Genomic DNA, 109,099 nt, shown 5'->3' with positions numbered 1-109,099 from the left:
TGAACATGCAACAACCTACAGTGTTTTTCTAAAGATGTCTTGTCTTCGTAATCCTAGAACTCATTATGGAAAGTCTTTTGCAGTTTATCACTGTAGGGCAGGTTATCCTGAAAATAGATTACATTTTCGTAACCCATGTATCGTAATAATGCATTAAAAACAATTGCCATCTAGCCAGTCACCAAAATAAATAAATAAAAATAAAAATCTAGCCAATCACCAACATTTCAGGTAAAATGTTGATATAGGACAAGTAGCTTAATTATGTTGGCCTTTTGCATTTTGGTAGGCCGTAATTGTACAAAATAATTTGTGTTTAACTGACTTGCCTAGTTAAAATAAAGGTTAAATACAAAAATAAAATTAAATAAATGCGCTCGCTCCACTTTACAACAGCGTATGAATGGTTTAATATATGTGTAATATATACAGTCACAAAGATCTCATAAAGGCATGGTGCTAACTTTTTATATTTTCTATCTACATAAATTGCCGAACAACCTACTACAGGTGTAGGATCGTAATTTGATCACCCTGTTGCGGGATAACTTTTCTGGTTGTGTATTTGAGGTTTAAAAACGCTTCTGAAGTTTGACATTTCAAGGTGGAAATTACAGACTTGATTTTCCCTTATGAAAAATGTATCAACCCCTACAAATATTTATATTAATTATAATCCGCAAAATTCAAATTTCCTGTTGCCGCAGGATTATTATTATCTTGCTGTAGCAAACTGGCTCAAATTAAGATCCTACATCTGTATGCAATTGTCTGTACTTTTACATTATTGCTACAAGGTAATAACACCCATATAGTGACCTCATAGGTGGTGAGTTGAATAGAAAATGTTCTATACAGTAGCATGTCAGATGCAAGGACGTTAATGGAGCCACTGTAATCAAAGAACTGAGTGAGCTGTATAAATTGGATACATAAAATAACCAGCTCAACTGGCTATACCTTGCTTGTCTCAGCAGCTCATAAAATCAGCTTTCACATTCTCAAAGCTATGAGTCAGCAACCAACCGATAGAGCAAGCATGCTAAGCATACTAAAAACGATATAATACAGTACCAAAATGAGAAAAATCACAATTCATGCACTGAAGGTGATATTGACACAAATTAATTTCCTGCAATTAACAACGGATTTAAAACTTTGGCATAACAAGGTTTCATCAATAACTTCACAAACCAATCAAAAGGGACATATTCAACCATACTTGGTATCCTGATAAGTAAAAAAGAACTTCCTGTTCAGCGACAAGGCACTCATACTAATCACAAATTAGTATGTAGAATTATTTTCATTTGCACTATATATTTTGTTTTCAAGTGCAAAATAGTCCTCTTCTGGACTTGCCCTGAGTAATGGACTGATTAAACAAGGCCTGGCTATTGACATGGTCAATATGACCTTATTACCTTGCACACCATTATCTTGAGGTTCAGGGTTCAAGTTTGAGTCCACTATGTGCACTATTTTGACTATGCGTTTACTGTGACAGCCATACATTATAAAGCGGTTCATGCCATTTTGATCAATGGCAGGACTTTGACAAGTCCTCACATTTATGTGATTATTGGCAAAAACACATTCCCCATGATTTGGGAGCAAAGTCTCATGATTACTCTGCCTGAACCTACTGTCTCTCTAAAAACAACAAATGTGCTCAGATTAAGAACATACTTGAATCACTAGTCAGGTCAGTGAAGACAGTCAGTTGCTGCTTTCTACTTGTGAGGATGAGATGCTATTCTGGCATTATCCTTTGTGTTCTGGATTGAAAAGCATGGCTTCTAGAGACCTTGTTTTATATGATATTCATTTAATATTTTATCCATTCTGTCTGTATGACTGAGTATTTGATTTAATTTCACCTTTATTTTAGCTAAACATATAGTTGTAATTTTTTTCACTCAAATATCACATTAATACACATTAGACATGGCAAAATATATAGAATTGCAGGAAAGAAGCTTTAAACCTGCAAAATTCTCTACACCAATAAGAGGGGTGTCAACAGTTTGTGTCATGAACAGTGCTTGTTCCCATAGAAATAGACGTGGGGGATATATCACATAGACATAAATTGTCAACATATAGTACAGATGTAGGAGGGCGCGGAATGTTCCCCAATGCTGGAAGGGGGGGCCCCCCCGAGTGAAAAAGTTTGGGAACCCATGATCTAAGTGACAACTACATAATCCATATGTACGGTATGCCGTTTTGGTCCCAAACGTCATGTTGATATATCACATAGACATCAAATGTCAACATACAGTACAGATGTAGGATCTTAATTTGAGCCATGTGCTACAGCAGGAATATAATCCTGCAGCAACAGCAAATGTTGATTATTATATGGATTATAATTAATGGACATTTTTGTAGGGGTTGATATTTTTTTGTAAGGGAAAATCAAGTCTTTCAAAGTGGAAATTATGAACTTCAGAAGCCTTTTTAAACCTCAAATACACTACAGATTTGACATTTCCTGTTAAATTCCTACATCTGTACAGCTGAACATTCTGAAAACCTGCAAACTCTTACTGGGAAGGGACTGGGGGATACCCAGTTAGTTGTATAACTAAATGCATTCAACTGAAATGTGTCTTCCGCATTTAACCCAACCCCTCTGAATCAGAGAGGTGCGGGGAGCTGCCTTAATCGACATCCACGTCTTCAGAGCCCAAGGAACAGTGGGTTAACTGCCTTATACAGGGTCAGAACAACAGATTTGAACCTTGTCCGCTCGGGGATTCGATCCAGCAACCTTTCAGTTACTAGCCCAACACTAACCACTGGGCTACCTCTAGGCTACCTGCCACCCTACAGTACATCAGTAGATGGTGAGTATGTTACTCTAATGTTTCCCTATCAGGACTCTGATTCTGGATCTGCTATGATTAATGGCAAAATTATTTCTAAACCATTTCACTGAAGTCCATGGAGAGGCTGGCTTCTGTCGTGCATTATCTGAGATCAACTGTCTCACGCTCTGGTTTAGAGAGTGATACCTACTTAAGCACTCACAGGAGGAGGGTCAGTGCCTACCAGCTGACAGTGATTAAAGACTCCTACACTGTAATGAAGTTTGCAATGAAGACATGTAGGTCTGATTTATCTATGGTACCAAGCATTTCTGATAAACATACTAGTTAAATATGTATTGCCAGTAACAGTGTGCTACATCAATAATTCACCACGTTTTTACAAGTTTTGCTTTATGATAAAGGAAGTATTAACAGTATTTGGGGTGGGTATGATAGAGAGAATAAAGTAGACGGCACGGGTCAAAATTTTGATTTATGACCCTGTGTCCGGATGAAGTGTACATGTCCAAATATGGGCCTCCGGCCAGGACATCTTGTTCCTGTGGTCACGTGTTAGAGGGTGTGTTATTTTATATCTATATTGCATCCTTCAATCATGCTGATTGATGTCTAGGGACCTGGTTGAACTGGGGGGTTCTGTGTTTGAACTTTTGAAAGAGTATGGCCCCAAACCCCCAGTTTTATTGTCCTTATGGTTGCTATCTATGAAGCAGGTGTGTGTGTGTGTGTGTGTGTGTGTGTGTGTGTGTGTGTGTGTGTGTGTGTGTGTGTTAGAAACAAGGTCCCTTGGCATTGTGTCCATTTCAAGCTTTCAACAGCCATCTAAATAATGTTTCTCAGCCTAACACTCTGTTGAGTTCCCTATTTAGTTCTCTTTATATGTACATGCACAGTTTTGGTTTCATCTGACCATATGACATTCCCCCAATCTTCTTCTGGATCATCCAAATGCTCTCTAGCAAACTTCAGATGGGCCTGGACATGTACTGGCTTAAGCAGGGGGACACGTCTGGCACTGCAGGATTTGAGTCCCTGGCGGCGTAGTGTGTTACTGAAGGTAGGCTTTGTTACTTTGGTCCCAGCTCTCTGCAGGTCATTCACTAGGTCCTCCCGTGTGGTTCTGGGGTGAGATCTTGCGTGGAGCCCCAGATCGAGGGAGATTATCCGTGGTCTTGTATGTCTTCCATTTCCTAATAATTGCTCCCACAGTTGATTTCTTCAAACCAAGCTGCTTACCTATTGCAGATTCAGTCTTCCCAGCCTGGTGTCCTTTGACAGCTCTTTGGTCTTGGCTATAGTAGAGTTTGGAGTGTGACTGTTTGAGGTTGTGGACAGGTGTCTTTTATACTGATAACATGTTCAAACAGGTGCCATTAATACAGGTAACGAGTGGAGGACAGAGGAGCCTCTTAAAGAAGAAGTTACAGGTCTGTGAGAGCCAGAAATCTTGCTTGTTTGCAGGTGAGCAAATACTTATTTTCCACCATAATTTGCAAATAAATTCATAAAAAATCCTACAATGTGATTTTCTGGATTTTTTTCTCATTTTGTCTGTCATAGTTGAAGTGTACCTATGATGAAAATTACAGGCCTCTCTCATCTTTTTAAGTGGGAGAACTTGCACAATTGGTGGCTGACTAAATACTTTTTCCCCCACTGTTTATGTCCCTAGTATGTTCTACTAGTATATTAAGCTGACTTAAAAAACATATTTATGAGTTAGTTAATTAAGAAGCTGAATATAAAAAGTGTGGCTTCTTACATAGAAATGGGTCAGGCATCTTGCTCAATAGCACAAAGCAGATCATTCAATCTATGTTCTTACTGGTTCTAGACTATGTTGAAATAATCTAAATGAATGCAGCGACCACTTCATTAAAAACTATAGATGCATTTGACCGTAGACCATTTTGTTTTATAATGGGTACATGTTCAGTACACACCCCTGCATTCCATATTATAAAGTAGGCTGTTGGTCTTTGAGGTCCGTTATGTCAATTTGCCTTTATACATCTCATTGACCTACTGTAAACTCCCTCAGTTGTAAACATCTACAATAATCATTAGACGTACGCGTCAGAGTTATCATACCCCGTGTCGGGGTTTGTACAGAGTTGGGTAAATCAGCTCTTTGCTCCCCTTTACATGGGTAATAATCTCCAAGCTGCTCTAAACGTTGATGTTTTGATGTCTCTAGGTTCATCTCTAGACTACATATTTAACACGTATTGCAGGTTACAGAAGACTCCTGTTGTACTATGAATCACCACTCATCCCTGTTAGATATTGATGTGTTGGCTCTCTATGTATGTACATGTTTATAATCCACATAGTGTGATTTGTTTGCCATAAAATTAATAACCCCCTAAACCGAAATATGAAATTACCTTTAGGATCTCTTACCAACCTATTACTTTGTGGTTCTAATCTCCCTCTTTCAAAATCGCCACAGTGACCAAATCTCTAACAGTCCTGATCCTTCCCATATATTTTAACCCTAAACCTCCCACAATAACTATTGTCTATTGTTAGTCTCATTGACCTTACTGACAATATCAACATTTAAAACAGATCGAAATACATTGTTGGATACAGTTTTCATGTCTTTCATTATGCAGACATTTGTTTTATTAGACTATATTTCTCATTAAGAATACAGTTGTCAGCCCCTTGGAGGCTTGGTGCATGTACAAAGAAAAACTACCAAATCCAACCATTGGTGGCTGTTAACTAAAATAATGGCAATGCGTGTAGTCGTATTTGTTATGGTTTTCTAGGTGTGGTGAAGGAGAGTCGGACCAAAACGCAGCGTGTAGATTGCGATCCATTTTTAATCAAACAAAAGTAAACACAAAATAACATAAACACTACAAAACAATAAACGTAATGTGAAAACCGAAACAGCCTATACTTGTCAACTAACACAGCGACAGGAACAAAGACACTAAGGACAATCACCCACGACAAACTCAAAGAATATGGCTGCCTAAATATGGTTCCCAATCAGAGACAACGATAAACACCTGCCTCTAATTGAGAACCACTCCAGACAGCCATAGACTTTGCTAGATAACCCACTACGCTACAATCCCAATACTAACACCAAAACCCCAAGACAAAACACACCCCAATACAAAAACCCCATGCCACACCCTGGCCTGACCAAATACATAAAGATAAACACAAAATACTTTGACCAGGGCGTGACAGAACCCCACCCCTAAGGTGCGGACTCCCGAACGCACCTCAAAACAATAGGGAGGGTCCGGGTGGGCGTCTGTCCATGGTGGCGGCTCCGGCGCGGGACGAGGACCCCACTCAGTCAAAGTCTTAATCCCCTCTCCCTTCGTCCCTGGATAGTCCACCCTCACCGCCGACCATGGCCTAGTAGTCCTCACCCAGAAACCCACTGGACTGAGGAGCAGATCGGGACTGAAGGACAGCTCGGGACTGAGGGGAAGCTCGGGAGTGAGAGAAAGCTCGGGAGTGAGAGAAAGCTCAGGAGTGAGAGAAAGCTCAGGAGTGAGAGAAAGCTCAGGAGTGAGAGAAAGCTCAGGAGTGAGAGGAAGCTCAGGATTGAGAGGAAGCTCAGGCAGGTAGGTAGATCTACCAGATCCTGGCTGGTTGGCAGATCCTGGCCGACTGGCGGATCCTGGCCGACTGGCAGATCTGGAAGAGTCTGGCTGACTGGCAGATCTGGAAGATTCTGGCAGACTGGCAGATCTGGAAGATTCTGGCAGATCTGGAAGAGTCAGGTTGACTGGCAGATCTGGCGGCGCTGGGCAGCCTGGCGGCGCTGGGCAGCCTGGCGGCGCTGGGCAGACTGGTGGCGCTGGGCAGACTGGCGGCGCTGGGCAGACTGGCGACGCTGGGCAGACTGGCGGTGCTGGGCAGACTGGCGGTGCTGGGCAGACTGGGGGCACTGGCGGCGCTGGGCAGACTGGTGGCACTGGCGGCGCTGGGCAGACTGGCGGCACTAGCTGCTCCATATAGGCTGACAGCTCTGGCGGCTTCTTACAGACTGACAGCTCTGGCAGCTCCTTACAGACTGACAGCTCCTTGCAGACTGACAGCTCCTTGCAGACTGGCAGCTCCTTGCAGACTGACAGCTCGGGCTGCTTCATGCAGACTGACAGCTCTGGCTGCTCCATGCAGACTGACAGCTCTGGCTGCTCCATGCAGACTGACAGCTCTGGCTGCTCCATGCAGACTGACAGCTCTGGCTGCTCCATGCAGACTGACATCTCTGGCTGCTCCATGCAGACTGGCATCTCTGGCTTCTCCATGCAGGCTGGCAGCTCCAGCTGCTCCATGCAGACTGACAGCTCTGGCTGCTCCATGCAGGCTGGCAGCTCTGGCTTCTCCATGCAGGCTGTCAGCTCCAGCTGCTCCATGCAGACTGACAGCTCTGGCTGCTCCAAACAGGCTGGCAGCTCTGGCTTCTCCATGCAGGCTGGCAGCTCCAGCTGTCCATGCAGGCTGGCAGCTCTGTCTGCGCTGAACAGGCGGGAGACTCCGGCAGCGCAGGAGAGGAGGAAGGCTCTGGCTGCGCTAAACAGGCGGGAGAATCCAGCAGCGCTGTAGAGGAGAAAGGGTCTGGCAGCGCTGGACAGGCGGGAGACTCCGGCAGCGCAGGAGAGGAGAAAGGCTCTGGCAGCGCTGGAGAAGAGGGAGCCCCCGTAAGGATGGGCCGGAGAGACAGCCTAGTGCGGGGGGCTGCCACCGGAGGACTGGTCCGTGGAGGTGGTGACGGATAGACCGGGCCGTGCAGGCGCACTGGAGCTCTTGAGCACCGAGCCTGCCCAACCTTACCTGGTTGAATGCTCTCGGTTGCCCTGCCAGTGCGGCGAGGTGGAATAGCCCGCACTGGGCTATGCAGGCGAACCGGAGACACCGAGCGCAAGGCTGGTGCCATGTAAGCCGGCCCAAGGAGATGCACTGGGGACCAGATGCGTAGAGCTGGCTTAATGGCATTTGGCTCGACGCTCAATCTAGCCCAGGCGATACGCGGAGCTGGAATATACCGAACCGGGCTGTGCACCCGCACTGGAGACACCGTGCGCTCCACAGCATAACACAGTGCCTGCCCGGTCTCTCTAGCCCCCCGGTAAGCACAGGGAGTTTGCACAGGTCTCCTACCTGGCGTAGCCATACTCCCTGTGAGCCCCCCCCCAAGATATTTTTGGGGCTGACTCTCAGGCTTCCATCCGCGTCGCCGTGCTGCCTCCTCATACCAGCGCCTCCCCGCTTTCACCGCCTCTAGTTCTTTTTTGGGGCGGCGATATTCTCCAGGCTGAGCCCAGGGTCCTTTACCGTCCAGTTCCTCCTCCCATGTCCATTTATCCAGGTGGTGCAGCCTCTCCCACTGCAGCTGCTGCTGCTCCTGCTGCTGCTGCCTCTGTTGCCTCTGTTGTGGCTCCTGCCTGTTAACACGCCGCTTGGTCCGTTGGTGGTGGGTGATTCTGTTACGGTTTTCTAGGTGTGGTGAAGGAGAGTCGGACCAAAACGCAGCATGTAGATTGCGATCCATTTTTAATCAAACAAAAGTAAACACGAAATAACACAAACACTACAAAACAATAAACGTAATGTGAAAACCGAAACAGCCTATACTTGTCAACTAACACAGCGACAGGAACAAAGACACTAAGGACAATCACCCACGACAAACTCAAAGAATATGGCTGCCTAAATATGGTTCCCAATAAGAGACAACGATAAACACCTGCCTCTAATTGAGATATCTGGACATGCCGTATGCATGATAGTGCACACCTTGGTTTCAAACGATCCCCCTCCAGATAGAATGGGGCTACATGCTTGGGCCCTGTTGAACATACACCCCCCCCCCTTTGTTTTTGAAACGCACACATACTCCTGCTGCTCCGTGACACGCACACTCACGCACGCACCCTGATTTTCCGTGTCTTTTTATTTTTGTTCACCACAGACTGGGGTGATGGATGGAAATGACATTTTCCTATCGTTAAAGGGTGAGATACTGTTTTAAAACCATTGATTTAATTCCAAAATATTTAGTACATACATTTTAACACCCGTTATAATTCAACATTTTTCTATTTATTTTTTATTTATTTTTATTTCTTACAGATAAAGGGGCCGGTTAGCCCTGGCCATTATCCGTTTCCAATTCACCATCGCAAAGACGCATGCCCGCTCCATCAAAACTCCGTAAGTTTTCCCTCCATGTGTAGATCATCCGTCCGGCATGTAAATCCTGGGTATGGCCACAGCATTAATTAATAAGATGTGTAGAAACTGTTTAGCCATAAGTAAAGGCCTTTCATAAAGAGGCTGTCGTGATTGACTGTGACACATATTTAACACGTATTGCTTGTTACCTAAGGCTCTCTATGTCTGTACATTGAATATCCCCTAGCAGATTTCGTCGCATTTGCACAAAATCTGTCATGTTACTGTGGTCTTTTTAAAAGTTAATAAACATGTATGTAAAGTGTACACGTTTGTTTCACTGTAGATTTATTTAAGCCCACCTAGAAACACCTGATTTATCCCACAGCATTAATTAATAAGCTTGGTAGAAACTGTTTAGCCATAAGTAAAGGCCTTTCATAAAGAGGCTGTCTTGATTGACTGTGACATGTATTTAACACCTATCGCTTGTTACCTAAGGCTCTCCTATGTCTGTACATATTGTGAAATGTGGTTTCCCTAAAGTTATTACACCCTAAACCTGAATCTGAAATTACCTTTAGGATCTTTTCTTTGGGGGTTCTAATCTCCCCGGTGTACATGCACCGAACATCCATAGGCTGGAGCCATCTGGAAGCTCTGTGCATATACATATAAAGAGAACTAAATAGGGAACTCAACAGTGTGTTAGGCTGAGAAACATTACTTAGATGGCTGTTTAATTGTTGTTGCCAAGGGACCTTGTTTCTAACACACACAGACACACACAGACACACACAGACACACACACAGACACACCTGCTTCATAGATAGCAACCATAAGGACAATAAAACTGGGGGTTTGGGGCCATACTCTTTCAAAAGTTCAAACATAGAACCCCCCAGTTCAACCAGGTCCCTAGACATCTATCAGCATGACAACTTCAAAAGATGCAATATAGATATAAAATAACACACCCTCTAACACCTGCCCACAGGAACAGGATGTCCTGGCCGGAGGCCCATATTTGTACACGTCATCTGGACACAGGGTCATAAATCAAAATTTTGACCCGTGCCGTCTACTTTATTCTCCCTTATGATATAACAAGAAGAAGCAGCCAGTTTAAAAGGGGAGGATGATATAGCAGAATTATGACTTCTATGTGAGATGGAGTAGATACCTGATGGTAAAATCACACACTTCTCAAGTTCTTGTGTCAGAGTGGCTGAGGCTTTGGGTATTTCACAGAGGTGGGAAACTCGGCTTGCAGAGGTGGCTGACCCAGTTATCTGAAGCCAGTCTATTTCAGCTTTGGGGAGGGGCACAGATAGGGGTTTCGGTGGGTGCGGATGTACAGCCAGGAGTGACAGGCGTGACTGGGGTCACAGTCTCCAGAGTGACCTCATTGCATGGTAATGCTCATGACACCTTCCCAAACTCAATTCTTCTACTCAAAACAAGACCCTCCCCACTATCTATACCACCCCTAAAAACCTCTCAATAATTGTTTCTCATGATGTATCGGTGAATTGGATTTAAATACTATTTTAGCAGATGTTCGAAAAACTTTAGGGGGGGGGGGACTTAGTAAAGACTTGGTGGGGGGGAAATGGTGTGGTCTATAAAAAGGTACAATGATCTGTGAAATGTGAGCATTTTATTTATTTTTTTGTCATTTAGCAGATGTTCTACTGGCCCAACCTCTTAACCGCTAGGCTACCACCCAGCCCAGAATTAGTGCAACCTGTAAAAGTAGAATCGTAATTTGGACCATTATAACATAACTGATTTAGTGAGTTCTAATAATGTCTTAAAGTAATAGTTCCCTCTTTTTACATTTTAGCTTCTTTTTGACTTCCCTGGGACGTTATCATTTCCTCCAACATGTTTTTACATTCGTTAGCTGGCTAGCATTTTTGGAGAATGCCATTTAGTTGCTACATTGGTTAATCTACTTATAGCCAGACATTTTGCCAGATAAAGAATAGTAAATCATCTGTATTATGGAAAGATTATATCACCCTTTTATACCAACAAATCCCTAATTTGCTCTTGGGGATAAAGCAACCAATTTATAGTAAAATAAAATAAAAGCTTATCCTGGTCTTTCTCTGTGAAAGCTGAATGGTTTTCAACATAGCATTATTGTTCAGGTATGGGTGCGTCTGTAGCTTGGAGGTATTGATCTATAAATACCAAGAGAGTTTATGCAACAAATACTGCATGTTTTGATCTGTTAGCCAAATGGGAGTCACTCCACTGAAACAGGTTAAATGTTTATACAAGTTCTGATGTTATTTTTTTAGCCATGACTGTGCCCATCTGTCTTTTAAAAAATCGAATAAAATTTGATTGGTCACATACACATATTTAGCAGATGTTATTGCAGGTGTAGCAAAATGCTTGTGTTCCTTGCTCCAACAGTGCAGTAATATCTAACTATACACAACAATACACAAATCTAAAAGTGGGAATAATTGAATTAAGAAATATAATAATATTAGGAAGAGCAATGTCGGAGTGGCATTGACTAAATACAGTAGAATAAAATTAAGCAATAAGGTACGAGGGGGTGTGGTATATGGCCAATATACCACGGCTAAGGGCTGTTCTTAGGCACGATGCAGCAGCAACACATGCAAGCAGACTTACATCCCTGTTGTATTCCTCCGTATCAAGTCTATTTTCTATGGAGCATGAATACACAGTGTCTTACACTTCAGGCTCAGACAAGTTCTCTCTCTGAGATTGCCTGAGGTTGTAGAAGTTTGTGTAAAACTGAACTTTATAGAATACTCACTGCATGATAACCCAATACCTCTGGTGTAGTTGAGCAGTTCGTCTTGACCGTCAAGTCTCAAGAAGGTTCCAAGTTAAGAGGGTCTCAAGAAGTCGTCCTGTGAACATAGTGAAAGTGGGAGGGGTATTTGTGTAAAAAAAGTGTTGAAATGGCATAGCTGTCATCTGTTCGTTCATCAGTTTTAGTCTTACTCAAGACCCTTTCGGTCTTAGTGTAAAGGTTTGCCGTAATTTGTTCAGTCATAAAAAAGGTTTCAGTCTTAATTAAGGCATGAAACACTTGGTAAGTCTGGGTGGAGTGTCATGTCATATTTTTTTAAACTTTGAGTCAAGACTACAACTCTGATGTGTACAATACATTGGGCTCTATTCAATATGGTCAATAATCAGGATGAAAAATGAACATGCATTATGTAACGTCAGGCTTCAGATGGATGTGTTGAGTCAAATATAGGAAGACCAAGCGCTTTCATTTTTTTGTCAAACAACAGACACCAGCTGTTCTTGTAGAATAATAAACAACTGTATTTTATTGGCTCTCAACATGACCTGGACTTTAATTATTCAAGGGACAAACAGCACTCAAGAGTGAATGTGAAATGTTGTCTATTTTTGCATGAGAGAACATCTGTGTACTCAGTTCATCTTAAAGACAGACACAGAGGAAGTTCCCCAACCAACTGAAAAATAGAAGGCCCCCTGTTCCTAGCTGTTTACTCAGGTGGATAGGGGCCACTCAGTCGCAGCTCTGGGATCAGTGTTTAAGACACGGCTCAGCAGAGCAATTTGTTCACAGGCATTGCCACTTACAATGGCCCCTTTAGATCCAAACATGCATAACAGGGGCACTGGCAAACAAGCCATCGTTATGAATGGTTAGAAGATCCCTAATAACACAGACGTCGACACATCTGAGAGGTATCATTTCCATTACATCATGTTGCACTTCAGCAAACGTCTTTTGCAAAGTACTTTCCTAAATTACGATTAGACTGTTGATCAGAACATTGATTGCAGTCTCCTCAACTCAGATTTGGGTGTACTTCTTGTCATTATGTCTGGGTAATATTTGTATTCTTCATCCATGCATGCAAGCTCATTCATGCACATCAGGTTTTGATCAATGGTATAGCAATGGCTCCACAGTCTTGGTCATAAATGTAATTATACAGTAATAGGTGCCTCAGTTCAGTCCCTCTTCATGGCCATATTTTTATTTTGGGGACTCTGGCTTGACTTCAGACCAATTATCAAATTCCAGTCTCCTGTTAACAATTAGTAAATTAATTCCCCTTTTTAACCACAAAAACTACTAAAAGAGCTACTCCATAAACCATAGGACGTTGTATTTATTTCTACATTTTATCTGAATAATTATAGAACTGTCAATTTCCATCCGAGAATGATTAACGGTAAGACAAATTAGTTCAAATAAGTAAAATAAAAAATAAATAAAAATACACTGCACTATGATTCCTGTCAGTCTTATGACATCTACTCAACCCATTTCGAATTTCACAGTTGGTTGCTCTGACTGTAATTCAAAAGTTGCCTAATGGGTTTCTGCATTACTCGTTCAGAAGTGAGTTTGATTCATACCGCATTGTATCCAGCATGGAGGAAATTGACACCCTTAGGGCATTTAGCCACCATTAGGGTTTGCATTTAGGCCCCATTAGGGCATTTAGGCCCCATTTGGGTTACCATTTAGTCATGTCCTCTCAGTCTTTGAAATGTTGTGTATTATCCTTCCAAGATGTATGTGTCACATCTGTCATCAACACAGTGGTGACTGACTAACAGATGACTTTCTGCTTATTCTGGTGTACAACATCTGACCCTAGAATGACCTCGGACTTCTTGAACTGGGTTGCCTCATGTGATTGGTTGTTGTCATAAAAAAGTATGCATCACATTGGTTTTGTACCCTAGTCATTAAAATATTAATGGTTCTGGAAGTTCCAAAACGTGTTAATTTTAGGGTTACCATTTAGCCACCATTATGGCATTTAGCCACCATTAGGGCTACCATTTGGGTTACCATTTAGCCACCACTTGGGTTACAATTTAGCCACCATTATGGCATTTAGCCACCATTAGGGCTACCATTTGGGTTACCATTTAGCCACCATTTCGGTTACCATTTAGCCACCAAATTTGAGTTACCATTTAGCCACCATTTGGGTTACAATTTAGCCACCATTATGGTTACCATTTAGCCATCAGTAGGGTTACCAATTACCCACCATTAGGGTTACCATTTAGCCATCAGTAGGGTTACCAATTAGCCACCATTAGGGTTAACTTTTAGCCATCAGTAGGGTTACCAATTAGCCACCATTAGGGTTACCATTTAGCCATCGGTAGGGTTACCAATTAGCCAGCATTAGGGTTAACATTTAGCCATCAGTAGGGTTAACATTTAGCCATGTCCTCTCAGTCTGAAGTTTTGTGTTTTATCCTTCCAAGTTGTGTGCCTCACATCTGTCATCAACACAGCTGTGACCGACTAACAGATTACTTTTTGCTTATACTGGTGTATATGCTGTTGTTGTGTACATCATCTGACCCTAGAATGACCTCTGACATCTTGAACTGGGTTGCCTCATGTGATTGGTTGTTGTCATAAAAAGTATGTATGCATCACAGCCCATTGTATTTGTACCCTAATCATTAAAATGTTAATGGTTCTGGAAGTTCCGAAACTTGTTAATTTCTAAAATCAAGCAACACAAAACCTACCAGAGTTATAAAGCCATATTTTTTGTCTTGCTCTTTGTGCAACGGGATTGAATAAATGCATGTTGTATGTTGATATGCCCTCTAGGGTTAGAGCAGGTTGTAGTTTAGGTCAGCATCTGGACAAAAGAAAACAAATAGTATCTTCAGCTAACCCTATAAGTTCAGCTGTTAGGCTACAGGTCAGTATTTGTACATTTCTTTTCTCATCAAAACGATGGGCTAAGAGTATCTGCTGGGTGGGATATTTCTCCAATAGTCATCTTCAGCTAATTCACCTTGTACGGTAGATAATCGGCAGAATATGTTGCACTAACGTGAGATCGGATGAAGGGAACCCAAACAATATCCTCCCTCTTCTCTATTTTTGGGTAATAATTATCTTTCATGGAGGGAAAATGCTATCTGTTCTACGTACATTGAGCCATGATGACACTTTAAAACATCACAAGTCTGTACTGTGGTATATAGAATATTAAATTCAACAGCTAGTGGGCTCTGGGTCAGAATTAGGTCACATACGTCTGTCCTCCTCTAGCTGTTTCTAGGTCCATTGAGGATACAGCACCTTGCAAAAGTATTCACCCCCCATGGTGTTTTTCCTATTTCGTTGCATTACAACCTGTAATTTAAATGGATTTTTATTTGGATTACATGTAATGGACATACACAAAAGAGTCCAAATTGGTGAAGTGAAATGAAAAAAAATTACTTGTTTCAAAAAATAATAATTTGAAAAGTGGTGCGTGCATATGTATTTACCCCCTTTGCTATGAAGCCCCTCAATAAGATCTGGCACGCACGCACACACGTTCAGAAATGCCCCAGACTTTGCAACACCACTAAGCAAGGGGCACCACTAAGCAAGCGGCACTATGAAGACCAAGGGGCTCTCCAAACAGGTCAGGGACAAAGTTGTGGAGAAGTACAGATCAGGGTTGGTTATAAAGAACTATCAGAAACCTTGAACATCCCACGGAGCACCATTAAATCCATTTAAAAAAAATATGGCACCACAACAAACCTGCCAAGAGAGGGCCACACACCAAAATTCACAGACCAGGCAAGGAGGGCATGAATCAGAGAGGCAAACAAGAGACCAAAGATAACCCTGAAGGAGCTGCAAAGCTCCACAGTGGAGATTAGAGTATCTGTCCATAGGACCATTTTAAGACTTACACTCCACAGAGTTGGGCTTTACAGAAGAGTGGCCAGAAAAAAATAAGCAAACATGTTTGGTGTTCACCAAAAGGCATGTGGGAGACTCCCCAAACATATGGAAGAAGGAACCCTGGTCAGATGAGACAAAAATTTAGCTTTTTGGCCATCAAGGAAAACACCATGTCTGGCGCAAACCCAACACCTCTCACCACCCTGAGAACACCATCCCCACCCCATGGTGGTGGCAGCATCATGCTGTGGGGATGTTTTTCCATCAGCAGGGACTGGGAAACTGGTCAGAATTGAAGGAATGCTGGATGGCACTAAATACAGGGAAATTCTTGAGGGAAACCGTATGAGGGAAACCATCTTCCAGAGATTTGAGACTGGGACGGTTCTCCTTCCAGCAGGACAATGACCCTAAGCATACTGCTAAAGCAACACTCAAATGGTTTAAGGGGAAACATTTAAATGTCTTGGAATGGCCTAGTCAAAGCCCAGACATCAATCCAATTTAGAAGAATCTGTGGTATGACCAACCCCAAGAGACTTGCAGCTGTAATTGCTGCAAAAGGTGTCTCTACAAAGTATTGACTCTGGGGAGGGGGGGAATAGTTACACACGCTCAAGTTCAGTTTTTTTTGTGTCTTATTTCTTGTTTTTTTTACAACAAAAAATATTTTGCATCTTCAAAGTGGTAGGCATGTTGTGTAAATCAAATGATACAACAACAACCCCCCCCCCCCCCAAAAAAAAAATTCCATTTTAATTCCAGGTTGAAAGGCAACAAAATAGGAAAAATTCCAAGGGGGGTGAATACTTTCGCAAGCCACTGTATATTTTTTCTGTTTACGGTCTAACCATGACCATGAGGTGGGGAGGGGGGGGGGGGCAACAGTAAGTGTCAGTACTCTGAAGGTCATGACTAGTTGGGGGTCATGTACTCTGAAAATACCACAGGTGTATGTTTACTGTTTTGCAGAAGTGGCAAATCTTGTCACAACATAAGGGCACCATAGAAACGTATAAATATAGTTGTTTGTCAAATGCCCCTTGGACTACTTTTCACCATGTCACTATTCACAACACTTTGTACCTTATCAAAATGGCAGTTCAGGTGGAATAGGCCTAACTGTCAATACAGAGTTATGTTGAGAGTGAAAATCATAATCCCTATTATCCAATTAGATAAGGCATATATATAGCTGTTGTTATGACTGCATGTAGGCACACTGTACCAGCCTCATTAGAGACTAACCCTTCGGAGACCTCTGCTGTGCCTCAATGACCAGTCTGTGCGCTCAATGCCAAGGTTAACTGCATCATTTCCAAATTCTTCCGCTCCTCTACCCTCGCTTTAATTCTTGAGGTCGTTATGTAAAACCCATTATGTAATCTATTTTTCAGACGGTCCCTGTTCTTTAATATGGAATGGGTTAGGGGGTTGCATCCCTCTGTTGACATTCACATAGCCATGATAAGAGCCCAGCTAATCTCCTGCTGTTGGGCTTCACTCACAAGGCACCCAAACAAATGGTCAGGTCAGATTGGAGGAGAACAGCAAAAATACACGTGTCCAACAGAACTGTCCACAACATGCAGCAACACGTGCCAGTCCACTTTCCATATCATGACTGCCAGTAACATGCCGATCCACAGTGCAAACAAACGACGCATGAAACTGTAGATGTTTCTGCTGAAACCAGACCCGGCTCACTTTCTTACTATTTATTTGTTGTTATGAAGGACATAACAGGTGTCTCATCATACCATAAGAGGCTACATTTGTTTTGAGGCTTTATAAATGCATAATAAAGAGTAATGTTATGTAGAGCATTATGATCCTCTATGTCATGCTCATAAAGGCTTTATGAATGCTACATTATCACCACTCAGAGGTGAAGTTCACTACACCGCTGGATCGCAGTCAATACACACCTCATGGACTAGAACATGATGGACAAAACTATTAGCACGTGCTGGGATCTGAGGACAACCGATTGGCCTTCCCACATGGTCATACAGCGAGTACAGAAAACATTAAGAACACCTGCTCTTTCCATGACATAGACTGACCAGGTGAATCCAGGTGCAGGCGAAGATCCCTTATTGATGTCACTTGTTAAATCCACTTCAAAGCAATGTAGATGTAATCTAGGTTAAAGAAGGATTTTTAAGCCTTGTGACAATTGAGACCTGGATTGTGTCCACCATTCAAAAGGGTGAATGGGCAAAACAGCAACAGTGTGTGAAAACCTTGAAGACTTACAGAAAACGTCTGACCTCTGTCATTGCCAACAAAGTATTGAGATTAATTTTGGAGTCAGGGACTGCAGATTACATGCTTTTAGCTGCATCTGTGTTCAGCTCATTGTATGGCGGGCGACCACCTGTACCCTCCATGTCCTTTAGCTTCCTGTCAACATATTTTTGGACTTGACCCTGTGACCCCCAAGCAGATCACAACAGGAGCCATTCCCCAAGCCCCTGCACATTTGGTTCAACAGCAATCCACCAACATTCCTGGGTTTAATAAAAAATATAAAAACAAAGCCAGAATCTTAGCAATACATTCAATTCAATTCAATACATTCAAACGGTCTCCGGTGGCGAACGTTCAAACAAACTTTCCACTCACTCAAACTATTTAACGTCAGAGTCTATTTTAAGGACCCCAGCAGTATGTTCTACCTAGAATGCAAACCCAGTGACCTCCTCCTGGGTTTACCTTCACTTCCCTCTGACGAACAGGTCTTATTATTCACCTCGGTGTAAATACAGGATACAGGACGGGTATTTTTTGTCCCAATGGGTTCAAAGTCTTTCTTCATGATCATAACATGATGTCTGATGTGGACAAAGATTTAGGAAGTTGCCCGTTTGTCCACTTTTAAACCATAGGAGTCAAAATGAAGGAAAAAGGAAACCGCACACTGCTCTTGATAGTATCACTGATATTTAATAAGCTTACGTATCGGCCTCACGGCCTTCGTCAGAGCTTTTGTGAATTTTTTAAAATGTGCACCCTTATGTAGACCTAGCCCCTCCCACATCCGTTCTGCACATCAAATGGGGTTGAAGGCAAACCATAGGAGTCACACACACCTCTACATACAGTAATAACACTAAACTGACACGGCCCACAGGAAGTGAGCATGCACACACTCATAAATACATACAAGTACTTGAAACCAGTTCCATCACGAGTGAGATGTTATAAAAATAAGGAACTATCAAATACTAATAATTTGCCTATAGTTTAATAGTGACTGGCTTTGATACAACAGTGGATCTTATTCCTCGCAAAGATCCATACAGAATTGTAAGTAAGTAGCCTTGCACGAACCTTGGCTTGTGTGAGCCAGAATGGCTAATAGAGGCAGGAGCCTATCTTCTGTTCCTGTAGTGTGAGGCAGCTTGATGTAGAAGTACACCCCTGGAAAGGACGCTAGTCTATCGCAGGGCCTTAACCTCAATCTATCTCCTTAATGCTTAGTGCCAAGCAGGTCCCACTTTTACAGTCTTTAGTATAACTCGGCCGGGGATCAAACTCCCAAACGTCCTTAATTACCTTCCAGGGCAGCCGGTAGCTTAGCGGTTAAGAGTGTTGGGCCAGTAACCGAAATCTGTTGATGTGCCCTTGAGCAAGGCACTTAACCCTAATTGCTCCTGCAAGTGGCTCTGGATAAGAGCATTTGCTAAACAACAAAAATGTCAATCTCAGGGCTGACACTAACCACAAAGTCACAGAGTTGGTATACAGAATGGACTCATCGTGTATCTGTGTCAATTCTCAGAATGTGAATACATTGTGAGTATACTTGTGTTACGGACATCCTTACATTTTTCCTTTCACAACTTTGTCCAGCTCTTATCATTTGATCCATGTCCATTTCTTAGTATTTCCTGTGTCATGTAGCAACAGACAACATGAGTAAAAAGTTATACATAAACATTTTGAGAACATGTTACAAGTAGCAGGATGTTGGATGTATGCTGATTTAGTGTTTGGCGGTAAGGTTTACGATCAACAATTTGACACTAACAACTATTTTCCTTTGGTCGTGGTGAACGATTTGGTTTCTGTGATGGCAATCATTAGCAACCATGAACAGAGATGATCACAATTATGGACTGTCTTGTGATGCTGTAACTGGCTTGCATCTCAATATGTACAACCTCCTCTTGGCCCCAAAATAGCAATCTGTAATAGTGTTACTAATGTAGCACTGAATTGGTAAGGCATCTGACTTCTTGTAAATGCTTGTTTAGGTCTCCGGCTTACAGTCGGCTACATTAATATTTGGAATCTGAAATGTTGACACAAATAACCATTTTTAACCTGATTAACTGTGCTAGGCTGGACCATTTACTGGAAGCGTGCATGTCACAGGTGAGTGAAGTTGCAGATCAGAAAGCTCAGTCATTCTTGATTGTACAGTATAGAGTATAAAAGCTTGCTCCCATTCAAAGTAGTGTACACACATCCAACCAGTTACACTTACACAGGCGCAGAGTACAAAACAAGGCCTTGGAAAATATGCTTGACATTTAGGCGGCACGAATTAGAACGCTACTTCTGAAGAAAATAAATGGCTCCTTAGTTCTTGTCAAGCAAACAACCCTCTGAGAGAGACAGGGAACCCGTTAGAAATGCCATGGAAATCACTTGCTGCGTTGACACAATGCGAGTCATTTTCTAAGAACGCTCATGTTCTCCAACTCAACATGTTTGACCTCCTAATGATTCATATGCCTAATGAACACTAAATCAATTCATATTAAATGATCACTGACGTATGGGAACTATGTCACCGTCACAGCCTGCGCTTGAACTGCACATAAAAACACTGACATCTACTATAGCAAATCCCTGATTTCTACAATGTGCAGAGTGTGATAGTAGATCTATGAAGTTTACTAGCTCCATCCAGTGGTTACTCACAACCGTTACACAGAGGGCCCTATTCTAATGAAGCTACTGCACTGCCTATCATGTGTTATGATAATGGTCATTTAGAATCAAATCAATAAAAGTGTTTTGATGTTGAAATAAAACTGATATTTTATTAATCACATTCTCTTCCTGCACAGAATGTGGTTTAAGTGCACACAGTAAACTTCAAAATACCAATTGGGATCCAACAGGGCTTTCACCCTGGTCCTGAAGAAAGGTGGTAGGATGACAAACCATTACCATCTCATCCATTTAAGTTAGGAATTGAAATGTATTTGATGTTACCCTCTGGCCTGGACTGAATCGACTTGAAATAGAATGCTCTTCAATTTTCATAAAGTTGGTATACAAATATATTTACAGTACATATGGAATTGTATTGCCATTACCCAATTGCTATTCATTATTACCCCCAATAATTGCTGTAACTCAAACCCTAATGTTGTTGTGGTGTGTAGTCTACTATTTAGTGTGCTTGTTGCATTTATATGTTGTAAGGAATAAGCCTAACAGTACATCTCTCAGTCAGAACGTGTGGCACCCTCAGTTAAAGCACGAGGGCACCATTTCTCTACTGTACTAGGCTATGAACAAAACGCATGCCACCAGAGGTGTAAAGTACCAGAAAATACCCAATGTTACCACATTATTTCCTATCAAATACCAGGTAAATACCAGTCAAAACAGCAGTGGTGGATAAAGTACTCAATTGTCATACTTGAATAAATGTCAAGCTAAGCCGCCTGCCATCCAGGACCTCTACACCAGGCGGTGTAAAAATTGTAAAAGACCCCAGCCACCCCAGTCATAGACTGCTCTCTCTACTACTGCATGGCAAGCGGTACCGGAGTGCCAAGTCTAGGACAAAAAGGCTTCTCAACAGTTTTTACCCCCAAGCCATAAGACTCCTGAACAGGTAATCAAATGCCCCCCCCCCAACCCCTCTTTTTACGCTGCTGCTCCTCTCTGTTTATCATATATGCACAGTCACTTTAACTATACATTCATGTCCATACTACCTCAATTGGCCCAAACAACCAGTGCTCCTGGTTAACATTGGCTAACCGGGCTATCTGCATTGTGTCCCACCCACCACCCACTCTTTTACGCTACTGCTACTCTCTGTTCATCATATATACATAGTCACTTTAACCATATCTACATGTACATACTACCTCAATCAGCTTGACTGATGTCTGTATGTAGCCTTGCAACTTTTACAGCCTCGCTACTGTATATAGCCCCTCTACTGTATATAGCCCCTCTACTGTATATAGCCCCTCTACTGTATATTGCCTGTCTTTTTTACTGTTGTTTTATTTCTTTCACCTACCTATTGTTCACCTAATACCTTTTTTGCACTATTGGCTAGAGCCTGCAAGTAAGCATTTCACTGTAAGGTCTACACCGGTTGTATTCAGTGCACGTGACAAATAAACTTTGATTCGATATAGCTTAATAGAAAATGACTCAAGTAAAAGGGAAAGTCACTTGAGTAAAAGTATTTGGTTTTAAATATACATAAGTATCAAAAGTAAAAGTATAAATAATGTAAAATTCCTTATATTATGCAAACCAGACTGTACCTTGTGTTTTTTTAAATGTACTTACAGAGAGCCAGGGGCACACTCCAACACTCAGACATAATTTACAAACAAAGCATGTGTGTTTAGTGAATCCGCCAGAGGCAGAAGGATGGCCAGGGATGTTCTCTTGATAAGTGAGTGAATTGGACCATTTTCGAGTTCTGCTAAACATTCAAAATGTATCAAGTACTTTTTGGTTTCAGGGAAAATATATGGAGTAAAAGTGGATGTAGTCAAAAATATAAATAGTAAAATACAGATACCCCCAAAAACTACTAAAGTAGAACTTTACACAACTGCAAAACAGTACTGTTAATTTTTTGTGCTACAGAGAAAATATGCCTACTGTACACATACAGAAGGTAGAATCATTGAGATATGATGCACTCATTACTCAAGTGCTAATAATTCATTGATATCAACAGGAAATGTGTCATTTCAGATTTGCATATCTCAAGTTGGGATTGAATAGTACACTAAACAGTGTGACATGACAGAGTTACACAGGAGTGTAAAACCTTCCCAGTTTGAACAAAACAGAGGGAGAGAGCAAACCACCCACAGGGCATACACTGGTTGAATCAATGTTGTTTCCACGTAATTTCAATGAAATTAGGTTGAACCAACGTGGAATAGACGATGAATTGATGTCTGTGCCCAGTGGGCATTGTAAAGGACAAACTTTCATGTAGTAGACATCAAGAAACCCAGTTCTGTTAAGAGGAGCTCAGGTAGGTCACACCACAGACATGCATTAGCTGAAAATAGAGAAAGAGGGAGTGTTCTATGAAATGGAATGTACTGGATATTCGGAAGTGTTGTCAATTCACTCTTTGTAGTGCTTTAATAGAATGGAAATTCAGTGGTGGTTATTTTCATGGGCGCAACTTTGGCTTCGGAAGTGGGGGGGGCATTTTTTGTTTTTTTATCCAGTCAGACACACTCTCCAAACACTCTACCCGACCGCTCGCAGGTGTCCGCATGGTCCTAAAGCACACCGTTGCCTCGTTTTGTATCGCATTCCAATGACAAAAATGCAATATCAGACTGTGGGGGAAACATGTCCCCCATCCCCCCCCTGTCCCCAGTGAAAGCACCCCTAGATCATTTGAATGATAAAACATTTGAAATAGCCTTGAAATTAAACGTAGGTATTCTGGAATAACTACCTTCTGTTATATGCATTTGGGCTCCAGATCCACCTAGACTCAAGTAAGCTTTATGCAGAAACAGCACTCAGTTTCTGCAAATGGAAATTACATCACTTGTAATTCTTAGAAATACACCACTAATATATTTAGATTACATGACATCAGTGTTTTCCCAGGAAGATTGCGTCAAATGGGCTTCCAACAACTATTTCAATAATTGTTTTATTTAACTAGGCAAGTCAGTTAAGAACAAATTCTTATTTACAGTGACGACTCACGAATGGCATGCTGCATCTCAGTGCTAGAGGCGTCACTACAGACCCTGGTTTGATTCCAGGCTGCATCACAACCGGACCATGCTGGGCCAATTGCGTGCCACCTTACCAACCCGATCATGGCCGGTTGTGATACAGCCTGGGATCAAACCCGGGTCTGTAGTGATGCCTCTAGCACTGCGATGCAGGGCCTTAGGCTGCTGCGCCACTCGGGAGGCCATTCATACTTTTCCTATGGAAATATTTCCTCCTTCACAATTTAATATTTCTGTTTTCTATCAATTACTTTATAAAGGACATTTACTCCAAGCAAATGAAGTGTCAGTGACTCAATGCGTCAGTTTTCAATTTCCTGTTCACTTACTTATGGTTACATAGCTAATGTCTGCTACACTGCTAATGTTGAGAACCTTAACATTGGACTGACTGAGGGAAAAGTTGGCTTCAACAGTTACATGTATTACTTAGTTATTACATATTAACACTTACCTGTCAACATGCCAATTTAACACGTGTTGTAACGTGTGTATGTATTTAACAAAACTTGCCTTTTGTGTGTGATTGTAGTATATCATACAAATATGCTAATAAATCTAACAGGCTCATCATAGCATCCAGTCATTGACCAATGGGCACACATACTAAACATCTCTGAGCTGTCATTATTACAGAAGCCAGGCCTATAGTCCGTGTGGTGGTAGCTCCCTGCCATTGCTGGGAAAATGTTCCCTTTTCTTCTTAGGAGAAGAAAGCCCAGACATGAATTGACGTTTTCACATCAGTTTGTGGGCAATGTGTGTTTTAGGGAGGACTTCAAAAACAAAAATGACACAGTTCAGAATATAGTACCCTATGGCCATACTGTGCACTAATCTAAACTATGTAATTGCATGAGAAAAATTATTTGTGAGTTGCTGTACACAAATGCTCGCCTTGTCTTGCCCCTTCATCAATGATATAACTGTCATGGAGGCAGAGTTTCATCCTACGTGTTCCTCTAACTCCCGTACAGTTATGGTAATGACAGCAAAGAGATCTGTTGTTGACATGGATTTCCTGTAAGTTAGTGAGACAGCACAATCTAAAAATCAGATACAGCTCTGGGATCCCTGTGGCTTCAAGCATCAAATCAAGAATGGTTTGTTCCGTTCCTACAGTACAAACAGACTACAACACATAAAAGCATGAATGTCGTTTATGTAAAGATCCTCTTTTCCTTTGTTGGCTGAAAGGATTTTTGAAAGCGTTGTTAAAGGATACATTGGATGTAGCCTCATTTTTTAATGGGACCACATTTCCATAAAATAACTTGTCTTTTCATCTACTTTATGAGTGGGTTGGGGCGTAGCTTATTGATGACCATTCCCCTGTCACATGGACGGCAAATGAGCTGAGGTTTACTTAACGTGGCAATGTCAATGACCAAACAAACACTTTGCATTTAGTGAGCAGGAAATCCTCACAACTCTCTCAAACGTTGTTCTATTCCATTATTTAATATTTAATCAATTCATACCTCTAAATATTGCAATATATTTGATAACATTTTGCCATGTTAGGAGAATGAGAACTTTTGCATACATTCTGTGACAAATGAGAACAGCGTTACTAAGATTAATTAAACAAAAATCCTTCAGGTACATAGACAGTTTTCATGACAAGTTTGATTCAAAACCTTTCTATATAATGCAAGCCTGGCAGCATTGCTTGCATGGGAATGAGCTTGGCAATGGCAAAACATACTTAGCACACAGGAAATGCAACTAACAATATTCATACCAGGAGAGTCAAGGACAAGAACATTGGTGAAAGGGAACAGGTCATGGTTGTAAAAACTAGGGCTCAGATACTGTAGCTACTAGCTGGAGGTGAGAAAATACCCAGGACATAATTAAAGGGGAGGACTGAGTCTTGGGAAATGGTAGTTTACGTTCCATTTGACAAAACATTCTATAAAAAAACTGAATGAAATACTATGAGTAGACTGAAAGCAGCTCCTAGTCCCTCATTGTTTGCAGATCCCATGAAACTGGATCGGTGTTAACAATATGGCGGAAGCTCTCCAAAGCCCATTGAAAAGGCTAGATGGTGCCGTCACCATTATTGCTTACATATATCCAGCTCATTCAGATCTGTAAACACAGAAGGAATAGGGGCTAGGGGCTCAGATCAAACTTGTACAGTTGAAGACAGAAGTTGACATACACCTTAGCCAAATATTTTTCAACTCAGTTTCATAATTCCTGACATTTAATCCTAGTAAGAATTCCCTGTTTTAGGGCAGTTAGGATCACAACTTTATAAAAATAATGTGAAATAGTAGAGAGAATGACTTAATTCAGCTTTTATTTCTTTCCTCACATTCCCAGTGGGTCAGAAGTTTACATACACAATTAGTATTTGGTAGCATTGCCTTTAAAATAGTAACTTGGGTCAAACGTTACAGGTAGCCTTCCACGAGCTTCCCACAATAATTTGGGTGAATTTTGTCCCATTCCTCCTGGTGTAACTGAGTCAGGTTTGTAGGCCTCCTTGCTCGCACACGCTTTTTCAGTTCTGCCCACAAACGTTCTATAAGATTGAGGTCAGGGATTTGTGATGGCCACTCCAATACCTTGACTTTGTCCTTAAGCCATTTTGACACAACTTTGGAAGTATGCTTGGGATCATTGTCCATTTGGAAGACCCATTTGCGACCAAACTTTAACTTCCTGACTGATGTCTTGAGATCTTGCTTCAATATCCACATAATTTTCCTGCTTCATGATGCCATCTATTTTGTGAAGTGCACCAGTCCCTCCTGCAGCAAAGCAGCCCCACAACATGATGCTGCCACCCCCGTGCTTCACGATTGGGATGGTGTTCTTCGGCTTGCAAGCCTCCCCCTTTTCCTCCAAACATAACGACGGTCATTATGGCCAAACGGTTATTTTTTTGTTTCATCAAAGGACATTTCTCCAAAAAGTACGATCTTTGTCCCAATGTGCAGTTGCAAACCATAGTCTGGCTTTTTTATGGTGGTTTGGAGCAGTGGCTTCTTCCTTTCCGAGCGGCCTTTCAGGTTGTCAATTATAGGACTCATTTTTACTGTGGATATAGATACTTTTGTACCGGTTTCCTCTAGCATCTTCACACGGTCCTTTGCTGTTGTTCTGGGATTGATTTGCACTTTTCGCACCAAAGTACATTCATCTCTAGGAGACAATGCGTCTCCTTCCTGAGCGGTATGATGGCTGTGTGGCCACATGGTGTTTATACATGCGTACTATTGTTTGTCCAGATGAACGTGGTACCTTCAGGCGTTTGGAAATTGCTCCAAAGGATGAACCAGACTTGTGGAGGGCCACAATTTTTTTTTCTGAGTTCTTGGTTGATTTCTTTTGATTTTACCATGATGGGAAGCAAAGAAGCACTGAGTTTGAAGGTAGGCCTTGAAATATATCTACAGGTACACCTACAAATTGATTCATTATGTCAATTAGCCTATCAGAGGCTTCTAAAGCCATGACAACATTTTCTGGAATTTTCCAAGCAGTTTAAAGGCACAGTCAACTTAGTGTATGTAAACTTCTGACCCACTGGAATTGTGATACAGTGAATTATAAGTGAAATAATCTGTCTGTAAAAAATTACTTGTGTCATGCACAAAGGAGATGTCCTAACCAACAAAGTGGTTGAAAAATGAGTTTTAATGGCTCCAACCTAAGTGTATGTAAACTTCAGACTTCAACTGTATGTCCCGTACATAGAACTTTTATGAGGGCCTGATTCCACAATTGAGCTAGAGTTCTCTGGACTAGACAACACAGCCTTAAAAAGGGTCACAGATTTTTAGATCCATCAGATTCCTTCGTCAGATGAAACCTAGTGATTGGAACTATCCTGATACTACATGTCTGTACAAGTCACATTTAGCTGTGGTAGAATATTATATTGTGATCACGTAATACTCACAACACAGTTTGTAAAAAAAACAACATAAAAACATGGAACTCTGTGCTTTGTCTATAAACATGTAGGTTTGGTACAGTGACCATTCAATTTGACATGCTAAGTCACATCTGGAAGCCAGTTACCTTGTCATCGGTGGGAGTGGGAACCTACTGTAGTTAAATATGTCCCCTACAGAACTGTCATGGGGGGGGGGGGGGGGGGGGGGATCTCAGCAATCAATTCATGTCCACTCCATCACCTCTAAGGACGTGAAAATGCTTTATTCCATTACGGCCTAACGCTAATATAAAATTAAGTGATTTCTTTCTATTAAAATGGTGTCTAAAATGGTGTATAAAAGCAGGTCTCTTGCACTGTTTCGAGATCATTGTCAGATAAAAAAAGCCTACTCATCTGAAATGCATATATACTTAAATGAAGACAACATTGAGACAATGGAATTTAGTTATTCTAAATGAATGTCAATTTCCAAGTTAGTTCAATATATTAATACCAGCAGTAACATATCAGTCCCTTCCTCACCTTGAAAAACTCTATTCACGGTCACACCTGCAAAAATAACTGAGAACAACAATAGTATATAGGTCATGTGAGGCTTGGGGCTAGAGCTGGCTAGTTCCCAGAAACTGATCAGGGTCGACTGACATCTTTGTCTGAATGCATCCATTCAACCTGCATATAATACATTAAGAATACATGTACAGTTAGTGTTCGCCCTGTTATGATCATTCATAGTAGCGCATGACACCTTATGACAGACTAGGAGCCTGCAAGTAAGCATTTGGATGGACAGTGTATACCATGTGCAACCTGTAATAACATTATAGATCCATGAATGCCTACATAATGAATTTCACACAGGTGTTTCACAATGTATTTTGTTTGGAACTATTTCTTTATCTGCAAGTTCATGTGTATAAAACTTTGACAAAGAAACCAACTACTGTTTCCATATCTGTCCACACAGTAGGTATAACATAAAAAAGCAGTCTGATCACGGTTGTGAAATAAAGGGTGTTAAAACTACTTTCATGTATGGATTCTCAATGCGAGGTTTCAATATTTGACATTTTGAGAACCATGAAAGCCTGGTGGGGCTTTAAGGACAGACCCTGAATGCTACACAAGGTGTTCTTCGTGGACCTGCTCCAAGGTCCTGCTTCCGTTCTTCAATATGCCCTCTGTGGCTGCAGTGTCCATTACTGGGTGCTTGGCACTGCATTTGTGGGGGTGCTCGTCCCCCGTTTCGAGGAAGGCCACCCTCTTTCCACCGGTGACCCTTCTGTCTGCGAGCTCCGCCTCTCTGGGGTCTGCACAGAGGAGCATGGCTCGCCCGCCGCACCCACCAACTCCCCTGGCATTTCCACCATGGCAACGGCAGGGAGTGAGGTACAGGTAGAGGAGCACCAGGACGATGCTGACCACACAGGACGCCAGCGTGGTAAATGCCGTGTTAAAATGCGCCCCGCTGCTGCTACGTACCTCCCCGCTCTTTCCTGGTCCGCTGGGGTTACCTACGGAGACGGTGACCTCCAAAGTCTCGTTGGAGCTCCGGTGTCGACCGCGGACTGCCACGCATGAGTAAGTCCCTGAATCCTCCCGGAGAGCCCCTCGGATCTCCAGCGTACCGTTGGTGAGGACCGTGAGGCGGCTGCTCTGATCGTCTGTTACGCCCAGTGCCGGGGATCCATCGCCCGGGGTCACCCAGAACACCACCACCTCTTCCTGGAAGGGGAGAGAAATGCCAGGGCATGGCACCATAAGCCAATCGCCAGGCTCTGCCTGGTAAGACACTTCTACAGTTCCATGGAACCCACCCTGAGGGTTGCCAGAACAATTCAGCAACTCCTCCTGACCCAGACTGCATGGATACTCCTCCCTGAAGTCTAGTAGGGGACAGTACTGCCTCCTCTCCCAGTACTCCAGCATGGCGCGCAAGGCACAGTCACACACCAACGGGTTCCCCTGCAAGTAGATGCCACCCTGCTGCCAGGTGGCCAGAGAGAGTAGGCTCTGCACGGGCACCTGCCTCACCATGTTCGCCGACAGATCCAGGAAACGCAGGCGTGGCAGAGCCCCATTTCGCTGGTAGAGCTCCAGGGGGAAGGCAGTCAGTCTGTTCCCACCCAGATACAGCCTTTCCAGGCTGCTCAGCCCCTCGAAGGCTCCCGCCATGGTCTGACAGATGCGGTTTCCAAACAGAAGCAGCACTTCCAGTTCCCCGAGCCCATGGAAGGCAGATGCATTGAGCCGAGACAGCCCATTGGACGAGAGGTCCAGGTGGCGAAGGTGAGGGGTGGGGGCAAAGGCGTCCGGTGCCAGATGGATAATGGCATTTCGGCTGAGGACCAGTACAGTCAGCCTGTCCAGACGCCGGTCTGACCAATCCAAGAGCAGAGCAGTGAGGACATTGTGGCCGAGGTCCAATCGGGTGACATAGCCAGGGAGGTCAGGGGGAACGGTTGACAGATTGCGACCACTGCAGGAGACGATGTCGCTGGCACACAGGCAGGGTGGTGGGCAGGCGGCCGTAAACGTCATACGGGACAGACACATGGAGAGGAGGAATGCCAAGGTAACCCTAAAGCCATGTAAGTGCCCGTCAATAGACACACACAGTGGTTGTGGCACAACGGGACACATTCTACTGTTTGAGGGCTGAGTCTCAGGTTGTTTGTGAAGAAGTTGCAAACATCTTATGAGCCACTCTTAAGCGTCCCATTCAAAAAGAGCTGCGAGAGAGGAGAGACACAGAGAGAGAGAAAGATGGGTATTGGCATCCAATACTGTCATATGACAGTTAAGGTTATTTTGCAGAGAAAACAAGTTAATGCTAGAGTCCTTAATTAAAACAATAAAGAAGCGGCCATCCCACCTCTTTTGGTTAAAAATAAACCTGATATGTCAAATTCATAGACATAATGGAGTCAGTCCTTGCATCCACAGCTCTATCATAATGATAGTTTTAACCACGTTGAGGCTTTACAACAGGGCTGCTCAACCCTCTTCCTGGAGATCTACCTTCCTGTGGGTTCTCAGTCCAGCCATAAATTAACACACCTGATTCTACTAAATTAGCTGCTCAACAAGACCTTAACTAGCTGAATCAGATATGCTAACTTAGGGTTGGACTGAAAACCTACAGGACAGTTGATCTCCAGGAAAAGAGTTGGGCAGCCCTGCTTTACAGTGCTTGTTTACATTTACAAACATTGGAGTAAAATATGTTGGCATTTTGGGTTCTTATGGTGTTAGTTGAACTAAACTCATGAGGCATTAGCTATTAAATTAGATAACTAAACGAGCAAAATCCAGATGGTTGTCTACTTACAGTGGAATAGCTCGAACCACCATGTAGTTTAGAACTACTAGTGAAACTGTTATTTTACCAGCTGAAAATGAGGCTAAAATGGAATAGATTGAGTCTCATTGAAAAGACTCCCAGAGAGCTGCCAAACAAAAGGTCCAAGCAATAGAACGTTTAACATAACCACTTACATTTCCAAACGATGAAGATCCTCACAATAATGCGACATCGTTTCCTTCGTATTGTGACCAGAACCAATGAACGTATTTCGCTCTCTGGAACTGTTTTCATCTCACACAAGATGCGTAGGCTATATTCCGTAAAAAAATTATATCCAATACTTCATACAATAAAATACTATTTCAAGCAGAATGCCACATGATTGCGCAGTTCAAAAGCGGCGTTGTCATCTCAAAAGCGTCCGAATGAAAGCAGAGCTTTCAGGACTCATGAAGCGTGTTGTTCAGTTCACCTTTTTGTGGTAGCGGTTGCGCACAAAATACGTATGGCACATCGATAGTAGGCTATTAAACCAATTAGGCGACTTGTTTCCTCGTGTCCCCGACAAATACAAGCGTTGCTTTTTTCTTTCAAATGTTGTGCTCCAATTTGTTTACATCCCTGTAAGTGAGCATTTCTCATTTGCTAAAATAATCTATCCCCCTGACAGGTGTGGCATATCAAGACGCGGATTTAAACAGCACGATCATTAAACAGGTGCACCTTGTGCTGGGGACAGTAAAAGGCCACTAAAATGTTTTGTCACACAGCACAATGCCACAGATGTCTCAAGTTGAAGGAGCATGCTTACTGTAGGAATGTCCAATAGAGCTGTTGCCAGAGAATTGGATGTTCATTTCTCTACCATAAGACACCCAGTCATTTTAGAGCATTTGGCAGTACATCCAAAAGGCCTCACAACCGCAGACCACGTGTAACCCAAAAACTCATTCTGATTGGCTGCACCTGGCTTCCCTGTGGGTGGACATGGCTCTCAAGTGGGTGGGCCTATGCCCTCCCAGGCCCATCCATGGCTGTGTCCCTGCCCAGTTAGGTGAAATCCATAGATTAGGGCCTAATGAATTTATTTCAATTGACTGATTTCATTCTATGAACTGTAACTCAGTAAAATGTTGCGTTTATATTTTTGGTCAATATAGATAGGCTAACCTACCCCGGTAGAAGACTATGGCATAGGGTTTCACACAAGTGTGTTAAAATCATGCGAGTGTAGCATTTCGCTACACTCGCATTAACATCTGCTAACCATGTGTATGTGACAAATAAAATTGGATTTGATTTGATGTGAAATCCATTTAATCAGTTTTATTTAGAAATTATTTAGTAAGTAATACTGAAAAGTTAAGTCTAGTTGTCTTATTTTAATGATTCAAATTAAATATGAGGGGATGATGTTGCACATGTCACCATTAATACCTGCACTATGAGGAGATTTAGATTACCAGCACATTCCTATTATTTGTTCTTTCTTTGTTGTTCCTTTTCCATACAATCCATTATGTAGCATTACACTAAATATGATTTGAATAATGCAAGATCTTAAATCCCAGCAGTCTTTAAAATGACATTCAGGAGCAAAAGGTTTTCAATAGTGTTTTTAATTAATTAAAACAAATATTCATTGGAATATAATATTAGAATGAAATATAAATAACATTGGAATATAACATTTAATAACAGTAACTTAAATAATTAACTCAGTGTAATGATGTGGCAACTCTCTTATGTTCTGCAATTGCACAATTCTAATTAGAACATGTAGGTCACAAATACAGCTATCCCTAGTAAAATTGGAGCACAACTCATGAGCCCACCTCCTGCACTGCTTGCACCTAAATCCCCACCTGTGACTGAAAACAGGGGGAGAGATGCCAATTGAAAAGCTCTCTCTTAGCTATCTACGTTTTTTCTAGCTATATGACATAAAAAGCTGCGTAAAATAGCTAAAAGGCTATAAGGTTGAATTAACAGTAAAGCTATCAGTCACTAGCGGAAACATTTAGAACTGAAATGAAGTTATTGTCACATCTGCTCCTGCCACGCCCTCTACTGCTCATCCTGTGTCTCCTTGACCTGCCGCCACTCCTCCAGTACTCTCTCCCACTCCCTCTCTCTGTGTGTGTGTGTGTGTGATTGTGTGGGCGGAGACAGGTGTGCTGGATTCAGAGCATTCCCACCAGCTGCAACCTATTCCATAATCAAGACTTCTACAAATACTCAGCCCTGCCACTGCCAGATTGTAATATCTACTCAGTCAGTCTACGCGGCTAGCTAGCTATTTGTTACTATTCAGATCCTGGTTTCCTTGCCTGATGCTATTTTCCTCTCCGCTACAATTCTGCCCGCTCTGACTCTGGTGCCTGTCCCACGTCTAGTCATCCTGCTACTCTGTCCTGGAGTCCCCACTCTATTACTCCCTTGGATCCCCCTCCGGACCTGCTTACCCTGTCTCAACCCTTCTCACTCCAGCCTCAGCCTCCGCACCTGGTTTCCAGCAACCCGCACAAGCTTTCCCTGACCTACACTCCATCTCCCCCTGGGGTTCAATAAATACCTTGGTTACTTCATCCCACTCTCCTTGTCTGAGTCTGCTCTTGGGTTCCCCTATTCCACTCCGCATAACAGTTATGTTATCTTTTTAAATATATTTTTTACCTCAGACGATCTGGTAGTGAGATTGCTAGCTAGCACTCCTAGCAGCTTATGCTAACTAGCTAGCTGGCAAGCATTTAATGCTAGTGAAGTTGCTAGCTAGCATAAACTAGCACTAACTGGGCTAGTCATTGTCTAACTGACAGGAATAAAAACATTCATAACCATAAAGGGGTAACAAGCCCCCAGAGGTCAGTTACCCCCTAGTAGGGGGGAGAGTTGCCCCAACACACTCATCTAACATACTCAAACTATCAACATGTTTCTCTCTAAACATGTTGGTTATTTCTAAGGCTTTCCTACTTGAATTTGTAACAAAAATATATAGATCTAACATCATTGGAATATATCTTCAACTTTTTCTAAATGTAAAATTTTTTGATTAACTTACCACAAAATCGTTTTGTTGAAATATCTCAAGGTTGTAATGACACAGGACATTTTTTGTTCAGCAAGAACAGTGACAGCTAGGGAAAGTGTTGGAAAAATAATTTGACATCTTGTGGTCTTTATGTGAATTACAAGGGGGCAGTTACCCCAGGTGGCTACTTACTACCCTATTTACAATTATTGTTGCTAAAGGCTAATCAAATGCCATTTGTAATATACAAGTCTAATCAAGAAATGTAGGCTATGAAAGCGAAGAGATCATTACAGATATTGATCAAATCCATAATCAGTAAGTGCAATCAAAGGTTTTTTCTTGAATTATGTAGGCTACATTCCACTGGACACAGACGTCAGTTCAACGTCTAGTTTTGATTTACATTTGTTGTCAACTAAATTCAATACAGAAACAAAAAATGAACCATGTCATTGGATTTATGTTTAAAGTTAGGTGAAAACACCCCGATGTACCCTTATGTTGATGACTTTTTAAAAATCCAATCATTTTTCCAAATTGATTCAACGTCATCAAAGTTGAATCAACTCAACCAGTTTTTGCCCAGCAGGATGTTTATTTTGCCAAACATGTTATTGCATTGCATTCTCTGTTGTTCATGTTATAAAATCATTGAAAGGATCCTGCGCAGACACAATTAGGTGGCTTATTCCATATCTCTCAAGTCTCCACTTAAAGGGCCAAGCCGCTGTTGAAACAATAACAAAGCGTCAACCCTGCCTCTGTTTTGGTAAAAAGCTGAGGGACGGGCCTTAAATTTAACCATTTAAATTCATAGACAGAGGACTGACCATACATTATATCAAAGGTGTTGTTTTAACCAATAACACCATGTTTTAACTATGTTTTTAGCCTATACAGTTTTGAGGCTATACATTTACAACGTTTACAATCATTGTAGTAAAACCAGCTTATATTTTGGGTTCAGATGGGGTGTGACAGTTGAACTAAGCTCATGAGGCATTACGTTATATTCTTCAAGAATGGGTATATATAATTAATTTATAAGTCCAAAAATGGTTGTAGCAACTGCAGTTTGCCCTTCATTCTGTCCCTGAGCAAGGCAGTTAACCCACTGTTCCCCGGGTGCCGATGACGTGGATGTTGATTAAGGCAGCCCCCCGCACCTCTCTGATTCAGAGGAGTTGGGTTAAATGCATAAGACACATTTCAGTTGAATGCATTCAGTTGTACAACTGACTAGGCATCCCCCTTTCCCTTCAAGTCATACGAAGACAGTGGCCTATTTAAATCGGAATAGAGAGTAGCATGGTTATGGAAATCACCATATGTCTTCTACCACAGTCTTTAGTGGAGAATAATTTCAACAGACATCCACTGTAACAAACTGGTGCATTGAACTGTATTTGGCACCTGGAAAAGGGAACAATAGATTGATTGTATAAGAAGATATTTATAGGCCTACAGTATATATTTATACCAAAACACTTGAACTTGTCTACTTTGGATAAAACATAATATATTTCATAACTGAATATGAAGTACTCTTACTGTCACAACAAAGGACATACTGTATGCCATGTCTATTGAACAGCAGTTATTAGGCCTATCTGGCAACGTTTCAAGTCTTTTGGGACAATCTAAAGACCATGGAGCTTTAAATTCAGCCCATACCCCTGACTCATGTGCCTCATTTCCTGTGACTGTGTTCTTCAAAAAGGTCCTGCTGACATGACCAATGCCTGGTGGTGTTATATTGATGTTATATGCCTCCCACGGGGTAGTATTACCCACATATCCTATTAGGAATAACATTATATTAACATGGGGTAGTATTACCCACATATCCTATGAGGAATAACATTATATTAACATGGGGTAGTATTACCCACATATCCTATTAGGAATAACATTATATTAACATGGGGTAGTATTACCCACATATCCTATGAGGAATAACATTATATTAACATGGGGTAGTATTACCCACATATCCTATTAGGAATAACATTATATTAACATGGGGTAGTATTACCCACATATCCTATGAGGAATAACATCATATTAACAAATTCAGTGCATGGTATAAATGTAACTTTGAAGGGTTTGATCAGCATAACCAATATGAAACACCTCACCCACCTAACAGCTTTTAGCATTAAATATAAAATATCTGATTAGCTTGAATGATACAACCCATCCTACACAGATTCCCTCCCTAAATAGGACATTATGTGAATCGCTGTAGGCAGTGGTTAAGTGATGCCTGGAGAAGTGGATATACTCTAATTGTGAGAAGAAACAAAAATGTCCCACCCGGCAACAGAAAGGCACCCTGTGTGAAAACGTCTGAGAAATAGTGACACACTCTGAATGACCTAAAATGATAAATCTCATATTTGGTCTTTCACAGTCAGGCCTCCCCAAGCTGTACTGTGCAAGTAGGCTAATAGTAGGCCTTCTATTGAAACAGATAAATGAGTCTGTCAACTGAGTCAGAAATTCACAGGTTTCTTATTTATATATTTTCTAAGGTTTTTAAGTCACTTAATATTTTAATTAATATGAATTAATATTAATACATATTAATACATATGAATTAATATTGTTATTTTTTTTAATTGAAAGTTCTAAGTCACACTTGTCAAACCGAGTGTCTGTGGGTTTCATTCCACGGAGGACCGAGTGTCTGTGGGTTTCATTCCACGGAGGACTGAGTGTCTGTGGGTTTTCGCTCCACTATTGTACTTGATTGATGAATTAAGGCCACTAAGGAACTTCTTCCCAGAAAGTCTGGGAAAAATCAAATAGATGTATTTTTTATTGTAGTTACCCTTTGATTCAAGTGTGCAAGCACATAGCACTGTTGTTTGGTTAGCGGTGTTTCTGTAGCACATGAGTTGGAGTTTACAAAACAAATAGACACTGGATTGATGCAAATAATCATGATATCATTCAGCCAGGTAGGCTACTTTGTAGCTGGTTAACATTTAATTGAGAAGGTTTTGGGAAAGCCTTTCCATATACCAGAAGGTGGTTAGTCCCATCAATTGGCAGCAATTACATTATAAAATACTTCCTCTTATGCATTCTCATGTTTTATTGGTTTTCTTTCTACTTTCTTTCATTGTCTTGCCACCAAAGGCATAATCCTAGTCATATTAGCAACCCATGATGTTGCAACTTTAGATCTCCCCTCTTTTAAAATGTCTAACAGATATTTAGATCTCTGTCCATGAAACTGCTCACATGTGCGGTGGGCATTTCAGAACAAGGTTTTCCCGCAAATTGCATTTTGGAACATTTGCGAGTAGGCCTACCACCATGTAGCCTCTGCTGAGTCCCCAACAACTGGATGTTCAGTTTTGAGGGAAATAGAGCCTGTGATGCAACTTTTTCTATTGGATTTTAATAAGGTGATGCTCCAGCTTAACTCCTCCTCCACATGTACTGGATTGGTTGAACAGTGCAGAAGAGAACCTCCCCCGACAGCTTTTTCCCCTTCTCGTCAAGAGCAGTATGTAGGGGATCTAGTTTCAGGCATTTATTTTACATTTAAAATCCGTGTGCACATTGGTGCGCTTAAAATGTGAAGAAATAATAGTTGATCAACATTTTAAGATGTTGATTCAAAATGGTCTGTTCCATCAGCCTTATTAATTTATTCAGCGTACACTGTACCTCCACTACACTAGTCCTACTTTGATATGCATCGTGGGGATTCAAGTGAGTATACTTAATGCCCACTGAAAAATAAGTGGGTATACGGGGTATACCTGCGTATACCCTCCACTACACCACTGACTGTAGGTTGATTTGACCGTAACAGCCAAGATAATATCTCCATGTGTGAAGTTATATCATATACTGTAGCTTTGTTTAATCCATCACATAGCCTTTAAATGTATAACTAACTTGGTGGCTTTCATTGCTTTCCATAATGATTGTCTTAACTTTTCTGAGGTGCTGGACAATGTTACAAAGAGTTAAGGGTGAACTCCTTGCCCACTTTAAACTTGAATTGAGCCTACAGCCAAATAGTTGCTAGCTTGCCGGGCAATCAGATCAGATATTCATTTAGATCAATAGCAAAACAGTTCCTACTATATAGGTAAACTGGGAAACAAAATTCTTGATAGCAGGCCTCCATTTTGGATAAAGACATGTTTAGTCACCACACCCATTGCATGTGTACTGGCACACCTGACACCGTTATAGCATCACAAGTGATGCTTTAGTAAGCAGAGACAACAGTACCTGATGAAACTACAGAGCAGTTTGAGTCCATTTAATTCCCACACCCAAAGTGAAGTCAATTCCATTAGCCATACGGGAATTGAATGGGAGGCCTACAACGTAATCCAGACTTCCTACATAATTATGAGCTTCCCATCCCGGGCACTGTGACAGACACACTCTGCCTTAGGGACGGTTGCCATGGAAATCATCATCAAAAGAGATGGTCTCAAGAGCCCTGCAAAAGTGTCCAACCACCACGACACATCAAGGATTGAATGATAGAAATGGGATGGTTTACCCCAGACACGTTGCTGTATTTACCTTCTGGTCACGCCGAGGGGCGTCTCACTGATCTGAACCTGTACAGCTTATCTTTTGTCAGATATAACAGCTTTTTGGAAGCCTTGGTATTTCAGATTAAGTTTTATCTTTATCAACTTTGGTGATGCTAACTGTACCAATATGATAGAATTTCAGGGAAATCCAAATTTTTGACTGGACAGGACCTGATTCATTAAATCTGTTTCTCAGTTGCCCAACTAAAAATTATTCTGAGTGCCAAGAGGCATTCACTCACTATCTTGGCAACAATATGTACTTGGGTTCGTATACCTGTTATTACAAATGTCAACGACCTAAACAAACGTCTTGGCACATGGACTCACCAACTGATGACCAGACTCTTATGGATGAATCCTCAGGCTGGCTGAGCTCTGTGCTCTGGCTGCAGTAGTGGGCTTTTAAAAACAAGCAACAATGGCATATGAAATGTTCTTCCTTCAGCAAATCCACAGAGTACGTACATGTACATGGAAAAGTCAATGAAGCGGAATTAGTTGTTAGGAGTACCTCCAAAGGAACCGTACTAGCTACAGTAAAACATGGGTTTTCCATCATGGCTCACATCAACACCATCATCACAGACACCCTGGACCCAATCCAATTCGCATACAGCCCCAACAGATCTACAGAAGACGCAATCTTTACTGCACTCCACACCTTTTCCTGTAGTCCACGATCAGCTCCTTTGTCTTGCTCACATTGAGGGAGAGGTTGTTGTCCTGGCACCACACTGCCAGTTCTCTGACCTCCTCCCTATAGGCCGTCTCATCGTTGTCAGTGATCAGGCCTACCACTGCTGTGTCGTCAGCAAACCTAATGATGGTGTTGGAGTCGTGTTTGGCCATGCAGTCATGGGTGAACAGGGAATACAGGAGGGGCCTAAGTACACACCCCTGAGGGGCCCCAGTGTTAAGGATCAGCGTGGCAGACGTTTTGTTGCCTACTCTTAACACCTGTGGGAGGCCCGTCAGGAAGTCCAGGATCCAGTTGCAGAGGGAGGTGTTTAGTCCCATAATCCTTAGCTTAGTGATGAGCTTCGTGGGCACTATGGTGTTGAACACTGAGCTGTAGTCAATTAACAGCATTCTCACATAGGTGTTCCTTTTGTCCAGGTGAGAAAGGGCAGTGTGGAGTGTGATTGCGTCATCTGTGGATCTGTTGGGGGTGGTATGCTAATTAGAGTGGATCTAAGGTGTCCGGGAGGATGCTGTTGTGAGCCATGACCAGCCTTTCAAAGCACTTCATGGCTACCGACGTGAGCGCTACGGGGCAGTAATCATTTAGGCAGGTTACCTTCGCTTCCTTGGGCACAGGTACTATGGTGGTCTGCTTGAAACATGTAGGTATTACAGACTTGGTCAGGGAGAGGTTGAAAATGTCTGTGAAGACAGTTGACAGTTGGTCTGTGCATGCTTTGAGTACATTGTATATAGCCCAAGTTATTGTTACTCACTCTGTAATTATTATTACTTGTTTTACTTTTCTATTATTTTTTTACTTTAATTTTTCTATTATTTCTCTGATTTTCTTTCTCTCTGCATTGTTGGGAAGGGTCTGTAAGTAAGCATTTCACTGTTAGTTTACGAAGCATGTGATGAATAAACATGTATTTGGTTTATGCTACTAACTCTTCTGAGGTTTATGGTCTCCCAAGTTATACCTCTTTAAACATTTGTGCCCAAATACTACTTCCCTAAATCAAACTGCCCACCATCTTTCCCACCTGGCTCTCCTTCTTCCTCTTCCTGTATAACACTTTTAAAAAAATCTTCCATGCCAAAGAAACCAAATATCAATCAAGCCTGATTGATTGCACCTGCTGCTCATTCCTGGTACATAGTTATTTAAGTTAGTAAGGAGCTAGGTTTCCATTCAATTGGCGACAGATTTTCATGTTGATATTCTAAAATCTGCACATTTCCCAACAGTGGTGTTTCCACCAAACTGAATTGTTGTGGATTAAAATCAGTGCGTGATGATGTAGTGCACACAAAATGTACTTTTTTGCCTTAGTTTTCATGTACAAAATAAAAATCTACTGTTCAATGAATTCCATCACATTTTCAACTCTACCAATAGTTTTGTCACAAAAAAAAGTGTTTTTAAACGCGTTAAATAAACAATTAGCCTACTCTGGTCTTGGCACGTGCACTCTATCCAACAGCCAGCAGATACAGTGCGGGTAGGCTCTGCGGGTATGTTAGTCTGCAATAAATTAGATTATTTTGGATAAGAGCGATAATATTTGTATTTGTCAAATAGCAGTCCAGCATTGATAATCATGTCAACAGAACTTGACATGTTTGTGCCAGCAGCATACCACCCTGCATACCACTGCTGGCTTGCTTCTGAAGCTAAGCAAAGGTTGGGCCTGGTCAGTCCCTGGATGGGAGATCAGATGCTGCTGGAAGTGGTGTTGGAGGGCCAGTAGGAGGCACTCTTTCCTCTGGCCTAAAAAAATATCCCACTGCCCTGGGGCAGTGATTGCAGGACACTGCCCTGTGTAGGGTGCTGTCTTTCAGATGGGTGTCCTGACTCGCTGAGGTCATTAAAGAGCCCATGGCACTTATTGTAGGGGTGTTAACCCCAGTGTCCTGGCTAAATTCCCAATCTGGCCCTCAAACCATCATGGTCACCTAATAATCCCCAGTTTACAATTGGCTCATTCATCCTCTGCCCTGTAATTATTCCCCAGGTTGTTGCTGTAAATGAGAATGTGTTCTCAGTCAACTTACCTGGTAAATAACAGATGAATAAGACCAACATTTATTGGAAAGGAGCATCAAGCTCATACTTTCACCACCCTGTGAAGTTCATCATTTATTTCATTTGTAGCCTAATAAACGGCATGATTTTCTGAGTCGTAGTGGGAGGACCACACACACCATGTCATCGCGTGACTCCAAGTTTACTTCGATATGATGGTTACTATATCAATAAAGGCGTTTCCACTGCCACTTCTCACACAAAACGAAAGAACAAATGATCTCTTAGAAGTCATAAAAATGTACCAAAACCTCCTGTTTCCATCACAGCTGTTGAGAACAAGTATTTTTATACCCTGCCGATTTTGCAGGTTTTCCTACTTACAAAGCATGTAGATGTCTGTAATTTTTTATCATAGGTACACTTCAACTGTGAGAGACGGAATCTAAAACAAAAATCTAGGAAAATCACATTGTATGATTTTTAAGTAATTAATTAGCATTTTATTGCATGACATAAGTATTTGATACATCAGAAAAGCAGAACTTAATATTTGGTACAGAAACCTTTGTTTGCAATTACAGAGATCATACGTTTCCTGTAGTTCTTGACCAGGTTTGCACACACTAAAGCAGGGATTTTGGCCCACTCCTCCATACAGACCTTCTCCAGATCCTTCAGGTTTCAGGGCTTTCGCTGGGCAATACGAACTTTCAGCTCCCTCCAAAGATTTTCTATTGGGTTCAGGCTAGGCCACTCCAGGACCTTGAGATGCTTCTTACGGAGCCACTCCTTAGTTGCCCTGGCTGTGTGTTTCGGGTCGTTGTCATGCCGGAAGACCCAGCCACGACCCATCTTCAATGCTCTTACTGAGGGAAGGAGGTTGTTGGCCAAGATCTCGCGATACATGGCCTCATCCATCCTCCCCTCAATACGGTGCAGTCGTCCTGTCCCCTTTGCAGAAAATCATCCCCAAAGAATGATGTTTCCACCTCCATGCTTCACGGTTGGGATGGTGTTCTTGGGGTTGTACTCATCCTTCTTCTTCCTCCAAACACGGCGAATTAAGTTTAGACCAAAATGCTCTATTTTTGTCTCAACAGACCACATGACCTTCTCCCATTCCTCCTCTGGATCATCCAGATGGTCATTGGCAAACTTCAGACGGGCCTGGACATGTGCTGGCTTGAGCAGGGGGACCTTGCGTGCGCTGCAGGATTTTAATCCATAACGGCATAGTGTGTTACTAATGGTTTTCTTTGAGACTGTGGTCCCAGCTCTCTTCAGGTCATTGACCAGGTCCTGTCATGTAGTTCTGGGCTGATCCCTCACCTTCCTCATGATCATTGATGCCCCACGAGGTGAGATCTTGCATGGAGCCCCAGACCGAGGGTGATTGACCGTCATCTTGAACTTCTTCCATTTTCTAATAATTGCGCCAACAGTTGTTGCCTTCTCACCAAGCTGCTTGCCTATTGTCCTGTAGCCCATCCCAGCCTTGTGCCGGTCTACAATTTTATCCCTGATGTCCTTACACAGCTGGTCTTGGCCATTGTGGAGAGGTTGGAGTCTGTTTGATTGAGTGTGTGGACAGGTGTCTTTTATACAGGTAACGAATTCAAACAGGTGCAGTTAATACAGGTAATGAGTGGAGAACAGGAGGGCTTCTTAAAGAAAAACTAACAGGTCTGTGAGAGCCGGAATTCTTACTGGTTGGTAGGTGATCAAATACTTATGTCATGCAATAAAATGCTAATTAATTACTTAAAAAATCATACAATGTGATTTTCTGGATTTTTGTTTTAAATTCAGTCTCTCACAGTGTACCTATGATAAAAATTACTACATGCTTTGTAAGTCGGAAACACTGCCGATTTTGCAGGTTATCAAATACTTGTTCTCCCCACTGTATGTGTTAGTGTTCATAATTGTTGCAAACCCTATTACTAGCCTGTTCAACCTCTCTTTTGTATTGTCTGAGATTCCCATAGATTGGAAAGCTGCCGCGGTCATCTCCCTCTTCAATGGGGGAGACACGAGACCCAAACTGCTACAGACCTCTATCTATCCTTTCTAAGGTCTTCGAAAGCCAAGTTAACAAACACATTACCGACCATTTCGAATCAAATCAAATCAAATGTATTTATATAGCCCTTCGTACATCAGCTGATATCTCAAAGTGCTGTACAGAAACCCAGCCTAAAACCCCAAACAGCAAGCAATGCAGGTGTAGAAGCACTGTGGCTAGCAAAACTCCCTAGAAAGGCCAAAACCTAGGAAGAATCCCACCGTACCTTCTCCGCTATGCAATCTGGTTTCAGAGCTGGTCATGGGTGCACCTCAGCCACGCTCAAGGTCCTAAACGATATCATAACCACCATCGATAAGAGACATTACTGTGCAGCTGTATTCATCGACCTGGCTAAAGCTTTCGACTCTGTCAATCACAACATTCTTATTGGCAGACTCAACAGCCTTGGTTTCTCAAATGACTGCCTTTCCTGCTTCACCAACTACTTCTCTGATAGAGTTCATTATGTCAAATCGGAGGGCCTGTTGTCTGGACCTCTGGCAGTCTCTATGGGGGTGCCACAGGGTTCAATTCTCGGGCCGACTCTCTTCTCTGTATACATCAATGATGTCGCTCTTGCTGCAGGTGATTCTTTGATCCACCTCTACGCGGACGACACCATTCTGTATACCTCTGCCCCTTCCGTGGACACTGTTAACTAACCTCCAGATGAGCTTCAATGTCACATAACTCTCCTTCCGTGGCCTCAAACTGCTCTTAAATGCAAGTAAAACTAAATGCATGCTCTTCAACCGATTGCTGCCCCTACCCGCCTGTTCGTCCAGCATCACTACTCTGGACGGTTCTGACTTAGAATATATGGACAACTACAAATACCTAGGTGTCTGGTTTGACTGTAAACTCTCCTTCCAGACACACATTAAGCATCTCCAATTAAAAATGAAATAGAATTGGCTTCCTATTCGCAACAAAGCATCCTTCACTCATGCTGCCAAACATAGCCTCGTAAAACTGACTATCCTACCAATCCTCGACTTCGGCGATGTCATTTACAAAATAGCCTCCAACACTCTACTCAACAAATTGGATGCAGTCTACCACAGTGCCATCCGTTTTGTCACCAAAGCCCCATATACTACCCACCACTGCAACCTGTACACTCTTGTTGGCTGGCCCTCACTTCATACTCGTCGCCAAACCCACTGGCTCCAGGTCATCTACAAGTCTCTGCTAGGTAAAGCCCCGCCTTATCTCAGCTCACTGGTCACCATAGCAGCACCCACCAGTAGCACATGCTCCAGCAGGTATATCTCACTGGTCACCCTTAAAGCCAATTCTTCCTTCGGCCGCCTCTCCTTCCAGTACTCTGCTGCCAATGACTGGAATGAACTGCAAAAATCACTAAAGCTGGAGACTCTTACCTCCCTCACTAGCTTTAAGCACCAGCTGTCAGAGCAGCTCACAAATCACTGCACCTGTACATAGCTCATCTGTAAATAGCCCATCCAATCTACCTCATCCCCAAACTGTATTTATTTATCTATCTTGCTCCTTTGCACCCCAGTATCTCTACTTGTACATTCATCTTCTGCACATTCCACCATTCCATTATTTAATTGCTATATTGTAATTACTTCGCCACCATGGCCTATTTATTGCCTTACCTCTCTTATCCTACCTCATTTGCACATGCTGTATATAGATTTTTCTACTGTATTATTGATTGTATGTTTGTTTATTCCATGTGTAACTCTGGTACAGATTTGTAATGTTTTATTTGTGCTTCCCATTACATTTTTTGGGGTGTTTTATTGTGTGTATAATGTGTATATTTATGTTGTATTATACAGGGCACACCTTCCATGTTAAAATAAAAAACATTCAGCAAGAAGAGATGTACGTTTGGAAAGTAAACAAGTCGATTAACAGGTTAGGTTAGCAGGAGCTTGTGAAACAAGACAAATACATGAAAAGAGATGAGAGTTGTTATGATGGGTCTGCATTAGCAAATTTAGCCAGATCTATAAATGTATATTTATTCACTTAGATTTTTAACATGCCTCCTCTGAAAGCTTTCACATTTGACATTTGATCCTAATCTCTAAATGATATTCAGGTACATGGTGCAAGAAAAGGTCAAACATGATTGGCTATGAAACTATTAAGCAGCATTTCAAAAGGTTTGTCTTAGAGTTGCAGCACACACTAAATGATTGTTTATTTATTAAATATGGAACTAATTTCATAATTTGTTTTATCATCAATTTATAACAATTTCATGTGTTCTTTCAGAATTAATTCATTCGTATGGCCGGTGGATCTATTAAAGTGAGGGGAATAAGACTCTTGTTGTGACACTATTTCCTAGAACAGGACTGGTAAAATGGTGCCATAACATTTCATATAAACAGAAATGGATTCCATGGACAAGTCAATAAATAGAACGTGGTACCTTTGACACAGTTTCTTGTGTGGGGAAGGTGAAGAGTGGTGCACTGTTGACATAATTGCCACTTTCACTGGGACAAGGGCTGACAGATTCACTCTTAAAAATGGTCCCTTTCAACGCATTGGGGTCACGCATTGGGGTCACGGTTTGGACAGGATGAGAGTAGCTTTCCACATCATCAACCGTGTTATTAGACTACATTATTATCTATCCGCTGTTACAAGGGTTGTAGGCGCACTTAAGTGTGTGTGTGTGTGAGATGGAACAGGCTGCTGTGTCGTTCCAGGCAACCAGTGAGTGGTTCTTTCTCTCCCTGTAGCAGGGACAGAGGAAGACAGTCATACATCTAATCTGTTTGTGCAAACAGCCTGCGAGGAGGGCTCTTTATCAGCAACATTAGGGCCGACAGCTGGGGCCCTGACATTCAAGGACGTGCACCATGGCACTGTCGCCACGGGAGTGCTGAAATCATTTATGACATATGATAAAAATACAAGACCATGTTAGAAACATCAGTTGTGTGTTGGTGCTTTCTGTTGCTCAAAGGGCCTATGCATTATTCTGGCAAAGCTCTCACTGGGGTTGGGAAATGCCTGTGGGACCATCACTGTGTGATTCAGGTGTGCTAGAGCTTTTTCACCCTCACATTGAAGTTCCGGATCCTGACAAAATAGCTTTTACCCGTGAGCCTTGATCTTGGGGTATACACATTTGACCAGTATCAAACCCAAGTTGTCTGTGGTAGCCCACCGAGCTAAAGCCTTAGAATTAGCTCTAGGAGCTGACATGGGTTTTCAGGTATCAGGCATCGTTGATCATGAGGCAAGCAACATTCAAGGAACCACACAATGCAGGGGTCTCTTCAATTAAAATCAGAAAGTCTATATTTGAGAACTCCTATTAAATGATATTGAACACCAATAGGTCTGGGTATAACATGAGACATTGCGTTTGATGTTGGAATCGTGGCTGAGACAGACTGGAGAGGTAGACTGAGTAGTTCTGCATGAATAAGTATTAGAAAATGAGTTGGATTAATTAAAAAGACTAGCGAGGGATACAAATTTGAAGAAAAAAACCCCAGACGGGTCAAGGAACACTGGTCACTGGTCTGAACGAAATGGATGAAAACTCAAATGAAGCTTACATCCCATCAAACAGGAGCCTGTACATAGAAATATAATCTATTCATTCTATGTTCCCAGGTTCCTACCACTTCGCATTGGACATTTCTGAAAAAAGACAGGATATGAGGCCATGGCTGATATGATCGCAGATTCCCAGGATAGCCTTACGCAACTCAAAGCCGGTGTCAGGGATAATCCTCTTAGAGGAGAACATTTGCCTTAATAGGAAACAAACACGCCATGTTTCCCCTCCTGTTTTTAATTCTCATAATGGAGAGTTTACGTGTGGATGTGCACCCTGTGCTAACTCCTCCACCACACCACAGTAACCAACCTGAAGGACATGGCACTGGACTACATAGAATTTATAGCCTCCAATTTATAGCCTCCATGTACAAGAGAAAGTAAAAAATGTGAACAGTAGATTACAAGCATTTTCCAAGGGTCAGGAGGATTTAGCATGCTGATGTGATTTCCAACAGCTTCCAGCTCCACATGTATCAGTTCCAGTCAAGGTCAGACCATTAGACTAAGAAGGGATACTTTATGTAACCTCAGAATGGCTTTATAATGCTCACACAATATGACCATAGACAACATACTGTAAAAGTGGTTTTCATATAACATACAGAATGGTTTGGAACTTCCCAGTGGCATTACAAAGCCATTTTCTCAGGCTTCCAGGGTCAAGACAGTTGCAAGATGGGTGTGATTCCGTTGTCAAGACAATCAACTTCCAACCAAAATGCTGTCTCTCTTCAATGACATTCAGCCAAGACATTTCCCTCCAACATTTGTGTATTTTGTGCTCAAACAGGAACATGCGATTTCTGCTTGAATCCAGCCCTGTGTTTGCTGCTGAAAAGGCCTTTCAGTGTGCTCTGTTTGCCAACACGACCTTGACTGGCCACTTCAGCCATCTTCTTGTTTTGTCTTATTAGACCCCTGAAAGTCAATCATGAATAGGAGCTGTAACAGTTTTAAATGACGTCTTATCCTCAATGTAACTGTTACCTATCACAGAAAGGGATAACAAGCTAGTTCACCTTGATAGGCTGTTATAGTGCCAGATGTGTGAAACAAGTCTGACAATTCCTACGGATATGAAAGAAAGTGGTCGATATTGAGGCGGTGCTTGGGGAACCAACTGCTGCCCTTGGCAAAATGTGTATTACTATTACATAGACATGTAGACACTAGGAATTATATAAACGTACAGGAGAAAGCTGCCAACAGTAGAGAGCATTTAAATAAACATAAAGCTTTAAGGATTTGACAGATATTTTACACCAATAATGGTGTAAACCAAACAAGAATTCCTCCAGGGGCACAAAAAACCACCATACAATAAACAAAAATAAAGATACTTCTCATCTTCAAAGTATCAGAACATGACTGTGTTTATCTTTGGACACCTGACAAAAAAATGTGAGAACTGTGCACCTATTCCCTTCTCTCTCTCATTGTTGAGGCCTGTGGCTGCATCAGAAGATAGGTGTATTGGCGCCCCTTGGTGGCCAAGTAGGGAACTGCAGAGGGGGTATCAGGTGTTACCACTCTAGACACTAGAGGCAGACAGTAGCTACAGTTACTTGGTGGGCAGCCTCTTAAACGAGCTGGAGGAGACATCAGTGTTAGTGATGCATACTGTGCTCTGACAACCTGACCTACCCGCTAAGGATGTGCTAACCGCCATGGAGATTCTCGTAGTGGCACATTCTGTCAGATGGAAACATGTTGAAACGGTTTTAAAATGATAGCAAAGTGCAAATGGGACAATTACAAAACCGGTTTGTAACAAAAACGAATTTTTATTACTCTTATTAGTATCCATTGTAAAGGAAGGCATTGGATGTCTGAGCAGTCTGCGTCCACTAACACAGATCTGATGGAACGTTTCAAAATAACATTGTAAGCAGCACACAACGTAAGCAGAGAACATGGCCGAAGGTTCACAACCTTGTAAAAGCCATTGATAATGATTCCTCATGAATTTGTCCTCAAAATGAAAAGGCTAGGATTGTAAACAGGGTTTGTCATTCAACCGCACAGATGACAGAATATTTCTTTAAGTTGTGACAACAGAACTGCAAAAGTTTGTTTTTTGTGTTTCTTTGAAATCTACATTCAGGTTTTCAAGAAATGTACAGTTGAGAGTCCAAAGTGGAGGGAGCAATCTGGGGAAAAAAAGTAGTAACCCCATTGTAAAATGTTCCAACGTATGTCCTCTTTTTTCCCCCTCACCCACTGGCCTCTCGGATTCAGAATGACGTACAGTACGTTTGAACACCATGGCGAGGAGCATGCTGACGGTCCTCTTGGGGGCGCTCACCTGGTCCAGTGGGAGACGCAGACAGGCAGGACAGTCCCTGGCGTGCATGCAGCCAGTTCTCTGTCATTCCCACTCACAACACCACCGAGCAAAAATGGACACCAGTATGACCTGTGGAGTCATAGAGAGAGTGTCAGTAGATAATCACAACAGTAGTGGAACTTCTAGACAACAGGAACAAAAGGGACATTACTTTTTTATTTGATTGACTTATTTCCCTTCCTTGCACAACCTGGTCCCTTGTCGTCCCGTGCTTCAATTGGCAAATCTTACTTCGATAGCTGATGAGTGTTGAGCGTTCAGGCATAAAATGACAGCTGTGCTTCACCCAGATGAGTGGTGCAACACATTGGTCATGCTGGCGAGTTATCCTTCCTATATACAGTATAAATGTAATTCCTATGCGCCACACTCTGCAGCCTGCAAACTGTTATAGATTGCCTGTCTGTATTCTGTGCTGGTCCCTTCAGTGCAGTGTAGTTATTTATCACCTGCTTGTGCATTTAGAGCAATGCGTTATGATGGGCCCTGTAATTCTTCTTCTTCTCGTTCTTCTCCTTCTGCAGTCTCTCTAGCTCGGCCTCGTACATCATCTCCTGGATCAGGTACTTCTCCCGCCGCATGCGGTCACGCAGGTCCTTGGGCAGGTCTGGGATCAGGTAGGCGATCAGGTTCTTGATGGTGAAAACCATGTGCTACAAAAGAACACAACACCAATAGTACAGAAATTACAGAATGTCATCTCGGCTAAATATTGTGTTATGGTTTTGTTGAATGGAATGAACTGTACAAACTAACCTCGAAGACTATGATGAAGGCCAGTCGTGCGGCCAGGACATGCCAGAACTGCAGTGTGTAGGAGTATGGCTCACCGGGCGAGTCTGGGGGCTCTCTGTAGTCACGGTACCTGGGGGGTCAAGCACAGGGTCGAAAGGTCAAAGGTTATGACTTTTCTGTTCAAAAAACCCAACCATACCAAGACTCTCTTTGGTCACCAAACCTACCTGCAGTACTTCACTGCTTCTCCAAACGTATCCGATCCATCTGTCCTGGGCACCGACGTGTTCTCAAAATCAGACACTCTGAACATCGATAGACTGGCGTTCACATATCCCATCATGCACCTGGACAGGAAACATTAAAATGTCAGTGGTTTGACGTTGTGATGCCAGAAAACATGTCAAAGGCAGACACTTTGCCTGTGTGGTCACTGTGGTCAGGCTCGCTCACCTCTCCCCGGCCCGGCCCTGCCCGGCACACGGGCCATACTTGTATGCGTAGACAAGGCGTGGGATGAAGTCGGAGGTGACGGCGATGACAAAGGCGTTGGTGATGACGGACAAGATACCGATGCCCTCCAGGATGCCGTACCAGATCCCTGGAGAGAAAATAACAATGTTCTTGCTCCGATGCAAATGATTTATTACAGTTCACCAGCAAGCAGCATGTCAGGACTTCTTCAAAGAATACTTATAAAGGGGTTTGAAAATGATTCCAAAAGTATAAAGCATAACAGACTGGTTCGGCTAAAATGGTCTGTCTGTGCTGAAACTAATGAAATAGGGTTCCATTGAGTGAAAATAGTTGAGGCACGATTGTTGGCGTAGAACAATGACGTCTATATGGCATGTTTTGCGTTCCTTTGAAAATGTCCCTACAGTAGGTGATTGTCAGACCGGAAGTTGAGCCTAACCTATGTCTTTGGCTTGAGAGGGCAGGGGTCTCCGCCACTGGGTGACAAACTTGTAGGCATCCAGGCGGATCTCGATGATGTTGTTGAGGAGGGCCAGGAGCGGGGCCAGGGGGAAAGCTGCCACAAATATGGTGGTGAAGCCAAACTGTAAGACTGAAACACACAGACACAGGGAGTAAAGCGTCACCAGTAGTCCTATTCAAAACCCCATTCAAAAACCCCATTACATTTTGTACAGATGGCCACCCCAAAGCCATATTCACTCAGAAAGGGCAATATGATTTGAGGTTATACCATTCAATGTCACAATTGTTACTGTATGTCAGTGCATGTGGGCATTTCACAGGACAAAGTTAGACATTTGATTTTGTGCTTCGTGAAGAGCCTCGCCAAGGAAGTCACAGACGGTAGTACATCGAGCGTAATTACAAATCAGCATTCAAAAAGCCTACAGAGACGCCACATAATGGATCTATGCAGCATTATGGGTTAAAATAGCATTATGGGTTAAAATAGCATTATGGGTTAAAATAGCATTATGGGTTAAAATAGCATTATGGGTTAAAATAAACAGTGGCACATGCATGTGGACATAGCTGCATGCAACCACGGAATCCTAGCCTAAGCGTTACACTGATCTGTCACTGTCATAAATGTCACGGTCATCTGACATTGTCACACATAAATCTGTCTACACCAAACACATGTAGGAGAAATGCTTCAAGTAACCATTGTGTGATTAATACATGGCATGTGCCTGCTTTATGTATACCTCACATAATCATACTTAAAGGACAACTCCACCCCAAAAACTATCTTTTGGTATTTGTTTCATTAGTCCATTGTTTTGCCAAAATGTTTTGCTTGTCAGCACTCAAGTTTTCAAGATACGTAACTTTCAAAACACAGAAATCATCCCCGTATGGTGCAAACCGCAGCATCATATAATGCAAAATGCATCATGTAGTGATGATTACTGTATTTTGAAAGTTACATATCTTGAAAACTTGAGCGCTGACAAGCAAAACACTTTGGGACTATGTCAACAATGGACTAATTAAACAAATACCAAAAGATAGTTTTGGGGCAGACTTTTCCTTCAATATACACGTGGAAAATCTATGTAGACGTTAATTATTCACATTTACCAGCATTCACATTGATGGTAGCTAGGTTAATCAACACCCGCTGAGGTGATCTATAGTCATCAATAAACTGTAGTCAGGTGTGTTATTGTTTTGGCAGCCTGGAGAAAAAGTTGCCACTAACACCAGCACTTTGTCCACCACAGAACCACCTGCAGCCCCTCAAAGAACACTGTTGTGCCCAGTGGAAATCGGTTTTCTATAGAAGTAATTAGATCCTTAGCTAATATTCATGGCCTTTCTCCTCTCCTTGTGCAGTTTGCCTGGCAAAGCAGAATATGATGGCAAGGAGCGCAATAAACATATTTGGCACATGCATTCATGACCTAACTAGTAAACAACATTTTGTTCTACAGTACCTTTCATGTTCACTGCAAGCAATCAGGCAATCAGGGAAAAATGACAACGGAGTTGGTGTCCCACATCTGACCAATAGGTTCTCTCAACTTATTAACAATTTACATTACACTACTCTTATTACTGTTGAATTATTATTGTAAGAGGTGCAAAAATAATTGTAATTAGTCATTGCTACACTGTACTTACTGTTAGCGTAACTAACGGTTACGTCTAGGTGCTGCTAGGGTTAGTTGTGCTGCTCTAAGTTGGAGTGTAACAATGAGTAATTAAAATTATTGTAACACTGTACTCACAGGAATAACTACACTGTACTCACATGAATAATTACACTGTACTCACATGAATATTTACACTGTACTCACAGGAATAACTACACTGTACTCACAGGAATAATTACACTGTACTCACAGAAATAATTACACTGTACTCACAGGAATAACTACACTGCACTCACAGGAATAACTACACTGTACTCACAAGAATAACTACACTGTACTCACAGGAATAATTACACGGTAATAAGAACCCCATGTAAAGTGTTACCCAAATTGTTTAAGGAAATGGTTCACCCAATATACACATGTACATTGTTTTCCTTACACTGTAAGACATCTAGAGATACGGTTAGACATCAATCCATCCTTTGGTTTTATATACCTGGCCAGTGGCCACAATTCCCAAATTCTAACATTGTTGTTTTATTGTCCAAAGACCAATGGAACTCAATATCCCCAAAATTAACATGTTTAGCATTTCATGTCCAAATCATTCCAAAGTGATAACAATTGAGCCATTTCTAGTCAAAGCGTGTGAACATAACAAACAGAACAGTGTAAGCACCACTGATGGGAATGGGACAAACAGAAAGGGGATCTATCGATGACAACATCAACACATTTTTACACCCATCTTACACAGAGGAGTTAGCTATGTTTTCTGCACTTGTGTATTAACTGTGTACAACATGATGACGGCAATGACTCTCAGTGTTCTCAATGCAGAGCAGTGGCTTACTTGGTTGCTCACTCAGGTCTATATCGCTCGAGCCACACTGATTTCTTCTGATTGGTCAATTGATTGATAGTGAGATTATTTGCATTTTAAAGTAACTGTCCAGTGTTTCCAGATTTCTATGGAATATAACCTAGAACTAATTACAATATGAGTGAAATATTTTTCATCCAAAAAATGGTACTTAAGTATGTTAAAAAGCAGTTTTTTTGTATTGGAATGTTGTAGCCCAACAACAGAAAGGTGTGGGTGTACACTGGTAATAAAAACATATATATATGAGTAGACCAACTGATTGGCCAGGAGGATGACATCATCCTCTATGTGGAAATAGCAAGCATTTTTTAAAGGGTCTGTTTGAGGTGTTTTAAAAAAAAGGTGTTTTCCTCCAATGTATGCTTTGGCCACAAATACGAGTATAGGATGAGTCATTGGACAGTTGCTTTAAACGTGGGCTCAGGGTCAAAGGGCACATACTCATCTCCAGGTATTCGTCAAACAGTCCGTAGGCATTCATGGGCTGCAGGTTGTAGTCCCTCTCCCACTGCGGGAAGCTGGCCTTGGCGTTGGGGCCGTGCTCCTGCCTCAGCCTTCGCCGCGTCCACCAGTTCTGGATCAGCCTGACAAACAAGCAATTATAAAGTCACAGGGGATGACTGGTGGAGATGACACGATAGGCGCTAGTTGCGTCTAATTGGCTAAGCCAGGCCATACTCACGGGTAGCCCAGCTCCATGAAGTTGTTCCAGGTCTGCTTGAGCACCATGATGATACCCATCTGCATGCAGAGATCTATCAAACAACCACTGGGATGGCACTACACAGAAAGGGGAAACAGCGCCGACACTTTATTCAATCATAACTTTTCAACTAACTATCCAGTAACCCTAGTTTTCTGGTTCATAACACAGAGGTTAGAGTGAGAATACAGTGTTCCAAGCTACTTTCCACTTAATCTGGGACACCCAGAACAAATTTTGGGGGTATTTGCGGCATAAACTCAATTCAGTTCTGGGCGGAGACGTGTTAGGAAATATACTAAAGAGACTAGTGAAGTCTCCACCCCTCTAAACTGAAACTCTCAAACAGTTTCTGGCAGGTCCACGGGACAAAATGTCCACTCCACTTCCTAAATTCGAAAGATGCGAGCAACTGTGAAATTGTGATGCGATCAGCGATGAAAAATCGACGTACTGGAACAAAGTTCCTAATTCGTAGTGGCATCCCACAGTCTGTCGACAGATGCTACAACCATTTATGTTATGTGCATCTGTCCACGAGAGTACTTTCCACTATAACTTTTCCACGTTGAACACATTTCAAAAGCCCAATGAAAAACATACAAGTTCACTCACCTCTTCCAGTTTCCAGCGGTTAATGAGGCGGATATAGGCTCCTGGCCGACCAGTGAACCTGACAAAGGTGGTCACATCATTTTACTAACTAATCTCTATGAAATATAGCCGAGTATTACGATTTACACCATGAAGTAGAGATGTTTCCTCACCTGCCCAGGAAAAAAGCTATGTAGAAGGTAGAGCTGTTGAGATTGACAAACTGAAACAGGAACATCTTCAGGGTGAAGCTGTTCTCCCACTCGGACTCAGTCCTCGGCTGCTCTGTGGACACAGAGCCAGAGGGAGAGACAGAGAAACAGAAATAGGGAGAAAATAGAGAATAAGAGAGAAAGAAGAATAAAGAGAGGGCGACAGAAGGAGAGAGGGTGTGTATAAAACCACAGCCCCTGCATTATATTGCCTGTAATTACCTCTGAGGATGGCATGTTACAGCATGATGACAGATGGAGGAACAGTTGTAGCTTACCTAAATTGGTGAGCAGAAGGGCAACTTTTTCATACAACTGAAAAGAAACAAGGTTACCAGTTAATAGGGTTTGTTTTCTATGACTCTCTTGACTCTCATGCGGTTGTAGCTAAAATGCGATACGTCATGACATTGAAGGGAGTTAGGATCCATTTTTATCGATATTTTGAGCACAACTGTAGTTAACTGAATCAAAAATCGCTACAAGACATTAGGGTTTTGCCATTGATAGACAATATACACTGAGTGTACAATATTAAGAACACCTTCCTAATATTGAGTTGCACCCCCCTTTGCCCTCAGAACAGCCTCAATTCATCGGGTCATGGACAAGGCGTCGAAAGCGTTCCACAGGGATGCTGGCCCATGTTGACTCCTATGATTCCCCCATGAATTACTGGTAGTGGATCTCTACTCCAAATAGCTTGTTCCATCTCATCCCACAGATGCTCAATTGGATTGAGATCTGATGACTGGGCAGGCCACTGCATTAAGCTGAATTCATTCATGTTCTTGGAACCTTTTCTGGACAATCCTAGCCTTGTGTCATGGGGCATTATCCTGCTGTTAAAAATCTATTTGCAGACAGATACACTGCTGCCATGAAGGGATGCACCTGATTGGCAATGATGTTCAGATATGCTTTGGCATTCAAATGTTGCTCCACTTTTATCAAGGGGCCTAATGTGTGCCATGAAAACACACCCCACACCATCACCACTAGGCTGCAATGTTGACACACATCAATGTGAAAAAGCAGGAACCAGGATTCCTCAGACCAGGCAATGTGTTTCCAATTCTCCAGTGTCTTCGTTGCTTAGCCCATTGCAAACACAGTTTCTTGTTTTTAATGAAAGAAGTGGAACTCTGTAAGGTTGTCGGCTGCCATACCCCATTCGTGTCAAGGTATGACGAGTTGTGCATTCTTTTGTGCGTTTTTGGGCACCAATGTTGTACTGGACTGTCAGTTGACTAACTGTAGCACGTCTGCTGCTCTGCACAATTTGTGTCAGCCTCCTTTGTCCCCTTTCATCAATTACCCGTTTTTAACCACTGGTTTGCCAGATGTCCTTTGGGTGGAGCAGGTGTTCCTAATGTTGTGTACACTCAGTGTGTGTATATATATATGCCACTTTTTTAATCTCATAATCCTAAATGCATTTCTCAACAAAGCCCTTACCACATTGAGGAGCATGATGATGCAGAAGTTGATGCACACGGCTGTGCCGGTGGTGGCCACCTGAGAGTTATTCCTGATGAGAGCCCAGCCGAAGGCGGCAAAAGTGCTGACTGTGATCACGCGGTAAATCACGATGCCGAAGACGGCAGCGATCACCACCAGGATCTGAGTAGGTCAATAAAACATTCTGGTCAGACACACCGATAGCAACAAGGCAAATCTGATTGATAGCTCACTGGCTTGTGTTGGCTTGCTTGCAACGTCACAGTGGTGGGTTTGATTCCTGCATGGGCCACTTACTGAAGATTTGAACGAATTCAAACAAAACCCAGTGGGAAACTGGTTTTGCGGCAAGCACGAGGCAACATGCAAAACATTTTAATGAATCTGTCCCTACTCAAATGAATTTATTATGAAATATTCACTATACCTACTCCAGGGTCTTACCATAAAGAAGATTCCAGAAGCTGAGACGATGAGTCGGCTGTACTTGTCTGTAAAGGCCTGGTACGGCTCAGGCTTTCCAGATATGGGGTTCATCCTCTCCTTTTTGGAATATTTGGCCTCAAACTGGGGGCGGATTTCCTCCTGCAGCACACAGAAAGCTGGCTGAGCCACAAACGCTCCTAGAATGTTCTGCAAACGTCTGCAAAATGTTCTAGGAACGTGATCATGACACGTCTCCTTGGCTTTCTTGAAACAGCTGTAGAACGCATAACTGTGGGTATTTCAAGAACACAGCAGAGTGTCATAACCAAGGTTGAACATTTTCCTGGTATTTTACAAATGTTCAATCCCGAGAATAAAACCACTTTTCTCCCGGGTAACCCAGTACTTCCCACCAAAACTGGAAGTGTCATTCAAAGTGTTTCATTTTTGGAGTGTGGACTGTGTCACTGTATTATGTGGACATCTCTCAACCATGACGCTGGGAGAGAAGCTGTTATGCTGGTGCAGGACATGCGGCCTACAAAGCTACAATTATAGGCAAGTAAATTTGATTGAAAAAAAATGTATGTAGTAAGGCCTATTTTACATTTCTATAATTAGTAGGCTTACACCTATATATACACAACTTTCATAATATTTCCCCTAATGTTGTGTGACGTGTGTATTAGCGTATAACCCTCCCTTTTGGTAATATTTAGATATGTACAAAACTGGCAAACACATTTGGAAGGAAAATAAGTGGGCAGAATGTATATATTTTTTATTCAATGTAAAACCCTAATTTGAGAAAGGGGGTGTTTAAAAAGATATATTACATGAATGTACCTCAACATAAAAATAATTGTAAAAATTCTGTTCTCCATACTGAGGTGGGCTGTCTGTCCTCAATGTGAGCATTGATGATTGATCATGGAGATACAGCGGGGCAAAAAAGTATTTAGTCAGCCACCAATTGTGCAAGTCCTCCCACTTAAAAAGATGAGAGAGGCCTGTAATTTTCATCATAGGTACACTTCAACTATGACAAACAAAATGAGAAAAAAATCCAGAAAATCACATTGTAGGATTTTGAATGAATTTATTTGCAAATTATGGTGGAAAATAAGTATTTGGTCACCTAAAAACAAGCAAGATTTCTGTCTCTCACAGACCTGTAACTTCTTCTTTAAGAGGCTCCTCTGTCCTCCACTCGTTACCTGTATTAATGGCACCTGTTTGAACTTGTTATCAGTATAAAAGACACCTGTCCACAACCTCAAACAGTCACACTCCAAACTCCACTATGGCCAAGACCAAAGAGCTGTCAAAGACACTAGAAACAAAATTGTAGACCTGCACCAGGCTGGGAAGACTGAATCTGCAATAGGTAAGCAGCTTGGTTTGAAGAAATCAACTGTGGGAGCAATTATTAGGAAATGGAAGACATACAAGACCACTGACAATCTCCCTCGATCTGGGGCAAGATCTCACCCCGTGGGGTCAAAATGTTCACAAGAACGGTGAGCAAAAATCCCAGAACCACACAGGGGGACCTAGTGAATGACATGCAGAGAGCTGGGACCAAAGTAACAAAGCCTACCATCAGTAACACACTACTCCGCCAGGGACTCAAATCCTGCAGTGTCAGACGTGTCCCCCTGCTTAAGCCAGTACATGTCCAGGCCTGTCTGAAGTTTGCTAGAGAGCATTTGGATGATCCAGAAGAAGATTGGGAGAATGTCATATGGTCAGATGATTTTTACCACGTTGTGTTTGGAGGACAAAGAATGCTGAGTTGCATCCAAAGAACACCATACCTACTGTGAAGCATGGGGGTGGAAACATCATGCTTTGGGGCTGTTTTTCTGCAAAGGGACCAGGACGACTGATCCGTGTAAAGGAAAGAATGAATGGGGCCATGTATCGTGAGATTTTGAGTGAAAACCTCCTTCCATCAGCAAGGGCATTGAAGATGAAACATGGCTGGGTCTTTCAGCATGACAATGATCCCAAATACACCGCCCGGGCAACGAAGGAGTGGCTTCGTAAGAAGGATTTCAAGGTCCTGGAGTGGCCTAGCCAGTCTCCAGATCTCAACCCCATAGAAAATCTTTGGAGGGAGTTGAAAGTCTGTGTTGCCCGTCAACAGCCCCAAAACATCACTGCTCTAGAGGAGATCTGCATGGAGGAATGGGCCAAAATACCAGCAACAGTGTGTGAAAACCTTGTGAAGACTTACAGAAAATGTTTGACCTCTGTCATTGCCAACAAAGGGTATATAACAAAGTATTGAGATAAACTTTTGTTATTGACCAAATACTTATTTTCCACCATAATTTGCAAATAAATTCATTAAAAATCCTACAATGTGATTTTCAGGATTTTTTCCCTCATTTTTCCTGTCATAGTTGAAGTGTACCTATGATGAAAGTCATAGGCCTCTCTCATCTTTTTAAGTGGGACAACTTGCACAATTGGTGACTGACTAAATACTTTTTTGCCCCACTGTATGCGATAGCAGAGAGAAGGACTATAAATAATTTACAGGTTTCTTGCTGTTATTTATCCAGAGAAAATGGATTGGGTTTGGGTGGAAAATCTCAGTAACCCAGTTCCCACTACTCATACCTAGTCATAACCCGAGTGGGAATCTAAAGGCAATGCTCCCTCTTGTAATATTTTGTATATTTCAGCAAAGTGGAACGTCCCTAGGACCTTCATGGTATGATTGTTAAAATCTTATAAGAAATGTATTTTAAAAAATCTCAAAAAAATCTGAAAAGTTCTTCTTGCTAGAAACACACACACGTTTTGCCTGGGAGATAATTTCTAATTTGATGATGCTGATCATAATGAAGATATATTTACCTCCTCTTCCTCCCAGTCAATTAGGTCCCAGTCATATGCAAGGACCGCTCGCCGCCTCTTCCAGAACTCGAGAAACACGGTTGCTAAAATACACAACTAGGTTAGTGTTTGAGGGTTGTTAAGGCTAGGTGAGTATGTGTCATATTCAATGTGGGACAAATATGTACACTTGTGTTCAAGCTATAAAACAATGTTGGCAATGTATTACAAACAGAATCATTTAAATTCAACCATCTCTTGCAATGCTGCCAAAAACAGGAACCCTTTAAATTCAACCATCGCTTTCTTTGTCGAAGGAAGGTTGTTTTGCATGACTTAAAATGATTAGAAGTTCTACACATTCAGATAAGACAATAACACAAGTATTTTGCAGCAGGGTTGCTGGGTGCCAGGATACATACTGTTACTTCAGTTATCTAAAATCGTTCACTAGTTTAGCTATTTAGGATGGTCACAATAGGTCATTTCACCAACAAGCCATTGCTGCCTTTAAAGCACTGAAGAGAGAGAGGAAAGGTTCTCCTGAACAAGGTCCTTTGGATGGGTTACCCATTGCCAACCTGTTTACCAGTGTGTCACTTGACAATCAGAGCAATATCTCTTTGCAGAGGCTGGAATAGGATCAGTTAAACTAGTAGCTCTGAATGGAAAGGCACATGTTTTAGTAGTTCCAGACAGTTGCACGAGGCCGGCCAGTGACTAGCGGTCTCTTTTGGTGGAATGGCACATGTTTCTGCAGAGCCAGCAGCAGGGGAGCTCACTTGAGAGGAATGTTAATGAAGTGATTTCAATGGGTATTCTACTGTAGGTGAATGCCAAGAAATAGTCAGTGTTGGACAACAGCAAGGCCCTGCAGCAAGATCCCCTGCTCTCCAGACAAACCCAGGTAGGTTGAGTTGTATACTTATTTACAGGCAGTCCAACGATACTGTATTGCAGGGATCATCAACTAGATTCAGCCGCGGGACGTTTTTTTCTTGAGCGGATGGTTAGGAGGTTAGAACATAACTACAAATAATTTGTAGACTGCAAAAAGACTACCCAAACAGATTATGTTTGACTAAAACAATCATTTCAAACCTTGCTTGCATTTGTATATGATCACGTCCTGTCTCTCTATTATGCGTGAGAATACTTGGGAACAGATTTCTTCAATTAAAGTAACTTAAAGCTGATGAACTGTTTTCTTTTTTACAGTCTCATGTCCAACAATGAAAATTCACCACAAAAAAAAAGAAAACGTTTTTGCTCAGAAAACTTTGGGGGCCAAAAAAAAGCACCAGCGGGCCAAATTCGGCCCACGGCCCGCCAGTTGGGGAACCATGCTGTATTAAGTATCTGAGGGCCTATGCAGTTATTTAGCCTTGATTAATCCCAAATGTATTTTGAAATGCTTTGCTTTATTGTCATACTTTTATACCTGTGGTTGGTTCCACTTCTATGCACCTACATGATTATAAGTGTGTCTGGATATTGTGTCAGATAAATGACTAAAATGTAAATGTAATTGCACTACAGAAAATGCAATCTACCCGATGAAAGAGCACCGAATGCAGTTAGGTTGTTTATCACTTGTAGATTTTCCATAATTTGCTCTAGCAACAAAAACAACAAAAATACTAAAAACGTGAGTAGGCTATGGGATTGTTACAAAAGAGTAGTGTGCTATTGAAGTGTAGCTAACATGTATTACTTACATGTTTCAGGTTAGTTTATTCATTTTTGCTACCTACTGTAACTGTTTCACGTTTTCAGCTGATCTACTTTGTTGCATGAAGTTGAGTGAAGCAGAGTTCACGCAATATATTTGTGCCACGCCCTGACCGTAGAGAGCGTTTTAATGTCTCTATTTGGTTTGGTCAGGGTGTGATTTGGAGTGGGCATTCTATGTTTCGTTTTCTATGATTTGGTGTTTCTATGTTTTGGCCGGGTATGGTTCTCAATCAGGGACAGCTGTCTATCGTTGTCTCTGATTGGGAACCATACTTAAGTAGCCCTTTTTCTCTCCTTTCTTGGTGGGAAGTTGACTTTGTTTAGGGCACATAGCCTTTAGCTTCATGGTTTGTTTTTCTAGTGATTGTTGTTTATGTTCGTTTTTTTCCCAAATAAACAGAAAATGTACGCTAACCACGCTGCACCTTGGGCCTCTCCTTTCAACAGCCGTGACAATTTGACCATTGAAGTACTGTAACTTTGTACCAAGGAGATGAAATCGCCAATTTGTGACTAATTAATTAAAGGCAGGGTTAGATCAAATATTTTTAGTAGACATTGCACTCAAGAGAATGATGAATGTTGGAGATTTAACCTACATTTGACCCCATTATCCTACACATGAATCTCACTAACACATTAGGGAAGAAATCCGCAATTGGCGAAACAGCACCACTGGCACCCCACCCGTTCTTGTTTTGAGGAAATAAGCATCCAGCATCGTACATACTCTGCTGTTCTCTCGCGCATGCAAAGATGTCCGAGGGGGGAAAAACAGTTTGTTGTTTTAAGTAACGTCTTTGTTGTTGTAATATCGCAAACAGATGTGACAGTTTCACTGCTGGATTCAAGCTTTAAGTACACGATGCCTAACATGCTGACCAGACCGGACACGTCGCAAAATAAATGTAGAAATCCATGTTATTCAATTATTGCACCCACACTGCTCGCACGCGCCAACGAGCGTCTGCGTTGCCAAGGGCTAAAATAGAAATCATTCCTATTTCTGACGCGCTGAAAGTCCTGCCTCTCTCATCTCCTCATTGGTTTATAGAAGCAGGTACCCACGTGCCATCTCCTCATTGGTTATACCCATGTGGGTGATTGAAAGACAAAATGTTTTGCCGGTCATTGTGGTAAAATTAAGTTAGATGCCAATCACCAAATAAGTTCAAAGATGAAAAAGCCTGTAAGGAGGAGAGATGACTAGAAACGATTCAGCTAGCTAATTAACATTAGCTAGCAAGTGCAAGCTAACTAGCTAAATTGCCATGTTTAATGCTTTTCGACCTGTCCCCAAATTAATGTAATTGGTTCAGAGTTTGTTTTGATATTTTAACCTGCGTGTCGTGATCGCGTTTGGTGTGGGAGGACAAAATAAATGTATGCACGATATCGCACGTTCGAAGCCGTTTTGGGTTCCATGTTAGTAAAGCCATCACAAACAACGACCACTGATCAACACGTGACCATTCAAACAGTGAACAGTATGACAAAAATCTTGACTCATGAAGTATGCAATCAGTAACCATAACATGCATGGAAGAAACATGCAAACCCTACTGTCACAAGCTCTTAAGAAGAATTATGACAGCCTCTGTCAAGTCCAAGTTGTTGTTATCTAAAGCAATATGTGGTTGACGCTACATGCTAATGTCTCCGTCTTGTCTAGATTGGTCCTGGTCCGGTGTAAAGGAGTAGAGCGATGGGCCATCCCCAGAATGACAGCTTCTCTCTGGACCTTTCCCAGTCAGACGTCTGGGTCTGGCAGCCAGAACCCACGCCAACGGCGGGTGAGTGAATCACATACAGCTGAAGTCGGAAGTTGACATACACCTTAGCCAAATACATTTAAACTCAGTTTTTCACAATTCCTGACATTTAATCCTAAAACAAATTCCCCTTTTTAGGTCAGTTATGATCACCACTTTATTTTAACAATGTGGAATGTCAGAATAATAGTAGAGTATTTTATTTCAGCTTTCATCACATTCCCAGTGGGTCAGAAGTTTACATACACTCAATTAGTAGCATTGCCTTTAAATTGTTTAACTTGAGTCAAACGTTTTGGGTAGCCTTCCACAAGCTTCACACAATAAGTTGGGTGAATTTTGTCCCATTCCTCTTGACAGAGCTGGTGTAACTGAGTCAGGTTTGTAGGCCTCCTTGCTCGCACACGCTTTTTCTGTTCTTCCCACAAATGTTCTTTAGGATAGAGGTCAGGGCTTTGTGATGGCCACTCCAATACCTTGACTTTGTTGTCCTTAAGCAATTTTGCAACAACTTTAGAAGTATGCTTGGGGTCAATGTCCATTTGGAAGACCCATTCGCGACCAAGCTTAAACTTCCTGACTGATGTCTTGAGATCTTGCTTCAATATCCACATGATTCCCCCTCTTCATGATGCCATCTATTTTGTGAAGTGCACCAGTCACTCCTGCAGCAAAGCACCCCCACAACATGATGCTTCCACCCCCGTGCTTCACGGGTTGAGATGGTGTTCTTCAGCTTGCAAGCCTCCCCTATTTTCCTCCAAACATAACGATGGTCATTATGGCCAAACAGGTCTATTTTTGTTTCATCAGACCAGAGGGCATTTCTCCAAAAAGTACGATCTTTGTCCCCATGTGCAGTTACAAAACCATAGTCTGGCTTTTTTATGGCGGTTTTGGAGCAGTGGCTTCTTCCTTGCTGAACGGCCTTTTGGGTTATGTTGTTATAGGACTCGTTTTACTGTGGATATAGATACTTTTGTAAATGTGTCGTCCAGCATCTTCACAAGGTCCTTTGCTGTTGTCCTGTGATTGATTTGCACTTTTCGCACCAAAGTACGTTCATCTCTAGGAGACAGAACGCATCTCCTTCCTGAGCGGTATGGAGCCTGCGTGGTCCCATGGTGTTTACACTTGCATACTAATTGTTTGTACAGAAGAACGTAGTAACTTCAGGCGTTTGGAAATTGTTCCCAAGGATGAACCAGACTTGTGGAAGTCTACCATTTTTTTTCTGAGGTCTTGGCTGATTTCTTTTGATTTCCCCATGATGTCAAGCAAAGAGGCACTGAGTTTGAAGGTAGTCCTTGAAATACATCCACAGGTACACCTACGATTGACTCAAATGATGTCAAGTAGCCTATCAGAGGCTTCTAAAGCCAAGACATCATGTTCTGGAATTTTCCAAGCTGTTTAAAGGCACAGTCAACTTAGTGTATGTAAACTTCTGACCCACTGGAATTGTGATACATTGAATTAGAAGTGAATAATCTGTCTGTAAACAATTGTTGGAAAAATGACTTGTGTCATGCACAAAGTAGATGTCCTAATCCACTTGCCAAAACTAGTTTGTTAACAAGAAATTTGTGGAGTGGTTGAAAAATGAGTTTTAATGACTCCAACCTAAGTGTAATGTAAACTTCCTACTTCAACTGTAAATCAAGTGCTATATATTGCACGTGAAAATGGCCTAGAATGCACCTTGGAGCATTGCTCCATTGTCTGTGTTGGTCAATTAATTATTCTTGGATAAACTGAATTTAAATTGCTGACTTACAGTACAGTATTATATGTAGAGTGTGTAATGAATACCTGATCCAACGTATGTGGAAGTTAAATCCCTCTATACCATAAATTCCTCACCATAAAAGATGAACGACAAGGACATTTAGAAGAGTGGTTTCCATTAGCCCTGAAGACAATGTCTGAATTTGCAGTGCAATCAATAATTGAAAAACTAAGAGTTACAGCTATTTTAATATGAGCACAGTCTGGCAGCGCACTCACCACCTCAGCTTTGGAAGTCACCTGAGAAGAATCGAAGATACATCACACAACTTGTATTTCTTATTTGAACTATCTGGAAAATAGAGGACTGGTAATATGGATTAGTGTTTGGGCAGCTTACAGTCAGGTATCTACAGTGTATTAAAGCCATTGTTCATGCCTATTGTTCAATCGTGTACATTTCTGGAATACAGATGGAAGAGGACTGGTGTGGAAGAGGAAATTCGATTTTTAATTTTACATGACCTGAAGACGACACAGGTCATCCTGTTCTTCGTCTTGTCTTTAAGGTTGTTCTGTTCCCTGATATGTAATATAAGCCGTTTGTTTTAGAACTGTTTCTAAACTGCCCTGTTGTAATTTCCTGTCAAACCATCTTTCATGGTTCCTGTTGTCCCCGGTGGTGTGGGGGACTGGACATGTCCTTGCTATGATTGGTCTTTCTCAGTCTACTATCTGTGGTGATAAGCAGAAGTACCGGACTCATTTGAAGTGCATGTGAAACACCCCGCCCATCCTTGGTCTGTATAAAATGTCTGTGGAGAACAAATAGCGAGTCAAATTGGTTTTCCCTTGCATGCATGCCATTAGGAGCGCTTGTCCAGAGGGCTTGGCCCTGGCCATTAGGAGCGCTTGTCCAGAGGGCTTGGCCCTGGCCATTAGGAGCGCTTGTCCAGAGGGCTTGGCCCTGGCCATTAGGAGCGCTTGTCCAGAAGGCTTGGCCCTGGCCATTAGGAGCGCTTGTGCAGAGGGCTTGGCCCTGGCCATTAGGAGCGCTTGTGCAGAGGGCTTGGCCCTGGCCATTAGGAGCGCTTGTCCAGAGGGCTTGGCCCTGGCCATTAGGAGCGCTTGTCCAGAGGGCTTGGCCCTGGCCATTAGGAGCGCTTGTCCAGAGGGCTTGGCCCTGGCCATTAGGAGCGCTTGTCCAGAAGGCTTGGCCCTGGCCATTAGGAGCGCTTGTGCAGAGGGCTTGGCCCTGGCCATTAGGAGCGCTTGTCGAGAGGGCTTGGCCCTGGCCATTAGGAGCGCTTGTCCAGAGGGCTTGGCCCTGGCCATTAGGAGCGCTTGTCCAGAGGGCTTGGCCCTGGCCATTAGGAGCGCTTGTCCAAAGGGCTTGGCCCTGGCCATTAGGAGCGCTTGTCCAGAGGGCTTGGCCGTGGCCATTAGGAGCGCTTGTCCAGAGGGCTTGGCCCTGGCCATTAGGAGCGCTTGTCCAGAGGGCTTGGCCCTGGCCATTAGGAGCGCTTGTCCAGAGGGCTTGGCCCTGGCCATTAGGAGCGCTTGTCCAGAGGGCTTGGCCCTGGCCATTAGGAGCGCTTGTCCAGAGGGCTTGGCCCTGGCCATTAGGAGCGCTTGTCCAGAGGGCTTGGCCCTGGCCATTAGAAGCTCTTGTCCAAAGGGCTTGGCCCTGGCCATTAGGAGCGCTTGTCCAGAGGTGCTTGGTCTAATCCAGGTCCATTTCCCCAGGGACATTTTGGATAAACTGTAGACATTTGATCATCCCTTCCTCCATGTCAGTCTACCAGCTTTGCTCTCTTCCTTTATCTCACTCACTCTTTCTCTCCCTAACTCTTTCCCCCCCCCTGTCTTCTCACACAGCCACCCAGGTCTTCATTTGGCTGGCGCTTCTGTTGGCCTTTGGCCTGCAGTTCTACCTAGCTGTGTTCTGCCTGCTGAAGTGCTGGAGTTTTGACAAGAGGCTAAAGCAGGCTCTTAAAAACCTGCCCTCTACGGGGAAGCTCCTCACATCAGGTAGGTCTATTCCAGGGATGTTGCCTTGACAGTGCAGTGATCAATGAACTGACCAAGGCAAGTATGTAGTTTGACAAAAACTTTTGTTTTTGTTTTATCAAATCCACTGAGCACTTTCGATCTCACTACATTCCGAAATCAAAAGTTAAGCAGGTTGAAATGCGACCTTTCATTTGACTAAACAGGAGGCAATAACACCTGTCTTCCATATGTTTCAGTCCCTTCCTCCATCATTCAACTCTCCGAGGACATGAAGAGTCTGAAACCACCGGCTTACTGTCGTTATGACGTAGAAGTGGCTGAATCCTCCCTGCCTAGACCCTGCTGCTATGACGATGAGGAGGCCGGGCCCTGCACTAACTCTCCCTATACACTCTTTCCCTGGGATCTTGTGCAATGCTGAGGAGGACCCTGTAACACTTCGCTGTAAATACTGACACTTAAATATAGTGAGCATGGAATGCTGATCCATTAAACTGTTGAGTAAGTTACTTCTTAAACTTTATTTTTCAATACAATTAGATGTTTTAAATTGAACCTATCATATTTATACTAAATGATAAAAACTCACCCCACACAGCCATGAATACTGCAAAGAAAACTGTTGCTCCGTTGTCAAACAGATGGGTGACCTAAAGCCAAGAAACACATCAATAGCAATTGCTTAGAGAAATGATTTCTGAAAACATGAATTCAGTGCAAACACAAAGTATTCACATTTGTATAGAAAGATATAGAAAGTCCCGTGTAAACTCAGTTGGTAGAGCGAGATGCTGGAAACGCCAGGGTTGTGGGTTCGATTCCCATGAGGGACCAGTATGAAAATGTATTCATTCACTACTACAAGTTGCTCTGGATAGGAACATCTGCTAAATGACAAAAATGTAAAGTAAAAAGGTTACCTTGCTAAATGTGTTATACTTATGTTACTGTGGCATAGCTCTGGAATAAATGTTTGTCAAAAAATGCAATATTGTTTTAAAAGTATGACAAAAATCACTGTTCCTGGAGTGCTGCAGTGTACGCAGGCTTTTGTTTCAGCCCAGCTCTAACACAAAATAATTATGGTCTACATTTATGACCATCGTTAGTTAATCATTTGAATCACACAGTGGCTCTCCAGGATCGGAATTAGCCACAACTGCCCTGATGTTTGTCAGCAGTGCTCAGTCTGGGGCAAATGTTTAACATACTCTACATGGTAGTACGGAAGTCACCTTGGCATAGATGCAGCTGTCTGAGAGTCTCAGGTAGGGGCAGTACTCGTCACATATGGGGCACATGATGATGTCAGTGGCCTGGCAGATTTCTTTACTGGAGAATCACAGACAACCTTTAGCCTGGTTCCATACACTCATCAATTCTTAGTGCATTTATCAGCCTGTGTCAGTGTTGCCACACGACTAAGGCATTGATAGCATTGGTAATAGACTTCTACCAGACTAAGGCCAAATATACACCAGTGTAAAGCATGCGTCTGTTTGGTATTTTTTCTAGTGGAAGAACAGAAGACCAAACATAGTATTTTATACATATTTTTATCCTTCACTAAGGTAAAACAATGAGGTAAAACCTAATTAAAGAAGACCAATGAGTATTAGGTGAGCTCACATTACCTGACCTGGCAGTGGTCTAAGGTGAACCAGCCGTAGAGGAAGACCATGAGCCCAACCAGCGCCGCAGGGAACAGCATCCCAGTGTACCAACCCAGCCAGGCAAAATAGAGACCAATTTTCTCCCCAAAGTACCGCCTGACAACACCGCCAGGAGACAAACATGTCATTATGTACCACCACTGCAATGATGTGGCTTCATACGTTTTTAATGATCTAGTAAATTCACTCCTTCATTGATTAATTAATGTGGCTTTAATACACGTGGCTGGTGAAGTTGTGCTTGCAGGATCTAGGGACAACCTGCAAGGTGCAGATAATACATTGTATTAGACCTGTGATGTCCTTCTAGAGCAGGAGTGTTAACACAGTGTTGTACCTGATGAGGTCCAGTGGCTGGTACTTGTACCACACACCCCACCAGGCCCAGCATTCATACAGCAAGTGTCTGTGGTTCTCTGCCCCATGCGTCCGGATGGAGTTCTTACTTCTGTAGCTCCCCTGTTAACACACACACACAAGTAATGTACCATCATAACTACAGATGTAGGATCTTAATTTGATCACTTTTTTTTGTTGCTGACAGGAAATGAAAACTTGTAGTGTATTTGAGTTTTAAAAATGCTTCTAAAGTTGGTAATTTCCACTTTGAAATATCAGACTTGATTTGTCCCAATGAAAAATGTATCAACCCCTACAAAAATGTCCATTAAATAAATCAAATAATAATTCACATTTCCCGTTGCTGCAGGATTATTTTCCTGCTGTAGTGAACTGACTCAAATGAAGATCCTACACGTGATATTTCTCTTCCAGGGCCAATGTGTGAAGTGTCAGTGCATTACCTCATGAAGGGGAAAAGCTGCTTCGTATGAACTATTGCTCAAAAGACGATTCAGCCCTGGAGCATAAACAAGAACATGAAGACATCGTCAATAACTCTACACACCAGAGACATGCTGTATCTCAAACGTGGAACACATCTAGCAGTGGACTTGTACTACTTGGAGAGGTGCCAGGTGGCCTACAGGTTAGGAGCGTTGGGCCAGTAACTGAAAGGTCGCTGATTCGAATCTCTGAGCCGACTAGGTGAAAAATCTGTCAATGTACCCTTGAGCAAGGCACTTAACCCTAATTGCTCCTGTAAATCACCCTGGATAAGAGCGTCTGCTAAATGATTACAGTGTAAATGTATTATCCAGAGGACATTTGTAACTGTGTTAGACGATGATGACAATCTCACCCATTTTGTCTTTGCCCTCCTCATATTTGACCCTTTGCAAGATATGATGGACGATGCGACTCCTGGTGGCGTTGTTGAAGAACGTGTCTTTGTTGTGAATGGTGAAACTGTAACATAATATAGATACAGAAAAGGATCCTAGGACAGGAGGAGTGTGGACACACACACTCACACACTCACACACTCTCACACACACACACACACACACACACACACACACACACACACACACACACACACACACACACACACACACACACACACACACACACACACACACTCACTGATGTATTCTGGAGCGACTGAAGGGGGCGGTAAAGCTCTCGTTCTCCTCCAGGTCAGGAAGGGTGTTGTTGTCAAACTTCATGGGTTTGCGAGGCAGCCATCCTCGAAATCTGTTGATTCTCTTCTCCATCCTGGATGGTGACAGAAAACCCCAAACCACATCACACACAGCCAGAGACCATTAACATTAGGGTTGTGCCCCAAAATTCAAATCAATAAATCAATTCGCACTCACCTACTCATGAACTTGTACCGTCGATGCATGTAGTAGATTTTCCTCCTGAAAACTCCCACAACATTATCAACTATTAAAAATCTCAGTGCATTAATGCATTGCAGTGGCCTGGGGCGGTCTAGCAGTCTAGGTCACTTAAACCTCTGGAACACATGTACCGGTGCTCACATGTGTTAGAATGGTGAGAGTGCTCTAGAGGGGTCAGATTCTATCTAACAATCATGAAGAAATACAGAAAATAAAAGTGCATTGCAAATAATTGTAGATTCATAGTATGAGAGCGAGAGAGAGCGAGACAGAGAGAGTCAGTGAGAGAGAGAGTGAGAGAGCGAGACAGAGCGAGAGAGGGAGAGAGAGAGAGACAGGCAGTGTCTGTCGATGTGATTTATGTGTGTGAGTGTCCGGAACTACAGAGGCTGTGTGTTCGTCTCCCCACCTGAACGGCATCCGAATGTTCATAAGCTCTGCGTAGCGACACAGCACCTCCCAGGGAGCATGCAGCTTCAGGAAGATCACATCACTGTTGCACACAGACAACTGTTTGAGGGGAAAAGACCCAGCATTAGAAGTATTATATCCTGTTGATAATATTTCTTAGAACAGTTTCTTAGCACGTGAAAAAATGTGAATAATATAAAATCTAATGTTTTAAATGAAAATGTTTCTATTCTAAATCATGTTGCCACACATGTATCGAGCTTCAGTAGATTTGACTTTATTTGGATCTCTTTTAGTCCTCATTTGGACTAATATTCAAGAGTAGAGGTTTATGGACTTCATACCTGGACATAAAGAAGAAAGTGACAGTTGAAATATTGATTTTCTTTTCTCTCTCATCATTTCCTGTGACATCAATTTCCTGTGACTGATCTCAGAACAGTTAACAGGCCTTCACTGTCATGGCTGTGGAATAGTTTTTACTAGGATCTTTAAAAGATACCAAACTATGTGAGTTTGATTTCTTCAAAATCCCAGTAGCACAGTTATATAGTCAGTACTGCATTCTCTGATCATTTCAAGCAGAATTCTGCCTTGCATCTTGTTGTAATCCTAAGCAGTCTGACAGCAAATGATGCTGTTAAAAGAGAGAAGAAGCATAGTCTCTTTGAATGCTCCATATGATGACCTTGATGTTACTGCGTCAGCACACTAGGCATAAGCCACTCACACACATGCAAAAGCGCACACACACACACACTCTCAGCACAATTGCTTCTCTGCTCCTTCTAAACATGATTGAGGATGAAACTTGCCATCAGCACATTTGTATTGGTTTATGAGTGACAGGCAGAGCTTCAGTGACTATTGTAATACTGTCATACTATAATATACTGTTACTGTAATAGTATGTTACTGTAATACTCCGTAGTACTCGCCTCCTTCTCCATCTGCAAGCCCTCGGCCCGGATGTTGCGCTCAAATATTTCCCTCTTCTCCGACTGTGGACCGGACTTCCTGTAAACCAGGATGTAGTCGATGTGGCACTTGCCATCGCTGAAGCACAAGCCACTGGACCTACTTCTCCCTACCTGGGGAGAGAAACAGAGGGAGGGAGTAACCACTATAAGGTTGTTTTGACCCAAAGTGACTTTAATATATTTTACCATTAGCACTGCTTAACATTTACAGAGGCGGTTGAGCTAAAGTGCTTTGCTCATAAGCATAATATCTAAATATGCCCTTCCAAGGGTTATATATCACACTACCGTAGTAAGAAACCAATGAGCTCACCCTAAGAAGACTAAACGTCTTTACAGTTCCCCCAAGGAGGATAAGAATAACACTGACAGCAGCCAGCTTCAACCCACATCGACCATACGTGCTTTACGGACACACCTGTAATTGACCTCTCACCTCTGGTGCCGGGTCAGTCCTGGTGTTGTCGTCCAGGATGCTACTGGTCCCGGGGTCGAGCAGGGTCGAGTCGCCATCTTTGGACGGAGTGCTCAGTCCCTCCAAACTCTCCATTAACAACTTCACATCCTTCAAAACTGGACAGAACATCAGCAGAAAACTCAGCGTCATTGGTCAAACCCTCAATATGTTTCTGATTCTGTAGACACCTAGATTACTTCCTAATTTACTTAATCTAACAAAAAAATGAACATAGAAAAATGTTTTTAAAAATGAAGTGCATGACTACCACTCAGATTCCAACTTCACAAAAGTTTATTTTGTCTCATAAAATGTGCTCTTTAAAAATATGCTGGGGCCTCCCAGGTGGCACAGTGGTCTAGGGCACTGCATCGCAGCGCTAGCTGTGCCACCAGAGACTCTGGGTTCGCGCCCAGACTCTGTCGCAGCCCGGCCGCGACCGGGAGGTCCATGGGGCGACGCACAATTGGCCTAGCATCGTCCGGGTTAGGGAGGGTTTGGCCGGCAGGGATATCCTTGTCTCATCGCGCACCAGCGACTCCTGTGGCGGGCCGGGCACAGTGCACGCTAACCAAGGTAGCCAGGTGCACTGTGTTTCCTCCGACACATTGGTACGGCTGGCTTCCTGGTTGGAGGCGCGCTGTGTTAAGAAGCAGTGCGGCTTGGTTGGGTTGTGTTTCGGGGGACGCATGGCTTTCGACCTTCGTCTCTCCCGAGCCCATATGGGAGTTGTAGCGATGAGACAAGATAGTAACTACTAACAATTGGTGAGAAAAAATAAATAATAATAAATTTAAAAAGATGCTGCACAACAGTTACATTATGGTAATGTTATTTGGTTGATGTACCCCTTGAAGGAGGTGCCAAATGGCTTACCGGGGGGTGGCACGTTGTCCTGTGTGCTGGGGGAATCCGGAGCCCCAGCCAAGGACTCCTCCATTCTGACTGGTGACCTGTTGGGGGGGAAGGAGAAATCCGCAGCCTCAACCCCAGGGGCCGGGGGCCGCAGAACTCTGCGTCTGTGGGGGCTCTGCCATTGGAGCTCAGCCCCATGTAGAGAGAAACTCACACCTGGAGTTGAGAAATAGAGAGAGAGAGAGAGCGAAAGAGAGAAAAATAGAGAGAGAATTCATCATATAACCAACCATCAGTAAAGACTGAGGCCCCAGATTTAGTGGAAAACAGATGACAGAAGAGAGGGTGAGGGGTATTATCAGAGCTCAGTAAATAAAGTCAAATAAAACCCACATAGTTCAATAAAATACAAATACAAATAAAATAACCTAACCGTAAGGGAGCTGGAACATTTACATTGTAACTTTTGAGACCTTATCAAACCTTCAGGAGACATCTTCTGTTGGTTAGGAAATGGGAGATAGGGGAATCCAGAGGCTTATATAGTAGTGCTGGGAAATGCCAGGGAGGTCACGATATTATCATCTCCATACTTAGGTGTCGATATGATAATGTATGGCAAATCTCACGATTCCATATGTATGGTGATTCTATATGCATTGTGATTCGATATGTATGGTGATTCTATATGCAGTGTGATTCTATATGCATTGTGATTCGATATGTATGGTGATTCTATATGCAGTGTGATTCTATATGTATGGTGATTCTATATGTATGGTGATTCTATATGTATGGTGATTCTATATGCATTGTGATTCTATATGTATGGTGATTCTATATGTATGGTGATTCTATATGCAGTGTGATTCTATATGCATTGTGATTCGATATGTATGGTGATTCTATATGTATGGTGATTCTATATGCAGTGTGATTCTATATGCAGTGTGATTCTATATGTATGGTGATTCTATATGTATGGTGATTCTATATGCATTGTGATTCTATATGTATTGTGATTCCATATGCAGTGTGATTCTATATGCATTGTGATTCTATATGTATGGTGATTCTATATGCATTGTGATTCTATATGTATGGTGATTCTATATGTATGGTGATTCTATATGCAGTGTGATTCGATATGTATGGTGATTCTATATGCAGTGTGATTCGATATGTATGGTGATTCTATATGTATGGTGATTCTATATGTATGGTGATTCTATATGTATGGTGATTCTATATGCATTGTGATTCTATATGTATGGTGATTCTATATGCATTGTGATTCTATATGTATGGTGATTCTATATGCAGTGTGATTCGATATGTATGGTGATTCTATATGCATTGTGATTCTATATGTATGGTGATTCTATATGCAGTGTGATTCTATATGCATTGTGATTCGATATGTATGGTGATTCTATATGCAGTGTGATTCTATATGTATGGTGATTCTATATGTATGGTGATTCTATATGTATGGTGATTCTATATGCATTGTGATTCTATATGTATGGTGATTCTATATGTATGGTGATTCTATATGCAGTGTGATTCTATATGCATTGTGATTCGATATGTATGGTGATTCTATATGTATGGTGATTCTATATGCAGTGTGATTCTATATGCAGTGTGATTCTATATGTATGGTGATTCTATATGTATGGTGATTCTATATGCATTGTGATTCTATATGTATTGTGATTCCATATGCAGTGTGATTCTATATGCATTGTGATTCTATATGTATGGTGATTCTATATGCATTGTGATTCTATATGTATGGTGATTCTATATGTATGGTGATTCTATATGCAGTGTGATTCGATATGTATGGTGATTCTATATGCAGTGTGATTCGATATGTATGGTGATTCTATATGTATGGTGATTCTATATGTATGGTGATTCTATATGTATGGTGATTCTATATGCATTGTGATTCTATATGTATGGTGATTCTATATGCATTGTGATTCTATATGTATGGTGATTCTATATGCAGTGTGATTCGATATGTATGGTGATTCTATATGCATTGTGATTCTATATGTATGGTGATTCTATATGCAGTGTGATTCGATATGTATGGTGATTCTATATGCATTGTGATGCAATACTGTGATTTTATTGCGATGCGATACTGTGATTGTGTTGCGATGCGATACTGTGATATTATTGTGATTCGATACTGTGATATTATTGTGATTCGATACTGTGATATTATTGTGATTCGATACTGTGATATTATTGTGATTCGATGTTTCAAATATATTGCTCACCATATGTCTGCTGCAGAGGGACGAGAGAGCCATGAGAAAATGAGTGTTGATCAGTCAGGGAAATAAAAGTGCTGAAACCATGTTGGCTTAATATTTAAAAAGAAGATGAAGAACAAGGTATAGGAGGTAAATACCAGCGTTTTACCGCAGGTAGGCCCACAGCCGATAGCGCTAGCTAACGCTACCAATAGTAGCAAAAAATAAAAAATGAAATACTTTGTGTCAAATATTGATATAATATTGTCCCAAAATAATACACCCCCCATCACTATTATACAGACATGCAAATCATGAGTAAACTTTACAGTGGCCCCAAAGAAGATAGATATATCTATACATCTCTATACAGTCGGGCCTGAAATAATTGACACCCTTAATAAAGATGAGCAAAAAAGCCTTTATAAAATAAATAATACAAACACTGAGGTATATTGTTTGCACATTGTTGACACTAATGCAATTGATCAGAGAAATAAATTGTGTGCCCTGAAGTGATCCTGTGCACCCGCTGAGAGGAGCCATTATCTAACATGGCCTAGTGAGTAGGTTAACAACAACCCCTCTGAAGAGGTATGTGACCCACTCGTCCATCTGACGAGGCTCTGGGGAAGGTCGTCGCTGGTCTGAACGCTGAATTTCCCTTTGTGACAGCTCCGCGACTCAGCAGAATATTTCTGCTGAGCCCCAGACATACAGAGAAGGAGTGGGAGGGAGAACGCTCCCTTCCCGCAGTGGCTGAGGTATTGAAATAACAGCAGGTAATAAAACCACCACGAACTCTTTCTTCCTGGATGAAATCGATGGTCGGGTTCCCTCAGTGACTTCAGTTGTAATAAACGTTTCACTCAGCCATCAGCTGCTAGGGGGTATTTTATAGCGCGAGTAGAGGTTACTGCAGCCCCAGAGGAGATGTGAGTGATAAAAGCCAGGGCACTATAGAAATCGAATGATTCCATCCATAATAACATTCATATTTGAAAGAGTTGTCTAACGCAGCTCTGCCGGTCTGAATTGACACATCAAAGCATATCATTTGCACACTTTAAAATTCCATCTGTGCCCATCAAAATCTAAATGACCTGCTACTTCCGAACGCAAGGTCTGTATCGTGCTGTTACCACAACTACCACAGTACCCTCTAAGTTCAAGATTAAGCACAAGTCACAACATTGAGAAAATGTTAAGATATACTTTACATGATTTATATTAACAAGTCAGTAGATTAGACCCTGGAAAATTATAAATATTGAACAAGGTGATTGGCCTAATAATAGACGATTAGGTTGATCTAGGTTGGATGATTTGATATGATATCAGCATAGAAGCCTAGGTGTCCATAGAGAAACATAAAGCCAATCAATAATTAACAACAGTGGCTCTGTTGCCTCTGAGTGACCACTAGGAAGCAGCACACACACATTTTAGCCATTTACTAGATGTTCTTATCCAGATCAACAGTAGTGAGTGTATTTTCCCATACTGGTCCCCCATGGGAATCAAACCCACAACCCTGGTGTTGCAAGCACCAAGCTCTACCAACTGAGACACACACACACAAACTGATTTACACCGAGTCAGACAGTCACAGCACAGAGTCAATGAGCATATCGGCCAAAATCCTGACCCAAGGTACACACACAAAATGCCAATTGTCATGTGGTAATCCATGCCATAAGCGTGGAGGCCAAGCCAGTGCTAACATGTTGCTATGCTAGCTATCTCAGGAGGATGTTCAGGCTAAACTAGTTGGTTTAAGTTGTTTCCCACACAAAACCATTGTACAGTCACAAACTATTCAGTGGAGAAGATTATTATCAGAAACTTCTGATTGATAATGAGAAGTACATTACATTCAGGTGTGCTGCATCACATCACCAGCTAATTACAGGACAAATAGACTGGCTCATGGGAAAAGTCTAAACGGGATCCTTGGGATTTCCCAACTCTGACGACACCCCATTGAATTTGACATTTAAAACGGTTAATGGTTAGAGTAAGGGCAGGGAAGTTCCAAGGATCCCAGATAGCACCAGCAGTGGCTCATGGCCTCTGCACATGAACAGGTAAGCAGTCTTACTTGACAAGTTATTAAGTTAGTGATTGAGTCTGCCACATGGAGGGAAAAATAGGCTCTATTCCTCCAGGAATGGGGCCCATTACCGAGATGCAATGAAGTTAGCAGACAGCAAAACAAAGTACGAAGTTACATTCAGTGGCTGTAATGAAATTACACTCAGGAAATGTAACATGGGACTACAGTGATTCTTAGGTGACTTTATTTGCTCATCTGTGAGTAAAGCTGCACCATTCAGCTACAGTGGCGACAAACATGGTATATTTTTGGTTTTATTGCGTGAGGCAGCTCCAAAATGGAGGTGTTTCAGCCCAGGTCAGTGCTTTCAGTGGTGGTGGGGCGAGCCAGCAGAAAATAGGAGCATTGCGCCGAGATTGGCTCAGTGTTCTGTCACTCATGGGGACACTATGTCATCGCCAAGTTTAAGTCCTTAGTAAGAGTAGACATCCAAAATTTCAGTCCTTTGGGTCCTGCCATAGAGTTATATTACAAGTCTCAAAATCATTGGCCACAGATACAATTACGTCAAATCACATTATATGTATAGTAGCTTTGATTGGACTGATCATGTCAACATCTTACTTTCAAAGTCTTAGCTAGCAAGTCATCACCATGAATTAAGTCAATCTACTGGCAAATCATTTTTAATCCCTGTCATATATGAAGAGAAATAATGAATAGAAATTATAGATAAAACGTATCGGTGCTCATCGGCCATTGGATATAAAGATTACACAACAAGTTGGAAATCACAAATTCAACAATGAGTGGTTTGTAAGAAATCAGTGGCTGACTGCAACATTACAAAGCAACCCCTGTTTTTTCCCCAGTGTACCCACCATAAATCCAGAGAATGCCAGACTTTGATGACAAAATTTGCCCACAAAGGACCGCCAAGCCACCTTCACAAGGTGAGTCCAAAAATGTATTGTATGCTGCAGCATAAATGATGTAATATGCCAGGGAGATATGTATACTGTAGCTAAAAAAGTAATACTAAGTGTATGTTGTGTAGTAAGCTGTTAGTAGCCCATGTGCCTCATCTTAATATTTTGTTTAATTTTCACCAACGTGGTATTGTAAACACATTGTTTGTGGCAGGTGTGTGGCTATTCGCAAATTTGTTTTGTACAGTGCTACTAATAGTAGTGGTGGCGCTTGGCTTGCACGTGCAAATTCAGCACACACAACATTCTATAATAGAATTATGTAAATTTACTTGTCAAATTAAAAGCTTATTTAATGCGTCAAATAGTGTTATATGACATGTATATTTTTGACACGCAAATACCCAAACGGCGTTCAATGTGCCTCACCCTAATAATTTTGTCTATTTTCACCTCTTAATTTTGCCTACTGTTCTAACTTGGTGGTGCACATGTAGTCTATAACCTGTTTTAGAGAAATGTAACAATTGAATATTGTAAGAGCTTTCATTGTCTGTTTATGTGCCCCCTTTATTTTTCCTATGGTTCTGACTTGTTGTACAGGGAGTACACTAAGAACGGCCCATGTTCTGAATTCTGCCGCTGTACATTTCAAAAGTGCTGAACAAATAGTTATTGACTACGTCCGTCGTTGCTCGCTCATTAATCAAAATTATGGATTGCCTCTTATCCGCTTGTCGTCCCCTTATGCCATAGTTTGTACATCTCAATTGTCAGTAGAAACCACATTTGTTTAAGCAGGTCAGCCATATCAGCTATGTTCTTTTAAAAGCCAGTAAATTAGGCTGAATTTACTTTCTTCGCTGCCAGACAAGGCTCCGCTGAAAGCCAAGTGTAGCAGTGGTAAGGTGTTGGGACTCTGCTGTTGGGACAGCTTTATGTATGACAGCTTTATTGGGGCGGCAGGTAGCCTTGTGGTTAGAGCGTTGGGCCAGTAACCGAAAGGTTGCTAGTTAGAATTGCCGAGCTGACAAGGTAAAAATCTGTCATTCTGCTCCTGAACAAGGCAGTTAACCCACTGTTCCTAGGTCATCATTGTAAATAAGAATTTGTTCTTAACTGATTTGCCTAGTTAAATAAAGGTTAAATACAAAATACATGTAGGCCCTACCAGTTTGTGGTCACTGTTATAGTGCAATAAATGTATTGTTTAGTGTTGTGTTGTGGCTTTGCTGGCATGCATCCCACATTTTATTTTGTTTACCCCACCGAGATTTACATGCTAAAATCGCCACTGTTTAGCTAACATTATTTAGCCTGGCTCACAATTCACAGCAAATCAAATCAAATTGTTTTGGTCAATTACACATAGTTGGCAGATGTTATTGTGGGTGTAGCGAAATGCTTGTGTTCCTAGCTCCAACTGTGCAGTAATATCTAACAATTCAGAAAAGTAGTGTTTCCTACAAAATAATCATTCTGTCAAGAGTCAAATTGTTTTTCCCTCATTCCCATAAATGTTACCTCTTACATGATGAAAAAGAGATTGACTAGTATTGATTCAGAATATTTATTTCACATTTCATGGTATTTATGACCACACAAATCTAGTGAGCTGAGCTCATAGAGGTCCTATAGAAGCATGTGTTTCAGACATAAGGAAGTGGATGGCTGCAAACTTTCTACTATTAAACTCGGACAAAACAGAGATGCTTGTTCTAGGTCCCAAGAAACAAAGAGATCTTCTGTTGAATCTGACAATTAATCTTAATGGTTGTACAGTCGTCTCAAATAAAACTGTGAAGGACCTCGGCGTTACTCTGGACCCTGATCTCTCTTTTGAAGAACATATCAAGACCATTTCGAGGACAGCTTTTTTCCATCTACGTAACATTGCAAAAATCAGAAACTTTCTGTCCAAAAATGATGCAGAAAAATTTATCCATGCTTTTGTCACTTCTAGGTTAGACTACTGCAATGCTCTATTTTCCGGCTACCCGGATAAAGCACTAAATAAACTTCAGTTAGTGCTAAATACGGCTGCTAGAATCCTGACTAGAACCAAAAAATTTGATCATATTACTCCAGTGCTAGCCTCTCTACACTGGCTTCCTGTCAAAGCAAGGGCTGATTTCAAGGTTTTACTGCTAACCTACAAAGCATTACATGGGCTTGCTCCTACCTATCTCTCTGATTTGGTCCTGCCGTACATACCTATACGTACGCTACGGTCACAAGACGCAGGCCTCCTAATTGTCCCTAGAATTTCTAAGCAAACAGCTGGAGGCAGGGCTTTCTCCTATAGAGCTCCATTTTTATGGAACGGTCTGCCTACCCATGTCAGAGACGCAAACTCGGTCTCAACCTTTAAGTCTTTACTGAAGACTCATCTCTTCAGTGGGTCATATGATTGAGTGTAGTCTGGCCCAGGAGTGGGAAGGTGAACGGAAAGGCTCTGGAGCAACGAACCGCCCTTGCTGTCTCTGCCTGGCCGGTTCCCCTCTTTCCACTGGGATTCTCTGCCTCTAACCCTATTACAGGGGCTGAGTCACTGGCTTGCTGGGGCTCTCTCATGCTGTCCCTGGAGGGGGTGCGTCACCTGAGTGGGTTGATTCACTGTTGTGGTCATCCTGTCTGGGTTGGCGCCCCCCCCCCCTTGGGTTGTGCCGTGGCGGAGATCTTTGTGGGCTATACTCAGCCTTGTCTCAGGATGGTAAGTTGGTGGTTGAAGATATCCCTCTAGTGGTGTGGGGGCTGTGCTTTGGCAAAGTGGGTGGGGTTATATCCTTCCTGTTTGGCCCTGTCCGGGGGTGTCCTCGGATGGGGCCACAGTGTCTCCTGACCCCTCCTGTCTCAGCCTCCAGTATTTATGCTGCAGTAGTTTATGTGTCGGGGGGCTGGGGTCAGTTTGTTATATCTGGAGTACTTCTCCTGTCCTATTCGGTGTCCTGTGTGAATCTAAGTGTGCGTTCTCTAATTCTCTCCTTCTCTCTTTCTTTCTCTCTCTCGGAGGACCTGAGCCCTAGGACCATGCCCCAGGACTACCTGACATGATGACTCCTTGCTGTCCCCAGTCCACCTGGCCATGCTGCTGTTCCAGTTTCAACTGACCTGAGCCCTAGGACCATGCCCCAGGACTACCTGACATGATGACTCCTTGCTGTCCCCAGTCTACCTGGCCATGCTGCTGCTCCAGTTTCAACTTCCACCTGACTGTGCTGCTGCTCTAGTTTCAACTGTTCTGCCTTATTATTATTCGACCATGCTGGTCATTTATGAACATTGAACATCTTGACCATGTTCTGTTATAATCTCCACCCGGCACAGCCAGAAGAGGACTGGCCACCCCACATAGCCTGGTTCCTCTCTAGGTTTCTTCCTAGGTATTGGCCTTTCTAGGGAGTTTTTCCTAGCCACTGTGCTTCTCCACCTGCATTGCTTGCTGTTTGGGGTTTTAGGCTGGGTTTCTGTACAGCACTTTGAGATATCAGCTGATGTACGAAGGGCTATATAAATACATTTGATTTGATTTGATTTGATTTGATGTGATTCTGTATGTAATTCTATGGCTTAAACAGTCGGCATTCATTTAATCTGTATCATTATAAGACTCTCTGTCACAACTGCATTTGAGTGATTCCATACGAAACCAGGACAAAATGTTATAAATATGCCAACTTTTATAAAAAAATTCTCAATTATACTTTTAGATACAAATGTCAAATATGTCAACAATACCTCCCCCAAAGAAAAATGATATGAATAAAATAGTGAAAATCCCCAAAAATCATGGTATTTCTTTGTCCTGGTTTCATATGGAATCTCCATTCATTTGTAACATAAGCTACTGGTGAGGTCACCTCAGCCTTGGCAGCAGAGGAAAACACCGAGATATTTTGGGATGGACGCCCATTTTTGGATCTGAATGTCTGGAAATGGTGAACTCGTCAAAAACTAGACCACCTACACAATATATTCATCATGGAATCTACAAGCAATCTAAAACTGTTGAACAGGACAGACAACAGCAAATGTTGCATGATACCCAGTCAAACACACTGATTAACCAACAATCTAGGCTACATGAGAATACTTAAAAATCAGAAGTAGGGTTCAAATAAATAGTCAAAGCTAGTTTCGGTTGGTTTTCAAATAGCTATTTAGCGGACTTCTCCACGCATCAAGGAAACAAGCCCAAGGCTTCCAGGCTCCCACTGATGCAACGATGGTGAGTTACATTGCCTTACATTCTTGGGTACAACAAAACTTTTGTTGAATATTAAGATGTTTTGCAACAAAGTGCATGAACTTCTAGTTATGCTGCGAAAATGACTTTTGAATTAAATAAAAAATGCCACAGTATAACAGTATTGCTAGTTGATTTGAAACCCTGAATCATAAGCCACTTCAATAATGGGAATTGATGGGAAATTATGTAAAATATATCACTAGCCACTTTAAACAATGCTACCTAATATAATGTTTACATACCCTACATTATTCATCTCATATGTATACGTATATACTGTACTCTATATCATCTACTGCATCCTTATGTAATACATGTATCACTAGCCACTTTAACTATGCCACTTTGTTTACATACTCATCTCATATGTATATACTGCACTCAATACCATCTACTGTATCTTGCCTATGCCGCTCTGTACCATCACTCATTCATATATCTTATGTACATATTCTTTATCCCCTTACACTTGTGTCTATAAGGTAGTAGTTTTGGAATTGTTAGCTAGATTACTTGTTGGTTATTACTGCATTGTCGGAACTAGAAGCACAAGCATTTCGCTACACTCGCACTAACATCTGCTAACCATGTGTATGTGACAAATAAAATTTGATTTGATTTGATTTTGATTTGATTGTCAGGAGAGAAATCTTTCTTGCAAAAAATTCTTCCCCAATGAAATCGCTAGCGCCTCCTCAGTTCATATGACATAACCTTGCCTTAGCATGACAGCTCACAGTAGGCTAGCTGGTTGGGTAAGTGAGCGGAAAATACAAAAAGGGGGGGGTGGTTGCCATGGGGACCAGGAAGACAGAGGAGGGTTCTGTACCACTACACCAGTACAGTCAGGGGACAACAGACCTCCAGGCTCCATCAGGCCCCGGGGCAACACAATGGCCGTTTCACACCTGCCAGATGGAAAACAGAGCTTGGACACACGGCGTCTCCACTGACCCACTTCTCCTTCCCTGAACCATGCATAATGGAGGAGTGCTACACTTTGGACACACAGCTCATTTACAACCCCCGGAGTGAAACCGTGTGGGAGGGAGGGCGATACGGGAGAGAGAGAAGGGGGGAATGGGAGCCAAGGAGAGATGGGAGAAAGAAGGAGTGAGTGTGTGTGTGTATGCGTGTGTGAAGGTCAAATGCCTGTACGGTTCAGGAACACAATGGTGTGAAAAGAGAACAGAGATGATAGACAGTAAAAGAAGAGGACATTTGGGTCATAGCATATGAGTGAGGGACAGAGAAAGAAATAGATCAAAACAGAGAGGGGGGGGGGGTGAGCGAGAGCGACAGAGAGAGAGAGAGATCACTGCAGCAAAACCACTACAGAGGGAAAAAACAACAACACTGCTGTGGGTCTAAAACAAGTTGCCTGCAGCACTCACCATGCAGGGTAGAGAGGGAGAGAGCTTCAACCCCTCAGAGGGCAGCAGGAGAGGACGACACAGCCCGGGGGCCGACCCAGCGGAGGTTCCGCAAGCGCTACAGTAGCTACAACTAGCTAAACTTGGCTCCCGTACTAAAGACCCCGCAGGGGGAAAAGGAAAAGGACCTTCTGCAGAGGCAATTAGCTGCATTCCCCATGTTTACCTCCACTCCCGAGCACCGCAGCGCTCTTCTCTAGCTTCTGAGCTCCCTCACACACACACACACACACACACACACCACTCTGCTCATCCCCAAAACATCCCTCAGATTATATAAACCTCTGTCCAGCCGGCACGAGGCAAAGCTCAGGAAGAAACAGATGCAGACCAGCTTAGATCTTCTCTCAGGGAAAAATACAAGCAGAATGTCTATGCAGAGAGAGGGAGAGAGTGAGGGGGAGTGCAAGAGAGCTGCAAGACAATCAGTATTCTTAATCAGTTATCCCCGTCAGCCAATCCGTGGGATAGGAGCTTTGAGGGTAGCCAATCGGAGCAGGGCTGGCTCTATCAGTGTGGTTGTTGACCAAAGGAATGACAGTTGCTGCTGCTCTGGGTGTCAATGTGTTTTTTAAAGCCAGCACCTTAGACACATGCACATAAACACATTGATGCACACACACAATTGTTGTATAGAGTGTGTATATTTTAAAAGGAGGAATCCTTTAGAAAATTCTACCATTAGTTACCCTACTTGCATGCAACACTCAGAGTGAGTGTCACGCTACTGCAAATTAAACAAACCCTACATATATAATAGCTGGCTGCTTTCCAAAAGTGTGTTTTCAAAAGTCTGTTGTACACTTTACCATGTTAGTAACACTATTTTAACAATTTGCTTTCAGGCAGGATCCAACTGGAACACAGTCTGCTAACCAGTGGTGTAAAGTACTTAATTAAAAATACTTTAAAGTTCTGGAATCTGCCCCTTTTTTTCAATTTTCGCCTAAAATGACATACCCAAATCTAACTGCCTGTAGCTCAGGCCCTGAAGCAAGGATATGCATATTCTTGGTACCCTTTGAAAGGAAACACTTTGAAGTTTGTGACATTTTTAAAGGAATGTAGGAGAATATAACAATACATCTGGTAAAAGATAATACAAAGAAGAAAAAAAAACCGATATTTAGTATTTTTTTGTACCATCATCTTTGAAATGCAAGAGAAAGATCATAATGTATTATTCCAGCCCAGGTGCTATTTAGATTTTGGCCACTAGATGGCAGCAGTGTATGTGCAACGGTTTAGACTGATCCAATGAACCATTTCATAATTTGTTTATTAATAACTTTTCATGTTCAAAATTGTGCACTCTCAAACAATAGCATGGTATTCTTTCACTGTAATAGCTACTGTAAATTGGACAGTGCAGTTAGACTAACAATAATTTAAGCTTTCTGCTAATATCAGATATGTCTATTTCCTGGGAAATGTTCTTGTTACTTACAACCTCATGCTATTCGCATTAGCCTCAACCGTCCCGTGGAAGGGACACCGATTTAAGACTTTTTTGGGGGGGTATCTGTTATTTATTTTATTTTTTTTGTCAACTTTTACTTCACTTTCCTAAATAAAATAAATTTACTTTTTATTCCATACATTTTCCCTGACACCCAAAAGTACTTGTTACATTTTGAATGCTTAGATGAATGCTTAGAAAATTGTCAAATTCACGCACTTATCAAGAGAACACGTGGTCCCCCCTACTGCCTCTGATCTGGCAGACTCAATAAACACAAAATGCATCATTTGTAAATAATGTCTGAGTGTTGGAGTGTGCCACTGGCTATCTGTACATGTTTAAAACAATAAAAGGGTGCTATCTAGTTTGCTTAATATAAGGAATTTGAAGAGATTTATACTTTTACTTTTGATACTTGAGCATATTTTAGCAATTACATTTACTTGTGATACTTAAGTACATGTATATTTAGAACCAAATACTTTGACTTTTACTCAAGTAGTATTTTACTGGGTGACTAACTTTTACTTGAGTAACTTCCTGTTAAAAGGTATCTGTACTTTTACTTAAGTATCACAACTGGGTACTTTTTCCCCCACGGGTACTAACCAGAAATAGACTGTGTGTATGCTTATGTAACAACCATATTTGTTTCAACCACTGAATTTTTACACCCACCAGCTCAGATTGTTCAGAAATTCTTTCTGTTGTTAGAAACATAAGATTATCATTCCTGCTACATTATTTTGTTGAGATATTAAGCTAATTTATTGCACCCAAATTTGCCATTTTAAATGTATAGGATTCATATAATATTCAATAAATATAGTACCTAACATCCAATTTGGACCAAACTTTTTTCTAACAATGAGTTAGACATGAGGAATCCAGAGAAATTGTCAAAAGCCACTCACAGACCAACAACGCCCCACGGTAATTTATTTATTGAGTATTATTTCAACAAATTATATTTCAACAAAATAATGCTGCAGGACATCTTATCTGTTTCTAACTACAGAAATAATTTCAGAACAATCTGAGGTAGTGGGTGTCATGACTTGGTGAAATTATATGGAACGATCAGGTGTGTTCACACTATAATGTGATTCCAGGATACTCTCTTCTGTGCAACTCAGAACCAACAGACTGACTCGATATAACTCATCAGGGGGCCTAAAGAATTTATTTCAAATGACTAACTCAGTAAAATCGTTGAAATTGTTGCGTTTATATTTTTGTTCAGTATACATCTCCTGATGGCTCTCACTACTGCCATTTACCCCGAACGCCAAAGGTTCTGAGCTTAGGCAGGATAAAGCCGTTTCTAGGCCGGATTTTTAGTGACCAAACCACAGAGCTGAGATTAGAATGAAGTCAGGGTTCAAAGTTGAAAGGTGAAACCTTACTTGTGCTGCTGTCGCTGATGGTCTCCTGGCTGGCGCTGCAGTGGGATGATATAGGGTTGATTGACAGGGAGGCAGGACAGGACACTGGCTCTTGGTACTCAGGGAGATGCGGGGCTGTGGCAGCAGAGGCCTCGGAGCGAACCCCATCAGGACTGTCACACAGGGGGTGACGTCTGGGAGGGAATGGACTCTTCCAATGAGAGATGCCAATGGCCACTTGGCCCCCGAGATCAAACCCTGTAGGGAATATTAATATCTCAGAAAGAGTTTCTCAAAACATGGACTCCCTTCCTATAACACATAACCCTGGAAAGCATATGAATGTGAACACTTGTCCTTGCAACTTGCATACTTAGTCTATTTCTCTTACAGCAATGTCATGGTTCTTTGAAAATCCTTGATATTGAATAGATCCCGGAAAGTCAGACATTGCAGAAATATCCCATTGCTTGAAAAGGGAAATTAGTGATATTATTCAAATAAGTTCCTGTTTCATAATGAAACTAAGGTTGTTGCTCTCTGGAGGATTGAGTTTCCACTTACGGTTACATATCCCATATCTCAGAAATTCAGGGTTCCGCTTCCCTAGTTGAACCAATTAAGCAAAATGCTGACATATTTCGCTCTCCCGGTTCAAAATAAAAAATGTGGGTGCTATGTCCATAACAATGCTGCTCTCTAGTGGTTGATGTTGCCAACTCCATGACTGTCCTTTCCCTTGTTTGATGAGTCCATCTTTGTTTCTCGTTTGTCAGTGGTCTACTTCCACATACATCTTGGGAAGTATCATAACTACGTATGCTATTTATAATAAAAAGTATGTTTTGACCGTTGACAACTAAATCTTTATTAAAAAGGTATGTTGTGAAACATTTCCAACTGCAAGCACCTTTGTGGAAGTCTGTCAATTCTGTAAAATCTGTAGAATTAAATAATAAAAATATGGTAACATTGATAGCATGTGGCAGAGTGTACATTTAACTTGAATTGATTTAACAGAGTTTACTTTATGCATTTGACTTTCCTTTTGAAGCATACCACATGAAGGTTGCCAACATACCCAACAATCGTAAAGACATTGCATGAACGCAAATATCTCCGTCCACGCTCAACGGGCATCACACCAAAGAGCAAAGAGAGCCTTCTTTAGCTTTTCTGGAAACACAACCCCAGCGCATTATAAGATACACTTCAAATGAGTGGATTTGGCTATTTCAGCCACAACCGTTGCTGGCAATCTCCATAGACAAACATTGACAGTAGAATGGCCCATACTGAAGAGCTAGTAGCCTTCTTATTAATGCGGTGTAAAGCATCAGTAGACAGTAATACATAATTTATTGCATTTTTTATTAGGCTATACATTACACTGAAGCAAGCGGTAAAATGGAGTTAAGAATGTATCGCCTCTTCGGGTGGCAACTTTATTACTACTCTTTATTCATGAACATAAATCTTTATTCCTATAATTGCAAATGTAGTGGATCCCTGGGAAATCTCAACCTCCATTGCAACTGTATGCTACTTGAAATGCTATAGCATACAAGGTAATCCACACCTGTGTGTGCTTCAGGGTGCCCTCTAAAACCATCCATGCAATGAGCTGTTTGAACGATACAGTGTGTTCTAAGCAACATCTCTGTCGCAGTCATCATTAAAAAAATTGCCCTCCCTAGCTCTCTGAGGAACGTCAGGCCCAGATCACTACCGCCAGCACTTCCTGCCTCTTAGAGGGACCAAGGTACACTATTATGCAGGTGCCTAGAATTGGGCTAGATTTGTATTATGTTGTATTTATTAAGGATCCCCATTAGGCAGCAGCTACTCTTTCTGGGGTCCAGCAACATTAAATCAAATCAAATTGTATTGGTCACATACACATATTTAGCAGATGTTATTGCGGGTGTAGCGAAATGCTCGTGTTCCTAGCTCCAACAGTGCAGTAGTATCTAACAATTCACAACAATACACATAACTAAAAATTACAAAATGTGTTGCATTAAGGCAACATATTACATGACATTACATTTCATAACACTTTTCACAACACATTAAGTGTGTTCCCTCAGGCAACTACTCTACTACCACATATCTATAATACAAAATCCATGTGTACTTGGGTGTAGAGTGGGTGTATTATCATGTGTAGGCGTGTGTGTGTGTCTCTTCACAGTCCCTGCTGTTCCATAAGGTGTATTATTATCTGTTTTTAAATCATCAGTTACAGTGCATTCAGAAAGCATTCAGACCCCTTCCCTTTTTATACACTTTGTTACGTTACAGCCTTATTCTAAAATTGATTAAATTAAATGTTTTCCTCATCAATCTACACATTGTAGCCCATAATGACAAAGCGAAAACTGGTTGACATTTTAGCAAATGTATTAAAAATAAAAACAGGGGTCTCCCGAGTGGCACAGCGGTCTAAGACATTGTATCGCAGTGCTGGAAGTGTCACTACAGATCTGGGTTTGATTACAGGCTGTGTCGCAGCCGGCCGCGACCAGGAGTCCCATGAGGAGGCGCACAATTGGTTCAGCGTCGTCCGGCTAGGATGTCCTTGTCCCATCGCACTCTAGCGACTCCTCGTGGCGGCCAGGCGCATGCGCGCTGACTTTGGTCGCCAGCTGTACAGTGTTTCCTCTGACACATTGGTGCGGCTGGCTTCCGGGTTAAGCGAACAGTGTGTCAAGAAGCAGTGCGGCTTGGCAGGGTCGTGTTTCGGAGGACGCATGGCTCTTGACCTTCGCCTCTCCCGAATCCGTACGGGAGATGCAGCGATGGGACAAAACTGTAACTATCAATTGGATATCACGAAATTGGGGAGGAAAAGGGGTAAAAAGTACAAACAATTAAAATATATACATATTACTAAAATAAATAAATAAATCAGACCCTTTGCTATGAGACTCAAAATTGAGCTCAGGTGCATCATGTTTTCATTGATCATGCTTGAGATGTTCCTACAACTTGGAGTCCACCTGTGGTCAATTCAATTGATTGGACATAATTTGAAAAGGCACACACCTGTCTATATACAGTTGAAGTCAGAAGTTGACATACACCTTAGCCAAATACATTTAAGCGAATGTTAACTGTAATCCATGGTTTCTGATTGGGGTATGTACGTACAGTCACTGTGGAGACGACGTCCTCGATGCACTCATGTGGTGTACTCCTCAATGTCATTGAAAGAATCACGGAACATATTCCAGTCTGTGCTAGCAAAACAGAACACAGTGTCCTCCATCATTCTTAAATGGAAGAAGTTTGGAATCACCAAGACCCTCCCTAGAGCTGGCCGCCAGCCAAACTGAGCAATCAGGGAAGAAGGGCCTTGGTCTGGTAGGTGACCAAGAACCCGATGGTCACTCTGACAGAGCTTCAGAGTTCCTCTGTGGAGATGGGAGAACCTTCCAGAGAAGGACAACCATCTCTACAGCACTCCATCAATCAGGCCCTTATGGTAGAGTGGCCAGACGGAAGCCACTCCTCAGTAATAGGCACATGACAGCTCGCTTGGAGTTTGGCAAAACACACCTAAAGGACTCTCAGACCATGAAAAACAAGATTCTCTGGTCTGATGAAACCAAGATTGAACTCTTTGGCCTGACTGCCAAGCGACACGTCTGGAGGAAATTTGGCACCATCCCGACGGTGAAGCATGGTGGTAGCAGCATCATGCTGTGGGAATGTTTTTCAAAGGCATGAACTGGGGCACTAGTCAGGATCAAGGGAAAGATGAACGGAGCAAAGTACAGAGAAATCCTTGAAGAAAACCTGCGTAGAGCGCAGAGCTCTGCGTAGAGCGCTCAGGACCTCAGGCGCTCAGGACCTCTGGGGTGAAGGTTCACCTTCCAACAGGACAACGACCCTAAGCACACAGCCAAGACAATGCAGGAGTGGCTTCGGGACAAGTCTCTGAATGTCCTTGAGTGGCCCAGCCACAGCCCAGATTTGAACCCGATCTAACATCTCTGGAGAAACCTGAAAATAGCTGTGCAGCGATGCTCCTCATCCAACCTGACAGAGCTTGAGAGGATCTGCAGAGAAGAATGGGAGAAACTCCCCAAATACAGTTGTGCCAAGCTTGTAGCGTCATACCCAAGACTCAATGTGTCACGGTCATCCTCCTCTTCATCTGAAGAGGAGAGGCGAGAAGGATCGGAGGACCAATATGCAGTGTGATATGTATGTTGAATGTTTAATAAAGAAAGAACTGAACACTGAACCACTATACCAAAGTAGTAAACAAAATAACAACCGTGACGCTAATGTGAGCTGCGCTGAAACAAGCCATCAACATAGACAATCACCCACAAACAAACAGTGCAACCCAGGCTACCTAAGTATGATTCTCAATCAGAGACAACTAATGACACCTGCCTCTGATTGAGAACCATACTAGGCCGAAACATAGAAATACCCAAATCATAGAAAAACAAACATAGACTGCCCACCCAACTCACACCCTGACCATACTAACTAAATACCAAACACAGGAAAATAAAGGTCAGAACGTGACAGTACCCCCCCCCCAAAGGTGCGGACTCCGGCCGCAAAACCTTGACCTATAGGGGAGGGTCTGGGTGGGTGTCTGTCCGCGGTGGCGGCTCTGGCGCAGGACGCGGACCCCACTTCACCATTGTCTTAGTCCACCTCCGTGGCCTACTAACCATGGCCACCCTTCTCAATGGCAGCTCTGGACAGAGGGGCAGAAGCTCTGTACAGAGGGGCAGAAGCTCTGGACAGAGGGGCTCCGGCAGCGGCGCCGGACAGGCGGGACACTCCGGCAGCGGCGCCGGACAGGCGGGACACTCCGGCAGCGGCGCCGGACAGGCGGGACACTCCGGCAGCGGCGCCGGACAGGCGAGACACTCCGGCAGCGGCGCCGGACAGGCGGGACACTCCGGCAGCGGCGCCGGACAGGCGGGACACTCCGGCAGCGGCGCCGGACAGGCGGGACACTCCGGCAGCGGCGCCGGACAGGCGGGAGACTCCGGCAGCGGCGCCGGACAGGCGGGACCACCTGGAGGAAGGAGACAGAGAGACAGCCTGGTGCGTGGGGCTGCCACAGGAACCACCAGTCTGGGGAGACCTTCAGGAGGCTTGGTGTTTGGAGGAGCCTGAAGGACCGGGCTGTGGGGGAGCACTGGAGCTCTGGTGCGCAACCTTGGCACCACTTCCCCAGGCTGGACAACTACTCTAGCCCGGACCCTCCAGAGTGCAGGCACAGGTTGAACCGGACTGTGGGTAAGCATGGGAGATCTAGTGCTTACTACACGCACCTCTCCCTTAGGCTCCACTCCCACATTTGCCCGGCACGAGCAGAGCGCAGGCAGAGGACGCACTGCACCCTCCCAGCGCCCCGGAGACACAGCACGCAGAGCCGGCGCAGGATAACCTGGACCAAAACTGCGTACCGGCGACCAGACCCGCTGAGCAGGCACCATACGCCCTGGCTCAATGCCCACACTCGCATGGCACTTTCGGGGGGCTGCCCTATAGCGCACCGGGCTATGGGCAAGCACTGGCGACACCGTGCGCTTAACCGCATAACACGGTGCCTGACCAGTAATGCGCTGCTTATAATAAGCACGAGGCGTGAGCTCAGGTCTGCTACCTGGCTTAGTACCACACCTCGGCTGCCCCCCCAAAAAACATTTTTGGGGCTGCCTCTCGTACCTGTCGCGCTGCCGTGCTGCCTCCTCATATCGCTGCCGCTCAGCTTTCGCTGCCTCCAGCTCTGCTTTGGGGCGGCGATATTCCCCAGCCTGTGCCCAGGGTCCCTCTCCGTTCAGTATCTCCTCCCATGTCCAGGAGTCCTGTGATGCTGGCCTCTGTTGTTGATGCTGCTGCTGCTGTCGTCGCTGTCCTTTACCACGCTGCTCGGTCCTTGGTTGGTGGGTGATTCTGTCACGGTCGTCCTCCTCTTCATCTGAAGAGGAGAGGCGAGAAGGATCGAAGGACCAATATGCAGCGTGATATGTGTTCATGTTGAATGTTTAATAAAGAAAGAACTGAACACTGAAACACTATACCAAAGTAGTAAACAAAATAACAACCGTGACGCTAATGTGAGCTGCGCTGAAACAAGCCATCAACATAGACAATCACCCACAAACAAACAGTGCAACCCAGGCTACCTAAGTATGATTCTCAATCAGAGACAACTAATGACACCTGCCTCTGATTGAGAACCATACTAGGCCGAAACATAGAAATACCCAAATCATAGAAAAACAAACATAGACTGCCCACCCAACTCACACCCTGACCATACTAACTAAATACCAAACACAGGAAAATAAAGGTCAGAACGTGACACAATGATGTTATCGCTGACAAGCGTGCTTCAACAAAGTACTGATTAAAGGGTCTGAATACTTATGTAAATGTGATACCATTAAAAAAAACATGTTTTTTAAAAATAAATGTCCCCCAAAAAAGGAAAGTGTTTTTTGCTTTGTCATTATGTTTTTTTTTGTGTAAATTGATAGGGGGAAAACTATTTAATCAATTTCAGAATAAGGCTGTAATTTAACAAAAATGTGTCTGAATACTTCCGAATGCGCTGTACCTGATGTGGAATAGTTCCATGTAGCCATGGCTCTACATAGTACTGTGCACCTCCCATAGTCTGTTCTTGACTTGGGTACTATGAAGAGACCTCTGGTGGAATGTCTTTTGGGGTATGCATGGGTGTCTCAGCTGTGTGCTAGTAGTTTAAACAGACACCTCAGTGCATTCAGCATGTCATGGATATTATTCATGTTAGCTCCCTGTGTACATTTAAGGGCCCTGTTCTGAGCCAATTGTCATTTTCCGAGGTCCCTCTTTGTGGCAAATGACCACACGACTGAACAGTAGTCCAGGTCGACCAAACTAGGGCCTGTAGGACCTGCCTTGTTGATAGTGTTGTTAAAAAGGCAGAGCAGCGCTTTATTATGGACAGACTTCTCCCCATCTTAGCTACTGTTTTATCAACATGTTTTGACCATGACAGTTTACAATCCAGGATTACTCCAAGCAGTTTAGTCACTTCAACTTGCTCAATTTCCACATTCTTTATTACAAGATTTAGTTGAGGTTACGGTTTAGTGAATGATTTGTCCCAAATACAATGCTTTTAGTTTTTGAAATACTTAGGACTAACTTATTCCTTGTCACCCATTCTGAAACTAACTGCAGCTCTTTGTTTAGCGTTGCAGTGATTTCACTCGCTGTAGTAGCTGGCGTGTATAGTGCAGAGTCGGGGGTGTAAAGTCATAACATCATTCCACATGTGTTTTTCCGGCAGCAGACTAAGATCGATAACGTCAAACGCTGCACTGAAGTCTAACAAAACAGCTCCCACAATCTTTTTATTATCAATTTCTCTCAGCCAATCCTCAGTCATTTGTGCAAGTGCTTGTTGAACGTCCTTCCCTATAAGCGTGCTGAAAGTCTTGTCAATTTGTTTACAGTAAAATGGAATTGTATCTGGATTCATCATGGGCTGTGATCAGCTGGCCTGGTCAATAAGTGAATTCAAACAATGGTGAGTGCAGCAATCAGTATGTTTGACCAGGCGAATATTCTGCATCAATAAATCAATTCAATACATTTGATGAGATGTAGCTCATCACTTTAGAACACCCTTTGCTTATAATCCAGGAATTCTCCATGGTTATAATACGCTTATTCATTTCCAATATTCAACAGCACTTACTAGAGTAAAGACTACAACAAACCAATAGGGTTGAATTAGGGGAGACTTATCGTCCATTAGCACTTTAGGGGACCCATAGTGATGCAGAGTACCCTATCCTGGCGAAACAATGGGGAAAGATTTTAAAATCACACTCATCCAGGGGGTATATTGACTCCTCTGAAGGCAGTTTATTGAGAAAGGCTATTGATTTGTCATTTTCTGAAGACTAGAGGTGGCTCAAGGTAAAGCATGTGTGCTACATTTAGAATGATCAATCTGTGGATGACTTGTGCCTGGTCAAAAACTCATCCATGCATCCATTAACATTAGCTTTTTATCTAGGCTACTCTATATCAATTTCATTGTCAAGAACTCCACATACAGCACCTGAGGAATTGTTCATGTGCAGGTGTAAAAGATGCACGATATTGGATCGGGTCTACTTCTACTAGATAAAGGATAGACTCATTTTTTTAAAGTCTCATTTCTTGGCGTGGTCAGCGTTTTCACACAGGGTCTATTTTCCAAACATTTCTGAAAGTTTCAGTGTGACTTTTCACTGCCAAATCAAATATGGCCTCCCTTTGCGGTCTCTTTTGGATATAGAGTAAGACATTCTGTAAAGTACAATTACCGATGGTGATCTGACTGACGCAGCTGTAAAAGGTTCCCGTTCCAGTGGAGACGTTGTAACTGCCACTGCTTGGTTCACGGTCTGGAAAGACAACATCATCATTGGTTGCCCTTGATCAGAGCCACTCTCACATCACACTCAACCTTCAAGAACATGTTTATTTTCCACAGATAACCTGGATTTATCCCATGCAAGGTCACACACAGTAGTTGATTTACTGCGTTGGAGTTTCTTGGAGGACATTTTTTGTGTTTTAGAACAGAAGACAAAAACGCCCCCATTAGTTCGATTAGCTTTTATGGAGGAGCTAAATCTGTCCAGAGGCTGCTGAAACTTACTAAATAAATAATGTCTGTTTTTGGATGGACTTTTGTGTCTGGGTTGGGGAAAGTGCTGCAATATAATCAATACTGTACTCAGAGATACATGTTTCCTTTAATTCAGGAGGATGTTTGTTGTCGCCACTCTGAAAATGAACTGAAAACATTTGCGCCGAACTATCCAATATGTATTTAAAGTAAAAGCACACTAAATAGGTCCTAAATTGCAATACTGTCTCCACGTACACTACAAGACCTATGTTGAGTCAGACTGCTCAAAAGATGCAATGGATGCATTCATTAGCCAAAAAGGCATTAACATTTTGGAAACGTTACTAATTATATTGGGGCGGCAGGGTAGCCTAGTGGTTAGAGCGTTGGACTAGCAGCTGAAAGGTTCAAACCCCCGAGCTGACAAGCTACAAATCTGTCGTTCTGCCCATGAACAGGCAGTTAACCCACTGTTCCTAGGCCGTCATTGAAAATAAGAATTTGTTCTTAACTGACTTGCCTAGTTAAATAAATGTAAAAAATATATATATTGAGGGGAAAGGGTGCCAACGTTTACAAACTATTTCAGACATGATGCAAAATGTTTAAAAAGACTCACATCTTATATTTCCACACTTGGTGTCATGGAATACTAGTGTGCATGCATGTCAATGACTCTCCATAATGGGTGAATGTGAGCAGTTTTGCTGGCTACGATTATGAGGGTCATCCAGTCAAATAAAAAATTAACCTTGAAAACTACGGCTGATGAGCTGAGAAATAACCAATTAAATCTGGGTCAACAAGGGAAATTAAAAAGTTAATGTTTAATAACTCTGAGTTGGCCTATAGAAAAACAATCACATTTAGGCTTCATCAGGACTATACATGATTTATATTAAGCATCTATGTACTTGCTTATGGCTGCCCTTAAATTGTTAATTTAAAGTTAGTGTGGGATGTTAGTGTAAATTGTAGCGCACTGTACATTTTGCTACATTGTATCACCACCCATGCACCAACACTTATCTACAGAATCAGATATACGAGCTCCTATGTAAAGGGGTTATTCATTTGTTTTCATTCATCTCGTGTCGCCTACTTTGAAAACCTTACAGAAAAAAATATACAACGCTTTCTTTGGACTTTACCTGCTGTGGAACAGGAGGATAGCCGCGTGTCTGTCGCCAGTGCTGGGCTTCCAGGACACACCCGTCCCGTTTCATCCTGAGATTGCAGGCAAACAATATTTTCATTGACGTCTCCGGTTTTACATCCCCGTTGCTGCTCGGTCCCTCCGCTGCATATCCCTGGTTGAATTCTCATACCCTTGTTGAGCTGACGAACCAACCGAACATCAGTCCCAGAACAGTCATGATCCACGAGCATCATCACCAGCAAGTTCAATTCCTGGGATATGTTAGCCAGCCTACATGTCTCGAGCACAAGTGTAGCTAATATTTTAATGACTATAAATAAATACAGAACCTAGCCTACAACTACTCAGGATGTATAACGTCTTTTTTTATGGATAATTTGGCTCGCCATTCTGTTATCGGCCACCCTGACTTCGTCCTTCCAGGAAGCTTGGAGAATAAGGTCTATGGATTTAGCAGTGGGCGAAGAGTTTGGGACAGGCGTGGTTTTCATGCACGTCATCCAGGTGGCACCCTGCCATACTCTCCTGGCTGATCATAGGCTGCAGATCAATAGATGGACGTGATCCTACAGCTAGAGACTTGCAAAATACGCATCGTTATAAGTTAACCATGAGTGTAGCATATTGCTGTAGCCTATACCCATTAAATATATTTGAACCTTAGAGGCATTTTCTGATTTAAGCACACAACCTTTTATTGATAAGTACCTACATTTGACTGACGTAAAACAACCCATTCTGTAGCATATAGCACATTGTGTGTACCCAGGGTCGTTACAGTATAGAAAAATATGGCGGCATGAAGTAGCCTATTTAATTTCACTAGTTCTAATGCCAGGGTTTGAGTTTTCAACCGAATGTAGGGATAGGGTAACCCGTGATACCACTCTGAGGTTGTCTCAGGTGTAGTTGGCATATGCACAAAAAAATAGGACAAATAATTATAAGCACCCACCAAATTATTATTGTCGTAGATCTGTGGCTACATGCAATTACGGACTCTCTCAAAGAGGGGATTAAACTGCACAAAATGTCTACATAAAAATGTATGAATGAATCAGCAGTCAAATATAAGTAGATTAATGCATCACACATCAACTCTAAATTGTGGATGGTTTGCATGGTACAGTGAGTACAGATGGCTTTTATCATTAACACAGATAAACAGCTAGGTGCAGAGCTGGTCCACAGCATCTTTCAGCACTGTCCGATTGTGCTATAACCTTGAGTCTCAATATTTTAGTCAGGATTTCACACTGGAGGGAGCTCTTTATTATGCAACTGTTCCAAAACACTTATACAATCAAATTCTCAGATGATTCTACCAATGAGGAATACCAGTGTTTAACGACCTGTGGAGTGGTGTGATGAAAATGGTATAATCCTGGATCACCAGGAACTGATCTTTGGTGTCCAACAGGATGTCTAAAACACACCTGTCTTGATCAAACCAAATCAAATTGTATTGGTCATATACACGTGTTTAGCAGATGTTATAGCGGGTGTAGCGAAATGCTTGTAAGTTTGATATGATCCACAACCAAACCATTAAGATCATGGGGCCATATCCTAAAGTGTCCATGTGAATTTAATTTGCAGTAAGAGGTTCATCAGCAAATCTACTTATGGCATGTAGGTCTTTTGGGTCAAGAAGACAAATATGTTTCTGCTCCACCATTCAGTTTCATGTAGTACAGAATGACAGTATGATATATAGCAGCTTCTGCCCCCCTGTACAGCTTAAAAACACGATGTTGACTCCTTCAAGTTTGTTAAAAAAAATTGTTGGTCACTTGCACTGAAAGAGTCCTTTAAAAACTAGGATACAACTTTTCGGTGCAGCGGATGAAAAGTATGTGCGCTATACATTATATGCTTGCTTAGATGCTGTGAAGTGGAATCTCAGCTAAATCGATGTCTAAAACGAACATGGAGGTATCTAAAATATATTTTCAGCATGGGCATAACATTTTTTTTTATAGGACACAGTTTGCATTGCAACATCTTAAAACAGGAAAATACTGGAAAAATGTGGAGCATGTTTCATAATTTTTTGTGTGCGTGTTTGTCAACTTTGGGTGGAAAAGCTCCTGAGCAAAGCACAGCACTGTGGAGGAAGGCCCTCTGGCTCAGGGGAAATAGCCCAGATCCGTCAGGTCATTACTCATAGGCCGATATCCTCAATGCCGTGTTCTACATTTCCAAACATAAGATGAAGGACCCGGGGACTTGAAATTAGGGTTTCGCCTTTGCAGGGAACTTCTGAAAGTTTCCCTCGCTTTACCTTCACATCTTTCAATGTAAAAGGGGGAAAAAGATAGAAAGTTAGAGCTGGGCTGTTTTAAAGGGCCAGTGCAGTCAAAAACCTGATTTCCTGTGTAAAGTACTTTTTAAATTCAGGACTAGTAGGCTAAATCTTTGGCTGGAAAACTGTATTTTAATGTTTGGCAGATTTTGCTGCCATATGCTTTGCTTCTCTTATGCTGAATTCAATCAGTACTTCACATATCAGTGTCTACGCTATTCAAAAAAAGGTGCTATCTAGAACCTAAAAGGGTTCTTCAGCTGTCCCCATAGGAGAACCGTTTGAAGAACCCTTTTTGGTTCCAGGTAGAACCCTTTGAGTTTAATGTAGAACCCTTTTTCACAGAGGGTTCCCTTTTGGAACCCTTTCTCTAAGAGTGTATTTCACACAATTACATTCAATGTTATTATTCACCACGAAACAGTTATCTCCCTTCAAAGTACATTTTGAAGAGACTTTTTGGGGTCAATAGCAGCTGCACTGTCGCACCATCAGACCCATAAAGAGTTGGAGAAGTTTACCTCTAATCTCTGTGAAACACAATACATATTTTCTGATGAGCTACAACATTATCATAGTCATTTGATATGAATGAAACAAGAACATGGGTTCATCTTATGTCAAAAAGGGACATCAGTCAGTCACTTTTATCTGGCATCCTGCCTCTTCCCAGGGTACAGCTTCAGTAAAAGGCAACCTAACACTAAATGTGTGTGTATGTGTGTATGTGAGAAACAATCAATGTTAGTTGCCTCACACCAAGCAGCTGTATGATACACATCAGTGTCTTTTGTTTGCTTGAGTAGTGTTAGGCCTCACTACACAGCAGTACGTCTTCATTTCACTCACCAAGTAGCCAACAGTGCCTCCTTGCAGCCAAAGAGTATAGTCTAGATACAGAAAGAGGCCCAGAAGCTGTCATCCTTGAAGCTGGAAAACTACGTAGTCACAGCTTCTTTGGCTAGCTCAGCCAAACAGTACAAAAGACATGTGACCATGTCAAGCTACATGTGTAGTACAAGTTGTTGTGTTGGAAACTTTGACAACAAACTTTGTTGTAGTTATTGTGTTTGAATTGAATCTGAATCTTATTAGCTACATCAACACAACACTTGTGAAAGCCATCCGTTAGGATGGAGTAGCCCACACACATCAAGCAGGAACCTGTGTGTTACCTAAGAAGAGACAGAGAGGTGGACTCATCGTTGCCTTTCTATCTGAGTTCACGTGTCTGCAATATGAGGGCTTGTTCCACTAAGGCTGTGCGGAGTGCTGACTCAGAGGCTTCCTTTCTCACCCTCTCTCTCTGGCAGCAGGGGGTGGGGGTATGCTAGTGAGTAGATGCATAAATAGGCCAGGTGCATGACTCCCACTAAACAGATCTCCACGGCTATCTGTAGCATGACAGATTCCCACTAAACAGAACTCCAAGGCTATCTGTAGCATGACAGATTCCCACTAAACAGAACTCCAAGGCTATCTGTAGCATGACAGATTCCCACTAAACAGAACTCCAAGGCTATCTGTAGCATGACAGATTCCCACTAAACAGATCTCCAAGGCTATCTGTAGCATGACAGATTCCCACTAAACAGAACTCCAAGGCTATCTGTAGCATGACAGATTCCCACTAAACAGATCTCCAAGGCTATCTGTAGCATGACAGATTCCCACTAAACAGAACTCCAAGGCTATCTGTAGCATGACAGATTCCCACTAAACAGAACTCCAAGGCTATCTGTAGCATGACAGATTCCCACTAAACAGAACTCCAAGGCTATCTGTAGCATGACAGATTCCCACTAAACAGAACTCCAAGGCTATCTGTAGCATGACAGATTCCCACTAAACAGAACTCCAAGGCTATCTGTAGCATGACAGATTCCCACTAAACAGATCTCCAAGGCTATCTGTAGCATGACAGATTCCCACTAAACAGAACTCCAAGGCTATCTGTAGCATGACAGATTCCCACTAAACAGAACTCCAAGGCTATCTGTAGCATGACAGATTCCCACTAAACAGAACTCCAAGGCTATCTGTAGCATGACATATTCCCACTAAACAGAACTCCAAGGCTATCTGTAGCATGACAGATTCCCACTAAACAGATCTCCACGGCTATCTGTAGCATGACATATTCCCACTAAACAGAACTCCAAGGCTATCTGTAGCATGACAGATTCCCACTAAACAGAACTCCAAGGCTATCTGTAGCATGACAGATTCCCACTAAACAGAACTCCAAGGCTATCTGTAGCATGACAGATTCCCACTAAACAGAACTCCAAGGCTATCTGTAGCAAGTAAATGCTGTGTGCCATAGGTTATGAACACACTCTTGCACATTGCCTACCACCATGTACTACAGTATAACACTCGTGCCTCTTGTATTGTCATTCAGCAGAGTGATCTTAGAGTGGAATAGGTCCATTTGCATTTCTGAATGTCTATTAATTAATGTTCAGATGGGAGCTCGCATTTGTATGTGTTAGCAATAGTGCTTTTTTACATTCATGCTAAAGACGCAATCATTACCTTGCTCAGTTTGTCTATAAAACACAGTTTAGTTTCTAACATTTCTACCGTGTCACCATCTTGAAAGTCTCACATTCAGTGTTCTCAAAAGCGCTCTCATGCACTAATTTACCTGTGTAGTGTGCAGACATTTTTTGGGCTAAGTTTTGTGTCAATTAAAATTCATTATACTAATTCCATGACCATTATACACTGAGTGTACAAAACATCAAATCTTCGGGGCATGGACTCTACAAGGTGTCAAAAGCTCTCCGCAGGGATGCTGGCCCATGTTGACTCCAACGCTTCCCACAGTTGTGTCAAGTTGGCTGGATGTCCTCAAGTTGGCTGGATGTCCTTTGGGTGGTGGACCATTCTTGATACACACAGTTTGTGGTCTCTTCTGCTTCTATGGAATACTAGAGTGGTGAGCTCCTGTTTGTGCTGTTGTATTACATGAACACCACTAGATGGCGTAGTTATCATCAGTATGGTGTGTTCTGTCCAGACTTGAGCCTAGGGGTCACAGTCAGGAAGAAGTGAAGCATACACTCATGCTGATAACCACTACACTTGACTAGCCTGTTTTTCTTCTATACTAATAACCACCACACTGTGACTAGCCTGGTTTAGAACTTTAGTACTGCACTCTGCTCTTGGCCTGGGTGATCAGTTTAGAACGGATACAAACCCTGCCTATCCCAATAACCAAGAGGAAACACAGTCAGTGTTCTGGTTATGGGGTGGAGTGGACACCTAATTCACAATGATCTAGACTTCCTGATCACAAGACAGGGGTGTGAGTGGCAGGATGTGTGTATGTGAGACTGTTGTCACGTACACACACGGACCCTATTCAAACCCTTTACATGTGCACCTTTAATTTATTTCCTCTTTCCTCTAGGTAAGTGCAGATCTCACACAATCGAATGAGTGTAAGCAAGGGTTCTGTTGTATAGCTTTCACATATCAGATCATTGATTACCTCAAAGAGAGGAGGATGGACTATTTAGTCTCTGTGGTAATAAAGAGAGTATTTTTTACTTGAGATATCAAATTGATATGGTTATAGAGCAATATCTGTTGATACAGTTGAAGTCTGTTTACATTCACGTTTGTTTACATACAAGTTTACATGCACTTAGGTTGTAGTCATTAAAACTCGTTTTTCAACCACTCAACAAATTTCTTGTTAAAACAAACTATAGTTTCAGTTAGGACATCTATTTTGTGCATGACACAAGTAATTTTTCCAACAATTGTTTACAGACAGATTATTTCACTTATAATTCACTGTGTCACAATTCCAGTGGGTCAGAAGTTTACATACACTAAGTTGACTGTGCCTTTAAACAGCTTGGGAAATTCCTGAAAACAATGTCCTGGCTTTAGAAGCTTCTGATAGGCTAATTGACATAATTTGAGTCAATTGGAGGTGTACCTGTGGATGTATTTCAAGGCCTACCTTCAAACTCAGTGCCTCTTTGTTTGACATCATGGGAAAATCAAAAGAAATCAACCAAGACCTCAGAAAAAAATTGTTGACCTCCACAAGTCTGGTTCATCCATGGGAGCAATTTCCAAACGCCTAAAGGTATCACGTTCATCTGTACAAACGATAGTACACAAGTATAAACACCACGGGACCACGCAGCTGTCCTACCGCCCAGGAAGGAGACGTGTTCTGTCTCCTAGAGATGAACGTACTTTGGTGCGAAAAGTGCAAATCGATCCCAGAAACAGGTACAAAAGTATCTATATCCACAGTAAAACGAGTCCTATATCCACATAACATGAAAGGCCGCCCAGCAAGGAAGAAGCCACTGCTCCAAAACCACCAAAGTAAGACTATGGTTTGCAACTGCACATGGGGACAAATATTGTACTTTTTGGAGAAATGTCCTCTGGTTTGATGAAACAAAAATAGACCTGTTTGGCCACAATGACCATTGTTATGTTTGGAGGAAAAAGGAGGATGCTTGCAAGCTGAAGAACACCATCTTAACCATGAAGCACAGGGGTGACAGCATCATGTTGTGGGTGTGCTTTGCTGCAGGAGGGACTGGTGCATTTCACAAAATAGATGGCATCATGAGGATGGAAAATGATGTGGTATATTGAAGCAACATCAAGACATCAGTCAGGAAGTTAAAGCTTGGTCAAAAATGGGTCTTTCAAATGGACAATGACCCCAAGCATACTTCCAAAAATGGCTTAAGGACAACAAAGTCAAGGTATTGGAGTGGCCATCACAAAGCTCTGACCTCAATCCTAAAGAACATTTGTGGGAAGAACTGAAAAAGCATGTGCAAGCAAGGAGGCCTACAAACCTGACTCAGTTACACCAGCTTTGTCAGGAGGAATGGGCCAAAATTCACCCAACTTATTGTGTGAAGTTTGTGGAAGGCTATCCAAAACGTTTGACCCAAATTAACCAATTTAAAGGCAATGCTACTGTCACGACTTCTGCCGAAGTCGTTGCCTCTCCTTGTTCGGGCGGTGCTCGGCGTTCGACGTCACCGGTCTTCTAGCCATCATTGATCCTTTTTTCATTTTCCATTGGTTTTGTCTTGTCTTCCCACACACCTGTTTTCAATCCCATTCATTACCTGTTGTGTATTTAACCCTCTGTTTCCCCTCATGTCTTTGTCAGAGATTGTTTTATTGTCAGTGTGGTGTGATTGTTGTATAGGTGCGCGTCGGGTCCTCGTACCCATGTTTTGTGTTTATGTACATAGAGTGTTATGGAGCATACTCCGTGGACTTTATTAAAAGACTCAATTTTACACTCCATTTGACTCTCCTGCGCCTGACTTCCCTGCCACCTATTACACCTACGCATGACAGCTACCAAATACTAACTGAGTGCATGTGTAACAGTATAACTTAAATCATTATCTCTACTATTATTCTGACATTTCACATTCTTAAAATAAAGTGGTGATCCTAACTGACCTAAGACATGGAATTTTTACTAGGATCAAATGTCAGGAAATGTGAAAAATTGAGTATAAATGTAGTTGGCTAAAGTGTATGTAAACTTCCGACTTCAACTGTATATGGGTACCAAGGTAACAAGAGTTCAGACTTTGCCTCACAGGAAGTCTATCTGTCCAGGCTCACCCAGTGGTTAAATGACACATGCTCATCTGTGGTAATGGCAGCTATGGTGCCTTCAGAAAGCATTCACACCCTTGAGTTTTTCCACATTTTGTTGTGTTACAGCCTGAATTAAATTGATTAAATTGAGATTTTGTGTCACGGGCCTACACACAATACCCCATAACGTCAAAGTGGATTTTTTTAATTTTTGTGTTTACAATTTAATTAAAAATGAAAAGTTGAAATGTCTTGAGTCAATAAGTATTCAACTTCTTTGTTATGGTAAGCCTAAATAAGTTCAGGAGTAAAAATGTGCTTAACAAGTCACATAATAAGTTGCATGGACTCACTCTGTGTGCAATAATAGTGTTTAACATGATTTTGAATGACTTCCTCATCTCTGTACCCCCACATACACTGAGTGTACAAAACATTAGGAATGCACCCCTTTCTTTTTACCCCAGAACAGCCTCAATTCGTCGGGGCATGAACTCTACAAGGTGTCGAAAGCATTCCACCGGGATACTGGCTCATGTTGACTCCAATGCTTCCCACTCATGTGTGATGAGTTGTGCATTCTTTTATAGGTCCTTGGGCACCAATGTTGTACTGGACTGTCAATTCACTAACTGTAGCCCGTCTGTTTCTCTGCACAATTTGTGTCACAGCCTCCTTTGTCCTCTTTCATCAATGACCACTGGCCTGCCGTTGGCTGGAAGTCCTTTAGGTGGTGAACCATTCTAGATACACATGGGAAACTGTTGAGCATGAATCACCCAGCAGCGTTGCAGTTCTTGTCACACCCAAACCGGTGCGCCTGGCACCTACTACCATAACCTGTTCAAAGGCACTTAAATATTTTGTCTTGCCAATTCACCCTCTAAATGGCACACACACACAATCCATGTCTCAATTGTCTCAATTAAAAATCCTTCTTTAACCTGTCTCCTCCATCTACACTGATTGAAGTGGATTTAACAGTTAATCAATAAGGGACCATTCATCTGGATTCCCCTGGTCAGTCTATGTCATGGAAAGAGCAGGTGTTCCTAATGTTTTGTACACTCAGTGTATACGTGTAGTAAGTGGTGATATAATAATAACGCTTTATGAGAGGGACATGTAGGTGTTATTGCTCCACCAACCAGTAAGAGGACTGTCTCTGAATGCCAAACACAAGGAGAGCAACACAAAGGTGCATGCACGCGGACACAACAGACACACACAGTGTCCTGAAGGTAACTCTATCCCCATCCTGCTCTCCCTCTGCCTCAGTGTAATCAGTAATCATGTTAAGAGAGGGATTGGCTCCAAGCAGCCCAGTCTGGTGCATTAGGACTGTTCCATCAGTCAAGACTGCATGGCCGATATTGTTTTCTGAATACTAATTCTAGACTGACATTTTGGGACACAGGCAGAAGCCAGACAGAACTATGATGTCACCTATGGACAGTTTGGCACAAGGGCTTTCGTTACACAGGTTAATGTCTGCATCAGACACACTTATGGGGACAGAGACAAGCCAGACAGAGCTGTGATAAAGTTACCTTGATGATAGTTGGGGACACAAGCTTTTGAAAACAACCACCAGAATTGACGTACTTAACTCCATGTAGACACTCCTCATTAATAACACGAGCAATGGTAATTTTTTGGGGCAATAATTATTATTTCACACACTAATACGATTTGTTTCACAAACAAACAGCTGTGGTCACATTTATAGTCAGCTATAGTGCAGTACAGTGCAGTTACATCACTGGGACAGACAGACAGCTGGTTTACAGTGAAGACAAAAGCTTTTACTCTTTACAGCCTGGCGATGTAAGTAACACTACTGCTGTGGACATCCTCAGTCCTGGGGACAGTATTGAGCAGTTATACCCCACCAGTATAGCAGAAGCTTTTCCGTACACTAAGTATCAGAGAAACTAGTCATGGCAGAAAGGATTCTGTTAGACTGGGAGGGGGTGCAGGGAAGGGCAGGGAGGCAGCTCTCATCCAGGATGGAGGGGGGAGGAAGGGGAGAGAATGGAGATAAATAGAAAGAGAGAGAGATTACTTGGTCATACTCTTCATCAGCTCCAGCTCTTCAATGGGCCTCCATTTCTGGTTGATAGTGACCAGCTGCACAACACCAACAATAACACTACTGGTCATATGTTACTACAAATACTCATCAGCGTTGGGGTCAATTCCATTCAGATTTAGTCCATTGACAAAGTCAAGTAAAGTTCAAGTTCCAGTTTTCCTCATTGCTTGATTAGAATGACAGTTTCCTGAATTGACAAAATTGAAATGGAATTGACACCAACCCTGCTGCTTCACACTACATCCACAGTCAATCAATCCCACAGGACATCAAATCATCCCTACTGCATCTGCCTCCTTTATCAATAGGTCCCCATGCAAAGAATCAACTGTGAATACAGATGTTAAGATAACAGATTAAATTACTTTTAGATGACAGTAGAAATGGGAGACGTCCCGCCCCCCGATGGGTGCCCAGCTGTTTATGGTAAGTTACAGTCCTACTTGGCAACGTTTCTCTGATGTGTGAGTGACTCAGGAGAATAGAGGAGGAACCACTGCACTGGCACACAACCTATACCCATAACGTTAAACACAGGTCTCAATACCCATACCAATATCAATTTAGAGTGGTCCTCTATCAGAAATAACGAGGCATATGAAGAGTGTTTATAATGTAAAGCATACACAGCTCACTAATTAAGCAAAAAAAAAGCAAGAAATGTCAATACCAACATAGACAGGTAAGAAATAGACAGACATAAAAAAGTGTTTACAATGTTATCAATCACCTTCTGTGGTTTAGATGGCTCCAGTCTCTCCCAGGGTTCAGGGTTTGTGCTTTTATTTAAACTGAAAGCAAGTTGAAGACAAATTATTAAAACAGAATATAGCTCTGCCTGCTATGCCAGGGTTTGTCTTTATCAAAATATAAAGTTAAAGGGGCAAGCCTGTCAGAGACTGATAAACAAATGTGGAAATCAGCATGGGGCTACAGTTAGAGCAAGATCATACCAGGTTAGTACTTCAAGTTTCTAATCGTACCCATTACTAGAAACACAATGAAATAACCAGACAAGGAAATATAATGCACATGCAATAACAAAAAATGTGGATTCCCCAGACCCAGATTAAATCTTACCCTGGACTAAAAATGCTTTGTACAGTACTAGGTTCATTTGGGTCCAGGAAATCAGCCCTAAAAATGTACAGCAAATACATGATAAAATACATAAATCTCACATGACATCATTCTTGTAAATAGGAAGTAGAGGGAGGCACAGGTGACTCCTACAGCAGCCAATGCCACGAAGCCAATCAGAGGATCAGCTGGGGGAGAGAAACATGTAGCTGTCAGGATAAGGGCCTCATATCCTTATACGTGGATAGCATGGTTGGTCCTAACTCCATTTGAGAATTTGGGTCTACATATTTTAATTCAGGAAGCAAGGGAAATGGAATTCCCATAAATAAATACAACTTAAATGATTTATTTGGAATTTAATTTAAACTCTTGAAGGGAATAACCTTGCTAGGATAGGAAGAATGAATAACCTTCATCAGAAACCATAGAAACACTGATCCAAAACAAGAAATTGAGAGAAACTCACCTCTTTCCTCTTCCTCAGCATCAGAATAAATCCATACTACATTTTTATTTTCAAATTCCATTCAGGTATTTTAAAGAAAACACATAGCATGATGATTGGCCATGTTCTGTTATAATCTCCACCCGGCACAGCCAGAAGAGGACTGGCCGCCCCACATTGCCTGGTTCCTCTCTAGGTTTCTTCCTAGGTATTGGCCTTTCTAGGGAGTTTTTCCTAGCCACCGTGCTTCTACACCTGCATTGCTTGCTGTTTGGGGTTTTAGGCTGGGTTTCTGTACAGCACTTTGAGATATCAGCTGATGTACGAAGGGCTTTATAAATACATTTGATTTGATTGAGTGGAATATTAATTTGGTAAAAAGTATTATTCTGTATAGCAAATCTTTTTCTGTGTAGGTCCATCCTATAAGGCAACAGGTCTATACAGTAGATGCTGACCGTCTCACCTGCTGCCGCCACCAGAGTCCCAAGGTCCTTGTGAGCAGAGCATCCTGATCATCTATTGAAGTAGGCTACTATCCGACCAGAGGTGATACGAGTTGTAAAGCACGTAGACATATTCACTATCGAAATCCTTCACAGCGTTTCAATTGAGCCGGCGGTTGATCAACTTTCCTCTGTGAGTGTGAGCGCATCGCCCCCGGTGGCTTCAAATGTTCAAGGTGAAAATGCCAAGTGCATTTCTGTTGCATGTTTTCTGAGCATCTCGAACTCTTTCAAGTAAATATAATTGTTTGAACCATTTTGATAGAAAATAAAATGTGTTTAAATGGTTGGAATGTAAAGAGACTATTATTTAGGGAAAACAAATATGTTTAGAAAACTTTTCTATTTTGTTTCTTGTGACACCTGGTGTTTACCTGTATTGGACCAGCAAATTAATA

At 42.3% G+C, this 109,099-nt stretch overlaps 2 protein-coding genes and 1 pseudogene across 3 annotated transcripts; all 3 read right to left on the bottom strand.

Moving 5' to 3' along the window:
• Positions 1 to 27,466: 27,466 nt before the first annotated feature.
• LOC109896582 (amphoterin-induced protein 2) lies at positions 27,467 to 31,760 on the bottom strand. The gene is made up of 2 exons (XM_020490856.2): positions 31,115 to 31,760; positions 27,467 to 30,348 (listed from the first exon to the last, which is right to left on the bottom strand). Exon 2 carries the CDS (start codon positions 30,257 to 30,259, stop codon positions 28,736 to 28,738), a length of 1,524 nt encoding a protein of 507 aa, XP_020346445.1. The 5' UTR covers positions 30,260 to 30,348; positions 31,115 to 31,760; the 3' UTR covers positions 27,467 to 28,735.
• A 13,724-nt stretch (positions 31,761 to 45,484) lies between these two features.
• Positions 45,485 to 97,085, bottom strand: LOC109886931 (anoctamin-4). Of its 2 annotated transcripts, XM_031831513.1 has the most exons (29): positions 96,644 to 97,085; positions 95,182 to 95,262; positions 86,855 to 87,091; positions 73,068 to 73,262; positions 72,171 to 72,307; positions 71,693 to 71,845; positions 70,753 to 70,853; positions 70,317 to 70,361; positions 70,081 to 70,212; positions 69,797 to 69,903; positions 69,399 to 69,454; positions 68,933 to 69,054; positions 68,557 to 68,691; positions 68,158 to 68,254; positions 67,512 to 67,572; positions 59,697 to 59,779; positions 56,847 to 56,987; positions 56,400 to 56,564; positions 55,220 to 55,256; positions 54,903 to 55,014; positions 54,751 to 54,808; positions 54,115 to 54,212; positions 53,874 to 54,016; positions 50,881 to 51,033; positions 50,418 to 50,565; positions 50,192 to 50,311; positions 49,986 to 50,094; positions 49,679 to 49,882; positions 45,485 to 49,298 (listed from the first exon to the last, which is right to left on the bottom strand). In XM_031831513.1, exons 1-28 carry the CDS (start codon positions 96,882 to 96,884, stop codon positions 49,691 to 49,693), a joined length of 3,459 nt encoding a protein of 1,152 aa, XP_031687373.1. In that variant the 5' UTR covers positions 96,885 to 97,085; the 3' UTR covers positions 45,485 to 49,298; positions 49,679 to 49,690. The 2 variants fall into 2 exon arrangements, with proteins under 2 accessions (XP_031687373.1, XP_031687374.1); XM_031831514.1 differs by lacking the exons at positions 86,855 to 87,091; positions 95,182 to 95,262; positions 96,644 to 97,085 and adding an exon at positions 83,948 to 84,396 and having other exon boundaries at positions 45,487 to 49,298.
• A 9,493-nt stretch (positions 97,086 to 106,578) lies between these two features.
• On the bottom strand, positions 106,579 to 108,264 carry LOC109896598 (normal mucosa of esophagus-specific gene 1 protein-like; annotated as a pseudogene).
• Positions 108,265 to 109,099: the final 835 nt, after the last annotated feature.

This window comes from Oncorhynchus kisutch, linkage group LG9 (genome assembly GCF_002021735.2).
Source record: "Oncorhynchus kisutch isolate 150728-3 linkage group LG9, Okis_V2, whole genome shotgun sequence".
Taxonomy (NCBI): Eukaryota; Metazoa; Chordata; class Actinopteri; order Salmoniformes; family Salmonidae; genus Oncorhynchus; species Oncorhynchus kisutch.
This window is presented reverse-complemented; position numbering and strand designations above follow the sequence as displayed.

Coding starts and splice junctions, on each gene's coding strand:
- LOC109896582 (XM_020490856.2), bottom strand. CDS start 30,259: ATGTGTCCCGTTGTGCCACAACCACTGTGTGTGTCTATTGACGGGCAC.
- LOC109886931 (XM_031831513.1), bottom strand. CDS start 96,884: ATGATGCTCGTGGATCATGACTGTTCTGGGACTGATGTTCGGTTGGTT. Junction 70,854..71,692: donor GCTTGCAGATGGAGAAGGAG/GCGAGTACTACG, acceptor CCCCTCAAACAG/TTGTCTGTGTGCAACAGTGA. Junction 69,055..69,398: donor CAGCTTTTCCCCTTCATGAG/GTAATGCACTGA, acceptor GTGTGTTAACAG/GGGAGCTACAGAAGTAAGAA.